At 45.0% G+C, this 144,179-nt stretch overlaps 2 protein-coding genes and 1 long non-coding RNA gene across 4 annotated transcripts; 2 read left to right on the forward strand and 1 right to left on the reverse strand.

The window, feature by feature from the left end:
- Window positions 1-29,318: 29,318 nt before the first annotated feature.
- RPS27A (ribosomal protein S27a) lies at window positions 29,319-39,344 on the reverse strand. The gene is made up of 6 exons (XM_077282684.1): window positions 39,138-39,344; window positions 38,958-39,022; window positions 36,999-37,053; window positions 30,170-30,255; window positions 29,862-29,993; window positions 29,319-29,503 (listed from the first exon to the last, which is right to left on the reverse strand). Exons 2-6 carry the CDS (start codon window positions 39,003-39,005, stop codon window positions 29,354-29,356), a joined length of 471 nt encoding a protein of 156 aa, XP_077138799.1. The 5' UTR covers window positions 39,006-39,022; window positions 39,138-39,344; the 3' UTR covers window positions 29,319-29,353.
- A 241-nt stretch (window positions 39,345-39,585) lies between these two features.
- CLHC1 (clathrin heavy chain linker domain containing 1) lies at window positions 39,586-86,225 on the forward strand. 2 transcript variants are annotated; one of them, XM_077282699.1, is made up of 12 exons: window positions 39,586-39,630; window positions 47,562-47,775; window positions 47,870-48,057; window positions 48,407-48,546; window positions 51,297-51,498; window positions 53,525-53,640; window positions 55,277-55,361; window positions 59,843-59,949; window positions 65,028-65,202; window positions 66,164-66,366; window positions 72,394-72,573; window positions 84,039-86,225. In XM_077282699.1, the coding sequence occupies exons 2-12, from the start codon at window positions 47,596-47,598 to the stop codon at window positions 84,233-84,235; spliced, it is 1,773 nt and encodes a 590-aa protein (XP_077138814.1). In that variant the 5' UTR covers window positions 39,586-39,630; window positions 47,562-47,595; the 3' UTR covers window positions 84,236-86,225. The 2 variants fall into 2 exon arrangements, with proteins under 2 accessions (XP_077138814.1, XP_077138813.1); XM_077282698.1 differs by lacking the exon at window positions 39,586-39,630 and adding an exon at window positions 39,892-39,932 and having other exon boundaries at window positions 84,039-85,081.
- Window positions 86,226-121,746: 35,521 nt separating this feature from the next.
- LOC143809134 (uncharacterized) lies at window positions 121,747-122,934 on the forward strand. Its single transcript, XR_013222088.1, has 4 exons — window positions 121,747-122,217; window positions 122,312-122,364; window positions 122,433-122,506; window positions 122,737-122,934. It is a non-coding gene; the product is annotated as an uncharacterized LOC143809134 (long non-coding RNA).
- The last annotated feature ends 21,245 nt before the right edge of the window (window positions 122,935-144,179 follow it).

The following is a 144,179-nucleotide window of genomic DNA, read 5'->3' on the forward strand; positions in this document are numbered from 1 at the left end:
TTTTCTTTTTTTTTTTGTAGAGGGGGCCCCAAAACATAGGGAATGGCAAATAAAATTAACAAGCTGTGCAATGTAGTCTAGTAATGGCTAGGTGCGGCTGGTTTACGTCTCTAGTCAGTCAAAGGTATGGACAAGTCCTGTTGGATCCACTCCTGGTTCATTTTAATGAACGTTAGCTTCCCCCCATTGGCTGTGGACAGGCGAATGCGTCTGTCTGAGATCACACCCACTGCTGTGCTAAACACACTTGCCACCGGGCAGGCCAGCAACTCCAAGGCATCAAGGGCAAGCTTAGGCCATGTGTCCAATATGTAAACCCAAAAGTTAAATGGGGCAGACTCATCACTCAGTACATGGAGACGTGTGGACACATACTCTTCCACCATGTTGTTGAAATGTTGCGTCCTCCTAATATGGACCGTATTTGATGGTGGGGCCGGATGTTGTGGTGTGCTGAGGAAGGTTTTCCACATTTTGGCCGTGCTAACCCTCCCTTCCGAGGTGGTGCCTCCTCTGCTTCCACTGAGCCCCCGCTGTCAAGTGCAAAAGCCATCAGTACTGCGGCTACCTACATGCACTTGTATTCCCACATTTTATGATCCTGCTTCAAGTGACAGAAGTAAGGATGGTACCTTGTCCTTGTAGTGGGGATTTAGCAGGGGGGCCACCCAGTAATCAGCACTGGTAATAATCCGGGCAACGCGGCAGTTGTGGCGCAGCCTCATGTGTTCCAGGCTGCTCAGAGGCAGAGACCAACTGTCCCTGGTGGGGGGGTGTTGCCTAGGTCCTCCATATTCCCCCTGCCACGATTTTGATGCCCATGAGCTGCCTTGAGTGCGACCCTTCTGTGAACATTTTCATCCTCAAAACTGTTCCCCGGCATTCGGTACAGGACCCCACCCACCGAGCCATGTGTGGACAACTGGCCTGATAATGGTGTGAGTGGTCATTGTTCTTCCTCCGTGCCACCACCTCATCCATTACCACCTGAAGCTTTTTTTTTTTCAAGGAAGCATAGAAGGGCTATAGTAACTCTGATGATGGCGTCATCAGCCGTTGCCATGGTCATGGAGTACTCGAAGCAGCGCAACACGGCACACATCGGTGGTGGTAGAACATGCTCCAACACACTTTCTGCATAAGTTAGAACAAGGTCAGTAGAAAAAACAACCACCTCATTACTGATCTCTCTGGCTGCCCTGCTGCTCCTTCCACAGTGTCCAGGCCTCTTCTTTCCGTTGTAGTGTACGCATCACTGTCCTCTTCTTCATTACAGCCCAGGACTTCAGGTCATATCCATACCCTGGACTTCCCTGCGCGTCTAAGGCCATGTTCACACTTTGCGGGTTTTACCGTGGATCCGCGGCGATTTTGATGCTGCGGGTCCGCAGCAGTTTCCATAGCGTTTACATTTACATGTAAACCCTATGGAAACAGCAATCCGCTGTGCACATGCTGCGGGAAAAACCGCGCAGAAACACAGCGGTTTACATTCCGCAGCATGTCACTACTTTGTGCAGAATCGCTGCGATTCTGCACCCATAGGAATGCATTGATCCGCTAACTTCCCGCATGGGGCTGTGCCCACGATGCGGGAAGTAAGCGGATAATGTGCAGATGGTACCCGGGGTGGAGGAGAGGAGACTCTCCTCCAGGCCCTGGAAACCATATTTGTGTAAAAAAAAAAAAAAGAATTAAAATAAAAAATAATGATATACTCACCTCTCAGCGCTGCACGCGGCCGTCCGGTCTCAGTTGCTGTGCGAGCAGGACCTGTGGTGACGTCGCGGTCACATGACCGAAGGTCCTTCTCGCACAGCATCTTTGGAACCGGACCGCCGCGTGCAGCGCTGAGGAGATCGGGACGTCAGAGGGTGAGTATATAACCATGTTTTATTATTTTTAACATTACTATTGATGCTGCATATTGCTGCATATGCAGCATCAATAGTATAGGAGTAAACCCGCAGCGGAAATCGCAAAACAAACCGCGATAAATCTGCAGGGATAACTGCAGTGGTTTTGCCCTGCAGATTTATCAAATCCGCTGCGGGAGAACCCGCAGAGGACCCCGCAAAATGTGCACATAGCCTTAAGGTTGCAACAGAAGACGAGTCATAAATGTTTCCAAATGCTTTGGATTTTCTGTTGCAAATTGCAAGCAGCACGCTTGCCCAGGATTCAAAGCACGTCGCAAGCAACACACAACAGGTTGCAACATGGCTGTTCATCTTAAAGCAAAATCAGAGCAGGAAAAATTGTCGCACAGCATAAGCCAGACAAGCTGTAGGTATTTGTGCTCCTACTCCAGCGGGCAATACTGATAATAACAGTGAAGTTTGTAGCTGAACTGTACAATTTGTTGTTTTGCCGAAGTTATAAATCAGAGGTACCATGATCTTACATGTTTGCATTATGTAGTCAATTTTTTACTGGGGCTGCAGTTTTCATTTGCTGGTGTGTATATGTCTGAGCAAGCTACTTACACACCTTAAATATAGGAGCCCCTGGACACGGGAGACTTCATTCGGGGTCCGCATCTCCTATACTGTGGCTGTCTTCAGATGTGACTTGGGGACAATGTTTTGTGGACAGATGAGACCAAAATTGAATTTGTTGGTTTAAATTATATCAGCATTGTTTGGAGAAAGGAAAATGCTGCATTACAGAATTAACAGCTCCTACCATCTGTGAAGCAGGGCGGTGGCAACATCATGTCCTGAGCCTGTTCTGACACATGAGGGCCAGCACGGCTGCATTCATTGATGAAACAAGGAATTCTGAATTATACCAGCAAATTCTAAAGGAAAATATCAGGACTTCTGTCCATGAACTGACCCTTAAAAGAAAGTGGGTCATGCAGCAAGTCAACGACCTGATGCACGCGTCATTGTACAAAAGAATAGTTAACCCATTTTTAATTGGGCAATTTTACGTTTTTGCGTTTTTAATTTTTTCTTCCCCTTCTTCAAAGAGCCAGAACTTATTTTTAAATTTTTCATAACCATAGACATATGAGGGCTTGCTTTTTGCAGGACAACTTGTACTTTTGAATAACAACATCCATTTCATATAGTGGACTGGAAAGCGGATTTGCAGAATGGGGGGACTTTTATCCCTGACAACTAGCGATGAGCGAGTATACTTGTTGCTTGGGTTTTCCTGAGCACGCTCGGGTGGCCTCCGAGTATTTGTTAGTGCTCATTGATTTAGTTTTTGTCGATGGCAGCTGCATGATTTACGGCCGCTAGCCAGCCTGAGTACATGTGGGGATTGCCTGGTTGCTAGGGAATCCCCACATGTATTCAAGCTGTCTAGCAGCCGCAAATCATGCAGCTGCGTTGACAAAAACTAAATCTCCGAGCACTAACAAATACTCGGAGACCACAGGAGCATGCTCAGGAAAACCCAAGCAACAAGTATACTCGCTCATCACTACTGACAACCACTTCTTTCATTCTTTATGCGCCTGCTGGAAAAAGTCTGGCTCATGAATGGAGCAGCGGTCCAGTATGCTCACTGCCATTCCATACTAACGGAGATGAAAGTTTCTTGTTCTGCCAATCCGTGCAGGTCCCAGCTGTTGGTCCGTCACCGATATTCACGTCATCATCATTCCTCTGTATTGTAAATAAATCCAAACTTCTGTTGTCTCAGTGTCTTGTCAGGAGGCTAAAAACACTCTGGCCTCAAGAGAGAGATTAACCCTCGGAGCTTTATTCATTTTTCGCTCCCCTTTCCAGAGCCATAACTTTTTTATTTTTCCATCAATATGGCCATGTGAGGGCTTAATTTTTGCGGGATGAGTTGTACTTTTGAACGATACCATTGGTTTTACCATGTCCTGTACTAGAAATCGGGAAAAAAATTCCAAGTGAGATGAAATTGCAAAAAAAATGCAATCCCGCACTTGTTTTTTGTTTGCCTTTTTTTTTATTAGGTTCACTAAATGCTAAAACTGACCTGCGATTATGATCCTCCAGGTTATTACGAGTTCATAGACACCAAACGTGTAGGTTCTCTTTTATCTAAGTGGTAAAAAAAAAAATTCCTAAGTTTGCTATAAAAAAAAAAAATTGCGCAATTTTCTGATACCGGTAGCGTCTCCATTTTTCATGATCTGTGGTTGTGTGGGGGCTTATTTTTTGCGTGCCGAGCTGACTTTTTTAATTATACCACTTTTGTGTAGATATGTTCTTTTTATCACCCGTTATTGCATTTTAAGGCAATGTCGCGACAACCAAAAAAACATAATTTTGGCATTTAGATTTTTTTTGCGCGCTACGCCGTTTAGTGATCAGGTTAATCCTTTTTTTTTTATTAATCGGGCGATTCTGAACGTGCAGATACCAAATCTGTGTATGTTTATTTTTTTTTTCATTGTTTTATTTTGATTGGAGCAAAAGGGGGGTGATTTAACTTTTTTTTTTTATACATTTTTTTTTTAATTTTGGCATACTTCAATAGCCTGCATATTTTTACATTCATACACCTTCCAACACTATTCATAAATCCCTCCCATCATCTGACCCTAAGGATCAGTGTGAACCTCTGCGACTTGTGCAGTAATGTTTGTCATCTCTGCTTCGTCCTGTCTTCCAGCACAGGGTTAAAGACGCACCAACTAAATATCTATCTTCATGGCTTGATCATAGACGTCGGATCCTGAATCCCCAAAAAAATCCCACCAATCCAAGATTGTGAAAGAAACGCACAAAACACTTTTATTTTATGTTAAATATGTGAATTTTATTACAAATCACATTATTATTATTCAGTGTCTGTAATTTAGAATCAGCCAATTACTATGGAAAAGACACTGAACACTGGCAAATCTCCGACTCATGAAGAATCATCCTTCAGCACACAGGAGAGGAAAAAACCCCTGTGGTGGAAACCTCTAGAGAACCATGGCTGGAGGACTGCCCTTCCCTTAGGCTTAGAAGGATATTGCCAACACGAAACAGCAAATTGTACCAGAATTTGTACATTGTATCATATTTACAGTGAGACATAATATACATCCACCATAGATATGATTGCAGTGACATCACATAGTCACACAGGTTACACATTACATCAGCAGAAAACCGACAGTAATGGAGGTCAAAGACGGTGCCCCGTGCGAGCGCCGTATGGAGAAGCCTAATGCGACCTCTCCAGGCCGTACACAGAAAGGTGAAGGCGGCCAGTACCGGACATGAGGGAGATCTGGCTGCAACATCTGGCACCCCATTGATCGCTAGGGATAGGCTGATCTGGCTGGCTAGGCTATAGGGCTGATCTGGCCGGCTAGGCGGTATGGCTGATCTGGCTGGCTAGGCGGATGTCCCCTTCCTCCCATTGTGGAGTGATGAAGCTCCAGGTCTCCAGACACATCAAGTACGGCGCCTCCTACAGCTGAATGATCTGTGGTTCTAGAATCTTTGGTGCAGTAGAGGTATGTGTTTATGACATCAGCACAGTTGCCATAGTTACCCTCAGTTATTTATTTCTGATGCTTCTCTGGCTAGACATTCCCTCTCAGTGTTCCAAAGTATTAACCCTTGACTGACTGGCATTGTAGCTTTCTCCAGAAACGTGTAAAATAAACTTGTCTCTAGGTAGGACCAGTATATTTTTTCATTTTAGAGATGCCCAAATCAAAATCTGATTTTAGTGAGCGCATGTACTGATTTTTTTTTTAATAAAGTATCTTTATTGAAATTTTCCAACAAATCAGAACGATATAGATAAAAAAAAAACAAAGAAGGGAGGGGAATGGTGGGAAGAGAAAAGGAAAACCAGACAGTCATCACCTTAATGATAGTACATGGAAAGGCATCATCTCTCTTTGGAAGTCCTGGCAATATACAGTAGTCCTTTCTATTGCTCATGAGATAAATATGCATCCTATCTCAATGGATCCTCCTTATTAGATCAAGCCTAGTCTGTCTCACTAGAAGCTAGCCCTGACTCCTCAATCCACGGTGCCCAAAGTTGTTCAAATTTATTAATGGCGCCTCTTTTCTTACATACTTCTTTATCAATATTTAGAAACCAGTTTATTTTGTTAATATATTCCTTTTTCGTGGGGGCTCTTAGTATCCAACCAATGTTACGCTATTAATTTTCTCGATAAGTACAGCACACTCCATAGATATTTTACCCAGCTCAGTTGTCTGGATATCTTCCACGTAGCCCTAATCTATGCTCTTCCCTAAGGCTAGGGTCTCATTGCGTTAGGGCAATCCGTTAAGCGCATAGCGCTAGCGGATTGCGCTAACGCAATGCTTCTCTAGGGTCCGCGTTCGGCGTCCGAGGGTCCGCGTTCGGCAAGCAGCGTCCGAGGTCCGTCACTCAAATGACGGCACATGGCTAGCGCAAGCCCAATGTGGGCGGGCGCTAGCGACGCGTTCACCATTACAGGCTATGGCGGCGGAGACAACTGGGGATCCTTTCCAATATCTCTATCCATTGTCCTTCTATTAGACCAATCTCAGCCTCCCATCTCTCCTTACTATGTACTAGATATTTACTTATCACTAAGGTTAATAAAGATCTATATAGCAGAGATATTAACCCAGATGAGTTACCGTATTTAATTTACTAATTAACTATATAACAGTATTTTGTTTATAAACATTCAAGCCACTATCTGTGAAATCAGCATTAAACTCGTGGTGTAACTGGAGGTATTTGTAGAAGTCTTTTGAGCTAAGATCAAACTCCTCATGCAATTGCAATACTTAAAGGGAACCTGTCACCAGGTTTGGCCGATATGAGGTAATGCCACCACCTTTCAGGGCTGATATACTACATTCTAAAATGCTGTATATCTGCCCCCAACCCGACCTAGAAATGAAAAATAACTTTTATTATACTCACCTGTAGGGCAGTGCGGTCCGAGGGGTGTCGCTCTTCTTGATCCGGCACCTCCCATCTTCTTGCAATGCCGTCCTCCTTCTTTGTTCATGTGGATGACGCGTTTCTGCATTATCCACACAGTCTGCTCAGCATTACGCTCCTGCGCATGCGTACTTATCTGTCCTGTTGAGGGCAGAGCAAAGTACTGCAGTGCGCAGGTGCCGGGAAATATCAGAGTGGCCACACACACACACACACACATTCATAAACACACACATAAACACATACATACACATAGACACACACACATGCACAGACAACACACAGGGCCGACTTCAGGTTGTCATGGGCCCAGGGCAAAGTTTCAGTGGGCCCCTTTAACACATTCCACAATTCATGATATGAAATATAGATACAGGTCCTTCTCAAAAAATTAGCATATAGTGTTAAATTTCATAATTTACCATAATGTAAAGATTACAATTAAACTTTCATATATTATAGATTCATTATCCACCAACTGAAATTTGTCAGGTCTTTTATTGTTTTAATACTGATGATTTTGGCCTACAACTCCTGATAACCCAAAAAACCTGTCTCAATAAATTAGCATATTTCACCCGACCAATCAAATAAAAGTGTTTTTTAATACCAAACAAAAAAACCATCAAATAATAATGTTCAGTTATGCACTCAATACTTGGTCGGGAATCCTTTGGCAGAAATGACTGCTTCAATGCGGCGTGGCATGGAGGCAATCAGCCTGTGACACTGCTGAGATGTTATGGAGGCCCAGGATGCTTCAATAGCGGCCTTAAGCTCCTCCAGAGTGTTGGGTCTTGCGTCTCTCAACTTTCTCTTCACAATATCCCACAGATTCTCTATGGGGTTCAGGTCAGGAGAGTTGGCAGGCCAATTGAGCACAGTAATACCATGGTCAGTAAACCATTTACCAGTGGTTTTGGCACTGTGAGCAGGTGCCAGGTCGTGCTGAAAAATGAAATCTTCATCTCCATAAAGCATTTCAGCCGATGGAAGCATGAAGTGCTCCAAAATCTCCTGATAGCTAGCTGCATTGACCCTGCCCTTGATGAAACACAGTGGACCAACACCAGCAGCTGACATGGCACCCCACACCATCACTGACTGTGGGTACTTGACACTGGACTTCAGGCATTTTGGCATTTCCTTCTCCCCAGTCTTCCTCCAGACTCTGGCACCTTGATTTCCGAATGACATGCAAAATTTGCTTTCATCAGAAAAAAGTACTTGGGACCACTTAGCAACAGTCCAGTGCTGCTTCTCTGTAGCCCAGGTCAGGCGCTTCTGCCGCTGTTTATGGTTCAAAAGTGGCTTTACCTGGGGAATGCGGCACCTGTAGCCCATTTCCTGCACACGCCTGTGCACGGTGGCTCTGGATGTTTCCACACCAGACTCAGTCCACTGCTTCCTCAGGTTCCCCAAGGTCTGGAATCGGTCCTTCTCCACAATCTTCCTCAGGGTCCGGTCACCTCTTCTCGTTGTACAGCGTTTTCTGCCACATTGTTTCCTTCCAACAGACTTACCATTGAGGTGCCTTGATACAGCACTCTGGGAACAGCCTATTTGTTGAGAAATTTCTTTTTGGGTCTTACCCTCTTGCTTGAGGGTGTCAATGATGGCCTTCTTGACATCTGTCAGGTCGCTAGTCTTACCCATGATGGGGGTTTTGAGTAATGAACCAGGCAGGGAGTTTTTAAAAGCCTCAGGTATCTTTTGCATGTGTTTAGAGTTAATTAGTTGATTCAGAAGATTAGGGTAATAGGTCATTTAGAGAACCTTTTCTTGATATGCTAATTTATTGAGACAGGTTTTTTGGGTTATCAGGAGTTGTATGCCAAAATCATCAGTATTAAAACAATAAAAGACCTGACAAATTTCAGTTGGTGGATAATGAATCTATAATATATGAAAGTTTAATTGTAATCATTACATTATGGTAAATAATGAAATTTAACACTATATGCTAATTTTTTGAGAAGGACCTGTATAGCACAAAGCCAAAGATTTCACTTCTTACATTACATGAGTGATATCTATTGTAAATTCTACAATACCATACAGCAGAGGGGATTCAGGTGATCGAGGGTCCACAGGTTTCAGTACCTGTAGGACTGCACCATACAGAATGACATTCATATAATAATCCATACAGAATAATAATCTTTAATTTTATATAGCGCCAACATATTCCACAGCACTTTACAGTTTAACAGTTTCAAACACAAGTCATAAGTAACAACGTTAACAATACAATCATTAAATCAAAATAAGACGACCCTGCTCGTGAGAGCTTACAATCTACAATGAGGTGGGGGAGACACAAAGAACAGATGTGTATTTACAATGATGGTCCAACCATCTTCAGGGAGTGGGGGATAGATAGAAGTAGTGAATGGGCTACACACAAGCATAAAATGACTTAGATTAGTGAACATGATAGGCCGCTCTGATCAGGGTCGGACTGGCCATCGGGCAGTTCTGGCAAATGCCAGAAGGGCCGGTGGCAGTAGTGGGCCGCTGCGTGCCGACTCACCCCCCCACCAGCACAGCCGCCGCCACATTCAACTATACCAGCGTCACAGACGCAGATACAGTTGAATGCAATGATGTCGCTCCCTCTCCCATCATCCCCCGAGCGCACTCACTGTGTCCCAGGCAGTGCAGCGGCAGCCGCCGAGACAGGAGCATGGAGCAACGCGGGCACGAGGAGAGGTGAGGAGCTTGTTTTTTTTTTTTTTTAACCCCTTCACCCCCAAGGGTGGTTTGCACGTTAATGACCGGGCCAATTTTTACAATTCTGACCACTGTCCCTTTATGAGGCTATAACTCTGGAACGCTTTGACGGATCTTGGCGATTCTGACATTGTTTTCTCGTGACATATTGTACTTCATGTTAAAGGTAAAATTTATTCGATATAACTTGCGTTTATTTGTGAAAAAAATGGAAATTTGGCGAAAATTTTGAAAATTTTGCAATTTTCCAACTTTGAATTTTTGTGCCCTTAAATCACAGACATATGTCACGCAAAATACTTAATAAGTAACATTTCCCACATGTCTACTTTACATCAGTACAATTTTGGAACCAAAATTTTTTTTTGTGACAGAGTTATAAGGGTTAAAAGTTGACCAGCAATTTCTCATTTTTACAACACCATTTTTTTTTAGGGACCACATCTCATTTGAAGTCATTTTGAGGGGTCTATATGATAGAAAATACTCAAGTGTGACACCATTCTAAAAACTGCACCCCTCAAGGTGCTCAAAACCACATTCAAGAAGTTTATTAACCCTTCAGGTGTTTCACAGGAATTTTTGGAATGTTTAAATAAAAATGAACATTTAACTTTTTTTCACACAAAATTTATTTCAGCTCCAATTTGTTTTATTTTACCAAGGGTAACAGGAGAAAATGGACCCCCAAAGTTGTTGTACAATTTGTCCTGAGTACGCTGATACTCCATATGTGGGTGTAAACCATTGTTTAGGCGCATGGCAGAGCTTGGAAGGGAAGGAGCGCCATTTGACTTTTCAATGCAAAATTGACTGGAATTGAGATGGGACGCCATGTTGCGTTTGGAGAGCCCCTGATGTGCCTAAACATTGAAACTCCCTACAAGTGACACCATTTTGGAAAGTAGACCCCCTAAGGAACTTATCTAGATGTGTGGTGAGCACTTTGACCCACCAAGTGCTTCACAGAAGTTTATAATGCAGAGCCGTAAAAATAAAAAATCATATTTTTTCACAAAAATGATCTTTTCGCCCCCAATTTTTTATTTTCCCAAGGGTAAGAGAAGAAATTGGACCCCAAAAAATGTTGTGCAATTTGTCCTGAGTACGCTGATACCCCATATGTGGGTGTAAACCATTGTTTGGGCGCATGGCAGAGCTTGGAAGGGAAGGAGCGCCATTTGACTTTTCAATGCAAAATTGACTGGAATTGAGATGGGACGCCATGTTGCGTTTGGAGAGCCCCTGATGTGCCTAAACATTGAAACTCCCTACAAGTGACACCATTTTGGAAAGTAGACCCCCTAAGGAACTTATCTAGATGTGTTTTGAGAGCTTTGAACCCCCAAGTGTTTCACTACAGATTATAACGCAGAGCCGTGAAAATAATTTTTTTTTTTTTCTCAAAAATGATTTTTTAGCCCCCAGCTTTGTATTTTTACAAGGGTAACAGAATAAATTGGACCCCAAAATTTGTTTTCCAATTTGTCCTGAGTACGCTGATACCCCATATGTGGGGGGGAACCACTGTTTGGGCGCATGACAGAGCTCGGAAGGGAAGGAGCGCCATTTGGAATGCAGACTTAAATGGATTGGTCAGCAGCCGTCACGTTGCATTTGCAGAGCCCCTGATGTACCCAAACAGTACAAACCCCCCACAAGTGACCCCATATTGGAAACTAGACCTCCCAAGGAACTTATCTAGATGTGTTTTGAGAACTTTGAACCCCCAAGTGTTTCACTAAAGTTTATAGCGCAAAGCCGTGAAAATAAAAATTCTTTTTTTTTTTTTTTTTTCACAAAAATGATTTTTTAGCCCCCAGTTTTGTATTTTCACAAGGGTAACAGGATAAATTAGACCCCAAAAGTTGTTGTCCAATTTGTCCTGAGTACGCTGATACCCCATATGTCAGGGGGAACCACTGTTTGGGCGCATGACAGAGCTCGGAAGGGAAGGAGCGCCATTTGGAATGCAGCCTTAAATGGATTGGTCTGCAGGCGTCACGTTGCATTTGCAGAGCCCCTGATGTACCCAAACAGTACAAACCCCCCACAAGTGACCCCATATTGGAAACTAGACCTCCCAAGGAACTTATCTAGATGTGTTGTGAGAACTTTGAACCCCCAAGTGTTTCACTACAGTTTATAATGCAGAGCCGTGAAAATAAAACATCTTTTTTTTCCCACAAAAATGATTTTTAGCCCCCCAAATTTTTATTTTCCTAAGGATAACAAGAGAACTTGGACCCCAGAAGTTGTTGTTCAATTTGTCCCGAGTACGCTGATAACACATATGTTGGGGTAAACCCCTTTTTGGGTGCACGGGAGAGCTCGGAAGGGAAGGAGCACTGTTTTACTTTTTCAACGCAGAATTGGCTGGAATTGAGATTGGACGCCATGTCGCGCTTGGAGAGCCCCTGATGTGCCTGGACAGTGGAAACCCCCCAATTCTACCTGAAACCCTAACCCAAACACACCCCTAACCCTAATCCCAACGGTAACCCTAACCACACCCCTAGCCCTGACACACCCATAATTCTAATCCCAACCCTAATCCAAACGTAAATGTAATCCAAACCCTATCCCTAACTTTAGCCCCAACCCTAACTTTAGCCCCAACCCTAACTTTACCTCCAACCCTAGCCCTAACCCTAACCCTACCCCTAACCCTAAACGTGACTGAAATACGTGGCACTGAAATACGTGGCACTGAAATACGTGGCACTGAAATACGTGGCACTGAAATACGTGATACGTGGCACTTAAATACGTGGCACTGAAACACGTGGCACTGAAATACGTGGCACTGAAATACGTGGCACTGAAATACGTGGCACTGAAATACGTGGCACTGAAATACGTGGCACTGAAATACGTGGCACTGAAATACGTGGCACTTAAATAAGTGACACTGAAATATGTGATATGTGGCACTTAAATACGTGGCACTGAAATACGTGGCACTGAAATACGTGGCACTGAAATACGTGGCACTGAAATACGTGGCACTGAAATACGTGGCACTGAAATACGTGGCACTGAAATACGTGGCACTGAAATACGTGGCACTGAAATATGTGATACGTGGCACTTAAATACGTGGCACTGAAACACGTGGCACTGAAATACGTGATACGTGGCACTGAAATACGTGGCACTGAAATACGTGGCACTGAAATACGTGGCACTGAAATACATGGCACTGAAATACGTGGCACTGAAATATGTGATACGTGGCACTTAAATACGTGGCACTGAAACACGTGGCACTGAAATACGTGATACGTGGCACTGAAATACGTGGCACTGAAATACGTGGCACTATGACTGTCAGAAAATGTTCATTAAACGGTTAGGGGTGAGGTTAGGGGTAGAGTTAGGGTTAGGGTTTGGATCCCTTTATCACCTTGATGGTGGTGGGTGGCTTTTCAGTGTGTTTTCTGTTTTTTTTTCGATAAAAATGCATGCGTTTTTAACGCAAACAAACGCATGTGCTTAAAAACGCAAGAAAATACTGCAGGTTGTATTTCTGAAAATGAACGCATGCAGAAAAAAACCGCATGCGTTTGAAAACGCGACCAAACGCGTACAAAAAAACCGCATGCGTTTTCAATGTTAAATATAGGGAAAAAACGCATGCGTTTTTTTGTGCAAAAAACGCTGCAGACAAAAACGGAAGTGTGAAACCAGCGACGCTTTTTATAGCAAAAAAGTTTTTGCGTCTCCACATTTTGAGACCTATAATTTTTCCACATTTGCTCCACAGAGTCATGTGAGGTCTTGTTTTTTGCGGGACGAGTTGACGTTTTTATTGGTAACATTTTCGGACACGTGACCGTTTTTGATCGCTTTTTATTCCGATTTTTGTGAGGCAGAATGACCAAAAACCTGCTATTCATGAATTTCTTTTGGGAGAGGCGTTTATACCGTTCCGGGTTTGGTAAAATTGATAAAGCAGTTTTATTCGTCGGGTCAGTATGATTACAGCGATATCTCATTTATATCATTTTTTTTATGTTTTGGCGCTTTTATACGATAAAATCTATTTTATAGAAAAAATAATTATTTTGGTATCGCTTTATTCTCAGGACTATAACTTTTTTATTTTTTTGCTGATGATGCTGTATGGCGGCTTGTTTTTTGCGGGACAAGATGACGTTTTCAGCGGTACCATGGATATTTATATCAGTCTTTTTGATCGCGTGTTATTCCACTTTTTGTTCGGCGGTATGGTAATAAAGCGTTGTTTTTTGCCTCGTTTTTTTTTTTTTTCTTACGGTGTTTACTGAAGGGGTTAACTAGTGTGGCAGTTTTATAGGTTGGGTCGTTACGGACGTGGCGATACTAAATGTGTACTTTTATTGTTGTTTTTTTTTAATTTAGATAAAGAAATGTATTTATGGGAATAATATTTTTTTTTTTTTTCATTATTTTGGAATATTTTTTTTTATTTTTTTTTACACATTTGGAAATTTTTTTTTTTACTATTTTACTTTGCCTTAGGGGGGGGACAATACAGATCGGTGATCTGCCAGTTTGCATAGCACTCTGCCAGATCACCGATCTGCGAGAAGTACAGGCTGCTTCACAGTGCCTGCTCTGAGCAGGCGTCTGTGAAGCCACCTCCCTCCCTGCAGGACCCGGATCCGCGGCCATCTTGGATCCGGGTCTGGAGCAGGCAGGGAGGGAGGTAAGACCCTCGCAGCAACGCGATCACATCGCGTTGCTGCGGGGGGCTCAGGGAAGGCCGCAGGGAGCCCTCTCCCTGCGCGATGCTTCCCTGCATCGCCGGCACATCGCGATCATGTTTGATCGCGGTGTGCCGGGGGTTAATGTGCCGGGGGCGGTCCGTGACCGCTCCTGGCACATAGTGCCGGATGTCAGCTGCGATATGCAGCCGACACCCGGCCGCGATCGGCCGCGCTCCCCCCGTGAGCGCGGCCGATCGGCTATGACGTACTATCCCGTCGGCGGTCATACGGGCCCACCCCACCTCGACGGGATAGTACGTCAAATGTCGGGAAGGGGTTAATACTGGACTCTGGGGCCATTCTCGGGGGGGGGGGGGGGAGGAGATGCGGTATACTACTATGTGGGCAGTGCTGTATACTACTGTGTGGGCAGTGCTATATACTACTGTGCGGGCAGTGCTGTATACTACTGTGTGGGCAGTGCTGTATACTACTGTGTGGGCAGTGCTGTATACTACTGTGTGGGCAGTGCTGTATACTACTGTGTGGGCAGTGCTGTATACTACTGTGTGGGCAGTGCTGTATACTACTGTGTGGGCAGTGCTGTATACTACTGTGTGGGCAGTGCTGTATACTACTGTGTGGGCTGCTATTTGCTATGCGGGCTTAGCTATATACTATGCGGGTTGTGCTATATACTATGCAGGCTTTGCTATATACTATGGGGGTATATTATATTCTATGGGGAGGCCATGTTATATACTATGGGGGCTACATTATATATTATGGGGAGGTGGGCTGTATTATATTCTATGGGGGGCTGTATAAGATTTTATGAGGGATGATAGCATCATACTCTGATGGGGCTGCATTATATTCTGTGGGGAGGTGGGCTGTATTTCTATTCGGGGGTACATTATATTCTATGGGGTGGCTGCATTATACTATATGTGGTCTGAATTATACTGTATTGAGGACTATGGGGAATACGTTATACTATATGAAGAACTATGGGGTGCATTATACTATGGGAAGTGAATTGTACTACATGGATGACTATGGTGGTGCATTATACTATATGGAGGACTGAGCAGTGTATTTTATTATATAGAGGACTATGAGGAGTGTATTATACTATATGGAGGACGGTGGTGCACATTATAATATATGGAGGACTATGGGGTGTATTTTACTAAACAAGTAAAATGCTGCATATTCAGATTGTTTTTGTTGGAACAAAAATCATTGTTCTCAGCAGCACATTGCCGGTGTAAACTGTAGATGTGCTGCCGATAACATGATACTGTATGGTGATCTGTTAGTGATCGTTCTGTCCCGTCATTATTCCTCAGCTGGTGGAAAGAGGCCAGGAAACAAGCGTTGAACAACTTCAGTAATGTCGATCAAACTAATTTAGCGGCCTGAACTCAGCGCATGTAAATACAAGCGAAATGCTTTTGAGTGATGTGCAATATGTTAGCATTTGGGGCCCCATTATAAACTTTGCCAAGGGCCCCACTTTGCCTAAAATCGGCCCTGCCTACAAGTGTACAAAGATATTATACAGTCACCATGTGACAAGTGGGCCTGTGTAACTTCAAATGCCAGGGCTGAGCTTTAGTCCCAGTCCGGCCCTGGCTCTGAACAAATGCGTTTTGAGGGAGCGCCTAAAACTATGCAAATTGTGGATAGTCCTAATTTCTTGGGGTACAGCATTCCAGAGGATTGGCACAGCGTTGGAGAAGTCATGGAGTCGGGAGTGGGAGGTGTGGATTAGTGCCGAGGTTAGTCCAAAGTAATTTGCAGAGCACAGCGATCGGTTAGGCTGAAATGAGGGAGGAGATGTAAGGGGGTGCTGCACTGTGGAGAGCTTTGTGGGTGAGAACAAGTCCCATATAATGCTCCATACAGAATAATGGGCCCCATACACACATGGATACATACACACGTGTATAAACACATGCATGCACAGACAACACACAGTGCCGGCTTTGTGTTTTCGAGGGCCCCAAGCGAAAGAGTCTCAGTGGGCCCCTTTAACACATTCCACAATTCATGATGCACAGATAAGAAATATAGGTATAGTACAATCCCAAAGATTTCACTTCTTACATTACATGAGTGATATATTTTGCAAATTCTACAATACCATACAGCAGAGGGGATTCAGGTGATCGAGGGTCCACAGGTTTCAGTACCTGTAGCATTAGAGTTAAATGGGATATTGATAAATGTACCCTACCAGTAGGCTGTTCTCAGCAGTGTACCCTTTACAAAAGTCAATTTCCTCCTATATAGTCCTCAGTACAGTATAATGAGCCCCATATATTGCTCCATACAGTATAATGACCCCATATAATACTTCATACAGAATAATGGAACTCATAATGGGCCATACAGAATGGGCCCCATAATGCTCCATACAGTATAATGGGCCCCATATAATGGGCCATACAGTATAATTGGCCCCAATGCCTCATTATTATTATTATTTATTATTATAGCGCCATTTTTTCCATGGCGCTTTACATGTGAGGGGTGTACATAATAAAAATAGGTACAATAATCTTGAACAATATAAGTCACAACTGGAACAGGAGGAGAGAGGACCCTGCCCGTGAAGGCTCACAATCTACAAGGGATGGTTGAGGATACAGTAGGTGAGGATAGAGCTGGCCGTGCAGTGATTTGGTCGATCGGTGGTTACTGCAGATTGTAGGCTTGTCGGAAGAGGTAGGTCTTCAGGTTCTTTTTGAAGGTTTCGATGGTAGGCGAGAGTCTGATGTGTTGTGGTAGAGGGTTCCAGAGTAGGGGTGATACGCGAGAGAAATCTTGTATACGATTGTGGGAAGAGGAGATAAGAGGGGAGTAGAGAAGGAGATCTTGTGAGGATCGGAGGTTGCGTGCAGGAAAGTACCGGTAGACGAGGTCACAGATGTATGGAGGAGACAGGTTGTGGATGGCTTTGTATGTCATAGTTAGGCTTTTGTACTGGAGTCTCTGGGTAATGGGGAGCCAGTGAAGGGATTGACAGAGGGGAGAGGCCGGGGAATAGCGGGGGGACAGGTGGATTAGTCAGGCAGCTGAGATTAGAATAGATTGGAGGGGTGCGAGAGTGTTCGAGGGGAGGCCACAGAGCAGGAGGTTACAGTAGTCGAGGCGGGAGATGATGAGGGCATGGACTAGGGTTTTTGCAGATTCTTGGTTTAGGAATGTACAGATCCGTGAAATATTTTTGAGTTGAAGGCGGCAAGAAAGTGGAAAGAGCTTGGACAGGCGGTTTGAAGGAGAGATCAGTGTCAAGGATTACCCCGAGACAGCGAGCTTGTGGGACTGGGGAGAGTGGGCAGCCGTTTACTGTAATGGATAGGTTCGTTTGGGGGGGAGGGGGGGGGTCGCGTGAGATGGGGAAAGACAATGAATTCTGTTTTGTCCATGTTAAGTTTTAGAAATCTAGCGGAGAAGAAGGATGAAATAGCGGATAGACATTGAGGGATTCTGGTTAGTAGGGTGGTGATATCTGGTCCAGAGATGTAGATCTGTGTGTCATCAGCATAGAGATGATACTGAAAACCGTGAGATTCTATGAGCTGTCCCAGGCCAAAAGTGTAAATGGAGAAGAGCAGGGGGCCCTAGAACTGAACCTTGCGGAGGTGGTGTGTGAATGGGAGATGCTGCATGTTCGGTCAGTTAGGTATGACGAGATCCAGGATAGGGCCAAGTCTGTGATGCCAAGGGATGAGAGGGTCTGTAGTAATAGGGAATGGTCATATATTACTCTCTGCAGAATGGGCCCCATTTAATGTTTCATACAGAATGGGCCCCATATAATACTCCATACAGAATGGGCCCCATATAATACTCCATACAGAATGGGCCCCATATAATGCTTCATACAGAATAGACCCCATATAATGCTCCATACAGAATGGGCCCCATATATTGGTTCATACAGAATGAGCCCCATATAATACTCCATACAGAATGGGCTCCATATAATGCTGCATTCAGAATAGGCCCCATTTAATGTTCCATTCAGAATCATGGGCCCCATATAATGCTCCATACAGAATGTGTCCCATATAATGCTCCATACAGAATGGACCTCATAGAATGCGCCACACAGAATTGGCCCCATATAATGCTCCATACAGAATAATGGGCCCTATATAATGTTCCATACAGAATTAGCCCCATATAACGCTCTATGCATAATAATGGGTAGACCCCATATAATGCTCCATACAGGATAGTGGGCTCCATATAATGCTCCATACAGAATATTGGACCCCATATAATGCTCCGAATAGAATAATGATTCCCATATAATGCTCCATTCAGAATAATGGGCCCCATATAATGATCCATACAGAATAAAGGGCCCCATATATTGCTCCATACATAATAATGGGCAGACCCCATATAATGCTCCCTACAGAATAATGGGCTCCATACAGAATATTGGACCCCATATAATGCTCCATATAGAATGAAGAGTCCCATATAATGCTCTATGCAGAATTGGCCCCGTATAATGCTCCATGCAGAATAATGGGCCCCATATAATGCCCTTATACAGAATGAGCCCCGTATCTTGCTCCATACAGAATGAGCCCTATATATTGCTCCATAGAGAATGGGCCCCATATAATGATCCACACATAATAATAGGCCCCATATACTGCTCCATACAGAATAATGGTGCACTATATAATGCTTCATATAATGCTCGATACAGAATAGGCCCCATATAATGCTCCATTTAGAATGGTCTCCATATATGGCTCAATACACAATAATGGCCCCATATAATGCTCCATACAGAATGGGCCCCATATAATGCTCGGTACATACAAAAAGAAAATCAAATACATACCTCTTCCTGTCACAGGGCTGGTGTCCTCAGCGACTTGTGTGTCTCTGCAGTGCTCAGGACAGAGGCCGCTCTGTAGTGACATAATCGCACGCTGTGCCCTGAGATGTCACAGTCATAAGAGACAATCTGCTGAGGAAGAGGTAAATACATTGCTCAAAAAAATAAAGGGAACATTTAAACAACAGAATATAACTCCAAGTAAATCAAACTTCTGTGAAATCAAACTGTCCACTTAGGAAGCAACACTGACAATCAGTTTCACATGCTGTTGTGCAAATGGAATAGACAACAGATGGAAATTATTGGCAATTATCAAGATACACTCAATAAAGGAGACCACATCTCAGTACCAATGCTTTCTGGCTGATGTTTTGGTCATTTTTGAATGTTGGTTGTGCTTTCACACTTGTGGTAGCATGAGACGGACTCTACAACCCACACAAGTGGCTCAGGTAGTGGAGCTCATCCAGGATGACACATGCGAGCTGTGGCAAGGTTTGCTGTGTCAGTCAGCTTAGTGTCCAGAGGCTGGAGGCGCTACCAGGAGACTGGCCAGTACACCAGGAGATGTGGAGGGGGCCATAGGAGGGCAACAACCCATCAGCAGGACCGCTACCGCAGCCTTTGTGCAAGGAGGAACAGGAGGAGCACTGCCAGAGCCCTGCAAAATGACCTCCAGCAGGCCACAAATGTGCATGTGTCTGCACAAACGGTTAGAAACCAACTCCATGAGGATGGTCTGTGTGCCCGTGACGTCCACAGATGGGGGTTGTGCTCACAGCCCAACACTGTGCAGGACACTTGGCATTTGCCACAGAACACCAGGATGGCAAATTCGCCACTAGCGCCCTGTGCTCTTCACAGATGAAAGCAGGTTCACACTGAGCACATGTGACAGACATGACAGAGTCTGGAGATGCCGTGGAGAGCGATCTGCTGCCTGCAACATCCAGGATTTTAAAAAGTTCCCTTAGTCTGGTTCAGTAGGCTCCACAATCATGGGGAAGACTGCTGACTTGACCGATGTCCAGAAGGCAGTCATTAACACACTCCAGGAGGGTGAGGCTGGGCTCACATTACATTATGGCAGTCCGTTAGACGGACTGCCTTACACGGCAGCATAACGCGGTGTAACGCAGTCCGTTAACGATGCCATTAACCCCTATTATCGGGCGCACCGCCAACGCATGCCATAATCAGCATGCGCTAGCGATGTGCCGTCAGTGACGGAGCCTCGGATGCGGGCTGCAGCGTCTGAGGCTCCGTCACCGCTAGCACAAATGAATCATCTGCGCTAGCGGTATAGCATAACGTGATGGCGTGTATGCTATAGTGTTAATGCAGCCCGTCAACACTATGCGTTGAACAGGCTGCTTCAACGCAATGTGAACCTGGCCTAAGCCATAAAAGGTCTATGCTAAAGAATTGAATAGGTAAAACCAAACTGGCGCTATCCTGGTTGAATAAGTGCTAAAAGCCGCTGGCACTCTGGCAGATAGTGTGCAGTTCTGCCCAAGTAACTGAAAACACGTAAAAAACAAGTGACTGTTGTCCTGCAGTCACTGAAATCTTCACAAGTCCGTGAATGGCACTTACCTGGGCACACAAAGTAAGTGCCATTCATGGACTTGTGAAGATTTCAGTGACTGCAGGGCAACAGTCACATTGAGTTGTTTGTTGTCACTTGCTTTCAGCGCAGCTGCCCAACTTGGTTTTTACGTCTTTGCTAAAGAAGCCGGCTGTTCACAGAGTGCTGTATCTGAGCATGTTACTGGAAAGTTGAGTGGAAGGAAAAAGTGTGGTAGAAAAAGGTGCACAAGCAACCGGGATAACTGCAGCCTTGAAAGGATTGTTAATAAAAGGCCATTTAAAAATTTGGGCGAGATTCACAAGGAGTGGACTGCTGCTGGAGTCACTGCTTCAAGAGCCACCACACACAGACGTATCCAGGACATGGGCTACAAATGTCGCATTCCTTGTGTCAAGCCACTCATGACCAATAGACAACGCCAGAAGCGTCTTACATGGGCCAAGGAGAAAAAGAACTGGACTGTTGCTCAGTGGTCCAAGGTGTTGTTTTCAGATGAAAGTGAATTTTGCATTTCATTTGGAAACACCAAGGTTACTTACGGGTAGCCGGTTTTTCCGGAGCCCATGACGGCACACCTGAGAGAGGGGATCCGCCCAGTCAGGACAGGAACCCTACTGAAAATAAAAGGGCGGTACCTCTCCCTCGCTTCAGTTGGTTTTCAGAGCATGAGAGGCCCCCCTGGTTAGTATACATGGCAATCCAACACCACATTATATTAACTAAACACACCCAAAACAATAGTGCACACCGAAAGGGTGAAAAAAAGGGGGGGAATATACGGGTGCCGTCATGGGCTCCGGAAAAACCGGCTACCCGTAAGTAACCTTGGTGTTTTCCCTTCCCCCATGACGGCACACCTGAGAGAATTTTGTAGAATGAAACCTTAGGGAGGGACCACCGCTTGGAGCACCCTTCTACCAAAGGTTAGGTCAGCAGAGGAGGAAAGGTCTAGCCGGTAGTGTTTGAAAAAAGTTGAGGGTGAGGACCAGGTAGCGGCCTTGCAAATTTGGTCAATTGATACCTCAGCTTTCTCTGCCCAGGAGGTAGCCACGGCTCTGGTGGAGTGAGCCTTGATGCCGTCAGGAACCGGAGTGCCACTTGCAGAATAGGATAAACTAATGGCCTCCCTGATCCATCTAGCAATGGTACTTTTAGCTACCCCGCACCCTCTTTTGCTACCCTGAAAGGCTACGAATAGGGTTTGGTCTTTCCTCCACTGATTAGTCACAGACATGTATTGTAACATAGATCTTCTCACATCTAACATGTGGAACCTTTGTTCCCCTGGATTTTTAGGATTACTACAGAAAGATGGTAAAGTAATCTCCTGACTCCTATGGAACTTTTGAACCACCTTGGGGAGATAAGCCGGGTCTGGTCTTAGAACAATCCTGTCATCAAAAACCTGAGTATAAGGAGGGCATATTGACAGGGCCTGTAAATCACTTACCCTACGTGCCGATGTTAAGGCTACTAGTAAAACTGTTTTAAGGGTAAGTAACTTAGGTGATAACTCCTGCAAAGGCTCAAAGGGCTGTTTAGTCAGGGCTTCTAAGACCAAATTTAGATCCCAAGGAGGGATTTTTGGGATAATAACTGGCCGAGATCTACTACAAGATTTTATGAATCGTGAGACCCATTTATTTGAGGCAAGATTACAATTATATAGGGCCCCCAAGGCAGAAACCTGAACTTTAAGGGTGCTGGTTGCTAACCCAAGATGTAATCCTGCTTGCAGAAACTCTAGGATAGGACCTATTGGAGCCACCTCCCCCAATGGTTCCCCCAGGAAGTCGAGAAATTTTTTCCATGTCCTACCATAGATTCTAGAGGTTATGGGTTTTCTGCTTTTCAACAGGGTGGAGACTAACCCTGGAGAGAATCCTTGGCGACTTAGTAACGCCCTCTCAAATTCCAGGCTGCGAGATGGAAGCCCTTCACCTGAGAGTGGGTCACTGGGCCCTGGGTTAGCAGGTCCGGAACCTCTGGCAGGATCCATGGGTCTGTTACCGACATCTGCCTTAGAAGGGAGAACCAAGGTCTCCTTGGCCAAAAAGGAGCTATGAAGATGATATTCGCCTGATCCTCTCTGATCTTCCGGATCACAGCTGGAATCATCACTATCGGGGGGAATGCGTAGGCCAGAGAAAACTTCCAAGGTATCAGTAGGGCATCTACTGCGAAGGGATGTTCTCTCGGATTCAAGGAGCAGAACCTCCTGACTTTTCTGTTGTGGGAGTTGGCGAACAAGTCTATCTCTGGTGTGCCCCAGGCTTGGACTATTTGTTGAAATATCTGGGGGTTTAATGACCATTCCCCCTGCCTTAAGCCTCTGCGACTCAGGAAGTCCGCTTGAGTGTTTTCTGTGCCTTTGATGTGCAATGCCGACAGAGATGACAGGTGTTGTTCTGCTAGTTGAAAGAGTATGTTTGATGCCTGCATGAGGCCTTTGGACCTCGTTCCCCCCTGATGATTGACATACGCCACCACTGCTCGATTGTCCGTCAGGATTCGAGTATGGCGACCCCGGAGTAAAGGAAGAAAATGTCTTAGGGATTTCTCCACTGCCCACAGCTCTTTTTCGTTTGATCCATAGTTCTTTTCTCGTATGGACCAGGTCCCTTGTACAGAGTGAGACCTCAGGTGAGCCCCCCAACCTGTACCGCTTGCGTCGGTCGTGATAATGTCTATGACCGGATTTTGCCACCGGACCCCCATTGTCAGGTGGTTTCTCACAGTCCACCAAACTAGGGAATCCCTTACGCCCAGGGAGAGACATAGATTTCCTTCTAAATGCCCTTTTAGCAGTCTTTGGGCTGAGAGAACTTCCCACTGTAGTTGTCTTAGGTGGAATTGTGCCCATTCTACTGCCGGAATACACGATGTTAACGAGCCTAGAAGGGACATTGCCTTTCTCAGAGTCATTGTCGGCTGGCGTATTGCTGTACCGGTCAGATTTATTATTTTGTCTACCTTGTTTTCTGGAAGAAGGCAGAGCTGACGTTCGGAGTCCAGTATTAACCCCAGGAAGGACTGTAATTTTACTGGCAGCAGTCTGGACTTGGGGATATTTATTATCCAACCCAGCTCCCTTAGAGTTGATGTTACCACTGATACTTGATGAGTGCAGTGGGACTCTGATCTTCCTATTACCAGGAAATCGTCCAGATATGGGACAATGACTACATCCCGGGACCGGAGGTATGACATTACTTCCACCATCACCTTGGTGAACACCCTGGGAGCTGTAGACAGACCGAACGGAAGGGCTGTGTATTGATAATGTTTCATCTGGTTCTGGACATAGAGAGCTACTCTCAAGTATTTCTGATATTCCGGATGCATTGGTATATGATAATACGCATCTTTCAAGTCTATTACTGCCATGAAGCAGTGTTGGAAAAGGAGTTTTATGGTCGTATTTATAGACTCCATCTTGAAAGAGTAGTTCTCTATGGATTGGTTGAGTTTTTTTAAGTTTATAATAGTTCTCCAAGAACCATCCGGTTTTTGGATTAAGAAGAGGGGGGAGTAAAACCCGTCTCCCTCCTCCTGAACCGGAACCTCCAGAAGAACCTTTTTGTGGATAAGTCCCAGGACTTCGGCTTCTAGGGCAGATTGTTCCTGCTGGGACTTTCTTCGGGGAGTTATAATAAAGTTTCGTCTGGGTGGACAGGTGAATTTTATTTTGAGGCCGTCTCTGATTATATTTATGACCCAGGTACTGGGGGAGATGTTTACCCAGGCCGGAAAGAAGAGGGAGAGTCTTCCTCCCACTTCTGGCGTAATGTCATTGGGGGGATTTCTTTGCCGATGTAGAGGGCCCTTTGAACATGTAGCCTGAGCCTCTCTTATCCCTAAAGTCCCAGTTTTTTCTTTCTCCTGGGGGGCGACCTCTATTAAATCTTCTCCTCCGAAAAAAGGGTTTTTTGGACTCTTTAGGGATATTGGGAAAGCCTTTCTTTTTATCTCCTGCATGTTCCAGGATTTCTTCAAGTTTTTTCCCAAAGAGGAGTTGGCCATCACATGGGATGGAGCACAGCTTGTGTTTAGATGGTAAATCCCCCGGACAACCTTTGAGCCAGAGGGCTCTTCTTGCCGCATTAGACAAGCTCGCTGCTCTGGCCGTTAGTCTTGCGGAATCCGCAGAAGAGTCTGCTAAAAAGGCTGCTGCCCCTTGCACCAAGGATATATTGGCAAGGATGTCGGATCTGGGTACCTTGTCCCTTAGCTGATCCTCTATCTGCTGTAGCCAGACCATCAGAGCGCGGGCCGTACAAGTTCCAGCGATTGCTGGCTTCAGGCCCCCCGCTGAGGCTTCCCAGATATGTCTGAGAAAACCATCTGCTTTTTTGTCAAGCGGGTCTTTAAGAACACCCGAGTCTTCTAATGGAAGGGATGATTTTTTTAAGCATTTGGCTACCGCTCCGTCAATTTTGGGGATCTTTTCCCAAGGTTCAGAGTCTTTATTTTCAAAGGGATATCTCCTTTTGGATGAAGAGGGCAAAGAACCCATTTTTTCAGGTCTTTTCCACTCTTTCTCAATTAATGCTTTTATTTTTGCATTAACTGGAAACGTGCGTTTCCTCCTCTCTTCTAAGCCACCAAACATGACATCCTCTAGTGACCTAGGTGTCTTCTCCTCTTTAAGGCCCATTGCAGACCTAACTGCTTTGACTAATTTGTCCACGTCCTCCGTGGGAAGGCACGGACGACCTCCTGAATCACTGTCCGAGGAGGAATCTGAAGAGTGGACCGAGGCTGGGGAAGTAGAGGGAGATCGGGATGTTTTATGACTCCCTTGTCTCTGAGAGGTATCCGACTCTGTAGACGCCCTACGGCTTCCCCCTCTTGGTTCGCTAAGGGCCAATTTTAAGGAGTCTTTTATTTCAGCCTGTATTATGGCTTTAAGGCTAGTGGTGAAATTAGGGGTTTCTTCTTGAATAGTCTTATTTATGCAGTCAGCACAGAGATCCTTCCGATACTGCACTGCGAGCGGGTTTTTACAAAGGGCACACTCTCGGTTCTTTGTTTTACCGGTAGCTTTCCTGGACCCCTAGTGATCAAAACAGAAAAATGGACCCTGTTACCATAAGGGATACATTCACGTAGATCACTCACCACCGCCGACAATCAAGGGTACCGATTTTTGAGGCTGGACAGATGCACGTGAAGCGTCCCTCCTGGACGTTGACGAATCTTGCCGGACGGAACGACCACTGTTTTTACCACTTGAGCGGCTGCTCCTGGTATGTTGGTGGCTCGGCAAGGCATCTGGTGAGAGCTCCGGCTGCTGCTGCTGTGAAGACTGCTGCAGCTGCTCTTGTTGTCCTACCTCCATGGCGAAGTTTTTGGACATGAGCGCGTCTTCTGTGGTCCAGCACCCTTTTATGGGGCGACCACTGCACTCCCCGCCTCTCCGGTGCCCAATAGTGATCCCTCCCCCTCTCTGCCATGCCGCCGGAGTCTTCATTCACCGGCCGGCGTTTTCTTCATGGGCGCCGCCATCTTGGATCCGGCGCCTGCCTCCGACGTCACACGGGCACGCCCATTCACAGCGGGCCTGACGTGCGACGTCAGAAGAGCGACCCGGAAGCGGCCGCCGCGCCGGCAGAGAGGGGTGGGCGGCGTGGCAGCCATGGAAGGAACCCGGTCCTCCAACCATGCTGCACAACGCCCGCACGGACGCAGTGACCCGGGGGGACCTGCGGACGGCGCCTCCAGGACCCGAACCTCCGACGCACAGGCGCTGCCTGTTCTTCCACGCCGGGACGGGACCTGGGTAAGTCGAACCGCCGTGTTCAGCACAAGGGTCCCTGTCAGGACAGGAAACCCAACTGAAGCGAGGGAGAGGTACCGCCCTTTTATTTTCAGTAGGGTTCCTGTCCTGACTGGGCGGATCCCCTCTCTCAGGTGTGCCGTCATGGGGGAAGGGAAAATCCAGGTCCCAGAGTCTGGAAGAAGAGCGGAGAGGCCACAATCCAAGTTGCTTGAGGTCTAGTGTGAAGTTTCCACAACAGACACAAAAGTCGTTACTATGTCCGTTTTTTTGTGTCCGGATGAAACGTGAGACTATCCGTCGCTAATACAAGTCTCTGAGGAAAAAACTGATCCAGCGGCAATTTTTGCTGGATCCATTTTTTTTACAAAATTTGCCAGATTGTGCCCGACAGCAAAAACCTGATGTGTGAAAGCAGCCTTAAACAGGATCTGCCTAACAAAGTGAAGTTGAGCACATGATCCTCAAAACCTAATCATGTCAAAATCCAAAGAAATTCTGGAACAAATGAGAAACAAAGTAATTGAGATCTATCAGTCTGGAAAAGGTTATAAAGCCATTTCTCTAGCTTTAGGACTCCAGTGCACCACAGTGAGAGCCATTATAGACAAATGGCAAAAGCATGGAACAATGATGAACTTGCCCAGGAGTGGCCAGCCGACAACAATTACCCCAAGAGCGAAGTGACCACTCATCCAAGAGGTCACAAAAGACCCCACAACATCCTAAGAACTGCAGGTCTCACTTGCCCCAGTTAAGGTCAGTGTTCATGACTTCACCATAATAAAGAGCCTGGAACCATTAATTTATTCAGCAACAATGTAGTTTAGAACTCATGTGTGCATACATCTTGGTCCGAGTGCTGTGGTGTGTCTTTTTTATATTTTATGCAGATATTGCAGCTCACACCTGTTTACACTATATGAAGGTGTGGGTCAGGTTTTTGTTATTAGCACAAAATATGTTCTGGGGCTCAGATACACCACCAGCATCACCCAGGGTGCCACTTTGGTGTAACCCAAATCTCCCACATTTATACTCTGCATGGTGTGACTCCCTGAACGAGGTACGGTGCCAAATACACATTTCATACTTCTGAACTGCTTTCCTTTCTGATTTCCAGGTTGGATATGGGGTTCCTGATACCTCCAAGTTCCTATACATCCACCTCTGTCACACAATGTGTGCGCAGTTTGGAAAAGAGCCAGCGGCCCCAGGCTTTTGAAATCTGGAGGCGCTCAGGCTATGTGCACACGATGCGGGTTTGCCACGGATGCGCAGCACAGAAACGCTGCAGATCCGCACTGTGATGTACAGTACAATGTTATTCAATGGGGGGGGGGGGGGGGGTGAAGCTGTGCAGATGGTGCGGAAAAATCAGTGCGGAATTGCTGCGGATTTCAAAGTGCATGTCACTTTTGTGCGGATCAGCAGCGTTTCTGTACCCCTCCATGTTAAAAATCCGCAGTGGCAAAATCCACATAAAAACCGCAGCATATCTACGGCTGTGGATTCTGCCAAGGGATGCGGATTTTGTGCAGAAAATTCTGCACCTCTTTTCCGACGTGTGCACATAGCCTTAGGCATCTGATTTACCTATAAAGGCTTCCGTGAAACAAGTGGCGGATATACCAGACTTTATAGCTTAAGAATTCTGCAGTACAGAGTGCTAGGGACTTTGTAAACTCCAAAAATGTTGGCACTTTGCAATAGTCTCAAATGATTTTCGGTTTCTCTATGAACACTTTGAATAGTGCCTTGGTATTTATAGATGAGCGCTAAGATGAGACCGTAGTTTTTTTTCCTGTGTTAGAAAAATAATGATCGTGGCATGAGAATCCTCAAACTTCCTCTATGTGCTCCACTAGCTGTAACTAGTCATATAACGTGCTGTATACGAATAGATGTGCATACAGATCTGATAAGGGATGGGAACATTTGTTAGTACCGTAATAACAGACACTGCCCAGTAGGATTCCCAGCAGAGATCACTGTATATTTAGTTCCATCATGTCTGTACACAGTGTTACTTACAGTGTTATCAGTCTATGCCTGATGGAGAGACCTGAGCAGTCTCCAAAGCAATTTGTTACCATCTTTTCAGTTAGCCATTAAAGTGCATCAACCACCGAGGACTCAATTCTAAATAATTTTCTACAGAGTTACTCAATGACTTTGCAGGGGAACGGTGATGCGTATGAGGATGTAATATGTAAAGCACCACTCCAGCAGGTTGTTTTTATTGCACTGCTGGAGAGGTGCTCTAAATGCAATTCCCATCTGATTCTACCCTTCCAGCATTTTCACCACCACCCCAGTCTGTCTCGGGTGAAAAGTGGCCTGCCGGCTGCCTTAGGGTTTAATTGACGTCATTTTACAATACAAGTCTACGAGAGCCTCAGATGCAGCAGGTCAGAAGCGGTGCTCACAAGATGGTGGAGGGGGATCGGACCGGCACCGAAAAAATGAAGATGCCAGAGGGCGAGTATCTGACAGTAAATTTACATTTAAAGCGACACTCCAGAGCTGGGAAAAAAAACCCTACTGGCGTGGTGCCTTAACATATGGATATGATACTTTATATTTTGTAGTTGCATAGAAAAAACTAGAGGCCTCAGTGGACATTGTTACTATTGTTAATATCTTCATTGTGGTAAAAAACTGGAAAATAAAACCCTTTTTTAATTTTCCTAGCTGTATTGCAATTTAGAACAAGTCATGTCCAGGAGTAGCTGGAGCCATAATAAAGCAGCACACGGGTGACGGATGGATGGACTTTATTAACACATGTACATTTATTTGTCCTCGGGCTTGTTGAAGCAGTAGGTCAGACAGCACTTGCCACAGTAATGCCTGTCAAAGTGACTGGCCATGAAGACTCCAGCGCCACACTCATCAGATGGGCATTCACGCCTCAGGCGGTGGATTTTTCCATTTTCATCAACCTACAAAAGATAGGTTTATGTTATAGGTCAGGTGGGTGGTACATTAATATTAGTGATGAGTGAATGTGCTCAAATAAGGTGTTATCTGAGCATGCTCTTGTGCTATCCGTGTGTGTGCTTGAATAATATGTTTGAGTCCCTGCGGCTCCATGTTTTAGTTGTTTGATAGCCACAACACATGCAGGCACAGGGAGTTAAACATATTATTCGAGCACGCCGAGCCACTCAGCTCCCGAGCATGCTCAGATAACACCTTATCCCACCACATTCGCTCATCACTAATTAGTATCGATATGCAACAATTCTGCCTCACTTTCCTCATAACGCCGAGGCACAGAAAGAACAAACCAAGTCTTACCTTGTAGTACTTCAGCACAGCAAGCTTGACCTTCTTTCTCTTATGCTTGTTCTTCTTGGGAGTGGTGTAAGACTTCTTCTTCCTCTTCTTCGCACCACCACGGAGCCTCAGCACCAAGTGGAGAGTGGACTCCTACAGGGGTAAAAAAAAATAAATAAAAAAAAATGTAGATGACAACCATTGAGTGATCCATGGGGGACTCAAGATGTGAACCCCAACCCATCTGCAGGGAATTGTGTCCTGTCACTTGGTGGTAACGACAAATAAATATCTGAGGCCACACCATAAACGGACAAGTGTACACATACCTTCTGGATATTGTAATCTGAGAGAGTGCGGCCATCTTCAAGCTGCTTGCCGGCAAATATTAACCTCTGCTGATCAGGAGGGATACCTAGAGAAGCAGAAGACATCAGTCTCCATGGACAGAGAACATTGCAGAGATAATGCACGTAAGATTTAAAAAAATGCTACTTGAAAGTGAATAATTTCATAAGGGTCTCTTTAATGTAAAACGAACCAGTCTGGGGCTGCACCTATGGAAGAAGTCACTGGTCAGACCAAGACTTGTGATTTTTCTAAATACTCTATAGCAAAATTGGTCAGAAGGTTCCCAATGACCCCATAAAGGACCCAACTTGTGGGTTGTTGAATCCCAGCATACAAAGCTCTGTGCACTCATCCAGTGTTGCCGAATGCTTTACTAAGAAGCAGTGACAGAATCTGCTTTAATGATGCAACCAAACAGCAAGAGCCTGCAGTGAGATCTCACATCAAGAACTGTAGCAGAGCGTTGTGGGACCTCACTACGTGCCAAAACCCCACAATCAGGAAGCTTGGACACAACTTTGGCTAGGAAACCAGGCATTTTGGGGGTGGAGGGGGCACTAGGGACCATGGCAACACTTACTATTGAGTGTTTATAAAAATCCTCAGTCTGATTGTACCCAATCTACCGTATATACTCAAGTATAAGCCGAGATTTTCAGCCCAAATTTTTGGGCTGAAAGTGCCCCTCTCGGCTTATACTCGAGTCACGGTCTGTGGCAGGGTCGGCGGGTGAGGGGGAGAGGGCGCTGAGGCATACTTACCTAGTCCCGGCGATCCTGACGCTCCCCCTGCCCGTCACACTGTCTTCGGGTGCCGCAGCTCTTCCCCTGTACAGCGGTCACGTGGGACCGCTAATTAAACTTATGAATATGGACTCCACTCCCATAGGGGCGGAGCCGCATACTCATTTCTCTAATCAGCGGTGCCGGATGACCGCTGACAGAGGAAGAGGCTGCGGCACCCGGAGACCAGCTGTCCGGGGGAAGGAGCGGGACGCCGGGAGCAGCTAAGTATCGCATATTTACCTGTCCTCGTTCCACACGCCGGGCGCCGCGCCGTCTTCCCGGCGTCTCTCCGCTCTGACTGTTCAGGTCAGAGGGCGCGATGACGCATATAGTGTGCGCGCCGCCCTCTGCCTGATGAGTCAGTGCGGAGAGACGCCGGGACGCTGAGGAGCTGCAAGCAAGAGAGGTGAGTATGTTTTTTTTTATTGCAGCAGCAGCACCAGCGTTATATATGGCACAGCTTTATGTGGAGCATCTATGGGGCCATACTGAACAGTGCAGAGCATATAGGTCACAGCTTTATAAGGAGCATCTATGGGGCCAAACTGAACGGTGCAGAGCATATATGGCACAGCTATATAATGAGCATCTATGGGGCCAAACTGAAAGGTGCAGAGCATATAGGGAACAGCTTTATGTGGAGCATCTATGGGGCCATAATGAACGGTGCAGAGCATTGTATATGTGGCACAGCTTTATATGGAGCATCTATGGGGCCATAAGGAACGGTGCAGAGCATTCTATATGGCACAGCTATATATGGATAATATATGGGGCAATAATCAATGGTATGGAGCATTATATATGGCACAGCTTTATATGGAGCATCTATGGGGCAATAATGAACGGTATGGAGCATTTATTTTTGAAATTCACCGGTAGCTGCTGCATTTTCCACCCTAGGCTTATACTCGAGTCAATAAGTTTTCCCAGTTTTTTTGTGGCAAAATTAGGGGGGTCGGCTTATACTCGGGTCGGCTTATACTCGAGTATATACGGTACTTACTGCCAATTTGTATCTGCCATTTTAACGTAAGTACGCTGTTTTAGAAGGCAACAAAGCCCAAGAAACCAGTCGCAACTTTAAATAGGTAAAAGCCACTAGTTGAGATGATGTGGATCAGGAGACGCTGTGGCCGGGACGTACATATCAGGTGCTTGACCCACTGAGTACGGGTCCAATTAGGTTTCACTAGACACCCAACCCTTTTGGGTGAAGGTGCTTAAAGGGAACCTGTCACCCCCCCCCCAGGCGTTTGAAACTAAAAGAGCCACCTTGTGCAGCAGTAATGCTGCATTCTGACAAGGTGGCTCTTTTAGTTATTGGTGCTGTAACTGCAGAAATAATCCGTTTTGTAATTAGTCCCAAATACCTTGTCTTCAGTCAAGGAGGCAGGCCCTTCCCCCCTGCTGCAGACGCCACAGCCATCACTCAAATCTTCTTGGCGCCGCCTCCTCATCGCTGTTTTGAAATCTGCCGGTGCCTGTTCTCTTTTCTCCTGCTTTGGGCAGGCGCAGTGAGCGCTGCCCGTCTGTCCTCATATGCAGTCTAGCTGGCTGCGCCTGTGCGGCCGCCCTGCCTGTGAATCCCAGCCCCGCAGTGTCTTCTGATTTATTCTCACTGCGGGGCAGGGATTCACAGACAGGGCGGCCGCACAGGCGCAGTCAGCTAGACAGCATATGAGGACAGACGGGCAGCGCTCACTGCGCCTGCCCAAAGCAGGAGAAAAGAACAGGCGCCGGCTGATTTCAAAACAGCGGTGAAGAGGAGGCGCCCGGCACCAAGAAGATTTGAGTGACGGCTGTGTGGCGTCTGCAGCGGGGGGGGGGGGGGGAGGCCTGCCTCCTTGACTGAAGAAAGGTATTTGGGACTAATTACAAAACGGATTATTTCTGCAGTTACAGCACCAATAACTAAGAGAGCCACCTTGTCAGAATGCAGCATTATTAGTGCTGCACAAGGTGGCTTTTAGTTTGAAACGCCTGGGGGGGGGGGGTGACCGGTTCCCTTTAATTTGATCCAGGAGGTGACATGAGTAGATGTGGTGCATAACCCGCTGACTTGCCCTCTGGGCTGTATGGATGATATTGCCACGAATGAGTGTGGAAGGCTGACCATCGCAAGATTGTTGTATGCTGCGAGGAAGCTTATTGCGATGCACTGGTTGGATGAAAAACCACCAAGGAAAAAGGAATTTATTAATAAAATTACATTTTAATGTCCTTATGGAAAGGAATATCTACATTAAGAGAGGTCAGAATACAAAATTGAAAATGCATGGGGTGGATGGATGGATGGATGGATTACCCAGGCGTGGGGTCTGCCGAGTTACTGCAGAGTAGAATTGGGGTCTTTTAGTTGATTCTGGAGGGACTCCTACATGTACAGGTGTCTTTTTGTAAAGCTTGGTATCTTTTCTCAAGGTGATGTTGTCAGATGGTTTTATTGCATAACGGGCAAGGGATTGGGGGGGGAAGGAGGGGGGGTTGGTTAGGGGGTAAAGGCGTTGTTTAGTAAAATGAAAATGTATTAATAGGTCATGTATCCAATGTACTTGTCTGAAATTTGTATCAGACTGTTAATAGCGTGTCATATGCTTTAATAAAAAAGTGATTAAAAAAAAAGAGGCTTCAGTAGACAATATCACTTGCCCTGTTAGCCTCCTGATATGAGTGAGAGGGGCAAGAATAAACCCCATAATACCGTATATACTCGAGTATAAGCCGACCCGAGTATAAGCCGACCCCCCTAATTTTGCCACAAAAAACTGGGAAAACTTATTGACTCGAGTATAAGCCTAGGGTGGAAAATGCAGCAGCTACCGGTGAATTTCAAAAATAAAAATAGATGCTCCATACCGTTCATTATGGCCCCATAGCTGTGCCATATAGTGCTCTGCACCGTTCATTATGGCCCCATAGCTGTGCTATATAGTGCTCTGCACCGTTCATAATTGCCCCATAGCTGTGCCATATAGTGCTCTGCACCATTATTGCCCCATAGCTGTGCCATATAGTGCTCTGCACCATTATTGCCCCATAGCTATGCCATATAGTGCTCTGCACCATTATTGCCCCATAGCTGTGCCATATAGTGCTCTGCACCATTATTGCCCCATAGCTGTGCCATATAGTGCTCTGCACCATTATTGCCCCATAGCTGTGCTGCTGCTGCAATAAAAATAATAAAACACATACTCACCTCTCTTGCTTGCAGCTCCTCACGTCCCGTCCCGGCGTCTCTCTGCACTGACTGATCAGGCAGAGGGTGGCGCGCACACTATATGCGTCATCGCGCCCTCTGCCCTGCACAGTCAGTGAGGAGAGACGCCGGGAAGATGGAGCGGCCCCCGGCGTGTGGAACACGGACAGGTGAATATGTAATACTTACCTGCTCCAGGCGTCCCGCTCCTTCCCCCGGACAGCTGGTCTTCGGTGCCGCAGCCTCTTCCTCTGTCAGCGGTCACCGGTACCCCTGATTAGAGAAATGAATTATGCGGCTCCGCCCCTATGGGAGGTGGAGCACCCTATTCATTTCTCTAATGAGCGGTCCCACGTGACCGCTGAACAGGGGAAGAGCTGCTGCACCCGGAGACCGTGGGACGGGCAGAGGGGGCGCCAGGATCGCCGGGACTAGGTAAGTATGCCTCAGCGCCCTCTCCCCCTCACCCGCCGACCGTGACTCGAGTATAAGCCGAGGGGGCACTTTCAGCCCAAAAATTTGGGCTGAAAATCTCGGCTTATACTCGAGTATATACGGTACCTTGAAAAAAACTCTCCAAAGATACACAAACCACGTGTTAGGCCATAACTAGCACTCAACACAATTTTTAATTTGCAAATATAGAATGACATTTGGGTTCATGCATTCCCCCCCAGAGAATCACAATGGCAAAACCACCAGGAACATTCAGCAAATACAGTTTTAGGGTACGTTCACACAGGACTTTTTTGCTGCTTTTTTTTATGCTAATTTTCAGCTGCTTTTTACAGTACCATTAAAGCCTATGAGATTTCAGAAATCTCATGCACACACGTTGGTTTTTTGTTTGATCAGTATTTTCTGCTTTGCTGCTTTTTTTGGACATAGGGCATGTCACTTCTTTCAGCGTTTTTGCAGCGTTTTTTCACCCATTGACTTTAATGGGTGATGAAAAAAACGCTGCAAAAACGCTGAAAGGGTACGTTCACACAGGACTTTTTTGCTGCTTTTTTTTATGCTAATTTAGGTGCGTTTTTTTGGTGCGTTTTTGGGGTACGTTCACACAGGACTTTTTTGCTGCAGATTATTGCTGCAGATTTTTGCTGCTTTTTTTATGCCAATTTTCAGCTGCTAGGACACCTCACAATGGCTCTTCACACCTTACTACCAGGAACTCCCTCACAATAGATCACAAACAGGACACCTCACAATGGCTCTTCACACCTCACTAACCACACCCCTAAGCTCTTGGCTGTGAGATCCCTTCCTGCTGGCCATGATTTTCTGCACAAAAAATGCAGCAAATAATGCTACATGCGTTTTTTCAGCGTTTTTTTCATCACCCATTCAAGTCAATGGGTGAAAAAACGCTGCAAAAACGCAGCAAAAACGCTGAAAGAAGTGACATGCCCTATGTCCAAAAAAAAGCAGCAAAGCAGAAAAAACTGATCAAACAAAAAACCAACGTGTGTGCATGAGATTTCTGAAATCTCATAGGCTTTACTGGTACTGTAAAAAGCAGCTGAAAATTAGCATAAAAAAAGCAGCAAAAAAAAGCAGCAAAAAAGTCCTGTGTGAACGTACCCAAAAAACGCATGTAGCATTATTTGCTGCGTTTTTTGTGCAGAAAATCATGGCCAGCAGGAAGGGATCTCACAGCCAAGAGCTTAGGGGTGTGGTTAGTGAGGTGTGAAGAGCCATTGTGAGGTGTCCTGATTGTGATCTATTGTGAGGGAGTTCCTGGTAGTAAGGTGTGAAGAGCCATTGTGAGGTGTCCTAGCAGCTGAAAATTGGCATAAAAAAAAAAACTGCAGCAAAAATCTGCAGCAAGAAACTGCAGCAAAAATCTGCAGCAAAAATCTGCAGCAAAAATCTGCAGCAAAAATCTGCAGCAAAAAAGTCCTGTGTGAACGCACCAAAAAAACGCACCTAAATTAGCATTAAAAAAAGCAGCAAAAAAAAGCAGCAAAAAAGTCCTGTGTGAACGTACCCTTAATCACAAGAGGGTTTTTTTTTGCCATTCACTAAATTTTTCAGATTATAAAATGCACTCCGCAGACATTTTGTAAAAGCCATGTGGTGGACTCTGGGAAAATAGCCGCCAGAGGCAATGCAAACGCACACTGAGATCTTAATCCATGCATGCTCAGCCTTCAGTGGCCATTTTCCCAGAGTCCATAGCATTGAAAAGAGCAGGGACTCCAGGCTTTCACAAAATAGCAACGGAACCCAGCACCACCGAGCATCCCCTCCTGCCAGCCTGGAACAAGCGGCATCTCCTGCCTCTGCCAGCTTACAGTAGCGACCCTGCTATCTGGGACCCCACTCCACCGCCACCCCCAGGTTAGGTAACGTAGCAGCGTTAAAGACGCCGCCATTTTAATTAAAAATAAAAATGTATTTTTCTTCCCAAAATTTGTGGTGCGTCTTAAAATCCGTAAAATAAGGTATGATGCATTATCCATAAGGGCTGTTTTTAATAAATGTAAACAGCTAATGACTCAAGTGGATGCGCCATACAGAGAAATATATTTCCTTCCAGATGTCGCATATCATCAACGCTTAACAAAATGACCAGTCCGTGATTCTACCGATCACTCAACAAGCAAAAGACTCGCTGGGTTGTCTGGAGTGGAGTGACTAATCTCTCCATGTCACCACCGATCTCTACTGCCTACTGACAGGACACCCAGAGACCAGTGGGGAACCAGTCCAGAATGGCTTCACTATCTCCAGACCATTTTGTGACACTTTTTAATCCCCAGACAACCCATTTAGAGCCTTCCTGGTCTGTTACAGGGATAAGTTAGCAGAACTCACCTTCCTTATCCTGAATCTTAGCCTTGACATTTTCAATAGTATCAGAGGGTTCGACCTGGACAAGAGAGAGACTTTAAAAACTAGATAAAAGCCAAATCGCAAAGAATTAGCATGGATGTCAGTCTCACGCGACTTATTTTTCCATCAATATGGCCATGTAAATGATTGTTTTATGCAGGACAAGTTTACTTTTGAACAACACCATTGGTTTGAACATATCGTGTACTGGAAAAAAATTCAAAGTGCGGTGAAATTGCATCATTTTCCTTGATCTTGGGCTGGGTGAGGGGTTTTTTTTTGCTCGCCAAGCTGATGTTTTTAACGATACCATTTTGGTGCAGATACAATCTTTTGAACGCCCTTTAATGCATTTTCACGCAATGTTGGGGCCTCCAAAAAACGCAATTCTGGTGGTTTGACTTTTTCTTGTTACGCCATTTAGCAATCGGGTTAACCTTTTTTTATTTTGACTGGGCGATTCTGAACACGGCGATACCAAAATACGTGTAGGTTTGATTTTTTGTTTAATTTTGAATGGGGCAAAAGGGGGTGTGATTTGAACTTTTATATATTTTTTTAAAACTTTTTTTTTGGCATGCTTTACTAATCTTCATGGGAGACTAGAAGCTGCCATAACCTGATCGGCTCTGCTACAGCCTGAATGTAGCAGAATTGCTCACTTGCTATGAGCGCCAACCCCAGGGCGGCGCTCATCGCAATCCAGCAGTGACAACCATAAAGGTCTGATGGAAACCTCTGGTTGTCATGCCAACCCACGGTCATGTGACATGGGCGCCGATGGCCAGGAATTTCAGAAGTGCATGTTATATGCCGCTGTCAATACTTTGACAGTGGCATTTAACTAGTTAACAGCCACGGGTGGATCGTGATTCCACCCATGGCTGTTAAGAGGCACATGTCAGCTGTTCCAAACAGCTGACATGTTCCAGAAAAGATATGGGCTAAGTGCTGAAGTCCACATCAAAGAGAGGGAGTCTGACATCGGTGTACTATTAAGAACGATATCGGAAAAGGGTTAAAAAGGTGTTGTCCGGTTAGAAAAACGTTATAACCTACCCAAGGGATAAGGGAGAACTGGTGTCCCACCCCTGGGACCTGCGCCAGTGGGCCAAACGGGAACCTTATCCCTGGTACCAAAATGGAGCAGCAAGTCGGACACCCGACCACCACTCCATCCATTCTTTATGGGTGTCAGGACAAATACGGAACTCAGTAACCCCACAGGGAATGAATGAAGCGCAGGTCACACGTAGGGACTGTGATATTGTACAACCCTCTCAAATTAAAGAGGCTGCCCACTACTTTCTCATTGATGACGTATCCTAGGGTTTGGTCAGCAATGTTTGATCTGGAGGGGTCCAACACCTTTGCCAATCATCTGTTGATGGCGGACACAAATACTCACCTGCGGAGCTGCCTGTCTTGTGATAGAGGCTGCCGCGGGCTACTACACATCCGCGTCCTGCTGATTTGAATAGGAGGCAGATGCACAGTACCAGGCAGTGGCCACCACCAGAAGACGGCCGCCTCTGCACGGATTTCCAGCAGCCACCAACACCAGCCGATTGGCGGGGGGCAGAGTGTTGGACCCCGACCAGGCAGTAATGACCTGACCTAAGGACAACCACTAAAAAAGGGGAGGCAGAGGGGGCAATAGTATTCACGGGATTATTAGAGATAAGTGAGATCTCCAGAAATGAGCTCAGCCATAGTCACGCACCAGAGACGGCCACCATGGCCATCCCATAATAAGCAGCCGTCCTCCTGTACAGCCTGCACACACCGAGCTGCGGCTCCCCGGCGTTACCGCAGCTCCTCCATGACGGCTCCGCACATGTGCCGCCAGCACAGCCTGCACACACCATGGCCGGCACACACGTGGCCGCACTACTACTCCCAGCACCCATCCACCCGGCCCCGGGGCCGCCCCGCACACACCTCGAGGGTGATGGTCTTCCCCGTGAGAGTCTTCACGAAGATCTGCATGTTGGCGCCGGATCCACCTGTAGAGGATCACACACGGTTATTACAGTCCAGAATAGCGCGGATTCCCGGGGCCCGAGCCCCCGGCACACGGCGATATTCCCCCCATACCCGGAGCCGAGCCGCCACACTCACCTCCTCCTAATGGCGGATCCTGGAGAGAGGGCCTGCTTCCGGCGAACACGGGGTTTTCCTTGCAGCCGAGCAGGGCAGCGGTGGGCGGGGCAGAGGCGGGCTGTCCTCCACAATGCCTGCTAGAATCTTCCTAGTACAAAACGAGACGAAGAGGCCGGTGAGCGCGGACTGCGCCCCTCAGCGACCACCGCACGGCATCATTATAGTGAAATGGTACATAATGCTGGTTACTCCTCTCTGGGGGCCTTCCAGGCGCAATGCATTGTGGGACTTGAAGTCCTTGTGAATTTTACGCTGTATTTTTTATTTAATAAGTTCGCTCATAAAACTTTTGGAGAAATATTAAAATATTTAAATGAGTAATGGAAATGACAAGAGGTAGGAGTGAATTTTTTTTTACACAAACGTTTTCTAATTTCCATTGACCACGCCCCTGACAACTGCCCTTAGTAACGAGAGCCCGTACACACCACAGACTGCAGTCCTGCTTGAGGTGAGTGGCAGAGAGCGTACACAACTGGGAGCGTGCATAGCAGAGAGCGTGCACATCGAGGGGCGTGCACAGCAGAGAGCGTACACAACTGGGAGCGTGCATAGCAGAGAGAGGACACAGCAGAGAGCGTGCATAGCAGAGAGGTGCACAACGGGGGGCGTGCACATCAGGGAGCGTGCATAGCAGAGAGCGTGCACATCGAGGGGCGTGCACAGCAGGGAGCGTACATAGCAGAGAGCGTGCATAGAAGAGAGTGCACAGCGGGGAGCATGCACAGCGGGGAGCATGCACAGCATAGTGAGGTAACAGCAGGGCTGAGGGGGCTCTAATAGGTTTTCTGTACAAAAAGTGAGTATTGCTCTCTGTTATCAGCCATTGCAAGAGAAGCAGTAAAGCAGAATTCTGCCGAAAATCAGGTCCCTCCCAATGCTTTATAATGTAAAAACACACACGGAAAAAATATTCTGCTGACCATGAACCACTGCAATCGCCCTATTGTGTGCCCCGCACGACCGAAGCTGGGAAGGGGGCAGTACGGAATAATGCTAACTTTGGTGTTATTACTTTTTTCACCTCTCGGGAAAAAAAAAAGCTGTAAAAAAAAATCCCCTGTACCCCAAGGTGTTTTCATTGTGCAAAGTCAGTAACACAGGGGAAGGTAAATGTCCCATCATCATCGCACTGACCCATGGAGTGGCTAACGCATTATTATTATTATTTTATTATTATTATTCATTTTTATAGCGCCATTTATTCCATGGCGCTTTACATGTGAAATACGGGGCAAATATAGACAAATACATTAAACATGAGCAAAAAACAAGGCACACGGGTACATAAGGAGGGAGGACCCTGCCCGCGAGGGCTCACAATCTGCAGGGGATGGGTGATGATACACTTGGAGAGGGCAGAGCTGGTTGTGCGGCTGTTCAGTAGGTTCAGGATCACTGGAGGCTGTAGGCTTGTCGGAAGAGGTGAGTCTTCAGGTTCTTTTTGAAAGTTTCTATGGTAGGCGAGAGTCTGATGTGCTGGGGTAGAGTTCCAGAGTATGTTGGAAGCGCGGGAGAAGTCTTGGATGCGGTTGTGGGAAGAAGAGATGAGAGGGGAGTAGAGAAGGAGGTCTTGAGAGGATCGGAGGTTGCGTGTTGGTAGGTACCGGGAGATCATGTCACAGATGTATGGAGGAGATAGGTTGTGGATGGCTTTGTAGGTCATTGTGAGGGTTTTGAACTGGAGTCTCTGGGCAATAGGAAGCCAGTGAAGGGCTTGGCATAGGGGAGAGGCTGGGGAATAGCGGGGAGACAGGTAGATTAGTCGAGCAGCAGAGTGTAGGATGGATTGGAGTGGTGCCAGAGTGCTAGAGGGGAGTCCAGAGAGTAGGAGGTTGCAGTAGTCGAGGCGGGAGATGATAAGGGCATGGACTAGGGTTTTTGTGGTGTCACGGTCAAGGAATGCGCGGATCCGGGAAATGTTTTTGAGTTTGAGGCGGCAGGAGGAGGCAAGGGCTTGGATATGTGGCTTGAAAGAGAGGGCAGAGTCGAGGATCACCCCGAGGCACCGGGCGTGTGGGACTGGGGAAAGTGAGCAGCCATTGACATTGATGGATAGGTCTGGTGGAGGGGTAGAGTGAGGTGGGGGAAAGATGATGAATTCTGTTTTGTCCATGTTCAGTTGTAGAAAGCGAGCAGAAAAGAAGGCTGAAATAGCAGACAGACAGTGCGGGATTTTGGTAAGTAAGGAGGTGAGGTCAGGTCCGGATAGGTAGATCTGCGTGTCATCAGCATAGAGATGGTACTGCATACCGTGGGATTCTATGAGCTGTCCCAGACCGAAGGTGTAGATGGAGAAGAGTAGGGGTCCTAGAACAGAGCCTTGAGGAACACCGACTGACAAGGGGCGAGGTGAGGAGGTGGTGTGGCGGAGGGAGACACTGAATGTCCGATCTGTCAGATATGATGAGATCCAGGAAAGGGCCAAGTCTGTGATGCCAAGAGATGAGAGGATTTGTAGCAGAAGGGAGTGGTCCACAGTGTCAAAGGCAGAAGACAGGTCCAGGAGAAGGAGGACAGAGTAGTGTCGCTTGTTCCTGGCAGTTAGTAGGTCATTGGTGACTTTAGTTAGGGCAGTTTCAGTTGAGTGATGGGAACGGAAGCCAGATTGTAATCGATCAAAGAGGGAGCAGGAGGAGAGGTGAGAGGACAGTTCAAGATGGAGGTGTTGCTCAAGCAATTTGGAGGCATAAGGAAGAAGAGATATCGGGCGATAGCTAGACACAGAGGATGGGTCGAGGGAGGGCTTTTTGAGGATGGGTGTGATCTTGGCATGTTTGAAGGATGAGGGGAAGACACCTGTAGTGAGTGAGAGGTTGAAGAGGTGCGTTAGGGTTGGGATGAAGACCGTGGAAAGGTTAGGGATGAGGTGAGATGGGAGCGGGTCGAGCGTGCAGGTGGTGAGGTGTGATCTCGACAGGAGGGTGGAGAGCTGATCTTCTGTCATGGTGGAGAAGCTGGTTTTGGAGGAGCAGGGGTGAGCAGCTAAGAGGGGCAGTGGGCGCTGTGGGCCAAAGCTTTCTCTGATCGTATCGATCTTCTGTTTAAAGAAAGAGGCAAAGTCTTCAGCAGAAATGAGAGGGGAGGGAGGGGGTGCAGGGGGACGGAGTAGAGAATTGAAAGTGTTGAAAAGCTGTTTAGGGTTGTGAGACAGGGAGGATATGAGAGATGAGAAGTAAGTTTGTTTTGCGGCAGTGAGCGCGGACTTGAAGCTGGCGAGGGACTGCTTGTATGCGGTGAAGTGGTCAGCAGAGCGGGATCGCTTCCATCTTCGCTCAGCAATCCTGGAAGCCCGTCTCAGTTCTTTAGTCAGGCTGGTCAGCCAGGGCTGCCTGTTGACTGTACGAGTTTTGCTATGCATGAGCGGGGCGGCCGAATTGAGTGTTGCTGTTATTGTGGCGTTATAAAAAGCAGCAGCAGCATTTGTGTCATGAAGGGAGGCTATGTCGGTAAGAGGGAGAAGGGACTCAGAGAGTGATTGTAAGTTGAGATGTTTGAGATTTCTGCGAGGGAGTTCGTGGAGTGGGGGTTGCACACTAGGAGAGGAGAGGGAAGAGAATGTCAGTAGGTTGTGGTCAGACAGGGGGAGGGGTGAGTTAGTGAGATTAGTAAGGGAGCAGAGGCGGGTGAAGACGAGGTCCAGCGTGTGGCCATCTTTGTGAGTGGCCTCAGAGGACCATTGAGTGAGGCCAAAGGAGGCAGTCAGTGATAAAAGTTTAGAGGCAGCTGAGGTGGAAGTGTCAATCGGGATGTTGAAATCACCCATGATGATAGTGGGGATGTCAACAGAGAGGAAATGAACCAGAAACACATGGGCTACTTGCACATTGAACAAGTCTGTAGGAACCTGTTCACACCACCAGAGAACTTGAAGACACAAAAGAGCACAATGAGGTCAAAAATACTCTGTTGTAAAAAAAAAAAAAAAATCACAGTAATAAGCAAGTGCTAATCAAAAAATGTAAAGAAAACAGGGTATTTAGTTGATACGTTTTTTTGCAAAAAAATGTATACTAAGCTGCTCCACCAAATCGTCAAGGTATACCCTTATAGAGCAGTCCTAACTAATGTATGCAATCCCTATCTGATGCATTTAAAACCTGATCATCTGTATAGTACCTGTATAAGCAGGGTTCAGAGAAGGACTTTCCATGTGGACATGCAGGATGGAACAGCTTAAATGCAAAAAACGTATCAACTAAATACCCTGTTTTCTTTACATTTTTTGATTAGCACTTGCTTATTACTGTGATTTTTTTTTTTTTTTTTTTTTTTTTTTACAACAGAGTATTTTTGACCTCATTGTGCTCTTTTGTGTCTTCAAGAGAGGAAATGAAGTAGCCATGTGGTGAAGTGGTCGAGAAAGGTGGAGATGGCTAGTTCTGGGGGGCGGTAGATGACAGCCAGCTGGAGGTTGGAGGGGGAATAGATGCGGATGGAGTGCACCTCAAATGAGGGAAGAGTAGCGGAGGGTGGTAGTGGGATTGGAGTGAAGGAGCAGGTGTCAGACAGGAGCAAGCCAACCCCTCCACCACGTTTGTTGGTGGAGCGAGAGGTGTGAGAGAGGTGGAGACCGCCGTAGGAAAGCGCAGCTGGAGAGGCTGAGTCAGAGGGGGTGAGCCAGGTTTCCGTGATGCCAAGGAAGGAGAGTTTGTTGGTGATGAAGAGGTCATGGATAAATGGCAGTTTGTTGCAGACGGAGCGTGCGTTCCATAGTGCTCCAGGTAAGGGGACCGGGGGAGTGGGGGCTGGATGAATGGGTATGAGGTTGTCATGGTTGGGAAAACGTGCGGAGGATCGAGGTAGGGGGTTAGAAATGAGCGTGGGGATGTGTTGAGGTGGGCCGGGATTTGGGGATACATCACCGGCAATGAGGAGTAGCAGACAGAGCGTTAGAAGGTGGGAGCAGGATAGGACATGGTGTGGCCGTGTGTGTCTGGAGAAAAAGGATTGTATGTGGAGGAACAGTTCTGAGGATAAGGTGAGATGGCTGGGGAGGATGGAGGAAGAAATGACTAGTTCCTTACAAGGTGGAGGGATTGCAGGAGATTGTAAGAAGGAAAGTAGTATGGGGGTGAATGAGAAAAGAAACCGAAACATTGTAGTGGTTTGGTGTTCTGTTACCTTCCAGTCAATTCCAGTCCAATTCAGTCTAATTCAAATTCATAATTAAAAAGATGTAATTTAAAAGATGAAATGTAGCAGACGCCTGCATGTGAATATATCCCCAGTTAAGGGCATTCAGGTGTGAATGAGGAGGTGGCTCATGATAACGCATGATTAATTCCGCCCAGTGAACGTCAGCAAAAAAAAAAAAAAAACTGTGATAGAATTGCTGGTTTTTATTTCTTACCCCATTTAAAAAAAAATGAATAAAAAACTATCAAAATTCATATGTAGCAATGGAATCTTTAATTCACTGGGCATCAAATAGGATCTCAGAGAGCTTTATGGATTCTGTATAGGTAATAATAATATGCTAATCATTTTTAGTTCTATAGCGCCAATATATTCTTCAGCATTAGCAAGCAATTAGTGAAATGCCAATGAAACTCTTCCATGCATAGACCGATCCTCAATATAATGAAAAAAATGAAGACAACACTCCTTTAGAAAATTATAAATGGTGATTTAATAGCCCATATGGGTTTTCTGGTCAGGCGAGTGTGCTGGCCAATCAAGCACCGTGATACTGTTGTTTTTACACCAGGTGTTGGTACTTTGGGCAGTATGGACAGGTGCCAAGTCCTGCTGGAGAATTAAATTTCCATCTCCAAAAAGCTTGTCGGCTGAGGGAAGCATGAAGTGCTTGAAAATTTCCTGGTAGACGGCTGTGCTGACTCTGGTCTTGATAAAGCACAGTGGACCTACACCAGCAGATGACATGGCTCCTCACCCATCACTGATTGTGGAAACTTCACACTAGACCTCAAGCAGCTTGGATTGTGGCCTCTCCACTCTTCCTCCAGACTCTGGGACCTTGCATTCCAAATGAAATGCAAAATTTTCTTTCCTTGTGGAGTGTGTCAATGACTGCCTTCTGAACATCTGTCAAGTCAGCAGTCTTCCCCATGATTGTGGAGCCTACTGAGAAAGACTAAGGGACCTTTTTAATCTCTTAGGAAGCCTTTGCAGATTTTTTTTATTAATTATTCTAATTTACTGAGATAATGACTTTTGGGTTTTCTTTGGCTGTTAGCGATAATCGTCAACATTAACAGAAATAAACGCTTGAAATAGATCACTCTGTTTGTAATGACTCTATATAATATATGAGTTTCACTTTTTGTATTGAAGAACTGAAATTAATTTTTTGATGATATTCAAATTTTGTGAGAAGCACCTATACAAGGGACAAATACTGTCACACCATGACCAGATCACATATTACCATCACATAGTGACCGAATACTACAATACTGATCATTAATTAAAAAAAACCCTAATATTACCTTAACTATCATTATACACAGAAGCTCTGTACATATTATACAGTGTTTAGTGTCAGTGTACAGGTAATACAATGACCACCAGTGACAATAAAACACCAGAGCTCTGTATATAGTGTCAGTGTACAGGTAATAGAGGGATCACCAGTGACATTATACATAGGAGCTCTGTATATAGTGTCAGTGTACAGGTAATACAGGGATCACCAGTGACATTATACACAGGAGCTCTGTATATAGTGTCAGTGTACAGGTAATTGTTATGACCTGGTGATTAGGAGCACCTGGAATGACCTGATGGTTAAACTAGAAGACAGGACAAGCTCTGGGGAGTGGGATCTCTGCTGACCGCAAACTCTAATCCTATCGCACACACTAGAAATAGCCGTGGAGTGTACCTAACTCTCCCTAGACGCCTCTTCACAGCCTAAGAGCTAACTACCCCTAAAGATAGAAAATATAGCCTTACCTTGCCTCAGAGAAATTCCCCAAAGGAAAAGGCAGCCCCCCACAAATATTGACTGTGAGTTAAGAGGAAAGTCACAAACACAGGAATGCAACAGGTTTTCAGCAAAGGAGGCCAGACTTACTAAATAGACTGAGGATAGGAAAGGGATCTATGCGGTCAGCACAAAAAACTACAAAAAGCCACGCAGAGTGTGCAAAAAGACCCCCGCACCAACTCACGGTGCGGAGGTGCCACTCTGCACCCCGGAGCTTCCAGCTAGCAAGGCAATATCATGTTAGCAAGCTGGACTAGAACTTAGCAAGTACTAATAAATATATTCAGTACACAATGAACAACAAATTAACTAGCAGGGACTTATCTTCTGCTGGAGTAGACAGGTCATCAGAAAGATCCGAGAGAGATCTGAACCAGTACCGATACATTGACAGCTGGCATGAAGTAACGATCTGAGTGGAGTTAAATAGAAAAGCCAGCCTAGCCGCAAACGAGGGCAGCTGAGGAAACAACCTCAGAACCAGCAGTTCCACTCACAGCCACCAGAGGGAGTCCACGGACAGAACTCGCCAAAGTACCATTCATGACCACAGGAGGGAGTTCGAGAACGGAATTCACAACAGGTAATACAGTGATCACCAGTGACATTATACATAGGAGCTCTGTATATAGTGTCAGTGTACAGGTAATACAGGGATCACCAGTGACATTATACACAGGAGCTCTGTATATAGTGTCAGTGTACAGGTAATATAGTGATCACCAGTGACATTATACACAGGAGCTCTGTATATAGAATACTATAGTGTGAGTGTACAGGTAATACAGGGATCATTGGTAACATAAAAAGGAGCTCTGTATATAGTGTCAATGTACAGGTAATGCTGTGATCAGATTGCAGCAGGAGCCTCCCCCCACTGCAAGAAAAATGTAAAAAATACATTATACAAATTATTGTCTTTGTTTTCTGTGGAATTTATAAGAAAATCTCTCAAGCTGACAAACCCTGTGGGCAAGGTTATCTCCCATTTACTTTTAGTATTTACTTATAGGTTAAAGGTTGTCCACCTTTTTTTTATATTGATGACTATATAAGGCCGGTGGAGGTCTGACACCCAGCACTTCCTCACCGATTGGCTGTTAGCACCTCCATCAGTGATTGGATACAGTCAGTGTATTTTGCTGAACAGTAATGCTCCGTTACACTGTTTCATGGCGGTTTTCAGATGCGAATTGAGGAGACTAATGGCTGATCTGCAGTACCTGGCAGCAGCCACTACACAGTGTGACGGAGCGGCACTGATGGAGGTGACACCAGATGATCGGTGGGGAGGTGCTCCGTGTCACATCTCCACCGTTCTTATAGTGAAGACCTATCATCGTGGGGACAGGACATCAGTATAACAGTAGAGGGGAACTTTTAACTGTTCCTTTCACTTTGTTTCTTTTTCTGGCACCACATTTCTACAGGTGTGAAATAGCACCACATGCATCTACAGGAACTATGAAATCTGTCCATGGATTATCTGGGACCCCTGTGCTCCCACCCATCACTAGTACCAGTGAGAAGAGATTTCTTACCAGCATTGAGGAGAATATAAAGTCGGAGGAGGAGAAGCTGTCGGCTGCGGGTCAGCTTGATGCTGAGCAGCGGTATATCATCTATGGACAAGCTTTTGATAAGGTGACCCACATTACGATATATCGGTACATTGCTTTATGGTTGCTCTGTCTGCTCTGTGTAACTATTGCTTTTCATATGTGTTTTTTGTTTTCAGGTCATTGAACATTGCACTGATTATAAACGTCTTCTGACTGCGATCAAACAAGAGTACGATGAATTTATTGATGCCGCCAAACAGGGGGAAACTAATGCAATTCATGTCCATGCAAAGTTGAAGAGACTAGCCTCGGAGCCCACAACACTCATGTATTACAGGAAACGGGCAGCCGAGGTGGCAGACAGGTGATACTGGTATAATGATTAAGGGGTTATCCTGCACCTCTCACTTCTTCATCGAGTGTTGATCGGCACTGCTGATGTGGGCAAGTGTCCAATACCTTTCAGATGAGTGCGAGACCTGGCAAGCGGCTGTGCACACAATGTCAGCAGAGCGTCTAACCTCCCTCCTATTGTTATATCATGCACTCGCTGTGCAAATAGAGGTTCCTGAAGTCCCATGTAAGCTGGAGATAGTCTGCAAATCCATAGAATGCAAGATGGTGGCGACCACGCCATTTATCAGTCTTATGTTTCAATCAACCAATACACTCTTTTGTAAAACTTATCCTTTGTATCTTTATTTTTGTCCTAGAATTGATATAATTAATAAAGATTCTAGCAGAATTGAAAACGAATTACAGAAATTGATGGATGAGAAGAGAGTGAAGACCCCTCCAAAAGAAGAAGCAGGACCTCCACAAAATGAAATAAACCCCAGTGCTCCAATTTCAGGTATCATGTTCCCAATATTGGCTCGCTTCCACAAGCTGTGAATCAGTATTTTCATGTAGAAACCTGGTAAAATACTGTTGAGACTCACAACCCTATGAGTCCTGTCCCACCGTCTCCCCTCCCCACATTGTGCTGACTGACAGCTCTTCACACAAGAAAACCCCCCAATCACTGCGTGACTCACAGGATTATTCTAGGTGTCATGGCTGCATTATCAATCACAATTTGTAAGACATTTTATATATATATCGGAGTATACCTCTTTCCATATTTTGCTGCCCTAGTTTAGAAGACCTGACAGAGTTACACTAAGGATATATGTGTCTAAACTAAAGGAAAAATAATTCATGAGTAAATGCAAGTCCTTTACTTGTGCTCTTCTGTCGGGTTATTATAGGGGTTGTTTGGCCAGGAAAGATGAGCAAGACCCTGCCGGCAACACTAAATTATTAGGTGTGGTGTCATTTGTGCATCATGCCACAACGATGATGTCCCACTCCGACCAACTACTAATCTAAAGAAGAGCTGGAGAAGTTGCTCGCAGTAGCCATGTCACAGAGCTCTAGTCTGGCGCATGGCCTACCGTGGCCAATGGACCAGTGAACTGGACTAAATTATTTTGAAACAGACTCACAATGGTCTAAAATTTAAAAAAAAGTGAAATATTCTCTCCTTACCAATCCCCCACCACTCAAGTTCCAAAGCTTCCTGGGCCGTCTGACAGTCTCTACTGTCTGCTTCTATTAACGACGACCTTGTGGCCAATGATTAGTTGTTCTGTCTCATGTCTGTAAACAAGCAGTGGAAAAGTGATGCTATAACTGTGCAGCAAATGCATCCAAATTGGCTCCAAAAAACCACATAGACCATATACTCAAAAAACGTAAACCACTTGAAAAAGGGGCCCAACCCCAAAATGTCACAACAGGTGTGTGATTGCACGCCCATTCCCTATCCATGATGTCTCCATTAAAGGACTGGTTGTATGTACAGCCGATTCAGCTTATTCCACAAATTTGCTTTGGATCGGTCTCACAGGACTTAATGACGATACCAGCTCCGATGGCTGTTCTATGCAGCAAGCATTTGCCTTGTATCCATGCAATTATCTGTGAATTATTTCTCTTGTACTTATGCTATCTTGTGTACTTCCTACAAGTACAGAGTAGCAGCTCTGAAAACTAATCAGACTTGTGTCCTTTCATTATACCTTGCTTATCTGTTTTTTTTTTACTTTATTGTGTCTCATGTCTGTGTTGGGAACATCATCACTGGTCTCCTGATTGTGCCCCCAGTCAGAGGCCTCTTATATGGCCAGATCAGATCTCATGCTTTGCACTGACGAGGGGCAACACCCCAAAACACGTGTTTGCTAATTGACATTCTTGTTTGGCTTTCATCCTAAATCATATGGTAAGGTTTCTTAGAGTGGATATTGACTTTTACGAATACTGCTTCTAAGGGTATGTGCACACGTCCGGATTTCTTGCAGAAATTTCCTGAAGAAAACCGGAAATTTTCTGCAAGAAATCCGCATTTTTTTTTTGCGTTTTTTTGAGTTTTTTTCGCGGTTTTTTTAGCATTCTGCAAGCGTAATTAGCTTGCAGAATGCTAAAGTTTTCCAAGCGATCTGTAGCATCGCTTGGAAAACTGACTGACAGGTTGGTCACACTTGTCAAACATACTGTTTGACAAGTGTGACCATCTTTTTACTATAGATGCAGCCTATGCAGCATCTATAGTAAAAGATAGAATGTTTAAAAATAATAAAAAAAAATAAAAAAATGCTTATACTCACCTGCAGACCTCAGCGGCGTCTGTTCCGTATATATGGTGTGTGCGCGCAGGACCTTCCATGACGTCGCGGTCACATGACCGGTCTCGACCAATCACAGGACCGTGACGTCATCGCAGGTCCTTCACCGCACACCAGCTATAGGAACCGAAGCGGCAGCATGCACCTGAGAGGCGGGAAGACATCGAAGGTGAGTATATCACTATTTTTTATTTTAATTCTTTTTTTTTTACCACTTATATGGTGCCCAGTCCGTGGAGGAGAGTCTCCTCTCCTCCACCCTGGGTACCAACCGCACATAATCTGCTTACTTCCCGCATGGTGGGCACAGCCCCGTGCGGGAAGTAAGCAGATCAATGCACTCCTAGGTGTGCGGAATCCCCGCAATTCCGCATTTTTAATGAACATGTTGCTTCTTTTTCCGCGATGCGATTTTTTCGCAGAAAAAATCGCAACATTTGCACAAAAAATGCGGAATACACTGTAAATAATAGGAGGCATAGGTTAGCGTTTTTTTCGCGTTTTTATCACGTTTTTATAGCGAAAAAACGCAAAAAAAACACGAAAAATCCTGAACGTGTGCACATGGCCTAATAGGTGGCACTACAGTCCAAGTCCTCTTTCTCTCTGAAGAGACAATTTGCATATTTAATTTCCCCAGAGGAGCTTTGTATGACTTATAAGCCTCCTTACACTGGCATGTCAGGCATGTCACTCTCCACAGGTTAAATCTGTTACTCTCCTATTACTCTTTAGAGACCATACAGTTGTAAATATTTAGAGAAGGATAAATAATAAGTACAAAGGTAAGTACACCTCTGATAATGCTCATTAATAGGTTATTAAAGCCTCGCTTTGGTGGTAATTCTGGAATAATTTTGTGATCCACAACATTTCCTGTGTGAAATATTCAGAGAAATACAGTAAAGCTGAGTTGTAATGTGACATCTGTTAGGGATGACAATAGAAGATTCCCTGGACATGGCCGCCCTTATAAAACACCAGCAGCTCTTAGAGGACAAGAAGTGTGCATTAAAAGCTGACATGAAAAACAAGTACGTCCCCATCCAGAGGAAGCAGGAACTGGACATCAAGCTCCGAATCGCTTTACAGGAAAGAGAGGAAGTTGACTTAATCAACCAGAGATTGCTGGACAGGTATTTCTAATAAATGATGCATGCTGTGGGATTTGCTTAGTGCGAGAGTCATCTAAATGGATTATACTTTTTATTTGTTATCAAAATCTGTGGGTTTTCTCTGTGCTACAGAAAATATTTTCCATCTGATAAACTAGGGAATAAGCATCAGGGCACTAACCCAGCGAAAAAAATACAGCAGCTAAAACTGCTGTCCTGACTGGTTGTCTAATTTTCACTTTTAAGGTCTTAAAAATCATCTTAAAAGAGGAGAGATAAGTGTTAAATACCCAGCCTTCAGAAGAAGTGTGTGACTGACGGATTCACTGGTAACTCATTGTGCAGTCTGCTGGGTACTATAGTGCATAGAGATCGGTCTCCCTCTAATCAAACTTTCTCCGATACCTCCACCTTGTGCCAGTCATTACACTAGTTACCCATCTGCTACAGAATACATTACAAACTTATCTCTCTCACCCACAAGGCTCTCCTCAGTTCTTCTCCACCCTACAGCTCCTCCCTCATCTTTCTATTGCCCTACATGTGCCCTCTATTCTGCAAGACTTCTCTCGTGCTGTGCCAGTTTTCTGGAATGCAATACCCCAGATGATACAACTAATACCTAGCCCCCACGTTTTTAAGTGTGCTTTACAAAACATCTCTTTAGAGAGGCCTATCGCTTCGACTCACTGGCCTAATTCTCCCCTATTTCTAAATTTTCCTCACAATCTGCTCCCTCCTATTCCTCTGTCTCCACATCCTCCATGCCCCAATAGCACGTGGTAACTGCACTTAGACAGATCCTGGCTGATGACAGGATCATGCAGCTTATTTGATATGTCCTACTTATTATAATGATGGCTGGACCGTACTTGACAAGCACTTTTTTCCTATTATGTCCCCCCTATTTCCTTATAGATTGTAAGCTTGAGAGCAGGACCATCACATGTTCCGTAATTGAACTGTTACTTTGTATTGATGAACCATGTGCCCTCCTAATTGTAAAGTGCTGCGGAATAGGTTGCCGCTATATAAAATTATTATTTTATTATAGAGATTACAGAAGCCAAACAGTTCACATGTTTTTCAATTAAACCCTAAGTTATGTTTAGCCCAAAATGCTTGCATTTAACCCTTTTACACAACCTAAGTGTACATCCTAGTCAGTTTGCGTGTGTATGGAGCAGGATCTGGCATTTGCAGATTGTCAGTTCTGAGGTATGCTCAGTACGAGCTCCCTGTGTGATATTCCATTTCAGTGCGCTGTGACAGTGCGCTCCCTCACTGGCTCTAATGAGAAGCGACAAGCCAGCAACAGAGCACACTATCTTTGTGCATTGAAAAGTCGAACGCACTGTCACTACACATAGAAAAGCAATATAGTGCAGGGAGCGCATACAGAGCATATCACAGAATTTACAACTGACGCATACTCAGTAGAGCATGGAGTAGCCAGGTCCCCAAAACAGACGCGTGTGATGACACATCATTTCAGGGTGGGGAAATCGGCTGCGACAGTGACTACAGCCCCCTGATAACATCCTGTTTGAGTATCCCAGCATGCACTCAGGATTCTCAAACAAAACATCATCGGAACAGAAGTTAAAAAAACAGCATCAAAGGAACAGTAGTGACTTTGTAATTGAAGTATGTTAGAAAAGCAATGACCTTAAATATAGACGGACATTTAGGATTAAATCAACTTTAGTTTCAGACCACCACTTTAAATTAAATGCCTCCAAAGGTGTCTATATTCTTTAAATGGAAACAGAATTAAGCTAGTAGACACATACAGGAGCCATATATACAGATGTAGCAGACACCGCTGTGCTACCACTGTCTGCCGTTCTGTGCGCTGCATGCAGGCTGCTGCTGCTTGTTGTCAGACTCGCAGCCTCTAGTCTTCTGGGTTAGTGGCCATTATCAGTCACGCCTGTGAAATGAGTGAATAAATGAAATATACTGTAAATAAAGGAAGATGCAGCCCCCTTATACATAAACCTGTACCCTAAAACTAAGCTTCTTTATGTTTCATTACTTCTTACAGTTACAGAAAGAAAAGAGCCATTGCCCACACAGTCTCCTCCTGGGCGAGATCAGATAAGAGTCTTTCTCTTTATGAGACATTAGCGCAAATTTTATGGAAAGAAAATGAAATAAAAGGTAATTACCATAAATTATCTCTTGCAGAAGTCTAGGACACACACAATATGGAGGTTCTTCAAGTCCAAAAAATCTGATTTGTGTCTACAGCAGCAATCCTAGGCTCACTCTGACTTCTCTGCCTATTGGTGGTTTGCACTGGCAGGGATCTGCACGTTGATAAGCCCCATTTGGGGGCTAATAGGTATATGATTGCCTGCTGTGGTTTCGAAAACGAAATTCAGTAAGTGACAGATCCGTGGCCGCATGGACAGCAACACTGATCTCATTAAAAAGCAATGGGAGGTGGCAGCTTTAACCCCTTCACAGCACAACACGTACTGGGGCGTCATATGTCAGGTTTGGGTGTATGGAGCTGGCTCATAAGCTGACCCCACTCCACACATAGCAGATGTGTGCTGTGTTACATAGCCAGTACCTTCCTCCAACAGCAGCAATCAAAGCTGGTTTGTCACTTAAATTCCACTGTCATTGTCTGATCACATCATGCGGTTATTTTGCATCCTTCCTTCCTACCCCCTCCATGGTTGCCATGGCAGCCAGAGGGCTACGAAGGGCCCACTCCATCTTTGGTTTCCCATGAAGCCCAACCGTAGGCTTGAATTAACCCATATGTTTAACGCCATAAAAAGAAAATTCCAAACGAAGGAATTGCCTTTTTTTGTCACTGCCCTTCCCCCCCCCTAAAAAAAGCAATTAAAAAATAATTAAAAGGTCACATGTAGCCCAGATTGGTATAGATAAAAATATCTGCTTTCCCCACAAAACAAAAACACACAGATGATGTCTGTAAGGCACTGTGGAATGAATGGCACTGTATAAGAGAGTAAAATACGGTAGATAAAAACACCTCCACCAAGGTAAAAATATAAATGTTAGAAATCCCAGCAGAAAGTCCACACTAACCAAAGATTTTCTTTTTAAATTCTGATTTATTTTTTTTTAAAGGGAACCTGTCACCCCCAAAATGGAAGATGAGCTAAGCCCACCAGCATCAGGGGCTTATCTACAGCATTCTGGAATGCTGTAGATAAGCCCCCCGATGTAATCTAAAAGATGAGAAAAAGAGGTTATATTATACTCACCCAGGGGCTGTTCTGTTCGGGTCCGATGGGAGTTGCAGTCCGGTCCGGGGCCTGCCATCTTCATAGGATGATGTCCTCTTCTTGTCTTCACGCCGCGGCTCCAGCGCAGGCGTACTTCGGATGTCCCTGTTGAGGGCAGAGCAAAGTACTGCAGTGCGCAGGCGCCGGGAAAGGTCAGAGAGGCCCAGCACCTGCACACCGCAGTACTTTGCTCTGCCCTCAACAGGACATCCGAAGTACGCCTGCGCTGGAGCCGCGGCGTGAAGACAAGAAGAGGACGTCATCGTATGAAGATGGGAGGCGCCGGACCGCCCCAGGGTGAGTATAATATAACCTTTATTTCTCATCTTTCAGGTTACATTGGGGGCTTATCTACAGCATTACAGAATGCTGTAGATAAGCCCCTGATGCCGGTGGACGCAGCTCATATACGATTTTGGGGGTGACAGACTCCCTTTAATAGAAGCAATAGTTACAATTACAGTCAGACATCAGTCATATCTCCTGACATGACCTCTTTCACGGATCACTGACCCTGTTTCATCCTCTAGATGACGCTACTTCCACAAATGTATTTGAGGATCTCGCTCCAAGGAAGAACCAGGAAGCAGAGGCTTTGCTGGAATATGTTGAAAGGTACAGATGTTTTTTGTTATATGGTGAAGGGGGGATCTACATGGTGCAAAAGAACACCAGAACCGCCACCCCTATGTAGGGCCCATTATAGAGTATGGAGGACTATGTAGGCCCATTATATTGTATGGAGGACTATGTGGGGCCCATTTTACTGTATGGAGGACTATGTGGGGCCCATTATACTGTATGGAAGTCTATGTGGGGCCCATCTTACTGTATGGAAGACTGTGGGGTCCATTTTACTGTATGGAGGACTATGTGGGGCCCATTATTCTGAATTGAGGACTATATGGGGCCCATTATACTGTATACTGGTTGGCCCGCCACTTTGTCCAAGTTTTTCATTTTGGCCCTCTGTGTGTTTGAGTTGACATCCCTGCTGTAAATTATATGTGTTAGTACTGCAGTGGGCTCTGACCCTTCACACAAATCACCATTATTACAATCCATATCAGATTTCTAGTATCAGATCACAAATTAGAATCAGTACAGAAAAAACAGCAGAGGTTTTTTTATGTTAGGTTAACTTACCACAATGAGTTATTGATGCTGTGTATTTTCAATGAGCAAAAAACACAGCAAAGTGGATGGGATTTATAGAAATCTCCTGCCCACTGTACCTTTTTTTGATGCTGTATACGCTGACCTGCAATATGCCAGTTTCCCTTCTGGCTACGCTGAATATTCTCTCTAGATTTTCCCTATAGAATTGTATTAGATGCAGAAAATCTGCAGGTAAAAACATATTTGCAAAAGCGCACTAAAAACGCTTATGATTCACACATGTCTATTTAAATAAAGTTTTGTCAAAGCCAAATACCAGGAAGTATGACACAAAGCAACTTTATTTAAAAAAATGATATTCCAGAAAGAGACAAAAACTGCAGCAATAAAAATATGACAAAGACACGTAAAAAAACGCACTCAAAAACAAAATGAAAAAATGTACATATCCTATTTTATCTAATAGGTGCAGAAATTCTGCTGAAAATCTGCATCATCAAATACTCATCGTGGGAATGTAGCCAGAGGAACATTCCATCTCAAAAATTGGATATTTTATTTAAAAAAGTAAAAATCAGTAAAAAAGTAATAATCAGAAATTATTGACGACGCTTGCACGGCTAAACATTTTAAGGTCATTGTAGTGTTTGTTTAAAAGGCGAATCTGCTCTATAGGGTTTGTCAGTGCTACGACTGATATAAAAGCCGCTACATTTATATATGGTGAGAAACAGGCTGCTAATGATAGGGCTAGAGTAACTGTCTGTGATTAGCTTATTACAGAATATACATAATGTTCGTGGTCTTCATTAATTAAAGGAGATTTTCCACCTGCGATATTTTTGCCATATCTACAGTATGTGCAGCTTCCATCTGTGGGACGTGCAGTACTCTGCAGAATAGGGGACCAAGTACATGCATGACCTTCTCTTATGTCATTCTCCTCTTGGACACAACAGCCGGTGGCAATCTCGCCAGGCATGATCAGTGTTATCTGGATTTCCATTTCGAAGATCAGTGTGGGTCCCAGTGTTGGTACCTGCAAGTGGGAATAATGCTTTAGTTATAGGGGTTGTTGACTTTAGGAGTCATGTGAAAAGATATTACTAAAGGGACGTGCTCGCTGATAGCGCTGGTGTCTGCTGATCTTAGGGTACTGTCACACTCTGCAACTTTCCAACGATCACGACCAGCGATACGACCTGGCCGTGATCGTTGGAAAGTCGTTGTGTGGTCGCTGGGGAGCTGTCACACAGACCGCTCTCCAGCGACCAACGATGCCGAGGTCCCGGGTAACCAGGGTAAACATCGGGTTACTAAGCGCAGGGCCGCGCTTAGTAACCCGATGTTTACCCTGGTTACCAGCGTAAAAGTAAAAAAAAAAAAACGTACATACTCACATTCCGGTGTCCGCCAGGTCCCTCGCAGTCTGCTTCCCGCTCTGACTGAGTGCCGCCGTAAAGTGAAAGCAGATCACAGCGGCGACGTCACCGCTGTGCTCTGCTCTCACTTTCCAGCCGGCAGTCAGTCAGAGCGGGAAGCAGACTGCAAGGGACCTGAAGGACACCGGAATGTGAGTATGTACGGTTTGGTTTTTTTTACTTTTATGCTGGTAACCACGGTAAACATCGGGTTACTAAGTGCGGCCCTGCGCTTAGTAACCCGATGTTTACCCTGGTTACAAGCGAACGCATCGTTGGATCGGTGTCACACACACCGATCCAGCGATGACAGCGGGAGATCCAGCGACGAAAGAAAGTTCCAAACGATCTGCTACGACGTACGATTCTCAGCAGGGTCCCTGATCGCTGCTGCGTGTCAGACACAGCGATATCGTATGGATATCGCTGGAACGTCACGGATCGTACCGTCGTAGCGACCAAAGTGCCACTGTGTGACAGTACCCTTAAGGTACCGTCACACTAAGCGACGCTGCAGCGATACAGACAACGATGCCGATCGCTGCAGCGTCGCTGTTTGGTCGCTGGAGAGCTGTCACACAGACCGCTCTCCAGCGACCAACGATGCCGAGGTCCCTGGGTAACCAGGGTAAACATTGGGTTGCTAAGCGCAGGGCCGCGCTTAGTAACCCGATGTTTACCCTGGTTACCAGTGTAAAATGTAAAAAAACAAACACTACATACTCACCTTCACGTCCCTCGCCGTCCGCTTCCTGCACTGACTGAGCGCCGGCCCTAACAGCAGAGCGGTGACGTCACCGCTGTGCTGTACTTTCACTTTGCGGCCGGCCGGAGCTCACAGTCAGTGCAGGAAGCGGACGGCGAGGGACGTGACGGACATCAGAGGGTGAGTATGTACTGTTTGTTTTTTTACATTTTACACTGGTAACCAGGGTAAACATCGGGTTACTAAGCGCGGCCCTGCGCTTAGTAACCCGATATTTACCCTGGTTACCATTGTAAAACATCGCTGGTATCGTTGCTTTTGCTGTCAAATACAACGATACACGGCGATCTGACGACCAAATAAAGTTCTGGACTTTAATCAACGACCAGCGATATCACAGCAGGATCCAGATCGCTGCTGCGTGTCAAACACAACGATATCGCTAGCCAGGACGCTGCAACGTCACGGATCGCTAGCGATATCGTTTAGTGTGACGGTACCTTTAGACTAAAGGCTTGTGCAGACAACAGTTGTACTGGTCCGAGTGGGATCCAACAAAACATTGTATCGCACTCAGACTGATGTTAGGGTTTGGGGTCGTGCACTTGTCCGATTATTTTGTCAGAACAAGACGGTCCGAGGAAAAAAACTATTGCACATTCGGATGACATTGCAGTGTTGTCAGGTTTCCACAGACTGATAGAATGGAGAAGATGGAGACATATCTGCATCTTGTCCTCATCCGAAAGACAATCGGATCACACTGTGCTGACACTGATCAGAGTGTGATTTGCATAATCCTCCCCATTCTCTTGAATGAGAGAATACATTGTGGTCTGCACCTTTCCTAAAGCTGATGGTCATATCCTACAAATTAACCATAATAGAAAACTTAGACAATTGTCAGCACCATTTTATAACATGAAATAGGCAGAAGCAAATTTCTATAAAAATGTTCCTTTATGTTGGATTTTCAGACCAGGTTTTTTAACTAAAAAAAAAAAGCCTTCTGAAATCATTGATGTTTGTTGGGGCTTTCCCATCACATAAAGTGATGCTTCATGGCTATAGGTATACCACCAATTTATGATTGTGGGTTTGATCTACTGTGACCCACACTGATCCACTATGTAGTGAAAGACTTGAAGGGTGCATAGCGCATGGACCCCTCCTTCTCTAAATTAGTGTCGTCCTGGTAGTCCGGACCCAATTGATCATAAAGTTATTATATATTTTGCTGACTGGTCAGATGTCTGTCTAGTCATGTCCCTGTCCAGTTCCCAGTGCTGCGGAGTCTTCTCACAAGTTGATGGTGACTAGTGAGCATACTCGTTGCTCAGGTGACCTCCGAGTATTTATGACTGCTGGAGATTTAGTTTTCAACGCGGCAGCTGAATGATTTACAGCTACTAGCCAGGCTGAGTACATGTGGGGGTTGCCTGGTTGCTAGGGAATCCTCGCAAGTAATCAAGCAGGCTAGTGGCTGTAAATCATTCAGCTGCCACGATGAAAACTAAATCTCCGAGCAGTCATAAATACTCGGAGGTCAGACGAGCGTGCTCGGGAAAACACGCGCAATGAGTATACTCGCTCATCACTAATGGTGACCCGTACTGCGGATCGGCCTGAGAACAGATGCACGGTGTACGTTATTTTAGGAAGCATCACTAACAATTCAGACATTTATTTCTCATGGGATTAAGAAAACTATTACAGACAAAGGAAACCCGGAGTGCGGCTAATTCCCCTTCTTACGTGAGATGCCCGTGTGGCGGGTGACACGTGCATTTATCTGGACACTGTTATTCTCCTAGCCGCTCTGACATTGACTTTGTGCTGTGTCCTCGCAGATTTAATGAGCTGTTTGTTCATGGCCAGTACAAAGCTGCTGCAGTCTATGCCGCACACAGTCCCCGAGGAATCCTCAGGAATATGGAAACAATGGAGAGATTTAGAGGTAAAGAGATAAGATGTGCCCAGAGTTATATACAGCTGATGTATTACCAAACTGCAAGAAATAGAGCAAATTCAGCAACTCCTGTAATGCAAGCAAGTCTATGATCCCCAGAGGCCGGTGCTCCATATTCCCCAACAGCCATATGGTGCACATTGCCCTAGAAGAATGGTGTTCCCCAAGTGATACAGCAGTCTTCACAAATCTCCCCATTTTATCCACTGTACATAACTAACATTGCAGAAGGAGTTAACATTCTTTTAGAGCTTAAAGACTTTTGGTGTTTTCACACAAGTTTCACCCAGCTATGTCAAAATGGGCAGAGCGGGGCAGGATGCGGGTGCAATCGGGCTTGACAACAGCCATTCATCTAATTCATGACGAGTTGTGGCGTATTGTACGCCAGAAACCTTTCTCCATTTTCTGTCTGAGGTCCGCATTTTTGGCGGAGGTGCACATCTCTTGAGTCAGATGCTCCAGATCCATTAGGAGGTGTGCGCCTCTTAATGAATCAGAAGCGTCTGACTTCAGAATGCCGGTCTTGATTAATCTGGGCCTACGTCTTTATATAGGCAGTGACTTAAAACACAGACAGACATCTCCTTATATCTTGTTCTTGACCGATATGCTTTGGTATTTGAGCAGAACACTCACAAAATAGGCTAATTTAGTGCTCTGTCTGCATTAAACACACCCACTAGGTCTCAGTCATTTCATTGTCCGCACATAGGATAGGATACAGTATGTGCACACAGGGTACTATACTATTAGGGTTTGTGTACACGGGGTACTATATTATTAGGGTATGTGCACATAGGGTACTATACTATTAGGGTATGTGCACACAGGGTACTATATTATTAGGGTATGTGCACATAGGGTACTATACTATTAGGGTTTGTGTACACGGGGTACTATATTATTAGGGTATGTGCACATAGGGTACTATACTATTAGGGTATGTGCACACAGGGTACTATATTATTAGGGTATGTGCACATAGGGTACTATACTATTAGGGTATGTGCACACAGGGTACTATATTATTAGGGTATGTGCACATAGGGTACTATACTATTAGGGTTTGTGCACACGGGGTACTATATTATTAGGGCATGTGCATATGGAGTACTATATTATTAGGGTATGTGCACACGGGGTACTATACTATTAGGGTATGTGCACATAGGGTACTATATTATTAGGGTTTGTGCACACGGGGTACTATATTATTAGGGCATGTGCATATGGAGTACTATATTATTAGGATATGTGCACACAGGGTACTATATTATTAGGGTATGTGCACATAGGGTACTATACTATTAGGGTATGTGCACACGGGGTACTATATTATTAGGGTATGTGCACATAGGGTACTATACTATTAGGGTATGTGCACACAGGGTACTATATTATTAGGGTATGTGCACATAGGGTACTATACTATTAGGGTATGTGCACACAGGGTACTATATTATTAGGGTATGTGCACATAGGGTACTATACTATTAGGGTTTGTGCACACGGGGTACTATATTATTAGGGCATGTGCATATGGAGTACTATATTATTAGGGTATGTGCACACGGGGTACTATACTATTAGGGTATGTGCACATAGGGTACTATATTATTAGGGTTTGTGCACACGGGGTACTATATTATTAGGGCATGTGCATATGGAGTACTATATTATTAGGATATGTGCACACAGGGTACTATATTATTAGGGTATGTGCACATAGGGTACTATACTATTAGGGTATGTGCACACGGGGTACTATACTATTAGGGTATGTGCACACAGGGTACTATACTATTAGGGTATGTGCACACAGGGTACTATATTATTAGGGTATGTGCACATAGGGTACTATACTATTAGGGTTTGTGCACACGGGGTACTATATTATTAGGGCATGTGCATATGGAGTACTATATTATTAGGGTATGTGCACACGGGGTACTATACTATTAGGGTATGTGCACACAGGGTACTATATTATTAGGGTATGTGCACATAGGGTACTATACTATTAGGGTATGTGCACACAGGGTACTATATTATTAGGGTATGTGCACACGGGGTACTATACTATTAGGGTATGTGCACACAGGGTACTATACTATTAGGGTATGTGCACACAGGGTACTATATTATTAGGGTATGTGCACATAGGGTACTATACTATTAGGGTATGTGCACACAGGGTACTATATTATTAGGGTATGTGCACACGGGGTACTATACTATTAGGGTATGTGCACACAGGGTACTATACTATTAGGGTATGTGCACACGGGGTACTATATTATTAGGGTATGTGCACATAGGGTACTATACTATTAGGGTATGTGCACACAGGGTACTATATTATTAGGGTATGTGCACACGGGGTACTATACTATTAGGGTATGTGCACACAGGGTACTATATTATTAGGGTATGTGCACACGGGGTACTATACTATTAGGGTATGTGCACACGGGGTACTATATTATTAGGGTATGTGCACATAGGGTACTATATTATTAGGGTATGTGCACACGGGGTACTATACTATTAGGGTATGTGCACACAGGGTACTATATTATTAGGGTATGTGCACACAGGGTACTATATTAGGGTATGTGCACATAGGGTACTATACTATTAGGGTATGTGCACACAGGGTACTATACTATTAGGGTATGTGCACACGGGGTACTATATTATTAGGGTATGTGCACATAGGGTACTATACTATTAGGGTATGTGCACACAGGGTACTATATTATTAGGGTATGTGCACATAGGGTACTATACTATTAGGGTATGTGCACACAGGGTACTATACTATTAGGGTATGTGCACACGGGGTACTATATTATTAGGGTATGTGCACATAGGGTACTATACTATTAGGGTATGTGCACACAGGGTACTATATTATTAGGGTATGTGCACACAGGGTACTATATTATTAGGGTATGTGCACATAGGGTACTATACTATTAGGGTATGTGCACACAGGGTACTATATTATTAGGGTATGTGCACATAGGGTACTATACTATTAGGGTATGTGCACACAGGGTACTATACTATTAGGGTATGTGCACACAGGGTACTATATTATTAGGGTATGTGCACACGGGGTACTATATTATTAGGGTATGTGCACATAGGGTACTATACTATTAGGGTATGTGCACACAGGGTACTATATTATTAGGGTATGTGCACACAGGGTACTATATTATTAGGGTATGTGCACATAGGGTACTATACTATTAGGGTATGTGCACACAGGGTACTATATTATTAGGGTATGTGCACACAGGGTACTATATTATTAGGGTATGTGCACATAGGGTACTATACTATTAGGGTATGTGCACACAGGGTACTATACTATTAGGGTATGTGCACACAGGGTACTATATTATTAGGGTATGTGCACACAGGGTACTATACTATTAGGGTATGTGCACACAGGGTACTATATTATTAGGGTATGTGCACACAGGGTACTATACTATTAGGGTATGTGCACACAGGGTACTATACTATTAGGGTATGTGCACACAGGGTACTATATTATTAGGGTATGTGCACACAGGGTACTATATTATTAGGGTATGTGCACACAGGGTACTATACTATCAGGGTATGTGCACACAGGGTACTATACTATTAGGGTATGTGCACACAGGGTACTATATTATTAGGGTATGTGCACACAGGGTACTATATTATTAGGGTATGTGCACACAGGGTACTATACTATTAGGGTATGTGCACACGGGGTACTATACTATTAGGGTATGTGCACACAGGGTACTATATTATTAGGGTATGTGCACACAGGGTACTATATTATTAGGGTATGTGCACACAGGGTACTATACTATTAGGGTATGTGCACACAGGGTACTATACTATTAGGGTATGTGCACACAGGGTACTATATTATTAGGGTATGTGCACACAGGGTACTATACTATCAGGGTATGTGCACACAGGGTACTATACTATTAGGGTATGTGCACACAGGGTACTATATTATTAGGGTATGTGCACACAGGGTACTATATTATTAGGGTATGTGCACACAGGGTACTATACTATTAGGGTATGTGCACACGGGGTACTATACTATTAGGGTATGTGCACACAGGGTACTATATTATTAGGGTATGTGCACACAGGGTACTATATTATTAGGGTATGTGCACACAGGGTACTATACTATTAGGGTATGTGCACACGGGGTACTATACTATTAGGGTATGTGCACACAGGGTACTATATTATTAGGGTATGTGCACATAGGGTACTATACTATTAGGGTATGGTCACACAGGGTACTATATTATTAGGGTATGTGCACACAGGGTACTATACTATTAGGGTATGTGCACACAGGGTACTATATTATTAGGGTATGTGCACACAGGGTACTATACTATTAGGGTATGTGCACACAGGGTACTATATTAGGGTATGTGCACACAGGGTACTATACTAATAGGGTATGTGCACACAGGGTACTATACTATTAGGGTATGTGCACGCAGGGTACTATACTATTAGGGTTTGTGCACACGAGGTACTATATTATTAGGGCATGTGCATATGGAGTACTATATTATTAGGGTATGTGCACATAGGGTACTATACTATTAGGGTATGGTCACACAGGGTACTATACGGGTATGTGCACACAGGGTACTATATTATTAGGGTATGCTACTGGTTTTCCCATCCACAGCTTTTCAGTTTTTGGACATTACCGCAGAGTTCGCCCTTTCCCATCTAAATGTAAAATGTGCGATAATTCTGCTGACAATGAATTGTGGATAGGTCTGCAGAGAGCAGCCTTACCCATGGGCCACAATCGGTAATGCACCTAGCACAGTTTTGTGTAGCACAGACTGGTCTGATATATAGAATATCAAACATCTTACATATGTAACCAATATCTGGCTGATGACAATCCTTTATGCCAGCCATGTTGTTGTGTTCTAATTTGAAGATATCTGGATTATTGGGCTTCATCATGCAGTGAATATGATTAGATTTCCTTTCCTCTTCAGCTGTTGTGGTTGGTAAGGACGATTTGTCTCCCTTAATGATGTTTTTTGAGGCTCTTATGGAATCCAGCAGCTCAGCCAAGCATCCTGTAAATGCCGCACTCACACTGGAAGCTGTTAAGTGTGCCGTCGCCTATGATAAGATGGAGCTGATAGTTCACTGGGTGACCCAACAAAGGTAAGACATAGTGCTCTCAGAAGGCAGATGTGTGGTACTAAGGCAGAGGGCAGGAATATGAAGAATCGGGCCAGTCACGTCCTCAGTAGTGATGAGTGAATGTGCTCGGATAACGTGTTATCTGAGCATGCTCGGGTACTAACTGAGTCGAAGCATATGTTCGAGACCCCGCGGCAGCATGTCTCATGACTTTTCAACAGCCACAACACATGAAGGGGTTCCCTTCCATTGGTGTTAGTGGGCACCATACAGCTTTCCATAGCGTAATGCTTGTAATCTGTATCAAGTCTTCACTAAGTCATTGTCCTCAGTTCATCAAGACTGGTACTTTTCACGCTGGTCTCCATATACGCATCGCCACAGATCTTACTCCAGTTAGTGACTGGAGTAGCATTTGTGGTGTAGTGAACGCCCCACTCTTCATGAATTTGATGAGCGGGGGGCTGTCACGCCCCTGTCCCTCCCCAGTTCCACCCACTTGGCTGAAAATGGCTTTGAAATGCCAAATGTTGCAAATTATTTGTGCAGCTTCACATTGCACAGAAAATGTAACGTTTTGAAAGCTTTTATGCCAGAATTCTGGCATATAAACTTTCATGAATCGGAGGCAAAGTCTGTGATATTGGTCCATGGTGAAAAAACAGACTAGTACAGCCCCTACGACCCCAAGAGCCACGCTTGGCCAGCCATTCATGCTCAGCCTCCCACACTAGCGGAGCTGTAGCCATTACCAGCACTTTGTATAGCACAAGCATCACAGCACTGCATTTCATAAGAATTTATTCCACATGCCCAATTTTGCAACCAGAATTCCCCTTAATAATGACATGGCTGCTTGTTATAGCATTTATTAGTGTTTGGGGTAAGTGGGTTAAATTCAGCTTTACACTGGACAGTAACGGATTATCCCTAATTAATATGATTGACATAACTCATTGTGTTTTTCACCTCTCTCTTTCAGGATAACAGTCTCTGAAGCTCTAGGGGATGTAATTTGGGATTACGGAGAGAGAGAGCCTTACCACAAGGTCACATGCCTGGCATTGGCTCAGCTGATCTACCGAAAATGTCCTAGCCTCCGGAAGGCTGCTCTCTGCATGTGTGTACAAGGTCAGATCCAAGGGGCTCTCGACTACTCCCATCACAGTAAACGCTTTTTATTAGGTATGACATTTTTTTGCATTTTAACTTTTATGAGAATTCCACAATTCCCTATCAGTATGTCTTTGGAGAGTGGGAGGAAGCCAGAGAACCCGGAGGAAACCCACGGAGAACATACAAACTCCTCCCAGATGTTGTCCTTGGTGGGATTTGAACCCAGGACTCCAGCGCTGCAAGGCTGCAGTGCTATCCACTGAGCCACCGCACAGTGCTAACCACTGAGCCACCGTGCTGCTACAGAAGAGACAAAAAATAGAAAAGCAATTGATCTGCCTCTGTTCTTTATGTATTGTTATGAAGAATACAGTAGTTCATAATAGTTCAGAATATATGTATATTTTATTTTATATGTATATTTTATTTTATATGTATATTTCCCTCAAGGTATTCATCCATCCATCGTTCACCTAGACTGTGTATAACTTCTCATGGGGTAGACATGGTTGGCCCAAAAGCTGTAACAGTTTCATAGTTTTAAGGTTGAAGATATACTTAAATCCATCGAGTTCAACCTATAGCTTAAGGCTTCTTTTACACTTGCTGTGATTTTTGCAGCCTTTTTAGCGGGCTGGATTGCCGTAATTTTCACGGTCTGCTGCAAAAACGGGCCACAAAAATCTTGTGGATCGACGTTTTCTGGTTTCGAATACTAGGGAAAAAGTATTGAAAAAAAAAAAGGCAGATCCGCAAATACGGTGCACTGCAAAAACAAGCTTCCGTTGTTTTTGCGGGCCCATTGATTTTTAATGGGGGCCGTGTCCGAAAGCCGTGAAAAATATCGAGCAGGCTCGTTATTTTTTCACGGCCGTAAATACTGCCCTCACTGCCATATGGCGTACGGCGCTCTGATGAATTTTTTGCGGCCCGTTTTTGCGGCGCCATAGAAATGTATTGTTGCCGCAGAAACATGGCAAATGTAAAAGAAGCCTAACATGTTGATCCAGAGGAAGGCAAAAAAACCCATGTGGCAAACATTAATTGCTCCATATTAGGGGGAGAATTCCTTCCTAATGCCATACAGTAATCAGATTAGTTCCCTGGATCAACATCACATCACAGAATCTAGCACCCATAATCTGAAATAATATATTTATCAAGAAAGGCATCCAGGCCCTTCTTGAATTTTAGTAGTGAATCAACCATTACAACCTCATGTGGCATAGAGTTCCATAATCTCACTGCTCTTACAGTAAAGAATCTGCGTCTGTCATTATGATTAAACCTTTTTTCCACTAGACACACAGTAGAGGATTCCCTCTTTGCCTCCATCATAGGCCTAAGTTTAAAAAGATCATTAGAAAGATCTGTGTACTGTCCCCTCATATATTTGTACATTGTATATGATCGCCCCTAAACGTAGTAACATAGGTCTTCATAGTTACATAGTTATTAAGGTTGAAGGAAGACTTTAAGTTCATCTAGTTCAACCCGTAGCCTAACCTAACATGCCCTAACATGTTGATCCAGAGGAAGGCAAAAAAAACATGTGGCAAAGAGTAAGCTCCACATTGGGGAAAAAAAATCCTTCCCGACTCCACATACAGCAATCAGACTAGTTCCCTGGATCAACGCCCTATCAAGGAATCTAGTGTATATACCCTGTAACATTATACTTTTCAAGAAAGGCATCCAGTCCCCTCTTAAATTTCAGTAGGGAATCACTCATTACAACATCATACGGCAGAGAGTTCCATAGTCTCACTGCTCTTACAGTAAAGAATCCGCGTCTGTTATTATGCTTAAACCTTCTTTCCTCCAGACGTAGAGGATGCCCCCTTGTCCCTGTCACCGGTCTATGATTAAAAAGATCAGCAGAAAGGTCTTTGTACTGTCCCCTCATATATTTATACATTAACATAAGATCACCCCTTAGCCTTCGTTTTTCCAAACTAAATAGCCCCAAGTGTAATAACCTATCTTTGTATGGCAGACCCCCCAGTCCTCTAATAACCTTGGTTGCTCTTCTCTACACCCGCTGTAGTTTAGCTATGTCCTTATATCACTGGAGACTAAAATTGTTCACAGCATGTGGCCGCACTAGTGACTTGTACAGAGGCAAAACTATGTTCTCGTCATGAGCATCTACAGTTAGGTCTATATATATTTGGACAGAGACAACATTTTTCTAATTTTGGTTATAGACATTACCACAATGAATTTTAAACAAAACAATTCAGATGCAGTTGAAGTTCAGACTTTCAGCTTTCATTTGAGGGTATCCACATTAAATTTGGATGAAGGGTTTAGGAGTTTCAGCTCCTTAACATGTGCCACCCTGTTTTTAAAGGGACCAAAACTAATTGGACAGATTAAATAATTGTAAATAAAATGTTTATTTTTAGTGCTTGGTTGAAAACCCTTTGTTGGCAATGACTGCCTGAAGTCTTGAACTCATGGACATCACCAGACGCTGTGTTTCCTCCTTTTGATGCTCTGCCAGGCCTTCACTGCGGTGGTTTTCAGTTGCTGTTTGTTTGTGGGCCTTTCTGTCTGAAGTTTAGTCTTTAACAAGTGAAATGCTGCACAATTGGATTGAGATCAGGTGACTGACTTGGCCATTCAGGAATATTCCACTTCTTTGCTTTAATAAACTCCTGGGTTGCTTTGGCTTTATGTTTTGGGTCATTGTCCATCTGTAGTATGAAACGACGACCAACCAGTTTGGCTGCATTTGGCTGGATCTGAGCACACAGTATGGCTCTGAATACCTCAGAATTCATTCAGCTGCTTCTGTCCTGTGTCACATCATCAATAAACACTAGTGACCCAGTGCCACTGGCAGCCATGCATGCCCAAGCCATCACACTGCCTCCGCCGTGTTTTACAGATGATGTGGTATGCTTTGGATCATGAGCTGTACCACGCCTTCACCATACTTTTCTCTTTCCATCATTCTGGTAGAGGTTGATCTTGGTTTCATCTGTCCAAAAAATGTTCTTCCAGAACTGTGCTGGCTTTTTTAGATGTTTTTTAGCAAAGTCCAGTCTAGCCTTTGTATTCTTGATGCTTATGAGTGGCTTGCACCGTGCAGTGAACCCTCTGTAGTTACTTTCATGCAGTCTCCTCTTTATAGTAGATTTGGATATTGATACGCCGATGTCCTGGAGAGTGTTGGTCACTTGGTTGGCTGTTGTGAAGGGGTTTCTCTTCACCATGGAGATTATTCTGCGATCATCCACCACTGTTGTCTTTCGTGGGCGCCCAGGTCTTTTTGCATTGATGAGTTCACCAGTGCTTTCTTTATCAGGATGTACCAAACTGTTGATTTTGCCACTCCTAATATTGTAGCAATTTCTCGGCTTGTTTTTTTCTGTTTTCGCAGCTTAAGGATGGCTTGTTTCACCTGCAAGGAGAGCTCCTTTCACCGCATGTTTACTTCACAGCAAAACCTTCCAAATGCAAGCACCACACCTCAAATAAACTCCAGGCCTTTTATCTGCTTAATTGAGAATGACGTAACGAAGGGATTGCCCACACCTGTCCATGAAATAGCCTTGGAGTCAATTGTCCAATTACTTTTGGTCCCTTTAAAAACAGGGTGGCACATGTTAAGGAGCTGAAACTCCTAAACCCTTCATCCAATTTTAATGTGGATACCCTCAAATGAAAGCTGAAAGTCTGAACTTCAACTGCATCTGAATTGTTTTGTTTAAAATTCATTGTGGCAATGTCTATAACCAAAATAAGAAAAATGTTGTCTCTGTCCAAATATATATGGACCTAACTGTATGCCTCTCTTAATGCATCCCATTATTTTGTTTGCTTTGGCAGCAGCTGCCTGACGTTGATCACTAAAGTAGAGTTTGCCATCCACCCATACACCCAAGTGTTTTTCAGTGACATTTTTACCCAGTGCTTTAGAATTTAGTACATAATTATATATTTTATTTCTTCTGCCAAGTACATGACCTTGCAGTTATCTAAATTAAAGGGAACCTGTCATGTTCCCCATGACTTCCATCAACTAGTCAAGGCCCTAATTCGCATTCCAAGGCTAAGTGCACACTTTGCAGAATTGCCGCGGAAATTTCTGCGGCTATTCTGCAACTCCTGCCGTGGGTATATCGCATGCGGAATTGGCATGCATATTCCTAGCGTTTTGCAAGCGTAATTAGCTTGCAGAATGCTAGCGTTTTCCAAGCGATCTGTAGCATCGCTTGGAAAACTGATTGACAGGCTGGTCACACTTGTCAAACAGTGTTTGACAAGTGTGAACAACTTTTTACTATTGATGCTGCCTATGCAGCATCAATAGTAAAAAGATATAATGTTAAAAGTAATAAACAAATTAAAAAAATGGTTATACTCACCTTCTGATGGCCCACGATCTCCTCGGCAGTGCACGCGGCGGCTTCCGTTCCTGTAGATGCTTTGTGTTCAGGACCTGCGATGACGTCACGGTCACGTGACCGCGACGTCATCGCAGGTCCTTCACACAAAGCATCCATGAGAACGGAAGCCGCCGCGTGCACCACTGAGAGGCGGGAAGACTCCGGGGGCCATCAGAAGGTGAGTATATCAGTATTTTTTATTTAAATTTTTTTTTTTTACCAATTATATGGTGCCCAGTCCGTGGAGGAAAGTCTCCTCCCCTCCACCCTGGGTACCAACCGCACATGATCTGCTTACTTCCCGCATGGTGGGCATAGCCACATGTGGGAAGAAAGTGGATCAATGCATTCCTAGGTGTGCGGAATCCCCACGATTCCGCAAATTTAATGAACGCTGCTTTTTTTTCTGGAAAGCGTTTCCGCTCAGGAAAACAACGCAGCATGTGCACAAAAATGCGGATTGCATTCTATTAAATAGCATGCTTAATGTGAGCATTTTTTCGCCGTTTTATAGCGTTTTTATAGCGAAAATCCACGAAAAAAAAGCGATGTGTGCACACAGCCTAAAAGCAGAGGTTAAAACTACTTTTTTTAAACACGGATTTCAGTGAATAGCATTATATAGGGCTGGTTAGGCAGAGAATTTAGTCATATATATGTTAATGCTGCTGGGTTGGAGGGCTTGGGGACCTCACAGTTTCCCTTTAAATTTCAATTGCCATTTCTTAGCCCAAGCCTCCAGCTTACATAAATCCTTCCGTCATATTAAATTATCCTCCTCTGTGTTGATTACTCTGCAGAGTTTTGTATCATCTTCACATATTGTAATTCTACTCTAAATGCCCCCTCCAAAGTCATTATTAAATATGTTAAAAAGAAGAAGGCCCAATACTGACCCCTGTGGTACCACTTTAAGTGTGTTCCATTAATAACCACGCTTTGTTTCCTATCGCTGAGACAGTTATTAAACCAGTTACACATATTTTCCTCTAGTTCCATTATTCTCAATTTATATATCAATTTTTTGTGTTGCACCGTAACAAAGGCTTTGAAAAGTCCATATAGACTACATCCAATGGGGGTGACATAAACATACAGAGCAGTTGCTCAGTGTTACCATAAGACTGAGCATGTAAACCATGGCCAAGGCCCGAATTAGACATCTTTTCTTAGCATAAATATTCTATTTGTGTTTTTTCCTGATAGAGCATGAGCCCATGATAGTCTGATGGGTAAAATTCACATGTACTTGTACTATGAGAGTGGTGTACAAACCAGTAGGCCTACTCCTGAGCCCCTATACCGCTCGGTGCCTGCGCTCATACAGGAGCTCCACACTACAGAATGGGGTTTAGAGATCGGTGAAACGTTTCAAGTGATAGATGTCCATCAATCAAATGTTGTTATTTTCATACTGGCGATGCCATTGTAATAAAGAAACTTGATCCAGTAAAACCACTTTACTTACTCAAAGACAAACCACACTTTCTCTGTACTAAACTCCAAGAAGTCAAAAGTCAAAATTGTTTTTTGGCGCATCATGTATCCCCCTCGTCTGCCTAACATGAGCAATGCAGTCTATAAATGTTGGATTATTTTAGGCCAGGTCCATGCAAGATACACATGCTCAGTTCCGGCCATACATTCCTCCAGTATTACAGCCCATATCTATACTATCCTCATCTTTTTTCCCTTACAGATGACTACTTGTTTTTGCTTAAGAAATGTCCCACTGCAGAACTTATCAATGGACTGACCAAAGAGTGGAACGGGAAGCCGGCAGCTCTGTCTGTGGGGCAGGCTGTGCTGTCCCTGCTCTGCACCGATCATAAGGAATACGGATTTCAGCTGCTGGAGAGCATACACCAATGTGGGGAAGGTAAGTGGCGTTATGGCCTACAACAAGAGATCTCACTACACGCGGAGAATGGAGACACTTCAGATCTTTTTACCATGCAGATTATAAACACGTCACCTCTTGTACCCTAGAAAATGTGAGTTTGGGAATAAGGCTGAATTCAGACATTCATGAAACACGGGCCGTGTATGGACCTTGATGCCCTGAACTTGACAGCCATGCATTGTGTGGCAGATATATGAATTTTGCCTACTTCTGCCTTTTTTTTTTTATTTATCAGAGTGTATCGGTGGCTTGAGATTGAGCAGATAAATTAGGCACAAATGCCCGATTCATTATTTGCTTTTTTTTCAAAGTCATTTCATTTTTTTATTTATTTTTTGCGGAGGTGGATTTTGCATCAGATTCATCAAAAGGAGTGGACAAGAAAAAATCTTGCAAATGATGAATTAGACTAAAAGATCTGGGAGCTTAATGCCACCCCCATATTGCCTAACAAAAGAAAACAGGCAAAACCAAGGTAGGTTAACTTAAAAAAGGCGCCAATGAAATAATGAATTAACGCAAAAATAAATAAGCCACTAATAGAACTATTTGTATAAAAAGATGTAAAACCAATGATGAGCAGACCTGGTTGGATGCAGGTTCTCGCTAGTAGATAACAATTCTGTATCATTTGTTTTGTGGTTCCTTTGTTATTCCTTCTAGAAATTATTGACTAAATTGATATGGGGGGGCTCCTACACAGTCTAAGGCTAGGGTCACACGAGCGTATGCAAAATCATTCCGATTTTCATCCAGAAAAGAGGGACACATTTTTTCTCACTTGTCATTAGTATAAAATCCGTTTTTTACATTAGCAGCTATTAGTAATTTCCAGGACCATTTATGGTTTCCTATGCTACAGAAATGGAAAAAATCGGATCCTATACTGTGGCATCCAAATTCTTTCCCACACCCATAGATTTGAATGGGTATCTCATGGGTGCCATTTTTTTCACAGACAGTGTCAGTAAAAAAAATCGGCCATCAGCACTGCCCCATTGAATAACATCTCTACTTTAACTATGGGGATGCAGACACCCAATTTCCAATTTTTCATAAGGATTAAAAAAGGAATAGGACAACACTGTATTATGTGAAAACCTGCTCCAGAATATTCCATAGTGAATGCAGGTATTTATGGAAACAAGCGTACAAAGAGCAGTGACGGGTCCATTTAATTTCTCCAAGCTTTTTAAAAACAAACAAATAGTGCTTTTCCCCCCTCTTCGGGTCCAGTGCGGAGCCTCCACCACTGCTACCGGTGTCTGTTATCCTTATTGTCTGCAGTGCAGATGTCATGTGCCATCAACTTGGGCAAAAAAGAAAGGGTGAGCTCAGTTATTGGCTGCAGTGCTGTCACCGTGACATCAGCACTGCAGACAATAAACAACATAGACACATTGGCAGAAACAGAGCTGGACCAGGGGAGGGTGAGTTGTTGACTTTTATGACAAACTGCAGCAGATGTACAGGAGTTTTCTCAAACCGGAAAACCCTTTCAAGAGCTTCCATACAAGGAACATAATGTAGTATAACGGCCCAATATGCAAATAGAGCCGTGATTTGGTGATGACCGGAATGACAGGCACTTTTTGGCTGTGTGCACACCTTGCATTTTTGGCACTTTTTTTCTGCGCAGTTTTGTCACAAAGCCTGATTTCCTGACTCCAGCAAAGTGAATGTGAATCCTGAAGTCTCATACACACGTTACTTATTTGTGACTTGCAGATTTGGTGCAGAAAATCTGCAGGATGTCAATTCTTTCGGGTATGTGCACACGTTGCAGATTTCCTGCGGATCCGCAGCTTTTTTTTCCAGCGCAGAAACACTGCAGATCCGCAAGTGACTTACAATACAATGTAAATCAATGGCAAAAAAAATGCTGTGCTAATGGTGCAGAAAAAGCCGCACGGAAAGAGCAGCAGATTAAAAAAAGGAGCATGTCACTTCTTTTTGCAGCTCTGCTGCGTTTCTGCACCCATTCCATAATAGAAATCCGCAGGGGTAAAAAAAGGAAGAAATCCGCACCAAAATCTGCAACGTGTGCGCATACCAAAAAAAGGCGCAGATTCTGACCTGCGTTTTCTGCCAAGAAATGCAGAATCTGCACAGAAAATTCCACAGTCAAATCTGCAACGCGTGCATATAGCCTTCAGAGTTTTTGCTGCAAATTTCATCTATACTAATGAGTGGGGGGAAATCTGAGCCGAAAACGCATGGAAAAAAATGCCGCAAAAACGTGTGTATTTTACCAAAAGATGCAGAAATTTCTGTACCAAATACTGAACGTGCGCACAGACCCTTAGTTACTTTTTCTACACTTTTTTGTGTGGTTTGACACTAGGATTTTCGGCATGTACCCTTCTGGATGTCTCTTGTTTCGTGGCTCGTGTGCACACCTGGCTCCTCAGACAATGAGCACGGCTGTGTGTACGGACACATCATCCCATTATATCATTGATCTTTACTCCTGTCCCCATTGCTCTTGAGTGTGAGTGTGCCAGAAATGTGGAATTGCCATCGGGAAGAGCTAATGAATGGAAACAATGGATCTAAATGAACATTTTACTATTATTTTTGCATTTCAGCTTCGTCAAAATGCAGCCTGAGGTTTCTGTGCACGAAGAAACAAAATGTATTAACGCTTCTCATTAACTCCACAACAAATATTACATAGACAATATCCAGTAACGTCCAGTACATCTACTTCATGAATGGTTGCATCTGATATTGCATCTTACTAAGTTGGAGCTTATATAGCACAGGGCTGTGGAGTCAGTAAGCCAAACCTCCAACTCCGACTCCTCAATTCCCATGACACCGACTCCACGACTCCGACACCCTCATACATGGCTCATGTTTAAAGGGAATCTGTCACCGCATTTTTAGCCTATAAGCTTCAGCCACCGGCATCAGGGGCTTATCTACAGCAATCAGTACGCCTCCATCAGATCCTCCTTTATAGATGACCTCAAATCTGACCTAATTATTTTAAGGCTAGAGAACAACCTCTCTACCCTAACCTGGGTTGGTGGCAAAGCAGTAACCATATGGGCGACATCTCTTCATCTGAGGATGAAGGAACGGCCGCAGCAGCAGTGGCAGAGCCCAAGTCCTCTTGCTCTTGGCTGTCCTGTAACCCACTCATCCTAACTGCTACCTCAATCAAAGCTTCTTTTCCTTTAGTAAGCTGTTGATCATCCACAATATACGATGACTCTGGTCCACATAAGCAGCTGCCAGAAGAATTTTATTATCTAATAGCAGTGTCTCTCTCCTTTTCATTGAAGCAGCAATGCCATCTGTGATTAAACCTCCTCTTTCGGACAGGCAAAACAACAAGTTCTTCCACTCCTTTATAAAAATGTCAGGAGTTAAATCCTCAGTTTGTAACTTTTTAGTCACTGTAAATGGGTGATGAAGCAATTCCTTCAATTCAGCCACCTGTGTCCATTGACCTTCATGTAGTGTTACCTGAGGGTTGGCCTTATCTACAAGGAAGGGTTTCAGCTCAAGCAATCGCTCAATTATTAAATAGGTGCTGCCCCACCGAGGGGCTTGATCCACAATTGCCCCTTTTCCATCACGTCTCTTCAAGACGGAATCAATTTTAGGGGTTCTGGCAGCAATAGACAATTTCCTCACTTTGCCAATCAGAGTTCCATCATGTCCCTCTTGCAGACTATCCCTTATTACTAGCTGCAGCGTGTGCACAACACAGCACATGTGATGAATAGGAAAGAGGTGTGAAGCAGCTTCAACAAGATCATCTAATTGTAAAGAATCATTTTGCTGTTCTTCTGTAGTAATATCTGTTTGCTCCTCCGTTATTGAAACAGGATTATGGCCTTCCATCTCCAACATACTGAATGTGAAATGTTCTTCTAGCTGCTGTTCACCTTCATTATTCTCATTCATCAGTTTAATTGTACTTATCATGTTTGAAGCATTATCAGTTACAATAGCAAGAACCTGTTCTTTTTTGAGTTCATAATCTTGCAGAACTTTTCCCACTAAGGTGTGGAGAAACTGGCTGTTGTGATGAGCTTTAGTATCTTTTACTGCCAGTGTCTTAATAACAGTTATTTTGTTGTCACAAACCTATTGAACGTTGATAGCAAAATAGTTCACTCTGTGACGTGTGCATGCATCCATTTTAAGAAATACAAAGCGTCTCTTGAGAGTCTTTTTAAGATCTTCTGTTATGGTTCTCAATGGCAAGAGAACATAGCCCAGCAAACATAAGTACTAGCTCTTGGAAGGATGGAAACTAAACTGACCATGAACTAAACCTGCCGCACAACTAACAGTAGCCGGGTAGCGTTGCCTACGTTTTTTATCCCTAGACGCCCAGCGCCGGCCGGAGGACTAACTAATCCTGGCAGAGGAAAATATAGTCCTGGCTCACCTCTAGAGAAATTTCCCCGATAGGCAGACAGAGGCCCCCACATATATTGGCGGTGATTTTAGATGAAATGACAAACGTAGTATGAAAATAGGTTTAGCAAAATTGAGGTCCGCTTACTAGATAGCAGGAAGACAGAAAGGGCACTTTCATGGTCAGCTGAAAACCCTATCAAAATACCATCCTGAAATTACTTTAAGACTCTAGTATTAACTCATAACATCAGAGTGGCAATTTCAGATCACAAGAGCTTTCCAGACACAGAAACGAAACTACAGCTGTGAACTGGAACAAAATGCAAAAACAAACGAGGACTAAAGTCCAACTTAGCTGGGAGTTGTCTAGCAGCAGGAACATGCACAGAAAGGCTTCTGATTACAATGTTGACCGGCATGGAAGTGACAGAGGAGCAAGGTTAAATAGCGACTCCCACATCCTGATGGAAACAGGTGAACAGAGGGGATGATGCACACCAGTTCAATTCCACCAGTGGCCACCGGGGGAGCCCAAAATCCAATTTCACAACAGTACCCCCCCCTCAAGGAGGGGGCACCGAACCCTCACCAGAACCACCAGGGCGATCAGGATGAGCCCTATGAAAGGCACGGACCAGATCGGAGGCATGAACATCAGAGGCAGTCACCCAAGAATTATCCTCCTGACCGTATCCCTTCCATTTGACCAGATACTGGAGTTTCCGTCTGGAAACACGGGAGTCCAAGATTTTTTCCACAACGTACTCCAACTCGCCCTCAACCAACACTGGAGCAGGAGGCTCAACGGAAGGCACAACCGGTACCTCATACCTGCGCAACAATGACCGATGAAAAACATTATGAATAGAAAAAGATGCAGGGAGGTCCAAACGGAAGGACACAGGGTTAAGAATCTCCAATATCTTGTACGGGCCGATGAACCGAGGCTTAAACTTAGGAGAAGAAACCCTCATAGGGACAAAACGAGAAGACAACCACACCAAGTCCCCAACACAAAGCCGAGGACCAACCCGACGCCGGCGGTTGGCAAAAAGCTGAGTCTTCTCCTGGGACAACTTCAAATTGTCCACTACCTGCCCCCAAATCTGATGCAACCTCTCCACCACAGCATCCACTCCAGGACAATCCGAAGATTCCACCTGACCAGAAGAAAATCGAGGATGAAACCCCGAATTACAGAAAAAAGGAGACACCAAGGTGGCAGAGCTGGCCCGATTATTGAGGGCAAACTCTGCTAAAGGCAAAAAAGCAACCCAATCATCCTGATCTGCAGACACAAAACACCTCAAATATGTCTCCAAGGTCTGATTCGTCCGCTCGGTCTGGCCATTAGTCTGAGGATGGAAAGCAGACGAGAAAGACAAATCTATGCCCATCCTAGCACAGAATGCTCGCCAAAATCTAGACACGAATTGGGTTCCTCTGTCAGAAACGATATTCTCCGGAATACCATGCAAACGGACCACATTTTGAAAAAACAGAGGAACCAACTCGGAAGAAGAAGGCAACTTAGGCAGGGGAACCAAATGGACCATCTTAGAGAAACGGTCACACACCACCCAGATGACAGACATCTTCTGAGAAACAGGAAGATCCGAAATAAAATCCGTAGAGATGTGCGTCCAGGGCCTCTTCGGGATAGGCAAGGGCAACAACAATCCACTAGCCCGAGAACAACAAGGCTTGGCCCGAGCACAAACGTCACAAGACTGCACAAAGCCTCGCACATCTCGAGACAGGGAAGGCCACCAGAAGGACCTTGCCACCAAATCCCTGGTACCAAAGATTCCAGGATGACCTGTCAACGCAGAAGAATGAACCTCAGAAATGACTTTACTGGTCCAATCATCAGGAACAAACAGTCTACCAGGTGGGCAACGATCAGGTCTATCCGCCTGAAACTCCTGCAAGGCCCGCCGCAGGTCTGGAGAAACGGCAGACAATATCACTCCATCCTTAAGGATACCTGTAGGTTCAGAGTTACCAGGGGAGTCAGGCTCAAAACTCCTAGAAAGGGCATCCGCCTTAACATTCTTAGAACCCGGCAGGTAGGACACCACAAAATTAAACCGAGAGAAAAACAACGACCAGCGCGCCTGTCTAGGATTCAGGCGTCTGGCGGACTCAAGATAAATTAGATTTTTGTGGTCAGTCAATACCACCACCTGATGTCTAGCCCCCTCAAGCCAATGACGCCACTCCTCAAAAGCCCACTTCATAGCCAAAAGCTCCCGATTCCCAACATCATAATTCCGCTCGGCGGGTGAAAATTTACGCGAGAAAAAGGCACAAGGTCTCATCACGGAACAATCGGAACTTCTCTGCGACAAAACTGCCCCAGCTCCGATTTCAGAAGCGTCGACCTCAACCTGAAAAGGAAGAGCAACATCAGGCTGACGCAACACAGGGGCGGAAGAAAAGCGGCGCTTAAGCTCCCGAAAGGCCTCCACAGCAGCAGGGGACCAATCAGCAACATCAGCACCCTTCTTAGTCAAATCAGTCAATGGTTTAACAACATCAGAAAAACCAGCAATAAATCGACGATAAAAGTTAGCAAAGCCCAAAAATTTCTGAAGACTCTTAAGAGAAGAGGGTTGCGTCCAATCACATATAGCCTGAACCTTGACAGGATCCATCTCGATGGAAGAGGGGGAAAAAATATATCCCAAAAAGGAAATCTTTTGTACCCCAAAAACGCACTTAGAACCCTTCACACACAAGGAATTAGACCGCAAAACCTGAAAAACCCTCCTGACCTGCTGGACATGAGAGTCCCAGTCATCCGAAAAAATCAAAATATCATCCAGATACACAATCATAAATTTATCCAAATAATCACGGAAAATGTCATGCATAAAGGACTGAAAGACTGAAGGGGCATTTGAAAGACCAAAAGGCATCACCAAATACTCAAAGTGGCCCTCGGGCGTATTAAATGCGGTCTTCCACTCATCCCCCTGCTTAATTCGCACCAAATTATACGCCCCACGGAGATCTATCTTAGAGAACCACTTGGCCCCCTTTATGCGAGCAAACAAATCAGTCAGCAGTGGCAACGGATATTGATATTTAACCGTGATTTTATTCAAAAGCCGATAATCAATACACGGTCTTAAAGAGCCATCTTTCTTAGCCACAAAGAAAAAACCGGCTCCTAAGGGAGATGACGAAGGACGAATATGTCCCTTTTCCAAGGACTCCTTTATATATTCTCGCATAGCAGCATGTTCAGGCACAGACAGATTAAATAAACGACCCTTAGGGTATTTACTACCCGGAATCAAATCTATGGCACAATCGCACTCCCGGTGCGGAGGTAATGAACCAAGCTTAGGTTCTTCAAAAACGTCACGATATTCAGTCAAGAATTCAGGAATCTCAGAGGGAATAGATGATGAAATGGAAACCACAGGTACGTCCCCATGCGTCCCCTTACATCCCCAGCTTAACACAGACATAGCTTTCCAGTCAAGGACTGGGTTATGAGATTGCAACCATGGCAATCCAAGCACCAACACATCATGTAGGTTATACAGCACAAGAAAGCGAATAATCTCCTGATGATGCGGATTAATCCGCATAGTTACTTGTGTCCAGTATTGTGGTTTATTACTAGCCAATGGGGTGGAGTCAATCCCCTTCAGGGGTATAGGAGTTTCAAGAGGCTCCAAATCATACCCACAGCGTTTGGCAAAGGACCAATCCATAAGACTCAAAGCGGCGCCAGAGTCGACATAGGCATCCGCGGTAATAGATGATAAAGAACAAATCAGGGTCACAGATAGAATAAACTTAGACTGTAAAGTGCCAATTGAAACAGACTTATCAAGCTTCTTAGTACGCTTAGAGCATGCTGATATAACATGAGTTGAATCACCGCAATAGAAACACAACCCATTTTTTCGTCTTAAATTCTGCCGTTCACTTCTGGACAGAATTCTATCACATTGCATATTCTCTGGCGTCTTCTCAGTAGACACCGCCAAATGGTGCACCGGTTTGCGCTCCCGCAGATGCCTATCGATCTGGATAGCCATTGTCATGGACTCATTCAGACCCGCAGGCACAGGGAACCCCACCATAACATCCTTAATGGCATCAGAGAGACCCTCTCTGAAATTCGCCGCCAGGGCGCACTCATTCCACTGAGTAAGCACAGCCCATTTACGGAATTTCTGGCAGTATATTTCAGCTTCGTCTTGCCCCTGAGATAGGGACATCAAGGCCTTTTCCGCCTGAAGCTCTAACTGAGGTTCCTCATAAAGCAACCCCAAGGCCAGAAAAAACGCATCCACATTGAGCAACGCAGGATCCCCTGGAGCCAATGCAAAAGCCCAATCCTGAGGGTCGCCCCGGAGCAAGGAAATCACAATCCTGACCTGCTGAGCAGGATCTCCAGCAGAGCGAGATTTCAGGGACAAAAACAACTTGCAATTATTTTTGAAATTTTGAAAGCAAGATCTATTCCCCGAGAAAAATTCAGGCAAAGGAATTCTAGGTTCAGATATAGGAACATGAACAACAAAATCTTGTAAATTTTGAACTTTCGTGGTGAGATTATTCAAACCTGCAGCTAAACTCTGAATATCCATTTTAAACAGGTGAACACAGAGCCATTCCAGGATTAGAAGGAGAGAGAGAGAGAGAAAGGCTGCAATATAGGCAGACTTGCAAGAGATTCAATTACAAGCACACTCAGAACTGAAGGGAAGGGAAAAAAAAAAATCTTCAGCAGACTTCTCTTTTCTCTCCTTTCTCTGTCAATTAATTTAACCCTTTTTGGGCCGGTCAAACTGTTATGGTTCTCAATGGCAAGAGAACATAGCCCAGCAAACATAAGTACTAGCTCTTGGAAGGATGGAAACTAAACTGACCATGAACTAAACCTGCCGCACAACTAACAGTAGCCGGGTAGCGTTGCCTACGTTTTTTATCCCTAGACGCCCAGCGCCGGCCGGAGGACTAACTAATCCTGGCAGAGGAAAATATAGTCCTGGCTCACCTCTAGAGAAATTTCCCCGATAGGCAGACAGAGGCCCCCAAATATATTGGCGGTGATTTTAGATGAAATGACAAACGTAGTATGAAAATAGGTTTAGCAAAATTGAGGTCCGCTTACTAGATAGCAGGAAGACAGAAAGGGCACTTTCATGGTCAGCTGAAAACCCTATCAAAATACCATCCTGAAATTACTTTAAGACTCTAGTATTAACTCATAACATCAGAGTGGCAATTTCAGATCACAAGAGCTTTCCAGACACAGAAACGAAACTACAGCTGTGAACTGGAACAAAATGCAAAAACAAACGAGGACTAAAGTCCAACTTAGCTGGGAGTTGTCTAGCAGCAGGAACATGCACAGAAAGGCTTCTGATTACAATGTTGACCGGCATGGAAGTGACAGAGGAGCAAGGTTAAATAGCGACTCCCACATCCTGATGGAAACAGGTGAACAGAGGGGATGATGCACACCAGTTCAATTCCACCAGTGGCCACCGGGGGAGCCCAAAATCCAATTTCACAACAATCTTCCTTTTGGTTAAGGGCTTCTTCAATCACTAATTTTCTAATACTTTCTCTTTCCAGAGATACACCAAGTTTGTCGGCCATTTCTCCATTAAGAGCTGTAAATGCTGGTCGTGCAAATAATGATATTGGTACACAGTTCTTCACAACAAGCTTGATGAGCAGTCTTTTAAACACATCTGCTGTCATTGTTACAATAACTTTGTCACTTACAAAATGTCTTGTAACTGACGTTTGAGACACTCTTTCCTCCTATTTTGCCAGGCGAGAAGTGCTGGTCTCTGGTGTCTTGGTGCTGCTGTGATCTTTTTCAGTCACAGCTTTGCAAACTCCTGCGTGGCAGCGTTGTAAATGTCTTTTTAGATTGGAAGTTCTTGAAGGAGCATTTTTACCACTGCCTGAGTATGCACTGATTTTGGCATCACAGCATTTGTTTTCATCTGGGTCACTTATACACTGACACACAAAATATTTATTATCTTGAGTCACTGTGAAATACTCAAATACAGCTGACTTCATAAGATGCTTCTTAGACATTTTGTAATTATGTAAATTCGCTCTCAAAATAATTTTGTCCTGTAAAAAAAATAAAATAAAATATATTGTAATTCTTGCAAGAATAGAGAATCATGCACTGTATAATTTGGGATAGAAATAAAACAATCGTTGCATAAATTAATAGGACAGATGATAAGTATAACGTTTGTAAAATGTGTTGTTAAATAGCTTTACTCTGAACTTTCAATGTCAAGGCTTGTCTCAGCAGGGTACAGATCACTAAATGCTTCACATCATATTTCTTCACAGTCTATGAAGAGGGGAGGAAGGAGGGAGGGAGCATGTTTGTGCTGAATTATATTCCAGAACACACACACACAAATATATATGTCCGCATCAATTCTGTTACTGTATTTCTGAATTTGAGATGTTAGAAAACATTTTTTTCCCTTATATTCTATGTATAGTGTATATAAGTCATCAGAACAGCTAATTTCTCCAACCATGAGCTAAGATTAAAAACAAACTAAAACATCAAGCATACAGAGACAACATATTCTGGACTATTGATTTATGTACAGTTTATTGAAAGTTTAGATATGCTTTAGGAAATACTTACCTTCTTTAATCCTGCTTTCCTGTTCACTCCAGAAATTCTGAGATGAATGTAGGTTTTCCTTCCCTGTGTGTTTATTTTTTCCCCTTATCTGTAGAGGAGGAGCATCACTGCTTATCATGAACATAAACTGCAGCACAGATTCATCATCAGTCTAGACCTTAGATCAGGAATAGGACAGACATTTATAGGACATTTCATAACTTTTCCAAATTCTTATGAAAAAAATATTACCCACAAACTGCATTGAACTACTGTACCCAATTTATTATATATTTTAGGAGTCAGAGTCGGTCCATTTTATACCGACTCCACCAAAATGGGCTCCAACTCCACAGCCCTGATATAGCATCCATGTTTTTACAAACATATAACATAAAGTATTTTTTTTTATACCTAGCTGCATTGGAGCAAGTCATCCTCAATGATGTCGTCTGTACCCCGGAAGGATGGGTAGAAATCGCAGAGGAATGTTCTAACAATGACTACAGACAGCTGTCTGAGGAGATCAAGTCTATCGTCATCTCACAAGATGGAGTTGTGGAGATTTCATCCAAGGATGAGGATGCAAAAATAATGGAGCATGTATATCTGTAATGACTGCTGTGTGACAGCAGAGGGAGCACTAGCACAATGCGCCAGCAGAAAGAGTGAAAATTGGTTGTTATTTTAATTATGGTGGCGATATATGGGGCAGAAGTGAGTGTAGAAATCTGCACAATATGTATACAACCTTACTGTAATTGAATATCCTGTGTGCACCCTCAGTGTGGATGTAAACATTGCATATTTGTTGTGGTTTTGCAGAATAGATTCTCGTGTCGAATCTGCAGCATAATACTTTACCAGCAATGTATTGGAGATGCAGCAAATCTCAACAAGGCTTTGTAGATAATTTATGCACATAAATTGACATAAAAAGCAGATTTTCAAATCCACAAGATTTTGCCAACTTGATTCTTGCAGTTCATAGTCCATTGTGGGGAAATATGGGAGAAAATACGCATGAAAACCCACATGTAGCACATATGAAGACTGCAGGGGATTTGATACAAAATTTAATCGTGTGTAGGGACCGTCAGTCATTGTTTCATCAGACCTAGCTGTTGTTAGTTATTGTCAGTGCTAGTGTGTCCATGAAATCTCGGACCGCACTCACACCAATGTTATTCAGTGGGGCAGTGCAGATTACTTTTTTTTTCATTGACCAAATCTCCGTGGGAAATTAATTGCAGCCTGCACTAGTTTTTCCCCATAAATTGGATGAGACTCTGCCTATGGTTGCGCAAAAAATAAATCAGATGTCGTAAGGAGCCGCTGTATAGCCTCTGATTTTTTACCGGTACATTACAATTCTGTAACATAAGAAAGTGTAAATGGTCTTGTACATTGTTAATTACTTCTGTAAAATAAACAACAGATTGCATGCGGATGACAAGTGGGAAAACAATCGTCCGAGTTTTCTGGATGAAACTGACAGTTTTTTATACCTAAGGGCGCAGTCAGACGGCCGTATAAATGGGACCAATGCTCCGAGTGGCCGGCGGCGCTCCCGACTCGAGCGTGACAACTGTATAGAAATATATGAAGCTGTCACGCTCGGGTCGGTGAGAGCCGCCGGCCAGTCCGTGCATTGCGGTCCAATTTATGCCGCCGTCTGAGTGCGCCCTTAGAGGAATCAGTCCTCCAATCCGATTCCTTGTCCAGTGTTATCATTATTACTATTAAACCCTTTAAGGAGGCCATATACAACAGCAATCTCTAATGGACATCTGCCATAATGTATTGAACACCATATTGACAGTTTCCATCTCCTTCTTTATGCTTTCTTCTTCTCCTGCTCCTCTCCCAGTCTTCCCTACCTCGTTCTTTCTGCTTCAGCTCATCATCTCAGCCAACCATGACGGTTTTCTTCATCCTTGAAAAAAACTATGCCGCATCTTTGACAGTGTCTTATTCCCAGTTGCTCAGAAGCTGTTCTTGAAGAAGGGAAGACGGGTACTGATTACTGAGATTTTGCAGCCGCTGAAGCAGCAAGGTATATAATATCAGCACCAGTTATGACAGGACATTTGGCAACAGTGAGATCGTCCGACCATCTAATCTGCATGGTGGCCAGCATGGCGGCAGCCCTACTCTCCTCTGACAGATAGTGACTAATACAATTGTGTGTTGCTAAATTTTATCTGATGAACATTCGTTATGATTAACATTGCTCTTTTTTTGCCAATGTTAAGCTACTGTCTATAGACACCTTTACTGTGCATAGTCTGCAGCTAAACGCTATAAAATCGGGACACAGTGCTGGGACCGGCCAGCGGCTCTCCCCACCCGAGTGTGACCACTTCATGTAGTTCTATGCAGCTTTCACGCTCTGGTTGGAAGAACCATGGCCAGTCCGAACACTTCGTTCCAGTCTCAGTTTATCTATCTGGATACAGTACAGCAGGACTATGGAGATCAGTATTCAATGCCATGACTAGAACTGGTTGAAGACGCTGCAGCTGCCTCCGCTAATGTCCCCATCTGTGTGAATAGATGATATGATAGAAAAAATGAATTTAATAAAAAAGAACAATTAAATCTCATTTCCTCTGTTTCTGTCATTTCAGAATTAATCTGCAATATGAGATTGGTGCAGATCACGTTGTAAATGCCAGTGAACACTGACTTATCTGTCCTTTAAGGTTCACATTACTTCTGTGTGCCGTTCAGGACTACACCCGGGACTTTCATCTGAATCCAAAAAACGAGATTCAGATGTGACCCTGATGAAACCATTGATTCAGTCTTTAGACTGAGACAATAGCATAGTAGATGTAGAAGATTTCAAGAACACCTTCAAATGTTCTCTTTTTTTGCCAGTCCCCTCAGTGTTTTGATGCCGGTCTCATCGGATCCTGACCCCAGTGCTGACGTTTCCTGTCACGTGAAGGCTACAGCCTTTGGGCTTTATTACAGATTATAACTTACCCATTGACCCAAGCATGGAAGTTCAACAATAAAACCCCATTTTTCCCGCTATATAAATCGACTTGCTGCAGATTAGAAATCCATACCACAGGTGGTACTTCTTAAAGCAGCATTTCCGGTATGTGTGAACACAGATCAAGGCCCCATTTTCACATCCTTTTTGTCGTATATCTGTACTAACCATTTCAGGGATAACATAGAAACATTATGGTTAATGGCTCTACTGATATGAGCGGATTGATGATCTGCAAAAAAAAAAAAAGGAGGAGACATGTCGGAGCTTGGTCTGCGTCTAGGCTGAGGTCAGATGAGCTTATGAAAAATTGCCTTGAGTTTCTTCCAGACACCTCAAACAATTTTCATCCATACTGTCATCCAGATATCATCCGTGTGTCCATTCTCACATCTGTGTGGCATCTGTTTTCACACATCAATAGTTTGAAATGTACATGATGTGGAGATTCACTCACACTTGGCCGCCATTGAGGTACGCACAGGCATGAAGTGTCTTGTTCACTCAGGAAGGAACAAAAAGTCTACAACACTTTCATCAAAAGACGATAAATAGCCATTCTCTGGCATAAAAGGAAATTATATAGCAAGACACAGTTACAGCAACACTGACAGAGTCCTTCCTTGACAATCCACACACCTTTTGTCACTGGCTGAGACTCACCAGAAGCACAGGTCTACACTTGTTCAGCTTCTGGCAACCTGACTAGCTTACCAGATATGTTTCTACCTCTACTCCCAAGCAACTATGGACCAGCTCAGGTGCCCTTTTATATCAGCTGTAAGACCTAGATTGGCGATATGGGAGCATCCAGTCCCACTCAGCTCTCCCAGCTGCTCCTAAAACCTGGACCCAAAATCCAGGCCCATTAAAAAAAAAAAAAAAACTGTCAGCACTATCTGTGCTGGAGCCTGCTTCTCCAGATCCTACACACTGAGGCTAGGTACCTTGGTAGCACATACACTCCATCCAGGACCTTACCAACTGCATCCTTACATAGATCAAATTCTGTTTTCTATGTTAATAATGGCAATGTATCAGTAAAAATCAGATTCTACACAGATGATCCTTATGGTCCATGTGAAAACACTTGTCAGCTGAACAACTCTATTGAATTACATTTGTTAGTGCACTGTCTTGATTTTTACACAGACAGCACGCATCCATATAATAAATAAAATAAATGGACAGCTCATGGGTGCTGAGCGATTGAAAAATATATGTGGGAATAAGACCTATGGGGGAGAAAGTGGCAATTCCTATCTATAAATTAGTGCCAAGCTTCAGTAGCTTTGGAGACTTGTTTTCAACCCCAGTGGGAGCTGAGCGTGACCACACTGGTTTTCCAGGAATATAACCAATGGGCCCCATACACATTCTACAGCTGTTGGCCTCTTTTCTGACTCCCCCATACACAGGATTGCACAGCTCAGACTTTGTATTGAGCCCATACACCACTCTGTACACACTCCTGCAGAAGCTGAGCACTTCTGACTACAGAAATACATTGCAGAGCGTTATTTTTTTCCACAATCCACGTGGGTTTTGGGATCTGGACTTGACCAATCTGCTGCACTGCTAAGAAATGGACTAGATGTTAAAGAAAAATTAAAATGATGTCTACACTTTAAGAATAAGAAATGAATAAGTGAAGCAGGAGCAAATAGTTTCCAGGCACAGTGCATTCTCTTTTGTCTATGTGTCACAATTACTGAAGCTCATATTCGGAAGCAGAGTAAACACATTACAGTTACATGTACTGTGTCCTCTCCAGGAACGTGTCCGGGTGGAACAAATGTTTGCACTTTTGCAGTCACGGGGCAGATCCCTTCACCTGCATCTGTAATGTGCAAATGATAAACTTCCAATCACACTTTGCTCCGGGCTGTTTAGCTCAATAGGAAATTGTTTAATGTGTAATGTAAACTTTTCAGTGCTCATCTTTATAAAAAAAAAATGGCTACACAGTACACACACATCTTTGTTGGACAGTTGCAAATCTTAGGAATAGATTTCATGTATATCAAAATCTGATTTTCTTGTAACTGAATTATGACGAAGTATCACTTAAACTTTGCATAAAACAATAGAAGTGAATATATAAATCTTTGTGATAAATCTTATCAAAGAAATATTCTTTCACTATTTTTCCCCCTGCCTCTACTTTTCCCTCTGCCTCTACTTTTCCACCTCCCTCTAATTTCCCCCTTCATCTACTTTTCCCCTGCATCTACTTTTCACCCTCCCTCTACTTTTCCCTTGCCTCTACTTTTTCCCCTCCCTCTACTTTTCACCCTCCCTCTACTTTTCCCCTGCCTCCTGCCTCTACTTCACCCCCCCTCCCTCTACTTTTCTCCCTCCCTCTACTTTTCCCCTTCCTCTGCTTTCCCCTCCATCTACTTTCCCCCCTGCCCCTACTTTTCTCCCTCCCTCTACTTTTCCCCCTTCCTCTGCTTTCCTCTCCCTCTACTTTTCCCCTACCTCTACTTTTCTCCCTCCCTCTACTTTCCCCCTTCCTCTGCTTTCCCCTCCCTCCACTTTTCCCCCTGCCTCTACTTTTTCCCCTGCCTCTACTTTTCCCCTCCCTCTACTTTTTCCCCTGCCTCTACTTTTCCCCTCCCTCTACTTTTTCCCCTCCCTCTACTTTTCAACCCTTCCTCTACTTTTACCCCTCCCTCTACTTTCCCCTTACTCTGCTTTTCCTGTGCCTCTACTCTTTCCCCTGCCTCTACTTTTCTCCCTGCCTCTTTTTCCCCTCCACTTCCCCCCTCCCTCTACTTTTCCCTCTACTTTTTCCCCTCCCTCTACTTTTACCCCTTCCTCTACTTTTTCTCCTCTCTACTCTTTCCCCTGCCTCTACTTTTCTCCCTGCCTCTACTTTTTCCCCTCCACTTTCCCTCTGCCTCTACTTTTCCACTCCCTCTAATTTCCCCCTCCATCTACTTTTCACCCTCCCTCTACTTTTTCCCCTGCCTCTACTTTCCTCCTTTCTCTACTTTTCCCCCTCCCTCTACTTTTCTCCCTGCCTCTACTTTTTCCCCTCCCCTTTCCCCCCTGCCTCTACTTTTCTCCCTTCCTCTACTTTTTCCCCTCCCCTTTTCACCCTCCCTCTACTTTTCCCCTGCCTCTACTTTCCCCCTCCCTCTACTTTTCTCCCTCCCTCTACTTTTCCCCCTTCCTCTGCTTTCCCCTTCCTCTACTTTTCCCCCTGCCTCTACTTTTCTCCCTCCCTCTACTTTTCCCCCTTCCTATGCTTTCCCCTGCCTCTACTTTTTCCCCTCCCTCAACTTTTCAACCCTTCCTTCACTTTCCCCCCCTCCGTCTACTTTCCCCCTTCCTCTACTTTCCACCTTCCTCTGCTTTTCCTCTGCCTCTACTTTTTCCCCTTCCTCTACTTTCCCCCTCCCTCTACTTTTCCCTCTACTTTTCCCCCTCCCTCTACTTTTCCCCTTTCCTCTACTGTCCCCCTGCCTCTACTTTTTCTCCTCTCTCTACTCTTTCCCCTGCCTCTACTTTTCTCCCTGCCTCTACTTTTCCCCTCCACTTTCCCTCTGCCTCTACTTTTCCCCTCCCTCTAATTTCCCCCCTTCATCTACTTTCCCCCTCCCTCTACTTTTCTCCCTGCCTCTACTTTTTCCCCTCCCCTTTTCCTCCTGCCTCTACTTTTTCCCCTCCCTCTAATTTCCCCCCTTCATTTACTTTCCCCCCTCCCTCTACTTTTCCCCTTCCTCTACTTTCCCCCTCGCTCTACTTTTCCCTCTACTTTTCCCCTCCCTCTACTTTTACCCCTTCCTCTACTGTCCCCCTGCCTCTACTTTTTCTCCTCCCTCTACTCTTTTCCCTGCCTCTACTTTTCTCCCTACCTCTACTTTTTCCCCTCCCTTTAATTTCCCCCCTTCATTTACTTTTCACCCTCCCTCTACTTTTTCCCCTGCCCCTACTTTCCCCCTCCCTCTTCTTTTCCTTCTCCCTCTACTTTTCCACCTCTCTCTACTTTTCCCCCTGCCTACTGATGAGCTGGAATGCAAGTTCACTGAGGCGTCAAAGCAGCTGCCTACTTAAGTCAATGGAGAGCTGAGCTGCTTTCTCGCAGGTTCTATTTTAGTGCTACATTAACAGCTACACTGCACAGTACTGCTGCATAATGTTTTGTATGTTGCTGCTGTCGATATGTGTTACATAGAGACAGTGGAACAGGAATCCCTCATGTCTGTATGTACTGAGTATGGGAGACACCCAGTAGCTCAGAGAGAACTGAAAATGAAACATAAAGCCTGCAGAGTAAAACTGATGAAAACATACCAGTTATATATTGGTCAGAAATAGTGTTATTCCTCCCTCTACTTTTCCCCCTTCCTATGCTTTCCCCTGCCTCTACTTTTTCCCCTCCCTCAACTTTTCAACCCTTCCTTCACTTTCCCCCCCTCCGTCTACTTTCCCCCTTCCTCTACTTTCCACCTTCCTCTGCTTTTCCTCTGCCTCTACTTTTTCCCCTTCCTCTACTTTCCCCCTCCCTCTACTTTTCCCTCTACTTTTCCCCCTCCCTCTACTTTTCCCCTTTCCTCTACTGTCCCCCTGCCTCTACTTTTTCTCCTCTCTCTACTCTTTCCCCTGCCTCTACTTTTCTCCCTGCCTCTACTTTTCCCCTCCACTTTCCCTCTGCCTCTACTTTTCCCCTCCCTCTAATTTCCCCCCTTCATCTACTTTCCCCCTCCCTCTACTTTTCTCCCTGCCTCTACTTTTTCCCCTCCCCTTTTCCTCCTGCCTCTACTTTTTCCCCTCCCTCTAATTTCCCCCCTTCATTTACTTTCCCCCCTCCCTCTACTTTTCCCCTTCCTCTACTTTCCCCCTCGCTCTACTTTTCCCTCTACTTTTCCCCTCCCTCTACTTTTACCCCTTCCTCTACTGTCCCCCTGCCTCTACTTTTTCTCCTCCCTCTACTCTTTTCCCTGCCTCTACTTTTCTCCCTACCTCTACTTTTTCCCCTCCCTTTAATTTCCCCCCTTCATTTACTTTTCACCCTCCCTCTACTTTTTCCCCTGCCCCTACTTTCCCCCTCCCTCTTCTTTTCCTTCTCCCTCTACTTTTCCACCTCTCTCTACTTTTCCCCCTGCCTACTGATGAGCTGGAATGCAAGTTCACTGAGGCGTCAAAGCAGCTGCCTACTTAAGTCAATGGAGAGCTGAGCTGCTTTCTCGCAGGTTCTATTTTAGTGCTACATTAACAGCTACACTGCTGTTGTGAATTTGGATTCTGGGCTCCCCCGGTGGCCGCTTGTGGAATTGGACTTGTCATCCTCTTTCCTGTTTCACCTGGTTCCATCAGTAGTGGGTGTCGCTATTTAAGCTCATTTCTCTGGTGGTTTCTTGCCGGTCAACAATGTTATCTGATGCCTCTCAGTGCTTGTTCCTGCTTCTAGACTACTACTAGATAAGTTGGACTTTTGTCCATGTTTTGTTTTGCCTATTTGTTCCAGTTCACAGCTGAAGTTTTGTTACTGTGTCTGGAAAGCTCTCGTTGATCAGGGATTGCTACTCTGGCGTTATGAGTTAATGCCAGAGTTTAAGGTAATCTCTGGATGGTGTTTTGTTAGTGTTTTTCTGCTGACCATGAAAGTATACTATCTGTCTTCTGCTATCTAGTAAGCGGACCTCAAATTTGCTAAGACTATTTTCCTGCTGCGTTTGTTGTTTCATCTGAACTCACCGTCATTATATGTGGGGGGCTACTGTCTTCTTTTGAATATTTCTCTAGAGGTGAGCCAGGTCTTATATTTCCCTCTGCTAGCTATTTAGGTCTTAGGCCAGAGCTGGGCATCTAGCGATAAATAGGAAATGCTACCTGGCTATTTCTAGTTGCGCGGCAGGCTTAGTTCATGGTCAGTATAGTTCCATCTTCCGAGAGCTTGTCCCTCTATAGGCTTGCTATGATCTCTGCCTGCAGAGATCATGACAGTTTGACCGGCCAGTAAAGTGTTAAAGACCCAGGTTGAGAAAGGAGAGTTATAAGAAGTCTGCTGGAATTTTTTTTTTTTTTTTTTTTTTCCTCCAGTCTGCCTTGCTGCAGTCTTTTTTCTCTCTCTCCTCCTAATCTCTGTATGGCTCTGTGTGCACCTGACAATAATGGATCTCCAGAGTGTAACTGCGGGTTTGAATAATCTCATCACGAAAGTACAAAATTTACAAGATTTTGTGGTACATGCTCCGGTATCTGAGCCGAGAATTCCTTTGCCGGAGTTCTTCACAGGGAATAGAGCTAGCTTCCAGAATTTCCGAAATAATTGTAAGCTTTATTTGTCCCTGAAGTCTCGTTCAGCTGGAGACCCTGCTCAGCAGGTTAGGATTGTGATTTCCTTGCTCAGGGGTGACCCTCAAGATTGGGCCTTCTCATTGCCAGCAGGGGATCCTGCGTTACGCGATGTGGATGCGTTTTTTCTGGCCTTGGGCTTGCTTTATGAGGAACCTCATTTGGAACTTCAGGCAGAAAAAACTTTGATGGCACTATCTCAGGGGCAAGACGAAGCTGAAGTTTTCTGCCAAAAATTCCGTAAATGGTCTGTGCTTACTCAGTGGAATGAGTGCGCCTTGGCGGCAACTTTCAGAGAAGGTCTCTCTGATGCCGTTAAGGATGTTATGGTGGGGTTCCCTGTGCCTGCAGGTCTGAATGAGTCCATGACAATGGCTATTCAGATTGATAGGCGTCTGCGGGAGCGCAAACCGGTGCACCATCTGGCGGTGTCTATGGAAAAGACGCCAGAAAGTATGCAGTGTGATAGAATTCTGTCCAGGAGCGAGCGACAGAATTTTAGACGGAAGAATGGATTGTGTTTCTATTGTGGGGATTCTACTCATGTTATATCAGCATGCTCTAGGCGTACAAAGAAGCTTGATAAGTCTGTTTCCATTGGCACCATTCAGTCTAAGTTTATTTTGTCTGTAACCCTGATTTGCTCTTTGTCATCCATTGCCACGGACGCCTATGTTGACTCTGGCGCCGCTCTGAGTCTTATGGATTGGTCCTTTGCCAATCGTTGTGGTTTTGATTTAGAGCCTTTGGAGACTCTTATTCCTCTGAAGGGGATTGACTCCACCCCATTGGCTAATAATAAACCACAATACTGGACACAAGTAACCATGCGTATCAATCCGGATCACCAGGAGATTATTCGTTTCCTGGTGCTGTATAATTTACATGACGATTTGGTACTGGGATTGCCATGGTTGCAGTCTCACAACCCAGTCTTGGACTGGAGAGCAATGTCTGTGTTGAGCTGGGGATGTAAGGGTATTCATGGGGACTTACCTTTGGTTTCTATTTCGTCGTCCATTCCCTCTGAAGTCCCTGAGTTCCTCTCTGATTATCAAGATGTCTTTGACGAACCCAAGCTTGGGTCGTTACCTCCGCACCGTGAGTGCGATTGTGCCATAGATTTGATACCGGGTTGTAAATATCCCAAGGGTCGTTTGTTTAATCTGTCTGTGCCGGAACATGCTGCTATGCGGGAATATATAAAGGAGTCTTTGGAAAAGGGACATATTCGTCCATCTTCTTCTCCCTTGGGAGCTGGGTTTTTCTTTGTCTCAAAAAAAGACGGCTCTTTGAGACCATGTATTGATTATCGGCTTCTGAATAAGATCACTGTTAAGTATCAATACCCATTGCCATTGCTTACTGATTTGTTTGCTCGTATAGAGGGTGCTAAGTGGTTCTCTAAAATTGATCTTCGTGGGGCGTATAATTTGGTGCGGATCAGGCAGGGGGATGAGTGGAAGACCGCATTTAATACGCCCGAGGGCCACTTTGAGTATTTGGTCATGCCTTTCGGTCTTTCTAATGCCCCTTCAGTTTTCCAGTCTTTTATGCATGATATTTTCCGCGATTTTCTGGATAAATTTATGATAATATATCTGGATGATATTCTGATTTTTTCTGATGACTGGGACTCTCATGTCCAGCAGGTCAGGAGAGTTTTTCAGGTTCTGCGGTCTAATTCTTTATGTGTGAAGGGGTCTAAGTGCGTTTTTGGGGTCCAGAAAATTTCCTTTTTGGGGTATATTTTTTCTCCCTCTTCCATTGAGATGGATCCCGTCAAGGTGCAAGCTATTTGTGACTGGACTCAGCCCTCCTCTCTTAAGGGTCTTCAGAGATTTTTGGGCTTTGCCAACTTTTACCGCCGATTTATTGCTGGTTTTTCGGATGTCGTTAAACCACTGACTGATTTGACCAGACAAGGCGCTGATGTTGCTAATTGGTCCCCTCATGCTGTAGAGGCCTTTCAGGAGCTTAAGCGCCGTTTTGCCTCTGCCCCTGTGTTGCGTCAGCCTGATGTGAATCTGCCTTTTCAGGTTGAGGTTGACGCTTCGGAGATCGGAGCTGGGGCAGTGTTGTCGCAGAAAGGTTCCGACTGCTCCGTCATTAGGCCTTGTGCCTTCTTTTCTCGCAAATTTTCGCCCGCAGAGCGGAATTATGATGTTGGGAATCGGGAGCTTTTGGCCATGAAGTGGGCGTTTGAGGAGTGGCGCCATTGGCTCGAGGGGGCTAGGCATCAGGTGGTGGTATTGACTGACCACAAAAATTTGATTTATCTTGAGACTGCCAGACGCCTGAATCCTAGACAGGCGCGCTGGTCTTTATTTTTTTCTCGCTTTAATTTTGTGGTGTCATACCTACCGGGTTCTAAGAATGTTAAGGCAGATGCCCTTTCTAGGAGTTTTGACCCGGACTCTCCTGGTAATTCTGAACCCACAGGTATCCTTAGGGAGGGAGTAATTTTGTCGGCCGTTTCTCCTGATCTGCGGCGGTCCTTGCAAGAGTTTCAGGCGGATAGACCGGATCGTTGTCCGCCTGATAGACTGTTTGTTCCGGATGATTGGACCAGCAGAGTCATCTCTGAGGTACATTCTTCTGCATTGGCAGGTCATCCCGGAATTTTTGGTACCAGGGATTTGGTGGCAAGATCCTTCTGGTGGCCTTCCCTGTCACGAGATGTGCGAGTCTTTGTGCAGTCATGTGACGTTTGTGCTCGGGCCAAGTCTTGTAGTTCTCGGGCTAGCGGACTGCTGTTGCCCTTGCCTATTCCTAAGAGGCCTTGGACACACATCTCGATGGATTTTATTTCAGATCTGCCTGTTTCCCAGAAGATGTCTGTCATCTGGGTGGTCTGTGACCGTTTCTCTAAAATGGTCCATTTGGTTCCTCTGCCCAAGTTGCCTTCTTCTTCTGAGTTGGTTCCTCTGTTTTTTCAGAATGTTGTCCGATTGCACGGTATTCCTGAGAATATTGTTTCTGACAGAGGTACCCAATTTGTGTCTAGATTTTGGCGGGCATTCTGTGCTAGGATGGGCATAGATTTGTCTTTTTCATCTGCTTTTCACCCTCAGACTAATGGCCAGACCGAGCGGACTAATCAGACCCTGGAGACATATCTGAGGTGTTTTGTCTCTGCTGACCAGGATGATTGGGTTGCTTTTTTGCCATTGGCAGAGTTCGCCCTCAATAATCGGGCCAGCTCTTCCACCTTGGTGTCCCCGTTTTTCTGTAATTCGGGGTTTCACCCTCGATTTTCCTCCGGTCAGGTGGAATCCTCGGATTGTCCTGGAGTGGATGCGGTGGTGGAGAGATTGCATCACATCTGGGGGCAGGTTATGGACAATTTGAAGTTGTCCCAGGAGAAGACTCAGCGTTTTGCCAACCGTCATCGTCGTGTTGGTTCTCGGCTTTGTGTTGGAGATTTGGTGTGGTTGTCTTCTCGTTTTGTCCCTATGAGGGTCTCTTCTCCTAAGTTTAAACCTCGGTTCATCGGCCCTTATAGAATATTGGAGATTCTTAATCCTGTTTCTTTCCGTTTGGACCTCCCTGCGTCCTTTTCCATTCATAACGTTTTTCATCGGTCGTTATTGCGCAGGTATGAGTTACCTGTGGTACCTTCAGTTGAGCCTCCTGCTCCGGTGTTGGTTGAGGGTGAGTTGGAGTACGTTGTGGAGAAAATTTTGGACTCTCGTGTTTCCAGACGGAGACTCCAGTATCTGGTCAACTGGAAGGGTTACGGCCAGGAGGATAATTCTTGGGTCAATGCATCTGATGTTCATGCTTCTGATCTTGTTCGTGCCTTCCATAGGGCTCATCCTGGTCGCCCTGGTGGATCTGGTGAGGGTTCGGTGCCCCCTCCTTGAGGGGGGGGTACTGTTGTGAATTTGGATTCTGGGCTCCCCCGGTGGCCGCTTGTGGAATTGGACTTGTCATCCTCTTTCCTGTTTCACCTGGTTCCATCAGTAGTGGGTGTCGCTATTTAAGCTCATTTCTCTGGTGGTTTCTTGCCGGTCAACAATGTTATCTGATGCCTCTCAGTGCTTGTTCCTGCTTCTAGACTACTACTAGATAAGTTGGACTTTTGTCCATGTTTTGTTTTGCCTATTTGTTCCAGTTCACAGCTGAAGTTTTGTTACTGTGTCTGGAAAGCTCTCGTTGATCAGGGATTGCTACTCTGGCGTTATGAGTTAATGCCAGAGTTTAAGGTAATCTCTGGATGGTGTTTTGTTAGTGTTTTTCTGCTGACCATGAAAGTATACTATCTGTCTTCTGCTATCTAGTAAGCGGACCTCAAATTTGCTAAGACTATTTTCCTGCTGCGTTTGTTGTTTCATCTGAACTCACCGTCATTATATGTGGGGGGCTACTGTCTTCTTTTGAATATTTCTCTAGAGGTGAGCCAGGTCTTATATTTCCCTCTGCTAGCTATTTAGGTCTTAGGCCAGAGCTGGGCATCTAGCGATAAATAGGAAATGCTACCTGGCTATTTCTAGTTGCGCGGCAGGCTTAGTTCATGGTCAGTATAGTTCCATCTTCCGAGAGCTTGTCCCTCTATAGGCTTGCTATGATCTCTGCCTGCAGAGATCATGACACACTGCACAGTACTGCTGCATAATGTTTTGTATGTTGCTGCTGTCGATATGTGTTACATAGAGACAGTGGAACAGGAATCCCTCATGTCTGTATGTACTGAGTATGGGAGACACCCAGTAGCTCAGAGAGAACTGAAAATGAAACATAAAGCCTGCAGAGTAAAACTGATGAAAACATACCAGTTATATATTGGTCAGAAATAGTGTTATTCCTCCCTCTACTTTTCCCCCTTCCTATGCTTTCCCCTGCCTCTACTTTTTCCCCTCCCTCAACTTTTCAACCCTTCCTTCACTTTCCCCCCCTCCGTCTACTTTCCCCCTTCCTCTACTTTCCACCTTCCTCTGCTTTTCCTCTGCCTCTACTTTTTCCCCTTCCTCTACTTTCCCCCTCCCTCTACTTTTCCCTCTACTTTTCCCCCTCCCTCTACTTTTCCCCTTTCCTCTACTGTCCCCCTGCCTCTACTTTTTCTCCTCTCTCTACTCTTTCCCCTGCCTCTACTTTTCTCCCTGCCTCTACTTTTCCCCTCCACTTTCCCTCTGCCTCTACTTTTCCCCTCCCTCTAATTTCCCCCCTTCATCTACTTTCCCCCTCCCTCTACTTTTCTCCCTGCCTCTACTTTTTCCCCTCCCCTTTTCCTCCTGCCTCTACTTTTTCCCCTCCCTCTAATTTCCCCCCTTCATTTACTTTCCCCCCTCCCTCTACTTTTCCCCTTCCTCTACTTTCCCCCTCGCTCTACTTTTCCCTCTACTTTTCCCCTCCCTCTACTTTTACCCCTTCCTCTACTGTCCCCCTGCCTCTACTTTTTCTCCTCCCTCTACTCTTTTCCCTGCCTCTACTTTTCTCCCTACCTCTACTTTTTCCCCTCCCTTTAATTTCCCCCCTTCATTTACTTTTCACCCTCCCTCTACTTTTTCCCCTGCCCCTACTTTCCCCCTCCCTCTTCTTTTCCTTCTCCCTCTACTTTTCCACCTCTCTCTACTTTTCCCCCTGCCTACTGATGAGCTGGAATGCAAGTTCACTGAGGCGTCAAAGCAGCTGCCTACTTAAGTCAATGGAGAGCTGAGCTGCTTTCTCGCAGGTTCTATTTTAGTGCTACATTAACAGCTACACTGCACAGTACTGCTGCATAATGTTTTGTATGTTGCTGCTGTCGATATGTGTTACATAGAGACAGTGGAACAGGAATCCCTCATGTCTGTATGTACTGAGTATGGGAGACACCCAGTAGCTCAGAGAGAACTGAAAATGAAACATAAAGCCTGCAGAGTAAAACTGATGAAAACATACCAGTTATATATTGGTCAGAAATAGTGTTATTCCTTAGGATCACACAGCAGCTAATTATGAAAAGTCACCTGAAATGACAAGCCTGATTTAAAGTTTCTACAATTAAGGGTATGTTACACATGCACAATTGTATTTTTAGTCTGTTTGCTGTCCATGTGCTTAACACTCAGCACACCGCCCTATTGTCGCCTATTTACTAGTGCACAAAGGAGATTTTCCACCTAAACTTTAGGTCTGTGTTGGAAAAAAAGAAGCATGCATTAGTCTGGTCGGACTAATGGAGCAGAACTGTGCATGTAAATAGAAGATAGCTCCTACACCTGTCAACTATGCAGACGAGCTCACAGAGACAATGATGATGGTCCTCAGGGATCCACAATCTTCTCATGTTCCTAAATGAGTAAAATTGGAAAAAACATGGAACTTTCATGTTTATCTCTTATTAAAAATGTTCTTCCGAACTCAGGAATGGAGGGATTTCTAATTCTATTATAGGCAAGGTCACCTGCCAACTCAGAGGTGGACGATTTCCTTTTGCTCTGAAGCTGCCTGCATCACTGTTTAAAGGGAATCTGTCACCCCAAAAATCGTATATGAGATAAGGCCACCGGCATCAGGGGCTTATCTACTGCATTCTGTAATGCTGTAGATAAGCCCCCGATGTATCCTGAAAGATAAGAAAAACAGGTTATATTATACTCACCCATGGGCGGTCTCGGTGCGGTCCGATGGGCCGGTCCGGCGCCTCCTCTCTTCATACGATGACGTCCTCTTCTGGTCTTCACACTGCGGCTCCGGCGCAGGCGTACTTTGTCTTCCCTGTTGAGGGCAGAGCAAAGTACTACAGCGAGCAGGTGCTGGGAAAGGTCAGAGAGGCCCGGCGCCTGCGCACTGCAGTACTTTGCTCTGCCCTCAACAGGGAGGAAAAAGTACGCCTGCGCAGGAGCCACGGCAGGAAGACAAGAAGAGGACATCATCGTATGAAGATGGGAGGCGCTGGACCTGGACCGCGACGCCCACCGGACCCGAACAGAACCAGGAACGCCACTGGGTGAGTATAATCTAACCTCTTTTTCTCATCTTTCAGGTTACATCGGGGGCTTATAAACCAAAAGGATAATCACCAGACCAATTTTGAATAATCAATAATATTTTATTAGAATATAAAAATATATATGCACATCAAAAAACAGATTCAAAACTGAGCGGCACCAGGTAAAAATGATCTTCACAGGCCACAAAAATAGAGGACGGATTTTCCCAAAGACTTAAAACACAAAGCTTCATAGATGCATCGGGGGGCGGTGCTCTACATATATCAAGATGATAGAGTCACAAGTATTGAAGCAATATAACAGATGTGGCACTCACCCCAATGTTGCTGAAATCAATGTCCTTTATTCGCTTTATACGGCATTAGACATTTTGTGGAGAGGCGGCAGGTGAAGGTGAGGGGTGCGGGGAGACAGGAGTGGACGACGGCCGTTTCGCGCAAATGCGCTTCAACGGGTCCAGGTGCCAGTCTCCCTGACGAAGCGGCAAGCGAAACGTGCGTTGGAGTGGTGTGTGCAGGGCAGCGGTGTCCTGATACTGGTTGGTATCGTGGCTATTATTTATTTTGTTGGTGGCATTTGCTTTATACACTTTATGTACTTATTATATGGCACAAATTGTGTTGATTTTGGTATAAAATATTTGTGGTTTGTGTTACCTTATATTCACTTATTATATATAAAATATAATATATTTTGGTTTGCACCAACCCTTTGTTATTTAGATTTGTCTTTGGAGTGTATGAATTGATTTGCTTTTATTTATATTTATTAGCACATTGCACTTTCTATTGTGGTTAAAGATATATAATTATTTTTTTGCTAATAAATTTTTTGATACACTTAGTGTTATTTACGTATATGCACATTATGCACTTTGATTAAAGTCACAGTTACTTTTTATTTTAGTGCCAATCAGTTTCAATATGCCCTGCCCTGTGCATACATAGTTTTTGTGGTTGACCCCCATATTCTGTGTATTATATTTTAATATGATATATTTTTAATAAATTAGTAATCTTTTTATCAGCACAATAAAGTTTACATTTTTATTAATTTTTGGTGATATATATATATATTTTTATATTCTAATAAAATATTATTGATTATTCAAAATTGGTCTGGTGAATATCCTTTTGGTTTATATATTTTGGTTATATTCATTGACTATATAAAAGGTAATTTTTCTGGTATTTCTTTTCTGTATAGGAGTCTACATCGGGGGCTTATCTACAGCATTACAGAATGCTGTAGATAAGCCCCTGATGCCGGTGGCCTTATCTCATATATGATTTTTGATGAATGAGGGGGGGTAGCCCAAAGAGTGCATTCCTCTTGCACCCTTAAAGGGAATCTGTTCATAAGATACCGGTCTTTGAAATGTAATTCCATCTCCACATCTTTATATCTTCTTTCTGTTGCTGCACTCCCGATTACCATTGTCATTCGCATAGAAATTAGGTGTTAAGTACTCTGGACATAACAGAGCTGTCATGGCAGTAACTCGCATACGTTCTCTGTGCCATGCTACTCACTGCGTTCGCCGCTCTGCACCTCTTCGTGCCAGGCCACCTCGCTGAGTTGCCTCATTCTGCTCTCCCAGTTCTGCTGCATCTTCCTGTTGTCTCCACCTAGCTATAGAGAGGCACAGCCAGGAATTTAACCCTGCTGTGTCCTGCAGGATTTGGTTTCCCTAGCCTATCCCCTGCCAGCAGTGCATATATTAGGCAGCTTCTACCCCTATTGTTATGTCAGTGGTGGTGTCTCTGCATGATCCTTCTTCTCCCTTCCGGAAGAGACGCCAATGTGCTCACTCCTCCTCTCTGGTCCAGTCCCGGCCACCTCTGCTTCCTGCCAAAAACCGCTTCTTAAAGGGGCAGGACGCGCACTTCTGAAATGTCCCCAGCCAATAACTGGGAGACATCAGATAGTTTAGGCATCCTCCCCTATAGGATGCTTCAATAACTTTTGTGCTTGTGCTTTAGCTACCATATTAGTTGTAAGGTCCCTGTATCCATGCTCCCTGATCCTGTCTGAATCCTACCTATACCTAGTCCTGATCCTGATCCGCTTCCTTTGAGTCTGTACCTCTCCCCTCTCCAATCCAGTCCAAACCTGCACCCGTGTTTCTATACTTGAGTCTGTCCTGTGTTCCTGTACCTGTTCCAGTATCCGCACCGTCTAACCAGCCGCACAGTATCCATGCCTCTGGTTTACCAGTTCCTGGTTGGCCTGACACTTCGAGTCCATCCCTGCTCCTCTGCCATTCTGGGATCAGCTGCTGCCGCTCCAGGGTCTATTCTTGGTGTAGCACCTGGTGTCCACCTGCGGCCAAGTCTATCCACACCAGCAAGGGCTCCACAACCAACAGTCATGACACCTATTCCGTACCTGAACTTAGGTTCCTGGTTCCTATCTGTTTCCAGCATTCAGTGTAAGTGCTATTTTGTCTCATTACTTCTGTTACCGACACGGCTCGTTTACTCGTTGTGTCTGATTTCTGCGCTCCTAAATTCGGCTTTGTATTGTGAACCCATGCTGCCTGCCCTGACCTCGGACCTGCTGTAGGCCTATGGGCTACTCTGGAATGGCTCCTGGTGGCTATCCTGGGCACAAGCCTATCTACACCATCAGAGGTTCTAGTGGAAACCAGGCAATTACTTAGTTACGCCCCTCCAAGGTATGCCCGGCCTGTGGTGCACTGGGTCCACACTCACCGTCGTCTGGGAAACAACCTGGGGAGACAGAGGCTCGTTAAATGCTCTGTCACATCAAAAGCCCATAATGCCTTATTGGCACATAAATGAAAATGCAAATTACTCGGGAATGAAACAACAAACAGAAGATATAAAGGTGTCAATAGATTTACATTTTACATTTCAAAGAACTGTATGCATTTGCGGTATTGGGATGGTTGATCTTACTAACAGATTCCCTTTAATATCAGGCCCCATAGATCTCTCATAATCTAATTTTTCTAGTCGCTTCCTGTTTACCAGTGGGTTAATGAGTAGTAATGGGCGAATTCCCCGATGTTCGGGATTGGCGAGTTCGCCCGAGTTTTTTGTAAAGTTCGAGTTCGGGGCTGATGACACGAACTTGCATCCAAACCCCGAACTTGGACTTTACATATATGGGATGGGGAGGGGGAGCTGTAAAAAAAGAGCAGAAAATTAATAATAAACACTATAATTATACTTACCTGTCTAGTGACACGTCCTCCTGTCCCGCTGTCTCCCAGCCACATCTGCTTCCGGGGCCCTCATTAACTGCCGGCAGTATTCACTGTACTCAGCAGTCTTCGGCTTTTTACGGCAGTGTTCGTGTGGTGACGTCACTGCACGAACACTGCCGGACAAAGACGAAGACTGCCAAGTGCAGTGAATAGCGGCAGAAGGTAATGAGCAGCCCCGGAAGCAGATGCGGCCAGGAGACAGCGGGATGTGAAAGCCAAGTTTTCCTCCAGCATGATATGTGCTGAGAGTAAATCATGCGTTTCAAGTGACTGGCTTTCATGGTGAGTAGGTCAGAGATGGACGGGATGCCTACTCACCACATCGGAACCTCAAGGGTGTGGTTGGCAGGAGTTAAATGTGCAGCCAGTCAGTTATCTGCTGTCTCTATAGAGAACAGGAGGTTCATATAGCTCAGGAGACCTGAACACTGGATGGAAGCTTACTCAGACATATTTATAATTGCCACTTGTATATGTGTTTCCCTGCATCAGTGCTTAGCAGCCTCTGATTTATTGAATAACTTGTATATTTGTTTGTTTTAATTATCTAAATAAAATATATTTTATGGGTCTGTATACTCTGTGGATTTTTCCTACCCCTCTTTTTGTATGACACATATTATGTGAGTTGTGCCTCCAAGTTGCTCCTCTTGATATGGGCTCTTTGGAAGTGATGTATATACACCAGCCTCGGTGTTTCCTTTGTGATGTATAAGGCAGTCCTTGTGTCTCCTATGTTATGTACACTGCAGATCGCCTACTGCTTGAGTTCTATCAATGTAATGTGAGCAGTGATAATTTCACACTGTGAGGAGACTTGCAATGTAATATGCATCTGTGTTCAGTACGACTTAATGCTGCAAATTTTTTACAAAACGAATTATCACAAAGAGTCTTCTGCACTCAGGGCTGCCACCAGGAATTTCAGGGGCCCATACGGGCAACATTTTTGGACCAAACATAAATACAAAAATCGGCTATAAGAAGCCGTAGCCAGCTCACCAACCAGACCAAAGGCACGGAGCACAGGAGTTTGTCCTGACCTGGACGTCAAGCAGCAGCAAATCCAAATACCGTAATACCCAAATCCAATAGCCGTAATACCTGTACAATCACCTGTTTGGTCCACCATATGTAAGGATTACTTTTTTAACCACGTTGGATGAATAAAGACATTACTGGTTTTACTGGAGCTGGAGTATCTATATTTGTTTGGATTTCCAACATTTTTGGACCCCCTTGAGACTCCATCCATGCTCCACCCAAGCTGGCCTCCACCCCTCAAACCTTTCACAGTCCCACTGCCCACACTTGGAAAAACTTCACTTCTGCAGCCCGTCCTCACCAATCACACATTAACAGTACCCGTCGAACACCATATCACATAGATACACAGCCATCAGCTTTTGTTTTTGCCAAAAGATTTTTTTAGCCTGCCACCACAACAAGCTAGACTTGTTAGACAGGGCCCTACTCTACTAAAACCTTTTACAAAATTCTTAAAATGCCCAATGCTCTTTTTAGATACCGTATTTTTCAGATTATAAGACTCACTTTTTTCCCAAAAATGTTTTGGGAGAAAATGGGGGTGGTCTTATAATCTGAATTGTATCTGCGATGGAGCTTACCGGTTGCGGTGGAGCTTACCTGTTGCGGTGGAGCGGGGTCCCAAAGTCGCTGCTGCAAGAATCTTCTGGAAAGAAACTCACAGAAAAATCCCCAGGTTGCGCAGGTAGTAGGGTGCCAACCTCCGCTGGCAGGCAGGGTGCATGTAGTGGAGTGCAGGGTCAGGCACCACCCTGGTCTTTTCTATGGTATGTTGTTGTCATGGTGATGGTTTTTGTAGTGCACCAATTTGGAATTTTTAATAATTTAATTAATAAAAGGTAATTTTTATCCATTAAGCACTGGGGATTTTTCTGTGAGTTTCTTAACAATATAGATCACAAAGACATTTTTCTCTTTTCTGTGAATATTTAAAGAATCTTCTGGAAGCAACAGAGGCAGGAGTGGGGCGATACCATGGGCCCCAGGCTGGTAGGATGGGGTGTTCGGCGATGCAGGGGCTCCATGACATTTTGTGAAAGCCCGTTGCCCTGCACTCTCCATACTCTACCATGCGGTGGACTCTGGGGAAAATGGCTGCCGGATGTGATGCATGCGCAGATTGAGAGCTTGGCTCCGGGCTTTCACATAATGTCAGCAGAGCCCCCACCCTGCCGAACACCCCATCCTACCAATCTGGAGCCCGCAGAATCTCCTGCCTCCGCCAACTTCCTGCAGCAGCGACTATGCCACCTGAGACCCAGCTGTATCGCCGCCACACCCCAGGTAATCTATAGTAAAAGCCACACTACCATTTTATTTAAAATAAATGTTTTCTTATTTTTTCTCCCCAAAATTTGGGTTACATCTTATAAACTGGTGAGTCATATAATGCATAAAATACGGTATATTTTATTTATTTTTCTTTAAGGGAATGTATCACATACATTTTTTTTAAATTACCAGTAATCTCACATGGAAGGAACAAATACTGCCACACCATGAGCAGATCACATATTACCACTCCATAGTGATCGAATAATACCACATACAAATACCGCCACACCATGACCAAACAACATATTAACACCACATAGTGACCGAATACTACAATACTGATCATTAATTTAAAAAAAAGTGCCACTATACATAAGAGCTCTGTATATAGTGCATAGTGTAAGTGTACAGGTAACTAGTCAATGTACAATTAATACAGTGATCACCAGTGACATTATACACAGGAGCACTGTACATAGTGTATAGTGTACAGGTAATACAGTGACCCCCCCGTGAAATCATACATACACAGTAGCGCTGTATATAGTGCGTAGTGTACAGGTAATACAGTGATTACCAGTGACATTATACACAGGAGCTCTGTATATAGTGTCAGTGTACAGGTAATACAGGGATCAACAGTGACATTATAAACAGAAGCTCTGTGTTAGGAGTCGAGTTCCCGCCGCCGCACAGGGGGAATCTCGAGCCATGTCTGCTGCGGTCTCCCATTCTGCTTCAGCCGCAGAGGAGCCAGCCCAGCAGAGATGTCGGTCCCAGCGTCTTGCTCAGCCTGATACTGTGCAAAGGGTTACTGCTGCCTTTCTGCTTTTGTAGCCAGCACTGGTCAGCGGTGTGCAGGCTTTTCTGGGACTAAGTCCTGCTTTGCACACACTGAGCATGCCCATGGGAGGACCTCTCATTGGAGGTCGGGGGTCACACGCTCAGGCCCTGTAGCAGCTCCTATTGGACCACTTGGAAGGTCCTTGTCTTCTACAGCTATAAAAGGTTTGCATGGCCTCACGGCCATGCGCTAGTATCAAACCAGAGTATATGAGCTCAGCGCCAGTGTGGTCATGTTTGGATGTGGTTAGGGTTTGGCTGAAATAAGACCCTGGCATACCGGCACCTCTGGTGAGGAGTTTGTATGTGTGTATTCAGGTCCTTGGCTGAAATAAGCCGCTAGAATACCGGCACCTCCGATGAGGAGTTGTTTGCCTGTTTCTCTGACTGCATGACAACCGTTTTGCTCTGTTTGGTAGCTGTGTACCTCTGTGATGTTAACAGGGCACAGCATCTTGTTTCTAGCGAATCTGTGGAGTTAACAGAGTTCGCTTATACCACCATATAGCGCCGCCATTTGCCAGCAGCAGGTTTCTCTCCTGCACGGTGGACCCCAGGTTGCGAACGCACCTATTAATACATATATATATATACTCGGTGCATTCTGCCAACCCTAACACTCTGTATATAGTGTACAGATAATACAAAGATCACCAGTGACATACACAGGAGCTCTATATATAGTGTTAGTGTACAGGTGATACAGGGACATTATACACTGGAGCTTTGTATATAGTGTCAGTGTACAGGTAATACAGTGATCACAAGTGCCATTATACACAGGAGCTTTCACCAGTGACATTATACACAGGAGCTCTGTATATAGTGTATAGTGTCATTGTACAGATAACACACTGACTCATCGATGATGTCTATAGTTGAAATTCTTCATCTTCGCTATTCTTCTTCATCTAACACAGACCACCATCACACAATTTTTCCCCAACTTCTACAGTACCCTAGAAAAAGAAAAAAAGCGATGTAGCGTCGCCCAGCATAGTAACAGGACCCCCCACTGAAAACAATATCCTCAAAAATAAAATACATCACAGCAGTAATAATATCCCTTAATTAAACTCTGCAGTAATAATGTCCCACATCCTGGCCCCTTCCTGTAATAATGTTCGCCATCCCGATCCCCGTGTCTCATTCCAGGCCCCATGTGTCTTCATCCTGCCCTCATATGTTCTGCCATCCTTCCCCCATATGAACTTCCATCCAGGCCCCATATGAAAAAACCCTTTAAAGATAATAAAGGATATGTTAGGAGCCTAGATTTGTCCATGCTAGCGCTTGTAATTACAAATCTCTGTACATTGATTTCTGCCACAAACTCTTCTTTACAGAAGAAAGGACAATATGTAATATAGATCGGTTGTGCATTTTGTATCAAAAGAGGAAAAAGACATTCAAATCAGTGACAACCTGGCCTGTATGCAGAAAATATATATACATAGAAACTGCTTTGTGAGTCATGGCTATTAGTTCATTACTGGCTGCTCTCTAGCACAGCAGCACATGGAGGAGCAGTAAGAGGAATCTGTTACATCCTATTGCATTATGCATGTGTGGTAAGTCTTCTCTATCTGTCTCTCTGTGGCTCCGTTTCCTGCCTTTTCTACATGTTTGGAGTCACTGCAGCATCTGCTAAGCTTCCGATGAGCAGAAAAGTAAATTTCAGCAATCATTAATATTCTATGATACTAAACGGATATTATTAAATTATTATACTTTTTATACAGCAAGCAGTATATATTCACCGTACACAGGAAGCTATATATCTAATATATAAAGCTGAATGTGTGTGCGTGCGTGTATGTCCGGGATTGGCATCTGCACCATCACAGCTACAGCCACAAAATTTTGCACAGTCACACGTCTGGACCCCGAGAGCGTCATAGGCTATGTTGTGAGGCTAAATTTTAACCACGCGCTTTCCAATTCACCAAACAATTTTGCCCCTATCTACATAATGGGGAAAAAGTGAAAGGAAAAGTGTTGAAGGCAAATTGACAGCTGCCAGATGTGAACAAGGGGGACTTAAAGAATGAGAGCGATGGCGCCAAAGAGTATATACCATACAGTTGCTAAGGTGGGGCCCCGACATGGGATACTCACCACACACGGGGATATGAACACACACACAAAATGCGCCACACACTACCATGTGCTTGAACACATATACCACCCTCAGCACACATTACACCACACATACACCAACCTCGCCACATAAAAGTTGAAACACAAAAGTCACCGCTCAAAACTCACCACGCGCAAAATTCGCCACATGCAAAACTCGCCACATGCAAAACTAGGCTCATGCAAAACTAGCCACACGTGCAAAACTAACCTCATGGAAAACTCGCCACACGCAAAACTTGCACACGCGGAAAAATTGCCAGATGCACAAAAGTTGCAACACATGCAAAAGTTGCCTCACACAAAACTTGCACATACTCAAAACGCACCACACATAAAACTCGCCACACGCAAAACTCGCCATGTGCAAAACTTGCTGCGCACAGCTTGCTACACTAACCTGTCACATGCAACTCGACACACAAAAAGTTGCTACACGCGTGTCGCCACACAAAACTCATCTTACAAAAGTCGCTACATGCATGTCGCCACACGCAACCCAACACACACAACTTGACACATGAAACTCGCCCTAAAACACACACAAGTCTGGTATTATCCTTCAAAAATAAAAATCTGATTAATAAGCAGACAAACTACAAGAGCAACAAATGTACTGCAGCGCCCCAGAGTCCTGGTCGTTGCAGTACTGATGCTCTGCCGCTAAGGGGGGCTATGGTACGTCTGATGGCACTGAAGGAGTTCATCTGACCAGGTATCACAGACACCAATACATTTCACAGTCTGGCCTCCAGGGGGAGCTAAGGGTACTATGCATTAGGCCACTCCTCACAGTCTGGTAAAACTGGGGGTTGGATAGGAAGTTAGATCAGAAAGCTGACTGGGTTGGAGCCAGGCAACACCTTGTGGCAGAGGGTGTTGTAGGGGAAGATTCAGAGGGGTCCCTGTCAGGGGTGGGATCCTGACAGAGGCCTAGCGAACAGAGAGAATGTTACGGGACCGCGCCTGCACCTGATCGCGGCGGTACCCTAAGAAAGGACAAGAAGCGAGGTATATTGTGCTGAGTGAGAAACGAGATCAACGCAACAAGGAGAAATACCAGTGGGAGTCGTGCTGTAAGATCGAGGCAACATCCTACTGAGGCGCGTAGCCGGTGGCCGGGACGCCGAGGAAGTATCAGGCTCCAAGCAATACTTCAAACCTACGGCAGGACAGTCAGCTATAGGCGGGCTGTCTCACACCAATCACCTATGAAGACATGGGGGGCACACTAGGAGAAGGGCGACACTAGGGTCCAGGAAGAGCTCCGAGCCTACCCGTCATACGGGTGCGTCCTAGCCATATCATCTGGGGGACGAAGAAGAACATCAGAATCCAGTTGTGAGGGAACACGAGAAACAGACACAACAGTTGTGGGGACTATCCCGTAAGTACAGCAGGGGAGGACCACAACACACAAGCGCTAGAAGGTAGGCACAGATTTCCACCTGCAAAGGGAACTCTGGAGGTGCCATCGGACTGGCCGGACTTGCGCAGCCTGGTTGACCGTATTCCGGACTGAGGATCCTGAAGCCTTCAGTAAAGAGGTAAAGAGACTGCAACCTGGTGTCCTCGTTATTTACTGTGACCAGCACTGCACCGCACTACCACCACCATTCTCACCCTATTATTTGGGTGCCCCTCAGCAGGGTCATGGACCGGGCCTAGCCACCGTGACAACCCCAGAGCAGAGACCCAGAGGCCCGGTACCGGGTACCCCTCGGCCCTGCGGCAGTGGGGGCACTGCAGTACCATATAGGAAATACGGCAGCTGTCAGTCACATGACCTGTCTATTATGTGTATGTGTGAGCTAATATATACTGCCAGGGGGAGGGCTTCCTGTTGGCTGGGGATTTATCAGGCTGTCAATTTAGCTTACAAATGCTGAGGTAAAAATACTGACCAAATTATGTGTGAACGAGGTGTAATACAGGAGGAGATGACACACAGATATAAACTATATACAGGAGGAGATGACACACAGGTACATATTATACACAGGGGAGATGACACACAGGTATATACTATATACAGGAGCAGATGACACACAGGTATATACTATATACATGAGGAGATGACTTACAGGTATATACTATATACAGGAGGAGATGACATACAGGTATATACTATATATAGGAGGAGATGACATACAGGTATATACTATATACAGGAGGAGATGACATACAGGTATATACTATACACAGGAGATGACACATAGGTATATAGAGGAGGAGATGACATAAAGCAGGTATATACTATTTACAGGGGAGATGACATACAGGTATATACTATATACAGGAGATTACATACAGGTGTATACTATATATAAGGGAGATGACAAACGTATATACTGAGGGGAAAATGAGAGGTGTGAGGTGAAAATGAAAAGCTGTGAGTGCAAAATGGGAGGAGTGAGGGAAAATAGTGAAGTGATCAGAAAATGACAGATGTGAGGTGGAAATGACAAGTGTTAAGGGGGAATGAGAAGAGTGAGGGAGGAATGAGAGGAGTGAGGGGGAAAATAAGAGGAGTGTGGGGGAAAATGAGAGGTGTGAGGGAGAAAATGAGAGATGTGAGAGGAAAATGAAAGATGTGAGGGGGAAAATGAGAGGCGTGATGGAAAAATAAGAGAAGTAAGGTGCTATAACTAACCACAGATATTTACTATGCCCAGGCATAGTGTATATATATATATATATATATATATATATATATATATATATATATATATATATATACAGTGGGGCAAAAAAGTATTTAGTCATTCAGCAATAGTGCAAGTTCCACCACTTAAAAAGATGAGAGGCGTCTGTAATTTACATCATAGGTAGACCTCAACTATGGGAGACGAACTGAGAAAAAAAAATCCAGAAAATCACATTGTCTGTTTTTTTTATCATTTTATTTGCATATTATGGTGGAAAATAAGTATTTGGTCAGAAACAAAATTTCATCTCAATACTTTGTAATATATCCTTTGTTGGCAATGACAGAGGTCAAATGTTTTCTGTAAGTCTTCACAAGGTTGCCACACACTGTTGTTGGTATGTTGGCCCATTCCTCCATGCAGATCTCCTCTAGAGCAGTGATGTTTTTGGCTTTTCGCTTGGCAACACGGACTTTCAACTCCCTCCAAAGGTTTTCTATAGGGTTGAGATCTGGAGACTGGCTAGGCCACTCCAGGACCTTGAAATGCTTCTTACGAAGCCACTCCTTCATTGCCCTGGCGGTGTGCTTTGGATCATTGTCATGTTGAAAGACCCAGCCACGTTTCATCTTCAATGCCCTTGCTGATGGAAGGAGGTTTGCACTCAAAATCTCACGATACATGACCCCATTCATTCTTTCATGTACCCGGATCAGTCGTCCTGGCCCCTTTGCAGAGAAACAGCCCCAAAGCATGATGTTTCCACCACCATGCTTTACAGTAGGTATGGTGTTTGATGGAAGCAACTCAGTATTCTTTTTCCTCCAAACTCGACAAGTTGTGTTTCTACCAAACAGTTCCAGTTTGGTTTCATCAGACCATAGGACATTCTCCCAAAACTCCTCTGGATCATCCAAATGCTCTCTAGCAAACTTCAGACGGGCCCGGACATGTACTGGCTTAAGCAGTGGGACACATCTGGCACTGCAGGATCTGAGTCCATGGTGGCGTAGTGTGTTACTTATGGTAGGCCTTGTTACATTGGTTCCAGCTCTCTGCAGTTCATTCACTAGGTCCCCCCGCGCGGTTCTGGGATTTTTGCTCACCGTTCTTGTGATCATTCTGACCCCACGGGGTGGGATTTTGCGTGGAGCCCCAGATCGAGGGAGATTATCAGTGGTCTTGAATGTCTTCCATTTTCTAATTATTGCTCCCACTGTTGATTTCTTCACTCCAAGCTGGTTGGCTATTGCAGATTCAGTCTTCCCAGCCTGGTGCAGGGCTACAATTTTGTTTCTGGTGTCCTTTGACAGCTCTTTGGTCTTCTTCACCATAGTGGAGTTTGGAGTCAGACTGTTTGAGGGTGTGCACAGGTGTCTTTTTATACTGATACCAAGTTTAAACAGGTGCCATTACTACAGGTAATGAGTGGAGGAAAGAGGAGACTCTTAAAGAAAAAGTTACAGATCTGTGAGAGCCAGAAATCTTGATTGTTTGTTTCTGACCAAATACTTATTTTCCACCATAATATGCAAATAAAATGATAAAAAAAACAGACAATGTGATTTTCTGGATTTTTTTTTCTCAGTTTGTCTCCCATAGTTGAGGTCTACCTATGATGTAAATTACAGACGCCTCTCATCTTTTTAAGTGGTGGAACTTGCACTATTGCTGAATGACTAAATACTTTTTTGCCCCACTGTATATATATACACACAGTATACTGTATATATGCAGCGCCCCAGAGTCCTGGTCGTTGCAGTACTGTGGCTCCGCCACTATGGGGAGCTACGGGGCGTCCGATGGCACTGAAGGAGTTCATCTGATCAGGTATCACAGACACCAATACATTTCACAGCTGGGCCTCCGGGGGGAGCTAAGGGTGCTATTCATTAGGCCACTCCCCACCATAGTGGGTAAACTGGGGGTCAGGCAGGAAGTTAGATCAGAAAGCTGACTGGATTGGACGAAGCAACACCTAGTGGCAGAGGGTGTTGTGGAGGAAGAGACAGTAGGGTCTCTGTCAGGGGTGGGATCCTGACAGAGGCTTGGCATTGAAAAGAACGTAACGGGTCCGCGCCAGCTCCGGGAAGCGGCGGGACCCAAGAAAGGACTAGAAGCGAGATAGATTGTGCTGAGTGAGAAACGAGATCAAGCAATAGGAGAATACCAGTAGGGGTCGTGCTGTAAGACCGGAGCAACATCCTACTGAGGCGCACTACCGGTGGCCGGAACGCCGAGGGAGTATTATAACATTCAGCTTCAAGCAATACTCTAAACAGCGGCAGGACAGTCAGTTTAAGGCGGGCTGTCTAACACATATCACCTATGAAGTCTTGGGAGGCAATTGCGGGAGAGGGGCGTCTCTAGGGTCCCGGAAGAACTCCAGGCCTATCCGACAAACGGGTGCCGTTCTAACTGTAACATCAGGAAGGGACGGAAGATTAGAAGAACATCATTTAATCGAGTTGTGAGGGAACTTAAGAAACAGACACAACGGTTGTGGGGTACTTTCCGTAAGCATAGCAGGGAAGGACTACAACACATAGCGCTAAGAAGGAAGGCACCGATTTCCACCTGTGAAGTGAACTCTGAAGGTGCCATTGGACCGGCCGGACTTGCGCAGCCTGGTGAACCGTATTCTGGACTGAGGACTCAGAGATCTCCAGTAAAGAGGTAAAGAGACTGCAACCTGGTGTCCTCGTTATTTACCGTGACCTGCACCCCACAACTGCACCGTTACAACACCACTTATTGCACCGGACGTCCCCCACTGACAGACAGGGCCACGGACCGGGTCTAGCCACCGTGACAACCCCAGAAGCAGAGACTCAGAGGCCCGGTACCGGGTGCCCCTCGGCCCTGCGGCGGTGTGGGGGCGCTCCAACCTGGCGTCACGAACAGGATCTACTAAAGCCTGAAGAATCAGGTCATGTGTGCCTAGGAACTGTGATTTGTTGTGCTTGGACTGTACTTTATTGCAAAGACTGTGCTGCGCCATTTACCGCCAAAAGTTCCCGCCAAAAACCGCCGCCATTGCTACGCCAGAGAAGCAGGAGGGCGTGCCATGGGAGGAGACTACCAAAGTGGCGCCAGAAACGGTGATCGCCCCCTGCGCCTCTTGTTGCAAAGCGATGACCTGCCTCAAAGCAGAGAACCGCCCCCTGACTTGCGATGGCGGGAACGAGGTGAAGGAGGAGCTCGACCTTGGAGAAATGGCAGAGTCAGATACATGCCTTGCCCTCGAATGCCGGACAGCGACGATGAACAGCGGGGGCCCGAACAACGGCGAGGTGAACCCGGCTTGTCCTCATCCATCAGAAGAGGACCCGCGTCCACCGCAGCGGGAGGACCTGAGTTCCTCGGAGCCGGTAGCGGAGCTGAGCCTACCGATCTTGGAACTAGCCGAAGAAGAGCTATGGGGAGCGGAGACGTATCCGGAGACTGCCGGGGAGGAGCCGCGGTCCGGGCTGCAGCCGACTCCAGCATCCTCGTTAATGGAACGGACCGACATCGGTGGGATCACATCAGACGCAGGTATAGAAAGCGTCCCTGCTCCACTGACCGATCCCGATCCTGCGATCGATCCCCGCCCCCACAATAACCGTTTCCTCTTGGCGGGGCTAGGGGTATTATCCCCCGGTGCAACGGGGAGGCTGATACCTCTGCCACCGACCCAGACGGGGGAGATCGTAGATGTGAGCCCGGAGGGAGTTATCCTCCGGTGGGAGGCCCCCCGAATTGGGCTGGATGGAGTCCGGCGAGAAGGTCACACCATTGCCGTGCTGAATTGGGAACAATATAAGCGGTACTTGATCCTACAATGGAAAGACTGGAAAGAAAGGGAACAAACTACCGCTGCACCAGCCGTGGACCAAGGGCTGAAGCCTGCACGGTCGGGGGGTGTCCACCATCAGCTGATGTTTGGCAACCTACCAAAAGAATAAACCTCGATACCATGAATCTGTAAATAGTTGCTGTTTTCCTGTTGTTTTGCTAAACCCGTTCAGGGTAAACTCTTAAAGGGATCCCTTTGTTGACCCGGGATCCCTATTGTTTTTGGTTATTTTCTATTTTTCTACGTTACTTCAAAAACTGTGAAATCATGAACAGTGCATGATCCGAACTTTTTGTAAATAGTTTGCACCTTATTAAAGGCGCTCCCTACTGGTTTTATTTAAAGACTCTTTGCGAAGATACCGCACTGGAACCTTTGCTGAGTATGGACTGGTAGTCTGAGAAGACGAACTACCTCAGAAAGACTTGATCCCCTCTTAAAGGGGATGTTCATTTGTCACGCTTCGATAGTAATATTGCTTAAGATGAGTAGCAATAATGTCTTGACCAAAGGAAATGATGATAATGTTTATATGAGAAAAGTTATATGTGTTTAACTGGTTAAATGTGAAGAAATATTGATAATGTGCTCTGAGAAGAAAAAGGTGAAAGATAGAAGAAGGATGCAGTGGACCCGTAGAGATAGACGTGGTGTCCAGCATGCACAGTAGACAGAAAGATAATGAGAAGGCTAATGTTCGATAGAAAATGTTTTTGATAATGCTGATGGATAGTTAATGGGGATAGAAGGTAAACCCTGAGTTCTCATAGGAGTCAAGAAGAGATGGCTCAGTGCTCTAAAACTGAAAGTAATGTTATGTTCTATACTGTGTATAGTAGTTGAAAAGGCAGTAGGCCCTGGCTGAACGGGGCGGTCCTGTAAAAGAAAGGAGAGGCAGTAGGTCTGGTGCCGATAGGACAGGCGGTCCTGCAGATTTAAAGAAGGAGAATGAAGAAGTTGACATACCTTATAATGTGATTATAGGAAGGTCTTTAGTGGATTAAGAGTGTATGTCCTTAAAGGCAAAGTTAAATTATTGTTCAACAATTTTTGCACTTAGTAGAATACCCGGTTGGGTAAGAAAAGTTAACTATAGCATGTTGCTATGATATTTTACCATGTTTGTAACGTTCAAGTGTCCTCACCTCCCATAAAGGGAAGCTCTGTTCAAATATGCTTATTGTTATTGCACTCAACAAAATTGTATGTCTTTTTGCTAACTTGTATTGTTGTTTTCTTCCCAGTCCCGGAGTACTGTGTTTAACCAGGGGGGAGTGCAGCGCCCCAGAGTCCTGGTCGTTGCAGTACTGTGGCTCCGCCACTATGGGGAGCTACGGGGCGTCCGATGGCACTGAAGGAGTTCATCTGATCAGGTATCACAGACACCAATACATTTCACAGCTGGGCCTCCGGGGGGAGCTAAGGGTGCTATTCATTAGGCCACTCCCCACCATAGTGGGTAAACTGGGGGTCAGGCAGGAAGTTAGATCAGAAAGCTGACTGGATTGGACGAAGCAACACCTAGTGGCAGAGGGTGTTGTGGAGGAAGAGACAGTAGGGTCTCTGTCAGGGGTGGGATCCTGACAGAGGCTTGGCATTGAAAAGAACGTAACGGGTCCGCGCCAGCTCCGGGAAGCGGCGGGACCCAAGAAAGGACTAGAAGCGAGATAGATTGTGCTGAGTGAGAAACGAGATCAAGCAATAGGAGAATACCAGTAGGGGTCATGCTGTAAGACCGGAGCAACATCCTACTGAGGCGCACTACCGGTGGCCGGAACGCCGAGGGAGTATTATAACATTCAGCTTCAAGCAATACTCTAAACAGCGGCAGGACAGTCAGTTTAAGGCGGGCTGTCTAACACATATCACCTATGAAGTCTTGGGAGGCAATTGCGGGAGAGGGGCGTCTCTAGGGTCCCGGAAGAACTCCAGGCCTATCCGACAAACGGGTGCCGTTCTAACTGTAACATCAGGAAGGGACGGAAGATTAGAAGAACATCATTTAATCGAGTTGTGAGGGAACTTAAGAAACAGACACAACGGTTGTGGGGTACTTTCCGTAAGCATAGCAGGGAAGGACTACAACACATAGCGCTAAGAAGGAAGGCACCGATTTCCACCTGTGAAGTGAACTCTGAAGGTGCCATTGGACCGGCCGGACTTGCGCAGCCTGGTGAACCGTATTCTGGACTGAGGACTCAGAGATCTCCAGTAAAGAGGTAAAGAGACTGCAACCTGGTGTCCTCGTTATTTACCGCGACCTGCACCCCACAACTGCACCGTTACAACACCACTTATTGCACCGGACGTCCCCCACTGACAGACAGGGCCACGGACCGGGTCTAGCCACCGTGACAACCCCAGAAGCAGAGACTCAGAGGCCCGGTACCGGGTGCCCCTCGGCCCTGCGGCGGTGTGGGGGCGCTCCATATACACATACACACAGGTGCTTCTCACAAAACTAGAATATCATCAGAAAGTTAATTTAATTTTTCAGTTCTTCAATACTAAATGTGAAACTCATATATTGTATTAGAGTCATTACAAACAGAATGCTCTATTTCAAGTGTTTATTTCTGTTTATGTTGATGATTATGGCTTACAGCCAATGAAAACCCAAAAGTCATTATCTCAGTAAATTAGAATCATTAATGAAAAACACCTGCAAAGGCTTCGTAAGCGTTTAAAAAGGTCCCTTAGTATGTTTCAGAAGGCTCCACAATCATGGGGAAGACTGTTGACTTGACAGATGTCCAGAAGGCAGTCATTAACACACTCCACAAGGAGGGTAAGCCACAAAAGGTCATTGATAAAGAAGCTGGCTGTTCACAGAGTGCTGTATCCAAGCATATTAATGGGAGAGTTGAGTGGAAGGAAAAAGTGTGGTATAAAAATGTGCACAAGCAACCGGGATAACCGCAGCCTTGAAAGGATTGTTAAGAAAAGGCCATTCAAAACTTTGGGTGAGATTCACAAGGAGTGGACTATTGAAGGAGTCATTGCTTCAAGAGCCACCACACACAGACGTACCCAGGAGATAGGGGCTACAAGTGTCGCATTCCTTGTGCCAAGCCACTAATGACCAATAGACAACGCCAGAAGCGTCTTACATGGGCCAAGGAGAAAAAGAACTGGACTGTTGCTCAGTGGTCCAAGGTGTTTTCAGATGAAAGTAAACTTTGCATTTCATTTGGAAATCAAAGTCCCAGAGTCTGGAGGAAGAGTGGAGAGACACAGAATCCAAGCTGCTTGAGGTCTAGTGTGAAGTTTCCACAATCAGTGATGGTTTGGGGAGCCATGTCATCTGCTGGTGTAGGTCCACTGTGTTTTATCAAGATCAAAGTCAGCACAGCCGTCTACCAGGAGATTTTAGAGCACTTCATGCTTCCCTCTGCCGACAATAATTTTGGAATTATACCGCACTCACAAGTGGAATATCATGCAACAAATCAACACTTTATTGTGTACAACAATAGTGGTATGGCATCACTGTACAACGTACAATTATAAAGCGTTACGACTAAATGACGTTTCGGACCCTCCGGGTCCTTAATCATATATCGCTGTGGAAAGACAAAGAAAAAGAAAACATGCCATATATAAAATAATACAAATTCACAAACAATAAACATCACGTACATAGTATATAGTACACAATAGGTTGAGGAACCCAAGAACAGTTTCCCTGAAGACAAAAAAAGCTAAAGTAACGAAATAACACCAATATGAAATCGTGTCTGAATAAATCACCTTAAAACACACTTGTGTGAGGAGAGAGCACTATAAGATTTACCTCAGATATGGTGATGTGTGGTATACGAGTATACCCAACAGGGGGGTCCCTGAACAACGTATATAGTCCGTATATAGTCCGAGAAAACAGAATGACAACTCGATCCCAGGTAGGCCACCAAACCTGGTGATCAATATCTCAAGTCATTTACTTGCTCCAACAGAGTTGTCTCTGCTCCAGAAGGGCCTGTCGTTCTGTCCCACCTCGGGTTGGAATGCATTCCAACTTCAAAAGGATCTTCAGCGATTTTATCGCTCTATAAGATTGAAAACTCATTTTGCTTTGTCACCAGGGGGCACACCCCAGATTAATGATACGGTTAGATCAGATCTATCTATTGTGTCACTTGGCCTCCGTGTTCCTAGTCAGTTCCAACCACCTCGTTCGCATCATGCGACAGAAACATTCATTGAATTGGTTGATCAGGATATTAAATTGCTTTCACATGAACATAAACTAGGCTTTTATCCTACTCACTCAAATCTTTCAGTAGACGAGAAGGCGGCCCTGAGGTCCTTACGTGACAACAGACACATCATAATCAAGCCAGCCGACAAGGGTGGTGCGATTGTGGTGATGGACCGTACCTTCTATTCCCAAGAAATACACCGTCAGCTTTCGGACCAGGACACCTATGCAATTATTCAAAGGGATCCTACTACAGAAATTAGATCTAAGATCAATGGGGTGATCACACATTATCTGAACAGTAACATCATAGACAAAAAAAACGCTACATTTCTTTCCAACCTCCACCCTATTACTCCGGTATTTTATGTATTACCTAAAATACATAAATCGCTCATTAACCCACCGGGCAGACCGATTGTAGCATCAACTGACTCTATCTTGTCACCACTTTCAATTTTCCTTGAGAAACTAATGACACCACTGGTTAAAACAACCAGGTCCTTCCTCTTAGATACAGGACACTTTATACGAATTATCAAGGAACTAAACACTATACCTCCAGAAAGTTGGTTGGTCACATTAGACATCAACAGTCTATACACATCAATCGCACACGACAGGGGTATGGAGGCTACTAGATCCCTCCTATCTACATCGGATCTCTCAGACGGATCCATCCAACTTTGCATGGATCTGCTTCAGATCGTACTACATGAAAATTTCTTTTTGTACGAAGATACCTTTTACGTCCAGAAGCGTGGGACCGCGATGGGGTCCCACGTTGCGCCGGCATACGCTAACGCGTTTATGAACAAATTTGAGACGGAACATGTTTTCGGGAATAACCTTTTTTTACAACATGCCATGACATACCACCGCTATATCGACGACATATTTCTGGTCTGGACAGGGACCCTTGATTCACTAAAGGAGTTCCACGTATACCTCAACTCGATTATCTCAGAATTGAAGTTCACCATCCAATATAGCATGAGGGAAATACCTTTTCTGGACACTCTGGTTCTCAAAGACATTACAGGATCACTTTCGCTAGATCTTTACAATAAGCCCACAGATTGCAACAACTTATTGCACTATTCTAGTTGTCATCCCAGAACCATTAGGGACAGTCTACCAAGATCCCAGTTCACCAGAATTGCACGCATAGTCACGGACCCTGACATTAGGAACACCAGAATGGACGGGATGGTCAAGAAATTTAAGGAAAGACAGTACCCCACCCCACTACTAGAGAGAGAAAGAAATCGGGCCACAAACCCACCTTCTCCTTCTCTACCTTCCCGACAGACCAAAAGAGTACCCTTCGTACACACGTACCACCCTTGCATGCCTAAAGTATACTCTATCATTAAGAAACATTGGCCGCTCCTCTCTAGGTCATATCCCAATATCGAGTCTTTTAGAACACCCGCATTGATCTGCACTCGGAGACCCACCAACATCAGAGACTCAGTGATTCGGGCAGACATGGGCAGCACACGCACGGACAAGACACAGAGATTCCTTGGTCAGAGACGTGTGGGCACTTTTCCTTGTTTAAGTTGTGCGGCATGCTCTAATGTGACAAAGGCAGAAAATATCACTCACCCCAGGACGGGCAAAAGTTACCCCATCAGGGGTTATTTTACCTGTGACTCGAATTTTGTGATCTACGTGATAAAATGCCCTTGTGGTTTACTGTATGTGGGTGAGACCACCCAACATGTACGCGACCGAATAGCGAGCCACAAGTCCACGATTCGATGCGGAAAAAATTGGCTCCCACTTCCCGACCACTTTTCAAAACATAAACATTCGGTTGCACAGTTACGCTTCCAGGTTGTGGAACAGGTGCCACGCCCAAGGAGAGGTGGGGACCATATTAAACTCCTGAGACAGAGAGAAACATACTGGATATACACTCTGGACACCCTAGAACCGAGGGGTCTAAATAGGGAAATAGATTGGCATGTATAGATTCCTTTACTTCAGTTATTACTAACTATCTCCTCTTTTCTAATTTTCAGACACGCTGACTTTGACCCTCCATTGGTGAGTCCGTGCTTGACAAGAATCAGGATTTTAGTCGATGTGATCTAATTCCTTATGATCATTTCTTCTTATTATTTCCATTGTTTTTATTAATTTTTTCTAATTTTTTCTCATTTTCCATTTTCATTTTATTATCTATTTTTTTATTTTTTTATTTTCCTTTTTTTTTCTTTTTCTTTTTTTCCTTTTTTTCATTTTTTTCAATTTTATCATTTATTATTATTATTTTCATTTATTAGTTTTTATATATTTTTTGATTATTTTTTCAATTTTCCCATTTTTTCCTTTTCTTTTTCTTCCTCTTTGGCAATTTGGCATTTTCTTTTTTCAGCCTCATAATTATATTGTACCAGTAATTTTGGATATTATACTCTAATGCTTCACATTACCAGTATCTTGGTTGCGTACAATACATCAGGAATATAACAACAGTTTTTCCTATTATTTTACTATTCTTCTAATTTTTCTACTAATTTTTATCATTTTCTTCTTGTCTTTATTTTTCCATAGCGTATTATTTTTTAATTTTATTTTTATTATTATTTTTATTTTCATTTTTATTCATATTTATCTTTATTCTTCCCTTTTATTCCCTATTTTTCCCTTTTTATTTACATTTTTATTTACATTTTCCATATATAACAGAGGGTCAGATTAGATGTTTCCCTACAGGAACCGGATATTCCCAATTCTTTAACGAGTTACAGGGAGTATTGATTCACTTTAGATCCCCCTGTCATGATTCCTGGGGCACAGCCGTACTCCTTTACGCGATGCGCACTAACGTTGTGGCCCATATAATAGAACGCAGCACCGCTACAACAGCTGCTATGTCACCAGGGTAGTCTGCGCATGCGCCGAGCCGGCTGTTTACATTGCATTACTGGCGTCCAGGGTTACTAGGAAGCCAGCTCGCTTTGCACCATGGGCAGCAACGCGTCATTTCCGGGGGCGGGACCTACCGGATTACAGCGCTCATTCAGAGGGGGATATAAGGGGCACATTTAAGACGGGGACACGCACAGCCAGCCATAGCAGGGCGCGGGAGCGCTGCTTTTCCAGACATCTAAGGTAATATCCTCTGTCTTATACATATACTAGCATCCTATCCTCGGAATAGGAGTAACCCCTGACACACTGTATCTCTTATGCCATTGCTTCATAGGTGCATCTCATGTGTCATATTCCCTACGCAAACGCGGCTATCTACTTACCTAGGTAACCTATTATACTCTCATGTGATCAATACATAAAACTCTCTTTAACCTATATACTATCCCCTACAGCATACGGACTATATACGTTGTTCAGGGACCCCCCTGTTGGGTATACTCGTATACCACACATCACCATATCTGAGGTAAATCTTATAGTGCTCTCTCCTCACACAAGTGTGTTTTAAGGTGATTTATTCAGACACGATTTCATATTGGTGTTATTTCGTTACTTTAGCTTTTTTTGTCTTCAGGGAAACTGTTCTTGGGTTCCTCAACCTATTGTGTACTATATACTATGTACGTGATGTTTATTGTTTGTGAATTTGTATTATTTTATATATGGCATGTTTTCTTTTTCTTTGTCTTTCCACAGCGATATATGATTAAGGACCCGGAGGGTCCGAAACGTCATTTAGTCGTAACGCTTTATAATTGTACGTTGTACAGTGATGCCATACCACTATTGTTGTACACAATAAAGTGTTGATTTGTTGCATGATATTCCACTTGTGAGTGCGGTATAATTCCAAAATTATTAGTATCTGGGACAATCGTCCACTATACCAGCACCACCCCTTTACGTTTATCGAGAGAGTGCAGACCAATCATATTTAAAGTCCCTCTGCCGACAAGCAGATGGAAATTTCATTCTCCAGCAGGACCTGACACCTGTCCACACTGCCAAAAGTACCAATACCTGGTTTAAAAACAACAGTATCACTGTGCTTGATTGGCCAGCAAACTCACCTGACCTTTTTCAAGAGGAAGATGAGAGATACCAGACCCAACAATGCAGACGATCTGAAGGCTGCTATCAAAGCAACCTGGTCTTCTATAACATCTCAGCAGTGATGTCCAGCTCAAAGAAAGGGAGGCAACAGTGTTACCTGCAATGAATGCAGAAACCTGAAGCGTACCCCCAAAAAAAATTATCAGCCAGTCATATATTTATATTTCCCAACTATTAAAAATGAACTGGAGTATACATTGGTATGCATGCAAAATATAGGAGCATTTTCACACGGGACAATAAACAGATAAAACTAAAGACAGAAGCAAAATGAACACATACCCTTCTGTAAGTCACTTTGACATATGGTAAGGTTTTAATACTAGAGGTTAGTACCGGCCATACTGGGTACACTTTGACGCTGGTGGGATGGCTTTCACACGCTTTTTTTTAATCAAAAATGGTGTTTATTTAGTACCCTATGTTATTTATATACAGTATTGTTTTTAATTTAATTAATTTACAGCAGAGTATATGTTCATTTTGTTTACTTCTTTATCTGTTACTAGCTGTACTACCCGGCTTCGCCCGGGTTAATAACTGCTGTTAGCAAAATAGAATGTGTTAACAAAAATTTATTCTGCACATAAAAACCACAAAACAAATAGGTAGAAATGTAATTATTAAAAGGCAAAAACTAAGTTCATTGGCTCTTGAGGAAGCAGCTCTTGTTTTCATGTCTGCAAGCTTCGCTTCCCTCTCCTCAGAAAGTTCATTGGCTTTTGAGAAAGCATCTCTTGTTTTCATGTCTGCAAGCATCACTTCCCTCTGCTCAGAAAGTTCATTGGCTCTTGAGGAAGCAGCTGCTGTTCTCATGTGTGTCAGCCTTGTTTCTCGGTCTTCACATTTTTCATTGGCCTGTAATGCAGCTTTTCTTTTTGCATCAGCTGACATTCGTGCCATCGAATTCCTTTTCTTATGAAGCATTTTTGTGGTAAAATAGTCTGTAACTGGCAGTTTCTATATCCTCTCACATAGAGGTAATGTGACTGACATCAGCCTTTCCACCAACACACCCTAACTGACATGCTATTACCTCACACAAGCTTTGTTATACTGAGAATGTCCTTTGTTGCCTATATTAACCAATCAGAGCTCAGATTAATTAACTGTAGCAAAATAGAAGCTGAGCTGTGATTGGTTGCTATTGGCTGCCTCATAAATCCCCAGCCAACAGGAAGCCCTCCCCCCTGGCAGTATATATTAGCTCACCCATACACATAATAGACAGGTCATGTGACTGACAGCTGCCGTATTTCCTATATGGCACATTTGTTGCTCTTGTAGTTTGCTTATTAATCAGATTTTTATTTTTGAAGGATAATACCCGACTTGTGTGTGTTTTAGGGCGAGTTTCATGTGTCACGTTGTGTGTGTTGAGTTGCGTGTGGCGACATGCATGTAGCGACTTTTGTGAGATGAGTTTTGTGTGGCGACATGCGTGTAGCAACTTTTTGTGTGTCGAGTTGCATGTGACAGGTTAGTGTAGCAAGTTGTGTGCAGCAAGTTTTGCGCATGGCGAGTTTTATGTGTGGTGTTTTTGAGTATGTGCAAGTTTTGTGTGAGGCAACTTTTGCATGTGTTGCAACTTTTGTGCATGTGGCAATTTTTCCGCATGTGCAAGTTTTGCGTGTGGTGAGTTTTGCATGTGGTGAATTTTGCACCTGGCGAGTTTTGAGTGGCAACTTTGGTGTTTCGACTTTTATGTGGCGAGGTTGGTGTATGTGTGGTGAAATGTGTGCTGAGGGTGGTATTTGTGTTCAAGCACGTGGTAGTGTGTGGCGTATTTTGTGTGTGTGTTCATATCCCCGTGTGTGGTGAGTATCCCATGTCAGGGCCCCACCTTAGCAACTGTACGGTATATACACTTTGGCGCCCTCATTCTTTAAGTCCCCCTTGTTCACATGTGGCAGCTGTCAATTTGCGTCCAACACTTTTCCTTTCACTTTTTCTCCATTATGCCAATCCCGGACACACACACATACACACACACACACACATTCAGCTTTATATATTAGATTGGCCAGTGTGAACATGCTCCTATATTTTGCATGCATACCAGCTTACCGTATATTCCAGTTCATTTTAACAATTGGGAAGTATAAATATATGACTAGCTGATTATTTATTTGTAATGATCTGAACTCATATGCGATTTCCTAGTGTAGTAATAAAATGGATGACGTTTTGGACAATCAGTATATGAAGTTCTCTTGAAACATTTTGACAACACCTCAATGCGTATAGCTCAGCTATAAGAAATAGCATAATTGTCATAGCTTTTACTTGGAGGTGCTAACTAATAATTGAAGATTTAAAACAATAGGTGTAAAGTGTGACATCTTCTGGATGTGAACACTAGATGGCATCTTGTAAGGTTCCTAGAGACAAATAGCGGAGGCCTCGCAGCTTGTGCCCGTGTGCTCTCGTATTAGAACACTAGACTTGGGCCTTTCATTTGCTTGGTCTCTTATGGATCAGAAATGTTACGTTTGCGTTGTCATCACGTGGGTTTCTCCTGGTCTCTCCTGCTTTATTCCAAACTCTACTATTCTATACAGGGACTGATGTGAGCGCTTAGAAATACACTGCAAAAAGCATAAGTACTATACAAATACTAGAATTACCATCAAATAATATATTTCCAGTGTCTTCGTGCTATGACAGGGTTCATATTTCTGGCATCCTGTTCCGATCAGACATGGAAGCATTAGACCTCACAAAGCAAACATAGATTTTTCCTCTTTGTAATAGAATTTGGATTGACCACTCCTGCTTACCGTAAGTGTGCCATAATGCAGTGATATAATGAAAGAAGCAGTTATCATGATAGTTACAAGAAAGGTAGACTAATACCAGTTTGCCACTAGCCTCAGAACTAACATAATATACTTAATTTAGCATTCGCTATCAAGATAATGGCAGAGAAGACCCTGGTGGACCGACCTCTCTAGGGTTGCAGAAGATTGATGTTCCCACAGATCATTCATCCTTCAAGTCACCACAGCTCAAGATCAAGCTAAAGGCTCCCCAAGAATTCCAGATGTGAGATTTTCCTCACAAAATCAGACTGATGACAAGTATGCCTGAAAGACATACTGACTGGAAATTTAAATTGAGCTACATAAAGAATAGGATTTCACCAAAACACAGGCAGGAAATAGAAAGTTGTGGTTCCAAACATTATCTTGATTGGAGGCTCAGAATTTGAGCAGATGACATGTGGATCTACGTTTTACCATATAGTCATGGAGTTGTCATCTACTTGCCTTTGCTAAGTGCAGGGTTGCTACATCAAGAGCTCAATATCCTATCTGATTAAGGTAGTTTGTCCATATGTTCATTTTGAACAGGACAATCACCCAAAAGAACCATTTAACAGATAAGAGTGATGGTGCACAACTAGCTGAACATTTCTTCACACTCATCTAACCTGAACTTAACAGGGATGGCTCAGGATGAGTTGTGGCTACTTCAAGAAAAACATTGGTTACTTGTCACAAAGGCCAACAAACAGATGGTAGATCAACCAATTTACTAACAAGTTATAATTAGGCTGGACCAAAATGTGAAATCTGAAAGATTAGAGGTTTTTGTCCCGTTAAACAAAAACGTTTGGACTTTTCAGGAGGCAATCCTCAGGTAGCTTTTTAGGATAGTCACTTTTAGTAAGAACTTACATGAAGAAATAATAATATAATAATAATTTTTATTTATATAGCGCCAACATATTCCGCAGCGCTTTACAACTTATAGAGGGGACTTTTACAGACAATAGACATCACAGCATAACAGAAATCACAGTTCAAAATAGATACCAGGAGGAATGAGGGCCCTGCTCGCAAGCTTACAAACTATGAGGAAAAGGGGAGACACGAGAGGTGGATGGTAACAATTGCTTTAGTTATTTGGACCAGCCATAGTGTAAGGCTCGGGTGTTCATGTAAAGCTGCATGAACCAGTTAACTGCCTAAGTATGTAGCAGTACAGACACAGAGTGCTATTAACTGCATAAAGTGTATGAGAACACGATGCAAGGAACCTGATTATGTGTTTGGTTTTTTTTGTTTTTTTTAATAGGCCACACAGGGATAGTTAGGTTAATGCGTTGAGGCGGTAGGCCAGTCTGAACAAATGCGTTTTTAGGGCACGCTTAAAACTGTGGGGATTGGGGATTAATCGTATTAACCTAGGTAGTGCATTCCAAAGAATCGGCGCAGCACGTGTAAAGTCTTGGAGACGGGAGTGGGAGGTTCTGATTATTGAGGATGCTAACCGGAGGTCATTAGTGGAGCGGAGGGCACGGGTAGGGTGGTAGACTGAGACCAGAGAGGAGATGTAGGGTGGTGCTGAGCCATGGAGTGCTTTGTGGATGAGGGTAGTAGTTTTGTACTGGATTCTGGAGTGGATGGGTAGCCAGTGTAATGACTGGCACAAGGTAGAGGCATCGGTGTAACGGTTGGTGAGGAATATGATCCTGGCAGCAGCATTCAGGACAGATTGGAGCGGGGAGAGTTTGGTAAGAGGGAGGCCGATTAGTAGAGAGTTACAATAGTCCAGACGGGATTGAATAAGAGAAACAGTAAGAGTTTTTGCAGAGTCGAAAGTAAGAAAAGGGCGAATTCTAGAAATGTTTTTGAGATGCAAATAAGAAGAGCGAGCCAGTGATCGAATGTGGGGGGTGAATGAAAGCTCGGAATCAAGGATAACCCCAAGGCAGCGGGCATGTTGCTTTGGAGTAATGGTGGAACCACACACGGAGATGGCAATGTCAGGCAAAGGTAGGTTAGTAGAGGGAGAGAACACGAGGAGTTCAGTTTTTGACAGGTTCAGTTTCAGATAGAGGGAGGACATGATGTTAGAGACAGCGGTAAGACAATCACTGGTGTTTTCTAAGAAGGTTGGAGTGAAAGCAGGAGAAGAAGTGTATAATTGGGTGTCGTCAGCATAGGGATGGTACTGGAAACCAAATCTACTGATTGTTTGTCCAATAGGGGCAGTATACAAAGAGAAGAGGAGGGGGCCTAGGACTGATCCTTGAGGAACCCCAACAGTAAGGGGAAGGTGAGAGGAGGAGGAACCAGCAAAACATACAGTGAAGGATCGGTCAGAGAGATAGGAGGAGAACCAAGAGAGAACGGTGTCCTTGATGCCGATGGAGCGGAGCATAGTGAGGAGGAGCTGATGATCCACAGTGTCGAATGCTGCGGAAAGATCCAATAGAATTAGCATGGAGTAGTGACCATTAGATTTAGCTGTTAGTAGGTCATTAGAGACTTTAGTGAGGGCAGTTTCAGTAGAGTGTAAAGAGCGGAAGCCAGATTGAAGAGGGTCAAGAAGAGAGTTATCTGAGAGATAGCGGGTAAGACGGGAGTGGACCAGGCGTTCCAGGAGTTTAGAGATGAAGGGAAGATTAGAGACAGGTCTATAATTAGCGGCACAGTTTTGGTCGAGGGAGGGTTTTTTAAGTAATGGATGTATGATGGCATGCTTAAATGAGGAGGGAAAAATACCGGAAGTGAGGGAAAGGTTGAATATTTTTGTTATGTGAGAGGTGACAGCCGGGGAAAGGGACTGGAGGAGATGTGATGGAATGGGGTCACTGGTGCAAGTGGTCGGGCGAGAAGAAGCAAGGAGCCTGCTTACTTCTTCTTCAGTAACTGGTTCAAAGTCAGAGAGTGAACTAGATGCAGTGGGGGAGGGAGGACAGTGCCTGGTATGCAGAGATTGGGAGATGATTTCCTGTCGAATGTGGTCAATTTTTTCTTTGAAGTAATTGGCCAGATCGTCAGCGCGGAGATCTGTGGTTGGGGCCTGCTCTCTTGGGTTGAGTAGGGACTGGAAAGTGTCGAAGAGATGTTTAGGGTTATTGGACAGTGAGGTGATGAGGGTGTTGAAATAGGTTTGTTTGGAGAGGTGAAGGGCAGAGTTGTATGTTTTTAGCATGAACTTATAGGCAAGAGACTAGCGTGGTTTCCAAAGACTGGGGTCAGAGTCAGTTGAATAGTTGCAGAAGACGACAACCAAGCGAAAGATCAGGGCAGACAGCAAAGAAATGCTGGGTCTGATACTAATGTAAATTGAAGCCAGAAAGTCACAGAAATTATGTAGAAGAAATCCTTAGCGTTGTACTACTAAGTGCAGACACAGGAGTGCACAGGAGGCAAATACATAGAGGGAATAGGCTGAGTATTAGTGAATTTTACTGATGCTAAAGTTGTTGTACAATGGACACACAGTACCCAACAAACCTAGAGTGATCGTCTGTCAATGTGACAATATTAAACCATGAAATGTGGCAGAAGTGCAGATGGAGGCTACACTGACTTCAGTGCCATGAAATGTCAAGAATGGCGAAAGCTATTATTGACATCCAAACCATTCTTGCCTCCTCGTTTGGAACGTCGAAAAGGAGACCTCTAAGACTACGGGAAGTGCTCGAATATCTCCTGAGCATTGCCAAAAGCCTCTCGAGGACAGATTTCTTGGGTGTTGTTTGTTTAAAAGACAGAGCACTGACATCCAAACTCATATTCGGGATAAGCAACGAGTATGTGGGCTAAAATGAGGCATGGTTCTGAAAAAAAAAAATGCTTTGAGCCCTGCTATACGCTTTCTTCAGCAACATCACTTTAACAAGTTGCATTTATGATTTAGACATTCAAACATTTTCGTGATGATTGCATAATTTTTCTTATTGCAGAATTTTGATGACTATTATTATTCTATAGCAGAAAGTAACCTCATCAGTGGTTAGATACTGATGTACTGAGGTAAGGGAGCTCTAAGCTTTATTTTTGCTATATAATAATAATAATAATCTTTATTTACATAGCGCCAACATATTCCGCAGCGCTTTACAGTTTAACAGTTTCAAACACAGCAGTCATAGGTAACAATCTTAGCAATACAGTAATAAAGCAAAATACGATAAAATAAGACAACCCTGCTCGTGAGAGCTTACAATCTACAATGAGGTGGGGAGATACAAAGTACAGGTGTGTATTTACAATGATGTATTTACAATGATGGTCCAGCCATCTTCAGGGGGTGGGGGGTAGATGGAGATAGTGAATGGGCTACACACACACACAAACATAAAATGAGTTTAATTAGGGAACGTGATAGGCCGCTCTGAACAAATGAGTTTTGAGCGAGCGCCTAAAACTATGCAAGTTGTGGATGGTCCTAATATCTTGGGGTAGAGCATTCCAGAGGATTGGCGCAGCACGGGAGAAGTCTTGGAGTCGGGAGTGGGAGGTGCGGATTAGTGCAGAGGTTAGTCGAAAGTTGTTTGCAGAGCGTAGTGGTTGGCTAGGCCGATAGACAGAAATGAGGGAGGAGATGTAAGGGGGTGCCGCACTGTGGAGAGCTTTGTGGGTGAGAACAAGTACTTTGAATTGTATCCTGTAATGAATGGGCAGCCAGTGTAACGACTGGCGAAGACCGGACGCGTCCGAGTAACGATTAGCCAGATGGACGACCCTGGCTGCTGCATTAAGGATAGACTGGAAAGGGGAAAGTCGCGTGAGGGGGAGGCCAATTAATAGAGCGTTACAGTAGTCCAGACGGGAGTGGATTAGGGCAACAGTGAGAGTTTTTGTTGTCTCCATGGTGAGAAAAGGGCGGATTCTAGAGATGTTCTTTAGGTGTAAGCGGCACGAGCGGGCAAGAGATTGTATGTGGGAGGTGAAGGAGAGATCGGAGTCAAACATAACACCCAGACAGCGTGCCTGCTGCCGGGGTGTTATTATGGTGCCACCCACAGAGAGAGAAATGTCAGATTTAGGGAGGTTAGTAGATGGCGGGAGCAGAAGAAGTTCAGTTTTGGAGAGGTTGAGTTTCAGATAGAGAGCGGACATGATGTCAGAGACTGCGGACAGACAGTCAGTGGCGTTCTGTAGTACAGTGGGGGTAAGGTCAGGGGATGATGTGTATAGTTGTGTGTCATCAGCATAAAGATGGTACTGAAAGCCAAATCTGCTGATGGTCTGTCCAATTGGGGCCGTGTAGAGGGAGAAGAGAAGGGGGCCAAGGACTGAGCCCTGAGATACCCCGACAGTGAGAGGAAGAGGAGATGAAGTGGAGCCGGAGAACAGAACACTGAAGGAGCGGTCAGAAAGATAGGAGGAGAACCAGGAGAGAGCAGTGTCCTTAATGCCTAGTGACTGCAGCCTAGAGAGTAGGAGAGGGTGGTCAACAGTGTCAAAAGCTGCAGAAAGATCGAGGAGAATGAGCAGAGAGTGATCACCGTTACATTTTGTTGTCAGAAGGTCATTGGTCACCTTGATGAGTGCAGTTTCTGTCGAATGTAGGGGGTGGAAACCAGACTGTGAAGGGTCTAGGCGGGAGTGAGTGGAGAGGTAATGGGTAAGGCGGGAGTAGACTAGGCGCTCCAGGACTTTTGAGATGAAGGGGAGATTGGAGACCGGTCTGTAGTTGTTTGTGCAGGATGGGTCGAGGGCGGGTTTCTTTAGTAGTGGAGTAATGATAGAGTGTTTGAAGGAGGAGGGAAAAATGCCAGAGGAAAGGGAGAGATTAAAAATTGTAGTTAGGTGAGTTGTGACGACTGGAGAGAGAGACTGGAGGAGGTGTGAGGGAATGGGGTCGGTGGTGCATGTAGTCGGATGAGAAGAGGAGGAGCTTGGAGACTTCTTCTTCTGTGATGGGATCGAATGTGGAGAGTGAGCGAGCCAGGGGAGATGCAGGGAGGAATGGGAGTCATTGCACTTGGTGTCTGGGAGCGGATTTCCTGCCGGATATTGTCTATTTTCTCTATAAAGTGGGAGGCCAGGTCATCAGCACAAATGTCTGTGATAGGGTCTTGTGCTTTTGGCCTGAGGAGGGAGTGAAAGGTGTTAAAAAGTTTCTTGGGGTTGTTGGATAGTGAGGAGATCAGGTTGGTGGGACTGTTTGGCGAGGTGAAGGGCTGAGTTATAGGTCCTTAACATAAATTTGAAGTGTATGAAGTCTTCTGGTGTGCGAGTTTTCCTCCATAAGCGTTCAGCACTCCTAGAGCATCGCTGGAGAAATCGGGTTTGCGATGTGAGCCAGGGCTATATAGAGAATAAAATAATGAGTCTCCTTACCACAATAAATTGCTATGCAGTTAGCATCTTCCTTGGCTTCTGATTTACCATGAGCAAATATTTGACAATCAGGATCAGGAAATAATTATAATATAACCACGTGCTGCCTACAATAAAACAACTACCTATTACCGATGAGTTACCACACACCACCTTGGTATACTGATTGGTATATAAGCATGTTTTCTTGCATGCTGTGCATTTATTTCCAATTATTCACTTCCAGCATATACTAATTACTTTACAATAACAGGACATGACACATAACTGATAAACTGATGCTTCCAAGCCTAAATGTACTTCTAGCCTCTGGTTAGCTTCAGTCCTGGCAGTCATGTTGAAGGAGTCTTATTATGGTTCTTGAGAACCTCTGGGGACATTATCAATCCAGGTCAAGCAATGGTGAAACGCTCCAGTGATTCTGCTTCAGAGAAGTGGCACAGTATTAGAGAACTATGGAGACTACGTTATTTTCTATGCATTACTGAGGCCTAATCTCGTGTCCAGCACTTTGCTTTCAAACTCAACATTAAATTTAATTTGAGTTTCTATATTTTCTATCACATTTCTAGAATGTAAATAGCCTGGAATAATAAAAGTGCCCTGTTGGTGATAGAAATTCCCATGCTGCCGATCGGTGTGGGTCCCAGTGGTGTGACATCCACAGGTCAATAAGTTATCTTATGGATAGTTGACATCTTGTTTCCATGAGACAACCTCTTTACATAGGTTATTTGAAAATGGGTTCAGTAACTCGAGGCCGACTGATTAAAAGGATCACCTGATATGGCACACACATGAGCAGATCACATTGGGTAAGTGTGTGCAGTTGGACCACCATGTGTTTCCAGAATGCTCGTATATACACTATACATTACCCATATACTTATATTTGAATTAATCTAAAATGGGAACCAAACCGCACAATAGGGTGATACCCTATGGAGGGACAGTGCCAGGCACAACTCCTATCATGTAGGCATGAAGAAAAGCAGCTGCTGCTGCCCTATGACCGGAGAATAAATCCTCCAGGATGACAGAACAAAGAATCGGATCTTTTAGAAGACTGTTCTAATGTCTATGCAGCGAGTTACAAATGGCCTGATGAGCTGAATTCAAAGTTGTGATAAAATTACAATTAAAATCATCACCTGCATTCGACTGTGGAGCAGTTTGGCGCAGATGCACTGTTTGTGTGATAAGTTCTTCGTTTTCTGATAAGCGCGCTTGTTAAGCCCTTATCGTTGGAAGCTATAAGATAAGATTTTCCTCATATAATTCTGCCATGCCGAGTCACAGCAATACACCAACCTAACCGCTTAGTTCATTTTTCACTATTCCATCTTTCCACTCTTATAATTTCCATTCGTTAGAATGACTTCCTCTCTAAATGAAAAATCTAATCATTTCTCCCCGTTCCGTACAGCGCCATTCACTGCACAAAACCCCATCTCAGGCCAATATTTATCACACTCGTGTCCTATGTAGGCTCATTTCACTGCACCTTTACCTGAGCCCTTGTTTCTTTGTCACCCTATCTCACTGGTAGTTCTCCACCTATTCCTTCTTTCACAATTTTCATCCCCTATTTCTGCTTTTTAACTTACGGCCATCTCCCCAGATTGCGGGTCCGATAAATGTTCTCTCTCTGGCTACTTTTTACCGGCTCATCCTGAGTTCAAATCCTGTTTTAAATGTTCTCCAAATTCCAATCATTTCACTCCTTCCTCTTCAACACGTTTTGTCCATTTTCATCTATTTATATTTCCATGTACAGTACAGACCAAAAGTTTGGACACACCTTCTCATTCAAAGATTTTTCTGTATTTTCATGGCTATGAAAATTGTACATTCACACTGAAGCCATCAAAACTATGAATTAACACATGTGGAATTATATACTTAACAAAAAATAGTGAAACTGTACTGTATGTTGTTTGTTCAGTTTTTTTTTGTGCTTCTAGCTCATTTCCCTATTTCCCTGGGTGGTTCCTCTATTGTTCTCTTTCTAGTTCTCGTCTTGGTTTGAAATACCATTTCTTTTCTTTTTCTTACTTTCCTTTCAACACTTTGACTTTTATTCATTTGTTCACATTTTAGCATTTATATGTATAGTTCCCTTTCTCTCATCTTCCCAGTTGGCTCTTCCATTAAATGTTCTCTTCCTGGCTTCTATTCACTGTCCCATCCTGGCTTCTAATCCCATTTCTCCTACATTTCAATCATTTCTCCTAAAAAATGTGTTATCGTTTACTTGCATAGTTCCCTTCTTTCCTCTGTCCCCTTTCCCTCACCTGCCTAGGTGTTTCCTCCATTAAATATTCCCTTTCTGGTTTCCATTCATTGTCCTATCCTGGATAATTCTCATACATTACAATCATTTGTCCTCCACACTGTCCCATAGTTATATTTTATCATTAATAACTGTGGCCTCCTTTTTTTTTTTTAGAAAATGTAATCAATTTGAAATCACCAGTTGAACTTCCCTCTCCTTCCCAATTTCTGTGTTGGTTTAAGGGTCCCTATGGGTGCTCCCCATGTAATTAGTATCCATTTTGTGCCTTTAATAACCCATCTGTTATGTTTGGCACATTTGATTTTGTCACTTTTTAAAGACGACGGTACAGTGTTGAAATGCATTGTTTTCTAACCTTATTCTCATCAACATTTCTGAAGAATTGGTTTACTTTAGTAGCGTGACCCACCTACATCTTCATTCAACTGGATCCAATATATTCATATTTTGCATATGTAAAATTATGGCAAAGAAAGACATCTCTTGCCATTTAGCAAAAAATGTGTCATTCAAAAAATACAGGGGCGCCCTTGAAAAGTATACCTTTTTTGTCATACAAATGCCCCATTTGCAACTAAATGGAAATATAAATATATATACTTATTTGCCCTACTTTTTCAGCTTAACTAACTTGTATGATATAATAATCACATGCTTGGAATAGTTTACAAGTTAACAAAACCCATTTCTTTGGATCTGTCCCTGCCTTATACAAGTCATCAGCAGGTCACACTCCCCTTCTTCCCTCTCTGGGGATCAAAGCAAATCATAAATAAGTATAAATCCAGCTCCAATGTTCAAAAGCTGCAAACCACTTCATAGATAAAACCACATGATGGATTCAATGGGAGCCAAGTGCCCTTTATAATTAGATTTGGCAGTCTGAGTGTGAACTTTATGTATGCGCCAATTTCTGAATCAAGTTTTCCTAAGGCCTCGTTCAGACGGCCATATTTTTGGTCAGTGAGTTGCCACTGTGTGCAAAGGACAGGTCACTGAGCAGTATGAGTCTATGTGCCAGTGCACACAAGCGAATTTACACTTGGATTGATGTTTTTTTTGTGGACAAAGTGACAGCAGGCACTCGTCTGGTCTGTTTTATGGACAGTAGTGGGTATAGTAGTAGGCAGCTCCTGCAGCCATTGTGATGCAAACAATACATACAGAGCCAGAAATGTCTGGGCCGATAATTTCTACAGATGACGGTCTTCCAGTAATATTTATCACATTTGGAAAGTAAAGGTCATAAGTATGATATTAATGAAGATCCAACCACAGACCGTGAGCATACTTGGCTTTTTCTGTATTTCCCTTTCTGTGCTTCCCATAGTTTTGCATTGCAAATGTGCATTAAAGGGAATCGTTCAGTAGGATCAACCCTCCTAAGCCATATGGGCAGACAGGTTACAGAAAGTTGAATAAAATTATAATTTTATATCTGCAATCCGATGTTTTACTCCAGAGAAAATCCACATTTTTCTTAATATGTAAATGTGCTGTTAAGATCTATGGGCCAAACATAGATCTTCCTGAGAATCTGACTCTAGTGATTATTGTAAATGTTAGGAACCATTACCAGTGTGAGACATGTAGCTCAGGAGAGCAGACTGTCAGTCATTACATGTCACACTCATAACGTCCCCTTTAAAAGGAAGCTCTCACCAGGTTTTTCCAATATAAAAGTACGACCACCATCTTTAAGGCCTCTTTTACGGTATTTTAGTAAGCTGAATGTAAGTCCTCAATTCCATCTGTATAGCACAAAAAAATCTTTTATTTATCCCCATATGGCAAGGTCCAGTCCATATATATATATATATATATATATATTGTGATGCAGTGACCCCTGGTGAGTCCTGGTCGTTGCAGTACTGTTGCTCCGCCACTAAGGGGGGCTATGGTACGTCTGATGGCACTGAAGGAGTTCATCTGACCAGGTATCACAGACACCAATACATTTCACAGTCTGGCCTCCAGGGGGAGCTAAGGGCACTATGCATTAGGCCACTCCTCACAGTCTGGTAAAACTGGGGGTTGGAACTTCCTGTTGGATCAGAAAGCTGACTGTTACTACGCATACTTACCGCTCCCGACTTGCTGCTTCCGCTGCCGACCCCGTTCTCAGCGCTCGCTCCTCTCCCAGGCTCCGGCGCTCTGTTCCTTTCACCGCTGCGTCTCCTTTCCCCGCTGCCGCACTTCCTGCTTCCGGTCAGCGGCATGCCCGTCCTCGGCGCACGCCTTCACTGCACCGTCAGATGTCCGCTTCTGCGCAGGCGCGCAGGATCCGACGCTAAATCTTCCTCCCGGTTCCTGGTTCCAGCGCCGGATGTTCTGATCCACTTGGTCCCCCAGCAACCAATCCCTGTGGACCTCACGGTATATCAGGTCGCCTCCCCTGCTAGGAGGTGCCTGAGTGTCTTTAGTTTTTTGCTATTGTCTCTGGCCTCCTTTGTCTCTTGTGCTCTGTTCTGAACCCCCGTACTGGTTCAGCTCTAGTCCCCCGTACTCAGTCTCTTCTCGGTTTACCCTCTCCTCCTGCTTCCCTCAGTTCCTGTCAGCCTCTGTTTTCCCTCTGCTCCGTCCCTACCCGTTCCTCCAGGATTCCACCCTTCTCGCTCCTAAAGTATTCCTGCCTAATCCTCTCCTTTGTTTATTTCTCTATCAAGAGCCGTCTCTCCTGGTGCCTGCTACCGTGGTTTGGTTATCTCCGGGCCTGCTCCCTAACGATCCCTGTATAGGGGTTGGTTACACCTGGCTTGCTCGTCCGGAGGGTCGCCTTCCACGGACCAGAGGGTCCACTCTTGTTTCTGCCTCAGAATCATAACAGCACACTCAGGCCATGGACCCCGCAGGTACCACGTTCTCTGCTCAGAAGGAGTTGGCGCACATGCGCGACAATCAACAGCGCATGATGTCTTTCATGAAAAACATGGAGTCCCGCCTGTCTGCTATACAGACCGCCGACCCGGGTAATGCTAATCAAATCGCGGGTTTGCAGCAGGAACTTTCCCAACAGCGTGATACGCAAACACGTATGCTATCCTACATGGCCTCCATAGACGATCGTTTATTTAATTTGCAGTCTGTCTCCGCGGCCTCCGCCTCGGTTCCACAGGACCCAAATTCTTCTTCCTTGCCTCATCCGCCACCTCGCCTTGGTAAGCCGCCGAGGTTTAATGGGGATCCCAAACTCTGTAGGGGATTTCTAAACCAGTGTCGCCTCCACTTCGAGCTCCTTCCCCAGCAGTATCCCACTGACCGAGCCAAGGTGGCTTTTATTGTGTCTCATTTGGAGGGAGAGGCTTTGTCCTGGGTCAACCCTCTGTGGGAGCGGGATGATCCCGTAGTCTCTCAATTGCTCTCCTTTTTAGAGACCTTCCGTAGGGTCTTTGACGAGCCCGGACGCTTAGCTTCCACAACTGAGTCGCTTTTCAATCTTCAGCAGGGCTCTCTATCTGTTGGCCAGTACGCTATTCGATTCCGAACCCTGGCCTCTGAATTAGGGTGGAATAACGAGGCCTTGGTTGGCGCCTTCTGGCGGGGCCTGTCCAGTCGAATTAAGGATGAGTTAGCTGGACGAGATACCCCAACCTCTTTAGAGGACCTCATATCCCTCTCTACGCGCATTGATCTTCGCTTTCAAGAGCGATCACGAGAGTCCGCTAGAGAGAGGAGGTCGGTTCGCCCTCTACCATCTCTCCGCAGGTCAGGGAGTCCTAAGCTCTCTTCGTCACCTACAGCTTCCGTACCAGAACCCATGCAGGTCGACCGAGTCAAGATGGCAGAGCAACGTCGTCGGGAGAGACGTTCCCAGGGACTCTGCTTTTACTGCGGTAGCGCTTCACACTTACTACGGGCATGTCCTGAGAGGCCGGAAAACTCCTCCGCCTAGGACAGGTAAGAGAGGCCTCCCTAGGTGACTTAGACTCCTCTCAACCTTTGTTTTTGTCTGTTTTACTTATTCTCAATCGAAAACGCTTTTCTGAGCTCGCGTATGTGGATTCGGGCGCGGCAGGCAATTTTATCAGTCTTGAGGCGGTTCGGAGGCTTCGCATTCCAGTTCTTTCTTTGGATCCTCCTCGTTTGATTTCCTCCGTGGATGGAAAACCCTTGCAAGACACCATCACTTTGGTTACGGAAGAGATCGAACTGCGTATTGGGGCTCTCCATCGTGAGAAGATTACTTTCTATGTTTTACCTAATTTAACCCATGCTCTGCTTCTAGGTCTACCTTGGCTCCGCACGCACGAACCAACTCTGGACTGGCGCTCGGGTGATGTGCTTCGTTGGGGATCCACATGTCAAAACCAATGTCTTCTTCCAGTTCGTCCTGTAGCCCCGCTTCCTGCTGACTCCGTTCCCTCCGGACTACCAACTCCATACTGGTCCTTCTTGGATGTCTTTGATAAGAAGGAGGCTGAAACTCTACCTCCGCACCGGTCCTATGATTGCCCGATCGACCTTCTGCCTGGTTCCACTCCTCCCAGAGGGAGAATCTACCCGCTCTCTCCCGCCGAGACCAAGGCTATGTCCGATTACGTCCAAGAGAACCTATCTAGAGGATTCATTCGAAAATCTTCTTCCCCTGCTGGTGCGGGGTTCTTCTTTGTCAAGAAGAAGGATGGATCTCTTCGACCCTGCATTGATTACCGGGGTTTGAACAACATTACAGTCAAGAATAAGTATCCTCTGCCTCTCATTCCAGAGCTCTTCGACCGACTAAGAGGGGCGCGAATCTTTACGAAGCTAGATCTACGGGGAGCCTACAACCTTGTTCGAATTCGCTCTGGCGATGAATGGAAGACTGCCTTTAACACCCGGGACGGGCATTACGAATACCTAGTCATGCCCTTTGGACTCAGTAATGCTCCCGCAGTCTTCCAAGAATTCGTGAATGACATCTTTCGAGACCTTCTTTATTCCTGTGTGGTGGTGTATTTAGACGACATCCTGATTTTTTCGGCAGATCTACCTTCTCACAGAAGAAGCGTTCGTCTAGTTCTGCAACGTCTAAGAGAGAATCGTCTTTACGCCAAGTATGAGAAGTGCCTCTTCGAGCAAACTTCCTTGCCCTTTCTTGGATACATCATTTCTGACACCGGCCTTAAAATGGATCCCGAGAAGGTGAGCGCCATTCTCAACTGGCCACGTCCCTATGGGACTAAAGCCATCCAACGATTTCTAGGGTTTGCCAACTACTACAGGCAATTTATTTCACATTTCTCCTCTGTAGTGCGGCCTCTCACTGCTCTCACCCATAAAGGGACCAACTCAAAGACTTGGACTCCTGAGACCGAAAAAGCCTTTTTGCTTCTGAAGCAGTCTTTCTCCTCCGCCCCAGTTTTACATCGTCCGGAGGTCAATAAACCATTCGTTCTCGAGGTGGATGCCTCTGCCACTGGTGCCGGAGCGGTGCTTTCCCAAAGAACCTCTACCGGTCGTCTGGTCCCCTGCGGCTTCTTCTCCAAAACGTTTTCGGCCTCGGAACGTAATTATACTATTGGGGACCGAGAACTCTTGGCCATAAAGTTGGCTCTGGAGGAGTGGAGACATCTTCTAGAAGGAGCCGTTCATCCTTTTGTGATTTTTTCTGACCACAAGAACTTGGCCTATCTTCAAACTGCGCACAGGCTGAATCCTCGGCAGGCTCGATGGTCCCTATTCTTTGCCCGTTTTGACTTCGAGCTTCGTTTTCGGCCTGGTGACAAAAATGTCAGAGCAGACGCTCTGTCCAGACTTTCGCAGCCTGAGGACTTCAACGAGGAGCCAGCACATATCATGGATCCCAGTAAGATCGTTACTGTAGCCCCTTTGAGGGTGATCTGTCCTCCTCCGGGTAAGACTTTAGTCACTGAAAATGACAGAGAGACAGTTCTGCGTTGGGGACATTCCTCTAAATTGGCAGGCCACGCCGGAGTTAAGAAAACTCTCCTTCTCGTCTCCCGCTACTATTGGTGGCCTTCATTACGACAAGATATCGAACAGTTTGTCACCTCATGTCCTTCTTGTGCGAAATGCAAAGTGCCAAGACAGTTACCTCGTGGAGGATTGCTTCCTCTTCCTGTGCCTTCCAGTCCGTGGCAACACATCGCCATGGACTTCATTACCGATTTACCAAAATCCACAAATTGCACAGTCATTCTTACGGTAGTAGATCGGTTCTCCAAGATGGCTCACTTCATTCCCTTGCCTGGTCTTCCCACGGCTCCAGAATTGGCAAAGGTCTTCATTTCAACCATCTTCAAACTTCATGGGTTTCCTCAAAACATCGTGTCTGACCGAGGAGTTCAGTTTACGTCTCGTTTTTGGAGGGCGCTTTGCAAGCTTTTGAAAGTGTCTCTCGATTTTTCTTCTGCCTATCACCCCCAGACTAATGGTCAAGCTGAACGGACTAACCAGATTGTGGCTACCTATCTTCGTCACTTCATTAATTCTCACCACGATGATTGGGTAAGCCTTCTGCCTTGGGCCGAATTCGCCTATAACAACCACTCTAGTGAGTCTTCAGCTAAATCTCCTTTTTTTGTTGTCTTTGGTCAACATCCGAATATGCCTCTGCCGATTTCTTCCACTACTGGAGTTCCAGCCGCTGACTCTTTGACTTCGAATTTCTCTGCAATATGGACTGAGGTTAAAAAGGCTCTTGAGATGGCGTCTGTCAAAATGAAGACTCACGCAGACAAAAGGCGTCTAGACTCTTCTCCATTCTTGCCTGGCGATAAGGTTTGGCTCGCCTCACGTTACATTAGGCTCAAAATTCCTTCCTACAAACTCGGTCCTCGTTACATCGGGCCCTTTGAAGTTCTGAGTCGGGTCAACGAAGTCGCCTACAAGCTGAAGTTGCCTGCCTCGCTCCGTATTCCCAATACCTTTCATGTTTCTCTGCTCAAACCTGTTATCCTTAACCGCTTCCATTCTTCTCCCTGTGTCTCTCCGCAGCCTCTCCAAGCCAATAACATTTTTGAGGTGAGGGACATTTTAGCCAAGAAGAGAGTTCGTGGAAAAGAGTTTTTTCTGGTGGATTGGAAGGGGTTTGGTCCTGAAGAGAGATCGTGGGAACCTTTGGAGAATATTAATGCACCTCGTCTTCTTGAAAAATTTCTTGCCAAATTCAGGAGTGGGGATTTTAAAGAGGGGGGTACTGTTACTACGCATACTTACCGCTCCCGACTTGCTGCTTCCGCTGCCGACCCCGTTCTCAGCGCTCGCTCCTCTCCCAGGCTCCGGCGCTCTGTTCCTTTCACCACTGCGTCTCCTTTCCCCGCTGCCGCACTTCCTGCTTCCGGTCAGCGGCATGCCCGTCCTCGGCGCACGCCTTCACTGCACCGTCAGATGTCCGCTTCTGCGCAGGCGCGCAGGATCCGACGCTAAATCTTCCTCCCGGTTCCTGGTTCCAGCGCCGGATGTTCTGATCCACTTGGTCCCCCAGCAACCAATCCCTGTGGACCTCACGGTATATCAGGTCGCCTCCCCTGCTAGGAGGTGCCTGAGTGTCTTTAGTTTTTTGCTATTGTCTCTGGCCTCCTTTGTCTCTTGTGCTCTGTTCTGAACCCCCGTACTGGTTCAGCTCTAGTCCCCCGTACTCAGTCTCTTCTCGGTTTACCCTCTCCTCCTGCTTCCCTCAGTTCCTGTCAGCCTCTGTTTTCCCTCTGCTCCGTCCCTACCCGTTCCTCCAGGATTCCACCCTTCTCGCTCCTAAAGTATTCCTGCCTAATCCTCTCCTTTGTTTATTTCTCTTTCAAGAGCCGTCTCTCCTGGTGCCTGCTACCGTGGTTTGGTTATCTCCGGGCCTGCTCCCTAACGATCCCTGTATAGGGGTTGGTTACACCTGGCTTGCTCGTCCGGAGGGTCGCCTTCCACGGACCAGAGGGTCCACTCTTGTTTCTGCCTCAGAATCATAACACTGACTGGGTTGGAACCAGGCAACACCTTGTGGCAGAGGGTGTTGTAGGGGAAGATTCAGAGGGGTCCCTGTCAGGGGTGGGATCCTGACAGAGGCCTAGCAACCAGAGAGAACGTTACGGGACCGCGCCTGCACGATATAGCGGCGGTACCCCAAGAAAGGACAAGAAGCGAGGTTTATTGTGCTGAGTGAGAAACGAGATCAACGCAACAAGGAGAATACCAGTAGGAGTCGTGCTGTAAGACGAGGCAACATCCTACTGAGGCGCGTAACCGGTGGCCGGAACGCCGAGGAAGTATAGAGCTCCAGGCCAAACTTCAAACCTACGGCAGGACAGTCAGTTATAGGCGGGCTGTCTCACCCAATTGACCTAGGAAGACACAGGGGGGTAACAACAGGAGTGGGGCGACGCTAGAGTCCCGGAAGAGCTCCGAGCCTCCCCGTCATACGGGTGCGTCCTATCCATAAGATCTGGGGGACGTGGAAGAACATCAGAATCGAGTTGTGAGGGAACACGAGAAACAGACACAACAGTTGTGGGGACTATCCCGTAAGCACAGCAGGGGAGGACCACAACACACAAGCGCTAGAAGGTAGGCACAGATTTCCACCTGCAAAGGGAGCTCTGGATGTGCCATCGGACCCGGCCAGGCTTGCGCGGCCCGGTTAACCGTATTCCGGATTGAGGATCCTGAAGCCTTCAGTAAAGAGGTAAAGAGACTGCAACCTGGTGTCCTCGTTATTTACCGTGACCGGCACTTCACCGCACCATAACGACATCCCATACCTCCACCTTCATTGTACGCCCCTCAGCAGGGTCACGGACCGGGTCTAGCCACCGTGACAACTCCAGAACAGAGACTCAGAGACCCGGTACCGGGTACCGCTCGGCCCTGCGACAGTGGGGGCGCTGCACATGTGCTCCTCAGGATATGCATGGAGGCATATCTGTAGTTGTAAAGGTTGAAATAGCCACACACCTCCCACCTAGGGGAGTGGCTGCAAGTATATAATGTGACCATGTGGGAGAGAGATGGATGCAGGGCCGGACTGGCCATTGGGCAGTTCTGGCAAATGCCAGAAGGGCCGGTGGCAGTAGTGGGCCGCTCGAGTGTGCCGCTGTCGGCACACTCTCCCCGCTGTCGGCGCACTCCCGGCCCCGCATTCAACTATACCGGCGTCATAGACGCCGGTACAGTTGAATGCAATGATGGAGGAGAGAGCGTCTGCTGACGTCCCCTCTCCCATCATTCCCCGCTCTGCCTGCCGCTGACACTGCGGGTGCGCGATGACGTCATATCATCGCGCACCTGTTGTGTGACCGGGCGGGCAGACTGCGACTGCTGAGACCAGAGCCAGAGCAGCGCCGGGCAGGAGGAAAGGTGAGTAGAGTGTTTTGTTTGTTTTTTTTATCAATGAGTGATGACTGGATTGTGGAGCTATTGGGGGGGGGGGGGCTGTGCTGCATTCCATTCTATGGGCCTCTGCTGCATTATATACTATGGGGCTGGCTGCATTCCATTCTATGGGCCTCTGCTGCATTATATTCTATGGGGCTGGCTGCATTCCATTCTATGGGCCTCTGCTGCATTATATTCTATGGGGCTGGCTGCATTCCATTCTATGGGCCTCTGCTGCATTATATTCTATGGGGCTGTGCTGCATTCCATTCTATGGGCCTGTGCTGCATTATATTCTATGGGCCTGTGCTGCATTATATTCTATGGGCCTGTGCTGC

Source organism: Ranitomeya variabilis, chromosome 2 (assembly GCF_051348905.1).
Source record: "Ranitomeya variabilis isolate aRanVar5 chromosome 2, aRanVar5.hap1, whole genome shotgun sequence".
Classification (NCBI taxonomy): Eukaryota; Metazoa; Chordata; class Amphibia; order Anura; family Dendrobatidae; genus Ranitomeya; species Ranitomeya variabilis.

Excerpts from the sequence above, each read along its gene's own strand:
- RPS27A (XM_077282684.1), bottom strand. The coding sequence starts at position 39,005 with ATGCAGATCTTCGTGAAGACTCTCACGGGGAAGACCATCACCCTCGAG. Across the intron at positions 37,054-38,957 it reads GGAAGACCATCACCCTCGAG|GTCGAACCCTCTGATACTAT; the intron begins GTGTGTGCGGGG and ends TCTCTTGTCCAG. Across the intron at positions 29,504-29,861 it reads CTGTGCTGAAGTACTACAAG|GTTGATGAAAATGGAAAAAT; the intron begins GTAAGACTTGGT and ends TATCTTTTGTAG.
- CLHC1 (XM_077282698.1), top strand. Across the intron at positions 53,641-55,276 it reads GAAAGAAAATGAAATAAAAG|ATGACGCTACTTCCACAAAT; the intron begins GTAATTACCATA and ends TTCATCCTCTAG. Across the intron at positions 59,950-65,027 it reads AACAATGGAGAGATTTAGAG|CTGTTGTGGTTGGTAAGGAC; the intron begins GTAAAGAGATAA and ends TTTCCTCTTCAG.